The sequence below is a fragment of the Hakea prostrata genome, chromosome 3 (assembly GCF_041222555.1).
Source record: "Hakea prostrata isolate BN-2017 chromosome 3, UWA_Hpros_2, whole genome shotgun sequence".
NCBI lineage: Eukaryota > Viridiplantae > Streptophyta > Magnoliopsida > Proteales > Proteaceae > Hakea > Hakea prostrata.
In genome coordinates this window covers 63,602,108-63,724,768 of record NC_142602.1, presented here as the reverse complement: position 1 = coordinate 63,724,768, position 122,661 = coordinate 63,602,108, and the positions used below count along the sequence as shown (strand labels likewise).

The following is a 122,661-nucleotide window of genomic DNA, read 5'->3' as shown; positions in this document are numbered from 1 at the left end:
ACAAGCATTATGATGGTGTCGTGATGATGATGTTGATGATGATGTTGATGGTGGTCGTGGTGGTGTAGGTGAAGGACTTTTAGAGCATATGGCGGCTCCACTACCAAAGATATAACTAAGATCCCATTAGATCCACTAGGGAGACACAGTTCACCCATGCCACCCCAGGATGAGCACCATGGTGGCATACCTTGTTATAGGACCAGGGCATCTAGGGGTTACACCAAAGGATCAAATGGCCATTTCCAACCACTCCAGCAAAAATGGATGTTGACATGCCTAGCTTAGGCAGACTTGATGGGATCCATGAGCTTAGATGGAAGTGACTGTGTGGTCTATACCACATAAGGCTTATGTGTTTAGTTACCGATATGGATATCTAAGATATGGATATAGAAGGGTATGACAAAGCATATGGTGGGTCATCTATGATTCGAGTGGTATGTCTACATATGGATATGGGGATGGATCGAGAAGATAATTTGTGGAGTCCATCTTTGGATATCTATTAGAGCCACTAGTAGTACCGTATCCAATACCAATTGAGTACCTATTGCAATACCAGAGAGATATTCAAAATGATGACTATCCATTAAGTACCTAGTTGCATACCAAAGAGAGATTCAGATGATGACTATCCCGTTTCAAGTATTGCCCATAAAAGTCATTTCCCATACGACACATTGCCTAAGATGGGTTAACTATTTTACGTGGAAGATGCTACCTAGTACCTACAAAAGGGCCGCGATGGACTTCTTTGGCAACTATAGGCACACCATGACATGGGCTGAGTATGTCCACAATTCATAGAGTTCCCTAGGTTAGGGGATGGATCTAGCTTTGCAACAACTATTATTAGGCTAGAGTAGGTTTTGATGTGTATTGTAATTTGTAATTCATTAATATATTGTTATGTAATACACTTATACAATTTTAACATAATAAACTTGTACTTGCATATTGAATTGTTGTTGTTGTCATGGTTTGAGATCTCGCAAGATCTCGCCGAGATCTTGGTCGAGTCGAGGTCTCAGTTCGAGATGACGGTTTGGACCAAGATCTTGGTTCACTCAACCACTTTAAATGCCATCTCTTAAGCGCAACAGGTCGACATCTAGACTTGTCTCACTTTCTTTTGCCTTCCAACTCACCGAGACCTTCCAAACCTCCATTTTTGCCAAATTTTTTGTCGGATTGACGCCAAAGCTTGACTTGCAACAAGGTTCAACACATCTACATCAATAAAGGAAGAACAAATAAGGCCATTTGAAGAAGCTCTTGAACCAAGGCGATTTGAGCAAACCCCTGTGTGCGTTGGGGAGAAGATCTTCAGCAACAGAATGTGAAGCATGAGCCATACCCAAAACTTCTATTATGAACTTATAATTTATATTGAACTTATGATGGTTGTATTATTGTACTCCTGAAAGTCGAGAATCTGTTGTTGTATTATATTCATGTAGATGGAATTCTATAGTTATTTAAGTAATTTGATGTGTCTTATTGTTTAATTTTTATTTATGTGTCCTAATGATTGCCTTCTTGCAAATCCAAGGCCATTAGTGTGTTTAGAAGGCCTAAAATAGGCTAAATACCAACTTAGAGCCCAACCTAACCCTTAAAACTCTCTTAGATGGGTCCTCGAGTTCACTACAATTAGCAGGGAAAAAATATTAGATCTTGAGCGAGATCTTGCCAACTTGAGCAAGATCTCTCTTTTTTGAAGGGACGAGAAGGGTGTCGAGAGTGGGATCTTGAACCATGGTTGTTGCCTTTTTAGTTACATTCTAATGAAAATCTTAGTGTTCTCTTGCATAATATCCATATTGTCATTTGTTAAAATTCATGTTCCAGACTTCTAGTTTTGTCCGCATACAACCGAGCATGTGATCAAGAACACCACTTCGGATTAGGGTTTAGGAAAAAATAACAGTCCTTGTGGGTTTAGTGGCTTCAAATTAGGCTAGAAACCAAAGTACCAAGAACCCCAAAAAGCCACCGAAATATGAAGCTGCAATAAAAAGAAGTTTCAAAATTTCACAAAAAACTCAATGTTTCACACCATCTCGCTATATGGCGAGGGGCAAATTTTCAAACTGTGCTTGGGTTATGCTCATGTTTAAAATGTATTGCAAACCTATGATGGATTCTTTTTCTGCGCAAGCTCTTGATTCTTGAACAGTTTTAAGAGAACATAGAAACATAAATCTGTTTAAGGAACCTAAGTTCTAAAGGCAATAGCTATAATATAATATTTTATACACATTGCAATGTTATGTACAATGAATAACAAGATGATAACGATCATAGCATACCTATTATAATAACAATAATAATTTATATAGATGAATATTAACTGCTTTACGTTCACATAAAATATATCAATAAGAAAAATCAAATTAACAAAGTTACAGACAATGAAAATGGTTTTTTCTTTTTATAGGAACTTTACATACCAGAAATTGCTCCAATCTCCTTGTAACAAAGTGTGATACCTAAACGTGTGAAATGGTCAAATAATCTCATATATGGAAGGGAAAAACAGTTTCAAATTACAAAAAATAATCCAAGAGTCTGGAAATGCATATGATGGTCTACAAATTGAAGAGTAAGTATACATGAGGGACATTGTTGGAGTTGCAGTTCTGGATAAAATGAGTTACATGGTGAAAGTTATTCCACACTCTGCCTGATTATAATGGTTAACATCAGTAGATCATAATATCAGCTATTGGGGATAAATTTCTGGAATTCCAGAATAGAGAATATCATGCTTACATCATCTATAGTAGTGGCATCAACTTGAATTGGTTGAACATCTGCAGCAAGTCCCAAAGCATTTCTTAGATCCAGGTTTTTGTCATTTTCCACCAAAACTTGGACCTAATCCCAAACAACACCATCATAAGTAACAGATAAGAATCTCGAAAGCATTTCTGTGATCAAGAAAACCATAACGTACAAGTCCATAAGAGATTCTTCGCATGCCAAATGGGTCATTTGTCGAACTTGGTTGACAACCAACTCCAAATAATCCAACAAGGCTATCAAGTCTGCAGAATGGGTACCAAGATATGATGGTTAAACAAAGCTAATAATACCCTTATATACTAATTGAACAAGAAAGAGGTGACACATTAAGTATCAATGGAAGTATTAACACAAAATATCAAACTGTGTTAACCTGCACTTGGTAGACAGGTTACTACATCATCAATCATAGTTGATTTTCAAACATTAGAACAATCTGACAGCATTATGACGATGTGATGGACTTCTAGAAGCCTATGGGATTAGATTTGAAGGTTGAAACTCATTCGAAAACCAGAATAAAAGTGAAGGGAAAAAAATCAGATTCAGATTCAAAATACAATAACAACAATAAGCCTTATCCCAACTAAATGCGGTCGGCTACATGGATTCTTCCTTCCAATCAGCTATGTTTGAGACCATGCTAGATACAAGGCCTAAGCTATGTATATCCTTTCTCACCACTTCTCTTAAGGTTATCTTAGGTCTAGCCCTAGCTCTTCTAGTTCCTTCAATCTGGAATATATCACTTCTCCGTATAGGGGTATTTATAGGTCTCCGTTGAACATGGACATACCACCTCAAATGACTTTCCCGAAGCTTATCACTTATGGGATCAACACTCAAACCAACTCTAATATGATCATTCATTATCTTATTCTTCCTAGTTTAGCCACTCATCCATCTTAACATACTCATTTCTGCTACTCTGAGTTTATCTATATGATTCGTTTTAACAGCCCAACACTCTACATCATACATCATAGTTGGTTGAACGACGATCTTATAGAATTTTCCTTTAAGCTTTAATGGAATACACTGATTGCACAAGACCCCAGACGCACCTCACCACTTTTTATCCACCCTATTTTAATTCTTTGGGAAACCTCATCCTCTATATCACTTCTTTTGCTTATGATTGAACCTAGGTACCTACAAGAATCACTCTGAGGAATCTCCTTATCGTTGAAGTTTCACCACCTCAGCGTCTACCCGATCATGACTAAAGTTACAACCTAGATATTTTGTCTTCGTTTACATGCCAAATTAACGCTTCAGGAACTCTATCATAAGCTTTTTCTAGGTCAATAAATACCATATGAAGGTCTTTCTTACACTCTCTATACCTTTCCATAAGTCTCCTAATCAGGTAAATAGCCTCCGTTGTAGACCTTCCCAGCATAAACCCAAATTGGTTCTACTTAGTTAAATATCTTCTTTCTTGTAGTTTGAACTAAGTAGACATTAGACAATGGATTTGACTTTTTACCATACTTAGGTTGTGTTAGGAGTTTTGAGTAGATCCAACGTTCAACTATTCATACCCTAGGGGTTTTCAGTACTCTTCACTGCTTCCACTATAAGTTGAATTGTTCTAATTCATCCCCAATACCACTCAGTCCCTGCAGTTGTGGGGTCACTATGGACCTGTGGGACTAGTTAGGCTGAAAGCCTGGTACTCATCATTAACCAAGAACCAAATAAAAAGAGGGAGTTTTGAGTACTATAATTGTAATTAAGTTTTTTCTTTTTCTTGTTGTGGCGCTACCAAGGATCAAGATATGGTTTCAAGGCCGGTTTCAACCAGCCAAAAATCGAGATATGGCCAAGATAGTTCAAAACCAAGGATTTTTGGATAAGACTTGACATGTGATGGGTTGGTCAAAACTACTTGATACCATCAACACTAGTTGAAACTACTAAAGGTAGGTTGATTTTGAAACTGGTTAATATTGGTCACTATTTATTTATTGGTTAAAGCCATAGAAAAGTTTGAAATGTTATCAACACTAGTCAAAACCAAGGCCATTAAAACGAACATATGGTTATGCATCAATTTCTTGGGAAACTGAAATTCAACCAAAATTTTGGCCAATCCATTGTTGGAGAACTCACGAGATCTTACTTTTCGGGGTTAAGTGGAATGAAACATGTACCAAGAAAAAGAAACCAGAAAATAGAACCAAGATCTCGACCAAGTTGAGAACTCAATTGAACCAAGATTTTGGTCCAACCAGCACTTCAAAAGTCCAAATCTCAAAAAGATTTCGCCTCCTTGCCCCTATCTGATGTGAACCAGGACCTAGGTTTAAGTAATTAGATTCATGTAGATCTAGGCTCATTCCAGGATTCTCTTCCCCGAGAATCAGCAGTCTTCTAGGCCTGTAATCACCTTCAGTGGAGGGTTTTATGACAAGTATAGGTGCTGGGGTTAGGAAAGGTTTTGCCCACGCTTGGGGGTCTAGGGTTTGTAATTTCAAGCTTGTATCCTTGCTTTTTTAATAATTTCAGGTCTGAAATTTAGGGTATGAAGAATTCCAGGGTTTAGGGTTTTCTATTTTGAGGCCAAGTTGAAGGATTTTAGACGTGAAAAGCAGCTGGAATTTAGGATAGAAGTTTGGGGGATGGGCTTAGGGCCTATAAGGAGAGGGGTTTATGTCTGGGGTTTAAACTAGTTGGCGCACTTCTGAATTTAATTTCTGGAATTTCAGAAGTGCTGTAGATATTAGTGAAGAAAAGAAGCAAAAGAAGCAGGAGGGGCTGTGGTTACAGCTTAGGGTAGGGGAGGGTAGGGGGTTAACTAAGAGTGGAAGGGCATGCTTCCTCAGGCAGCCTTGGGGGTTGGGACTTGGAACAAGAGGCTGGGATTCCAGAATTAGGGTTAGAGGGTTGGCGGAACTCAGAAGGCTGTAGGTGAGAGAAGAGAGTAATTGGGCTGAGGCTGGGGAAGGACTGGTACTTAATTGGACTCAACTTTAGAAAAGAAATCAAACTCGGACTCTTAACTTGCAATTCAAATCTAACTAAATCTCCTAGGTTTCAACTCACAAAAGGATCCTTCATAACTTAATCTAAAGGAATCCGTTTTGAATTCCAATGAGTAGATGCAGATTCGTCGCAAAGAGTAGGACAACCCTGATGAACTTCTTCACAAACTTGGAATCCCACTCTAATCACCCAAATTTAACAACAAAGTAGATCTATGGTCCCACAAACATATTGGACCCAATAATATCCTAACTTGGACTGAACAAAATTTTGCAAAAATGACCAAAAATGACCTTAGGCCCTGTGCTATCCCTGAAAATGGTTTAATCAATTCTCTCCTTGAAACCACTCATCGAAGATGGATGGGGAGTCTTCCTCTAAACTTCATGTACACCTGAAGCCATGCTTGCCAAACCTTTACTGGACTTCCCTGTAACTTCCTAAGGTGAGATGGATAGATGGGGCGAATTTTCGAACTATGATCATGACTCATGAGAACTTGTTGGCTAGGGTCCGAGTCATTTTGGGGAATTCTGAGGGTTTGTCTCTTCTAGGCTTCTTTTGGTAGATTCAATGGCAAAGGTACAATCTTTTGAACTGTATGCTCAAAGACACTTGTTTCTCCTTGCATGATGGTGACATTGATGTCAAACAATCAAGGTCTTCCAAGGATGATCCCAAAGAGCTTCATGGCTACTACATCACACCAAATCTATTCAGAATAGGAGTGGAGAATCACCGGTACTAAACACCTGGATGTTCAAGTTTGCACTGTTAAGGAGGGACACCTTATTTGGTTAGGGGTGCTTCTCTGTTTTGAGTCCTGCCCTTCTGACAAAGCTTCCTGAAACCTTGTTGACACTGCTGCTACTTTCCATGATGGTATGTGCTAGCAATCCTCCTGCTCTTAGTCTGGTGTGGAAGATGCTACTTCTCTAATCTTCTCCCTTAGCTTTGTGACTAGGATCTTCAAGACTCAGGACATTACATTCTATGTATTACGATCTAGGTACTCTTCCTAGAACTCTTCTTCTGGCTCTGGAACTTCCCTTCTTTTAGGACATTCATTGGCAAAATGCCATCTCTTATGGCAGTAAAAGCATTCACCTAGGTTTTGTTTTGTAGAGTGGGCCTCTGTAATCTGTTTTGGGTGGATTTGGCACTTTGGGAGTAGATGGAGTGTAGGGTTTGGTCAGCTTCTTCTAAGCTAATAAGGTTTCTGCACATGCCTTTGTCAAACAGATCTCTAAAATATGTCTGTCACACCTAAGATCACCTATATTTCATACTATAGACCAAGCCTGAATCGTAGTCAATGACTATAGTTTGCTTTCCGGAGTCCCTGTCCTGAAGGCTTAAGAGTCAAATTGTTGGATATAATCAATACCTGACATGGTTCTGTGCTTCAGAGTATGGAATTGCTCTAGTAGTCTGGTCTTGTAATGTCCAGGTGGGTATCTCTTATTCAACTCCCTTCTCATCTGATTCCAAGTAGTAAGCTCTTCTACCCTCATAGTACAGTTCCCTCTCCATAGTATTCCACTAATACCAAGCAGCCCCACAAGTTTGGTCTTTACTAATCTCATCTTTCTCTTCTTTGACAAGTCATAGTGGTTAAAGTAATCATCTAGTGTAGCTCTCCATCATAAAAGAGCTTGGGGGTTCAGGGAGCCATCAAATTCTGTTAATTCTACTTTTAACTTGTGGTGGTTTGCACCTCTTCTCTCTGATTCTATCCTCCATTGAAGTATGATTCTAGAGTGATGGGAGTCTGATTGTATCTATGGGGGACCTTTCTTCAATTTAATATAAATCATACATTGGATTGTAATACCTTGGTTCCCTAGGGTGGGCATTCCTGTCTCTGTCATCTCTGTGGATCCCTGGGGGATAAGGCTCTCCTTTAGTTTCATCCCCGAATCTATGGGCTCTGGTGGTCTCTGCTTGATGGGGAACATAGATCTATGAATTGACACTTCAGGGTGGTGAGGAATATGTACTGTATCTTCTTTGCATGCTGCTCTAGGTATGTTACTGTGGTGGATAAATCTTGTACTTGAGTTGACAAACCCTGTAGTTGTGCTAGCATCTCGTTCTGGGTCTTCTGCATGTTGTCCAATTGCCTGGCTACTAAGGACTCTTCCATAGCTCTGATACTGAAATCAATGTGAACCAGGATCCAGGGTTAGGTAATTGAATTAAAGCCCTAGATCTAGGCTCGCTCAAAGATACTCTTCCCTGAGAATTAGCAGCCTTCTAGGGCTGTAATCACCTTCAGTGAAGGGGTTTTATGACAAATAAATAGGTGTTAGGTTAGGCTAGGGTTAGCATAGGTTTCTGCTAGGCTTAGTGGTATAGGGTTTGTGTTTGAAGCTTGTATCCTCACTGTTTAATGATTTCAGGACTGAAATTTGGGTTAGGATTTGGAGAATTTAGGGAGAAGAATTATAAGGTTTAGGGTTTTCTTTTTGAAGCTTGAAGGATTTTAGGGAATCAGATGTGGAAAGGCTGGAATTTAGGATCAAAGGTAAAAGGCTGGGTTTAAGGCTTAATTCTATAGGGAGAAGGGTTTAGTTTTAGGGTATACGGTCCTATAGGGTTTAAACTAGTTGCTGAACTTCTGAATTTTAATTTTCTTGGGTTTCCATAAGTGCCACAGCCCACAGGTATTAGGAGGAGAAAAGAAGAAGAAAAAGTATAGGGGAGGGGCCGGGATTACAATTTAGGGTTCGGGGAGAGTCAGGGGTTTAACTAAAAGCAAAGGGGGAGGCTTCCTAAGGCAGCTGCAGGGCTGGGACTTGGGAGGGGCTGGGGGTGTCTGCAATAGAGGGAAAAAGGGGCTGGGATTCCAGAATTAGGGTTAGAGAGGTGGGGGAAGGCTATGGGTGTGACAGAAGAGAGTAGGAAATGGGACTGAGGTCAGGAGAGGACCGGTACTTAGGGGTTGAGGATGAATGCTGAACTTGAAGAATTTCTGCAGAAATCAACACTCTTGAAGTGCTGCAGGCTCCCCTCTTTTCTTGCCTTGAACGCTCAACCAACTTTATTAATTCAGTTCAATCCGCTGTTTATGAGACTTGAAAGCTTATTATAGCCTATTGAAAGAAATTAGACAAGGACTCAACTTCAGAAAAGAAATCAACCTTGAATACTAACTTGCAATCCACATCTAACAAAATCAACTCACACAAGGAACCTTCATACTTACTCAAAAGGAATTCAATTTTAATTTTAAGAGTACATGTAGATTCCTTATAAAGAGTAAGACAATCCTAAAGGACTCCATCACAAACTAGAAATCCCATTCTAGTTAGACTCATTAATGACTTGCAAAATAAGGACTCAAATTGGAAAACAAAATTAGATCTGGGGTCCCATAAACACATTTGACCCACATTAAATTTTGCAAAAATGACTAAAATACCCCTGATGGAATTAGAAGCCATAGGGTTTGGGAAGCAACCCTAAGCCCTGTGCTGCCTCTGGAAATGGTAAACATCACTATCTTTTGTTGCTTCTCAGGAAAACTCATGTTTTCCCCTTTTCTTGCCATACATGGCCGAAACATTTCATCCACTTCATCAACAACACTCCTACACCATTAGTTGCAACGTTCAAAGTGGTTACAACCAAATGTTCAAGAAAGGTGAGATTACTTCCCAATTCTTTTTTTTTCTTTTTTTCATCAAAATCCATGTTCAAGACTTGTTGAATGGATTGACCCTAGTTGTCAAGGTGACAAGGCGAGGTGAAACGACAGAGGACAACGAGAACCAAGGTGACATGACACCAAGCAAGGCGCCAAGGCATCACCAAGGCTACAAGGCAACACCAGGTCACCTTGACCCAAAAAACAGCCAGGGCGCCAAGGCGTTGCCTAGGTGACACTTAGGCAACGCCTTGACAACTATGGATGTGATTTAAATATATGTTAGCTAACTTTCATATATGTTAGCATGATGTGGACTATGTAAAGTTGTAATATATATGAAAACTGTTAAAAGAGGACCATGTCATGGATTAGGTATACAAAGTTGCATTACTCTAGACATGAAATAAATATTAGGATTTCACCAAACAAAAAAACAACAAATGAATATTAGGAAATTACTACAGAAGATACAAATTATGACCATGAAGCTGATTAGAATGTAAACATAACATATAATTCACCTATCAGCAATTGCCAAAACCATGCCTGCGTCAGTTTTTGGTAGTATATCTCCAGAGAATCTCGGAAGTGTCATCTCAAACAGTGCATCTGCAACCTACCACACAGAAAAGTTAACAAACCGTCACCAATTCTGACTGGATCACCACAACCTCCCAAAAAAAAGGAGCCCTAAACAGCTTAAGCAGGAGAAAATGATTCATTTTGTGTTAAATGCATTCAATGAATTATATACCAGTTACGTCTCAGACATTAATAAGCTAGTACCCATCTTTATTGAATTGGAAGATTCAAACAAACGACTGGAAACTGGAAAGAATGAGCTCAGTAATGAAAAGGTTATAGAAGAAATATGATGAGCTGCAAGATATAGAACCAAGATCATGTTCCATGGTTAAAGGTATAGATATTTAACAGAAGTGATATTCTTTTCATGAATAATTGAAGGGCAATTTCAATGGAATGTTCGAGACTGGAAAGAAAAAAAATGCTAAATTTCCTAAATATGGGAATATATTGGACAAATGTGGGAAACCAATTCACCATATGAAATGTGAGAACTGAATGATTACAGGCTTCAGATCTTAAAAAGTAAATAGAAAAAATATAGGCATCACAAAAGTTGAGATCAGGATGGAGTGATGAACAACAAACCAGCTAGCTTGAAATCTTCAACTAATTCTGACCCAGTCATTTTTCTAACTCCCCAAGTAGTTAATACACTGAGTAGGTTATCGGTACACAAGCGAAGTCCTGGTATAACTAAAGGGTGGATCGTTATAGCCATGGATGCAAGTGGGATTGGATATCAACATAGTCCAAATGAAATTTACAACAAAAGTAAAAATATGGATACTAAGTATTACTACAAAATTTAAAATCTTAACTCCGATTTGTTTTGCGTTCAGGTTTAAACACACCGAACAAGAGTGTACAAGTGAAAAGAGAAGAGAAATCAAATTTAGGGTGAAACTGCAATTGCTTCTGCCTGCATCCTCTTCTATCCTCTTTCCTTCCATCACAAAAAGTTGTTCATCCTGCTGCATTACTTCCTCTGGCATCTAGAACATCCTCTGGCATCTAATTCATCACCAAGGTTGCTTTTTCTCCTACTTGTTCGACTAACAGTTTTTTTGGGGGGAATTCAGTGTCACCCCCTGACTTACCCCCTAACATTAATGCCACCCCTTGACCAACTCAACTAATCAGTCAGACCCCCTATACAGGAAAAATATATCAATGACACCCCTTGAGATTAGGAAATCACTGTTAAGTGCTGATGTCAGCAAGTCAAACTTTTCAAAAGACAAGAATGCCCTTGAACAAAATAAACTGTACGTTCAACCATGGACCAACGTCTCGGTTTCGAGGCCGGTTTCAAGCTGGCCAACTACCAAAATATTCCCTCATGTGTTTTTGTGTCCTATATGTGGATGAGGATGACTGGTTTCGACCCCTAGTAGGTCTGGGGCCTTATAAAAAATGATTTGAATTCTAGTCTCCTACCTAGTTAAAGCATAATAAACACAACGGAACCAGTATTTTACCAAAAAACCACAGAAAGGTTAACACTCAAGTATACTAACAAATTATAAGAATCGAGAAGTACCAACTCTATTACATAGCATGGTTAGAACTTAAATCTTACAACTTACAAAGTTTCAATTACATAGAAAGGTAAACAATAAATGAACGAAACTGCTACTATGCTAGGTCTACCACTAGTGCCCCAGTATGCTTTGCTCCTTATACCAAACGCAACACATATCCCATGACATATGGTGACAATCGATGTTGAGGTAGTCGACAACTGCAGCTCCACATGTCGCATCAACAACAGTGCTAAGATATCCTAATGGTGGGAATATACAATTCAGATAGGGAAGTCTTCATGGAGGGGCTGGTGGTTGTGGTTCAATGCCAACGATTTGGTCCACAAACGTATGTGACCCCGAGTTAGGATCAGCATAAGTGGCACCTTGGTACACACATACCATCCCATCAGACCCTAAATAATACATCCTAGTGTGTCCCATTAGTGTTTGATAGCCAGGAGAGACACCTTAAGGTCCATAACCAGAACTAGAAGCAAAACCAATACTCTCAATAGCACTATCATGTGACTTGGAATATGGGGTCTATACTATCCTAGTCCGCTAGAGGTGGAAGCTTTGGAATCATCTAAGCTCATGGATCCCATAGAGCCTACCAAGCTTCCCACATCAATCAGATGGTAAGACCCATATAATAATGTGTCCTCCGTGTCATCCTCATCCACATAATATCCATATATGTGCTTTTAACCCTTCCCATTCCAGGTATATGTCCAAGAAGCATGACCTCGAGATACAAGATCTGAGTCTCGTCTCGCTGGATGAACTAATTCTCACCTATGAATCTCGGTGATCCTCCCCATCCCTAACTCCCAACTAGCATTGGTGGTGGTGGTGGTGCTCTCTCCCTAGGATGGTCACAAGGTCCATCACCATCATCCATGGGGGGATGTGCCTGAGTCGCATCATCTTTGATGTCTGACCACATAATCAAATCCTCACTCTGGGTGGATGCACCAAGATGTGGCACGAAGGGACGGGTGGGTGTTGCATGTGCAATCCCCTCACTAGCCAAGAAGTCATCCACGTCAGCCCGCATCTACTTTGCAATATGTCTATTAAGACAACCTTCCTCCTCATCTAGCAATGACTCTCCTCTATATTTGACCCACTTAAATAATGGATTCTCATCATCACAGGATAAATTTTGACCGAAACATGCAAAATTTTGGTCGAGTTTCAATCGAAATGCCTACATATTTTCAAATCCAAATTTCGTTTTGGTACAACATTTCAACCGAAATTTCACAACTATCGACTATTTCACAAGATTCGACACTCCAACTTATTTTTCCTTTTGTTTTTGTTGATTTCCATCCCGTTTTCACCTAAATTTCACAACTCCTTTGCATTCAAACACCTCTTTTGCTCCTTTCTTGGCGTCAAACACCTCTTAAGCCACAATAGCCATTCATCGGCCCAAGCCCAAACTACATATAGAACTCCGTCGACAATAAAATGTGAAGCATCAGCCATACCCCCACATTCCAAACTTCCAATTTTTTTAATTATTGTTTTGTTCATGTCTTAAATGGTCTTGTATTACTTTGAAATTAATATATGTTTAGTCTAGGACAATGATCTATGATTATGTGTTGTTAAACTTATTTTTTTATTATTGCTACTATATTTTTTTAGTTTTCTAATTTAAAAACTATTTTGTATATTGATTTGAACTTAATATATGTGAGACACCATCATTTGATATGGTTGGTAATTGTATTTTGTGACTTACTGTATATGTGACCAATATATCTGACAATCATCTATGCCTATATGCAATACAATTTCTACTTGTTGGAGCCAGCCACTTGTTACTTGAATGATAACTTTTCAGGTTTTTTTTTTTTTTTTTTTTTTTTTTTTTTTTTTTGGGGGGGGGGGGGGGGGGAAGGGAATACTAGCTCCATTGCATTTATTATGTTTTAAATAGGTCAGAGGCAAGAAATCAAATGAAATTGAGGTCATATAAGGCCCAAAATCTAGGGTCGAAATTTCAAAACAAAGTACCAAGTTTCAACAGAAATTTCAATCAAAACTTGCAAATTTGGTTTTTGGCCAGGTCAACCAGCCTCGAAATTGAAACCTCGATCCATGCTCATCATTATACTCCACCTCAAAGATGTCAGCCAACTCATTCATGTTATTCTCTCTGTCCATCCCTTGTCTAATATGATATTCCCTTAGTCTCATATTATAGTGCACGTAAACAAGGACCTCTAGACGTTTCACACTCAATCAGTAGTGCCTCTTTGAGTAGATGAGGTTGAAGGTGCTCCAATTCTGCTCACACCCAGTGACAGAACATGTTTGTGACAACACTCTACATGTAACCACAATCAACTGGGGAGAATTGCGGTCATATTGTAACCATTATTCAGCTGCAACAGATACAGACTTAGTGGCAATACTTAAGTAACTGACTAAAAGATGGAATATAAATAATTAAATATATAATTAATTAACTTACCCCTAGGGGTGGATTCCTGTCCTGATATGGCCACAAAGCAACCGAAACTCCTAGTAGCACCCCTAAATGCCCTAATCTAATATCTCATATAAAGTAAAAACAATAACTAAGTTAATAACTTAGTATGAAACTATGAATTATGAATTATAAAATCACAATCACACCTCCATATTGATGATTGCTTGTATAGATGGATCTGGTTTCATCCTCTCCATTATAGTTTGGACGGCATCTATCAAGTCTTACCTCATCCCAAGCATGTTTTTGTAGTGGTACTTGGGACTTAGATAGTATGTTGAGTAATAAGTGACCAGAATAAGAGGGAATAGTGTGATAATAAAATTAAAGTTAAATCCGCTGCAAGACTAAATAAGTCACCAGCCTTATGCTGCAGCTGCTTCTCCCATTTGTTTTGAACGATGTCAACAATTTTCTTGCTGCCTTGTGGGTAGATCTGAGCAACCTGTTTCTTTATCTTAATCTACTGCAGCCATATGTGTGGTAGAGTTGGTCTTTTTTGTTAATCTACCATCCTCAAAACATGCACCACAGGTTCAAGCATCTTAAGAACAATCGTCACATTATTCCAAAAGGAGTCACTCAGATAGTATTTTGTGCTCTCCTCCCTAATGTGGTTGAAGAATGAAAATCATGTCCAAAAGAGGTTTAAGTAGAAGGCTATAATAAAAAAGCAATGAACCATCAAGTATGTATGTATTTAAAGTTAGTACTAGAAGCATGTTTTGATACTTGAGGTTCACCAACATCTTCAACCCAGCTTTCTTGTAGTTGGAGCCACTATCTATCACAATCTAGACCGCATTTTCCTCTCCAACCTCCCTCACCACTTGCTTCAAAAATTTATAAATGTATTTTGCATCCTTCTTCTCCTTAGATGCATCCACTGACTTGTGAAACATTTTCCTCCCATCATAGTCCAACATGAAATTGATGGTGGACTATCTAGTGGGACAAATTCAACCATCATAGATAACAGTCAATGAACCCACATAGGCTTCAATGCCTCTATGTAGTCATTCAGGTCTTGTTTAGACTTAGGCAGGTACACATTGTAGATCTCATGTGGGGTGGGCCCATGTATACCACTTCTAGCCCTACCTATCTAATCAATCATATCCCTATAGCAGGGCACTTAGATTGCATGAGCAGGAATGCTATAATACAATGCTCATTTGGAGATTGTCATCCCCACTTTCTCCTTCACATTCCCCCCACAAGTGCTTTAGCTTCTTCTATTTATTCTCTGGCTTCCTAATAAGGCTGAATCTATATGAAGAATCTCAGTATCAGCATCTGCAGCATGTGCTGATGAAGCTTAGCCCCATGTTAGCGCCCCTGGGATATGAATCTCCTCCCTCACACTTTGACTTAACCTCAGAGGGCCTTGGGAGTTGCCTCACATACCCAATGGCTCTTTAGAGGACCCAAAACCCGTAGCCCTTTGTTGCCTCCTCATATCAGCTATCCACACCTACTCCCTACTCATCATCATCGCTCTCCTCATATGTGTTGCCTTAAGGTCGAGGTCAGTCCCATACACTGCTAGCTCATCTAAATTGAAGTCCTGTTCTCCTAGCTCTGGAAGGTCATCTAGACAAGGATCCTCAAACTCCTCCCTCTATAATCTCTTTTCTTTCCTCTTTTGCTTTCCACCAGCCAAGTACAAGGCCATTGCCTTCATAATCTCTGGGCACCTTAGGCCATCCTCTTACATTCCTATCTCCCCAGCTAGATGAAACTTCAATCTAGTGGCCCCACCTTCTATTTGTTTCTTCCAATAATTACAATCACTCTTCTTCTTATCAGTTGTCAATGACTTCTTGTATTGTCAAGGTATGTCTGACATCTTTCAAAGAGAGTGCATAATACAAGAAACACACACTAAGTATCTTAAAAAGCATTACAATATGCCAAAAATTACATAAATGCTTCAACTAATATTCTCTTATTTTTAAAAAATAATTAGCAATTTTTACTATTTAAATAATCTTAGAAAAATTTAATACTTTCAAACAATTAAAACTAATAATTAACAACACCAACACAGTATAGATCAACTGATGGTGCCTCACATATAGTAAGTCGAAGGCCATATTGTACATATTTTAGCAACATACCTAATTTAAAAAATAATTTTTAAAAACAGAAAATTTTAAAAAAAGAAATTGAAAAAGAATAGCAAAAACCAAGAAATAATTTAGACACCACACAATCATAGCCCTAAACAAAACATATATTAATTCGTTAGATTGATTTGAGGCATGAACAAGACAAAAATATTAAAAAAAAAAGGGAAAGCTTGGAAACTGACCTTGCAAGAATCTCAAAAAACCACCAATGGAGGAGCAAATGTGGGTTTTAAAGGCAAAAGAGTTGTAGAAATTTTCTGAAATGCGGGTAGAAATAAACAAAAATCAGAAGAAAAAAATAGGGGAGGGGGGGGAGGTTGAAATCTCAAAGGCGGAACCTAGGGAAACTCTTGTAGAGCTTGCGTTATTTCACAGGTTCCAGTGAAAAAGGGTAGTTTTATAAAAGGGTTTGGACTAAAGCTGGTCAAATCTGGTCAAATCAGATGTTTCGACCAGTTTCGGTCAAGATATCGTGTCATATCAGTTGAAATATGGTACTGAAACGAAATTTTGGAAATTTCTTTTCAATTTGAGATTTTGCAAGCATTTAGACCGAAATTTGGATGATTTCAATCAAAATTCATTCCATGGTTATATCCATCAAGATTTGAAGCAATACAAGTTGGTAACTATCATACCCCAAGGGACCTCATCTGGCATTTGCCTAGTTAAGTTATCCATAGTGAGGAGCAAAAACATAAGGCCTTACAGAGTTAGAGTTGATCCTTGATGTCAACCAATTTCAATTGGTAAGTCACTACCTTGGCCCTCTTTTGACACTTGGTCACTATGCCCTCATATGTTGTTGGTTATCTCAACATAGTTATTCAAAATCATTCTCTTCTTAAAGACATGGACAATAAGATATGTAAGTACCATGTCATATGAAGGTTTCTTTTCTGGGCTCTAAAAACTTCTATAAGCCTCCTCAAAGGTAAATTACTTATGTTGTGTATCTCCTTGGCATAAAACCAAATTGGTCTAGCTCACTTCTTACCTATTAGTCTTTTTCTTTTTTAGATGAAAACCTGTTAAAACTATTACAAGTAAACATTATTAATATATAAGAGATAATATTGGAACATGATTTAAGCCACCTATTAAGCACTTAAGTGCTCAAGAAGGACCTCGAACACCTTGAATTGCCTAGCGTCTTGACAACTATATGTCTTAGAAAATTAGAACATAGGATACATAAGTCTTTAGATTATAGAGGATGACATACCCCTTTCCCTTTTCCAGTAATGCATGGAAAATAATTTTTGTTGTAATCCACAACTAGCAAAAGAATCATTACAAAACTAAAATAAGCATGCAAGATGTAAGAATGTCGTAATGCAATTACTAGACAACTGTTCTTGTGACCATTTGATTACTTAAGAATACATTATATATCCATAGATTATTGGAAACAAGAGGCTTTAAAATGAGTAGACCAATGACACAATACAGGATGGTCACACTTTGATGGATGACTAAATGGTGAAAATAGAGGAGAGAGAAACTGATGTTGTTATAGATATTTGGGCTCTATCATACATAAAGAAGGTGACATAGATGATGATGAGGATCATTCACAAAGAATTAAAGTGGGATGGATGAGCTGGGAATTCGACTGGCATTCTGGTGACTAACACATTCAATTAAAGCTTAACTGAAATTTTTGTAGGGTACTGTTCAACCTACCATAATGTATCACACATAATGTTGGACAGATAGGAAGTGCCACACAATGAAGCTACGCATTCCAAAGATGAGGATGTTAAGATGGATGTGTCACAAAACTAGGAAGCATAAAGTAAGAAGGAACATATTATAGCTGAGACATGACAGTTTCCCCGATCTGTGACAAGCTCTGAGAATGGAGTCTAGGTGGTTACACCATGTGCAATGGGAGCCTAGGGATGCTCCCAGTAAGGATGAGTGAATTGATTCCATTGAAGGATCTAAAAGTGAGAACGGCAGGCCTGAGATGATCATAGCTAAGGTGTGAAGAATGGCACGCATGATCTGGTTTTGAGCCAAGTATGACTTCAAATAGAGCCTTCAACAACCCAAATTGGTGACACCATGCAGTTGAGATTTTCTTGATTTTCTGGGCTACCCTCTTTCCTGTTATTGCTGTTTGTCTTTTTCATTTTGCATTTCTAAGTTTGCTTATCCCATTTCTTTGTTTTTATTGTTCAATCCTCTTACTTTTGAATGTGACAAACAGGGCAGATACAAATGGGGAAGGGGGGGGGGGGGGGAAGAGACCAGTCAAGGAAGGGATTGGAGAGAGGAGTTGAGACTCCAAGAAATAACAATCAGCCTATTCCTTGGAGTGTCAATAACTTTGTTTTGAAGGGATCCATATATCCAGCCCCTTTAGTTGGGATAAGGCCAAGTTGCTGTTGTTCTTGAGGCATAGTCTACGCTTTCTGCCAAATATGAAATAGAGGCTACAGGAGAAGGATCCCTCTTGATGCCATGCAGCTGAGATTTTTCTGATTTCCTGGTTATCCTGTTTCCTCTTAGTCATTTTCATTTTCATTTTGCACATCCAACCTTGCTTATTCCTATCTTCATTTTTATTGTTCAATCCTCCGACTTAGTGTGGATCTCAAACTCTCAGTTTTCCCTACTTCGTTTATAAAGGATCCATGTAGCCAAGCCCATTTAGTTGGGATAAAGCTGATTTGTAGTTTTTTTATTGTTCACATTTTATCAGCAGGAAAGAAGAAGAAAAAGGGAGAAAATAACAGAAACAGTTCAGGAGGGTCCTTAAACAACAAATTAAATATGTATTATAAATAAATCGAATGGATTTAACAGTAAGTTTAACAACCTGTCTTGGATAACCATCTCTAAGTGCATAATGGCGTGCCATTATTCCAGAGAGGGAGGTAAACTCCGTGACCACAGCAGTAGCTAGATCAGACATAGCCAGTGATGCAGCCTTTTCGATGACTGGAAGTTTATCTTCATCAAATCCCATGGCCAAGCCTAATTTTGTTACGATATGTTGAACGCGGACCATCTTGTCCAGCATTGTTCCTAGTTTCTCCTGATTTGTTTCATGCGTCCATCATATGAATGATACAAAAAAGTGATAAATTCAGTCAGCAATCATAAAAGATTCTACTTTATAATTTCTGAAGCTCCTAGAAAATAAATCAGTTCAATTCTTTTTGTACAAGTAAACAACAATTTAGATTCTTTATGAGTTGTCAAAAATTACTGAACTGGTAACAATTAGTCTCTTCCTTTTTCTTTTTCTGGGCAAAATTTGCTCAGAAATGTTTCAGAAAATGTTCGACAGTACAGTATTCAAAACTAGCAAACTGAAACTTATGAAGTAAACAAGCGGAAAATCAAAGATTGAACAATTCACAGGAGAGGATATATACAAAACTATAAAGTTCTTGAATTGTTGTTTTATTTGGACTGAAAACTCTACTACAGCAATCACTAGTGCACCCTCTGGCATAACAGATGAGGGAATAGATTACGCCAATGATTTCAAGCCCAACCAATCAGAGATGAGGGTTGACCCTAAAAAAATGAGGGAACCGATAAACTCCCTTTCAGTCCTGCTGTACCACAAGTTGCCCCAAAGGTAAGTAGTGTAGCAGATCAAAAATAGGAAAGGGCCCAAAAACAGTAAATAGGTTGTCTCACATATATGGATGATAGTAGGTTTTTTTTTGCTAACGTTGGCTTGACTGATGGAGAGGGGCCATAATTGAAGCGTTTTGCAAAGTGACATTTATGAGAAAATAAAGAGTATTTTGTTTATCCACTTATTATTTAGGGTTTTTGATTGTGGTATGTTCTTATTATAATCTGCACCGTTGGGCTATTTAGCTCACCCTATTTTTTACATCATAAATGATAGAGATGAATACATGTTTTTTGTGAAAAGCTGAAGGATGACCCAGAGATTTGTTTTAGTTACTCATTGTTTTATTAGATGAATTTAATACGGAGCAAACTGAGAGGTAAACTCTAATAAATTGGAATTTGAGATTTTAGTATGAATGACCTTAGACTGCCACTAATAGGAGATATATGATAGTTGAGGTTTTTATTTGAATAATTAAGATTAAGATTTGGATTTAAATAATTTGTTTTAATGAACCTGTTGGTTTTAGCATTTGTTTGATTAGCACACATAAGGGTGAACCCCACGTTAATCCAGGTTTGGGTAGTGACATCTTCATCAAAGACATAAGACATAATCCAAAGTCACTTAACCACCATCATAATAACACAATTTACCACATCCCTTAATAATAAAGAAAAGGGAAAGGGAAACTGCATGAAAAGATTTACAAGGAAACACAGCAATGACTGAAACACCATAACTTACATGGAAAAGAATCCCTTTCAGCTGGCCTCGAAATTCAGAAAACTTTTTACGTGTGTCCATTTCATAGAAGAATTTGGCATCCTCATAGCGGGCTCTAAAAGGGTGAACCCAAAAAAAAAAGGGTTCTTTTGGTAAAATGGCATTTAACAAAGTCAAGTTACTCTACTACCATATAACTCATGAACCCAAACTAAAAGTCACTCCACAACCAAATTAATTTTGACTTCAAGCATCCTAGAAACCGCTGTAGGCATGCCTAAGAGTTTTAAACATGACTCATGTCAGACCTGAGTACAGCTTCATTCCCTTTCCTAACCGCAAATTCATTAATTGCTCCATTTGCCACCTACAATTTATATAAAAAAAAATAAAAAAGCGTAACATACAGGTATCAATTGAAAATTTATAACATTTCACCAGCAGGAGAGTTTCCAAAGCATCTGAAATCTAATTGATTTCTCACAGCAATGAAGTACGGCAATAGTCTCCCGTTAAAATCCCTCATGGAAAAGTACTTCTGGTGCTTTTGCATAACCTGCATAGTTATTAGATGGCAGTTATTAAGTAATGCCATTAAGAATATATAAAAAACTGACCAGAACATACCAATATTTGCAAGAGGAGGAATCTCGTTATGTTTTGCTACCTTTCTCGGATAAATAAAAAAATTCATTGCCAGATCCTAAAGGGGAAGAAGAGAAGAAAAGAATGTACAAGGGGAAAGAAGAAAAAAGGGGGGGGGGAGATTACAATCGACTAGGTAGCAGGAAGGAAGATCCAAGACCCTGGTAACAGCAATCAAAATGTTCCTTGTAGTGTCCAGAACAGGGGATTGGGGGAGCATCTGAAGCCTAGCGAAGAGATTGAAACAAATTGCTTTCCAAATTGAGTCTAGAGATCTGGAGTTGGAAATCCATCTCTTGAGATTCCATTCCCATCAAAGATGAGCAAATAGTTGAAAAACTCAAGGAGATGTGGGAAACTTAAGAATCTTAACCATTTCAAGGTGAGATGACACATGACACAAAATATGCACAGTTCGGCATAAGCCGCATAACTCAACTGAAACTTCAAGAATCTAATAGAAGTTTCAAATATTTCAAGAATCTTAAGCTCCTCAGTAGGCAGCTACCTACTAATAATATTGTATTGTTAAACTAGGATAGTGAGGTGTCTAAGACTAATGTACTTGGATTGGGACTTTCTATGTAATATGCATAGGGAACACTTCACTGTACCTTGTAGCTTATAGTAGAAGCTTCAAGTTTCAGCTATTTCTTGAGTAACTAATAGATAGATAGATAGATATTTCTGTGTTGTGTGTGTCCAATAGCACTCAAACAAACTGAAGAATAGGCAATTCAGGGTTCGATGTTTGCTAAAGCTATCATGCAAAGCCAAATGCCCAGATTAGGTATGTTTTTTCTATCATTTTGTCTATTAAGAATAAATTTATTAAACCTAAAAGAACCATCCACTAAAGTTTTGGAGTCAACTTTGGCTACTCGCCAACGAAAACATTATTCCAAAAAGAAGAAAAAACCTAATGCATAAGCTCGTTATGATGATGCAGGACCAGCAGCCTATAACACTCTCCAGTAACACAAAAGCATATTTTCAGCACCAGGAGTATTCTTGTAATCTTAGAGCAATTCTCTCGAGTCAACAAGACCGACGAGGACCAAAAGAAGGCCTACGTTGCTGCACAGCACCCTGCGGCACCACTCAGCAGCGCTGGAAGTTCGGTCCAACATTGGGGCAATTCTGTAACTTTGAGGCAGTCCTAATAGAGTCCTGCTGGGTCCAGTTAAATTTAGAATTTTATTAGGACTCTAGGTCTACTTTCACTTTATTATTTGAGTCGGTCTAGGTTTTAAACAGAAGTCCATTTTTGTTTCTATTTCTAAGTAGAATTCTATTAGGAGTTGTCTCATAAAAGCTAAAAATAAATAGCCTATGCTTGTAATTAAGACAGTTTTGATGAATAAAATTACTGAGGAGTTACAGCAGAGAGGAGCTTTAATTGAGGTTCCTAGGGTTTCTCAGTGCAGGAATGGCCTGTGGCAGCTTGGTTTCGTGATTTCCTTACAGCAAATTCATCATCTCTATCCTCCAACAGAAGTAAGTACTCATCCCTCCCCCTCCCCTCCCCCAATCCCCATTGCATCCTAGTCTTTCTCCCTCTCTCCTAGCGTGCGGCACCCTTTCTTCTTTCCTGAAACCCTAATTTCTAGATATCCTGATCCCCACAAAAGAAATCTCTCCCATTCTAGGATCATCATCCCTTATCCTTCCTTCGGATTCCCAAGTAGCAACCCTAGACCTCCTCCTGAAATCCTAATTTATATACCCTGAAACCCCCAAAAATGAAACCTTGGTTCTCCCAAAAACCTAAATAGGAATCTCAACCAAAACTGAAAACAACCATGATCAGATTTAAGTTCAAGCACCCCAACCCTAGACTCTGTTGGCCGAACCCTATATTCCTACCCCCTTCAACCCTAGAGACGCCCAAAACTCTAGGAAACCCCAAGAGCAGGGTTTAGAAGCCCTAAATTTTCTGTTGGTTCCTTACTAGATCCTGGATATTGGACCTCATCCTCTGAGGTCTACATCACAAGATCTGGAGAAACTTGACCTCGTGAAGATGGTTATTTGAAACATATTTATGAAGCTTGTTGTAGCTTAATGGGCTAGGTAACCATAGAAGAAAGTTTGACTAAAATTGTCAAAATTTCGGTCGAAATGTCTGTATTTTTCAAAAACGAAACTAAATTCCAATTATTTCAGAAAAGTGTCAATTTCGACCGAAATTTTGGAGATTTCAACCATTTCAGAGGTTTTGACCGAAATTTCGACCATTTCAACATTCCAACTTGTTTTTCCTTAGTTTTTGGTGATTTCTATCCCATTTTCACCTAATTTCCACGACTCATTTGCCTTCGAAGTTCAAACACCACTTTTGCTGATTTTTTGCCTCCAAACACCTCCTAAGCCACAACAGCTACAAAAGAAACTCCGGCAACAATAGAATGTGAAGCACAAGCCATACCCAACAGTTCTAAACTTCCCCTTTTTTAATTTTATTTTGTTCATGCCTTAAATGATCTTGCATTGCCTTGAAATTAATATCTGTTTAGCCTAGGACTATGATCTACGCTTGTGTTTTGTTAAACTTATTTTTTTATTATTTGCTATCATTTTTTTCATTTTCTGATTTTAATAATTATTTTCTAAAATTATGTATTTTTATTTTATGTATATACGATATATAGGCTTCAACTTAATATATGTGAGACACCATCACTTGATCTAGTCGGTCATTTTATTTTGTTGACTAGTTGTATATGTAACAATTCTACCAAACAATTCATGTATGCTGATGATTCTATACATGTATGCAATACAATTTGCATTTGTCGGAACCAGTCATTTGTTAATATACTTTGAATGATAAATTTTCAATTTTTTTTTTTGGGCAAAATATTAGTTCTATTGTGTTTATTATGCTTGAAATAGGTAGTATGGAAGAATCCAAATCATTTTGAGTCCATATGATGCCCGAAATTGAAGTTTCAATTTCCAGAAAAAAATGTCCAGTTTCGACCGAAACATCCAAATTTCGGCCTTTTGCAAGGTCGAAATTCCTATTTCGGTCGAATTTTCTTCCTTGTAGGTAACTAGGTTCAATGTGGTGGAATCATTAATAATTTTTCAAACGCTGTAAATCAATATTAACTGTTCGCTTGGTCAACTGCTTCCACCATCCTGGTCTCCTGGGTTTGGACACTGCTGTAATATGGGTGTAATTGGGTTCAAAGGTAATCTTCTCTTTGTACTCAATTATTTCTTTTCCTTCAATTCTTTGGAATAATCATTCACTTATTAGTTATAAATAAGCAAAGGCTGTGATCATATTAAATCAAGCAATTCCTCAAATCAAAATATGATATCAGAGCTGGGTCCACTTCAGATCCCTAAAAATCCTCCCCTTACTCTTCTCTCTCAGAATCTCCCTGCAGTTCTTTTTGTTCTTCCATTGTTCCCTTTTTTTCTTTTTCCTCCATTTTTCTGCAAGGAACCCTTTCTTGCCTCCTTTTTAATCCTCTTTCTTTCTGCCAGAAACCCTTTCCTACCTCCTTTCCCCCCTTCCTTTTTCTTTCTTACTTTTTTTCCTCCCTTTTTTCTGCAAGAAACTCTTTCCTGCCTCTTTTTTGTTTCTCAAAATACCTCCGGCATTTTTTTTCTGTTACTATTTTTCTCTTTGTTCTTTCTTAAATTCTGTGTTCCTTTCTTTCTCTGCCATATCTGGTCTTCTAGACCTATTGTGACTGATCTGGTTTATCCCAGAATAGTCTCCCTCAAGCAACCATGAGTATTTGAATTTGAACTACAAACACTTTAGCTGTATCAACTGGACAAGAAGGAAATGCTTTCCATAAGTTTCCTTTGTTCCCTATTAGCTCCATCAAACTTCGTCTGAGCAATTATTTGATATGATTGAAGTCTTATCATCATGCAATTGGACCCCGTGCTGGGAAACCATCTAATAATACAAGGATGCCAACTAGAGGAAATGTTATACATCAGGAACTTAGGATTAAGGAAATAAGTTGGAAAATCCAGAATTAAAAATCCGTGAACCAATACAAGTCCTGCCTTCACACTCAGGAGTAACAAACATGTTTCTGTTCACAAAATTTTATATATATATATATATATATACACACACACACAGATAGATAAGTGAGTTCCAATTTATGCAAGTTCAGATCTAGTATTTTGGACCACAGTTGGCGAGGTTTGAAAACCCAATCCTGAACGCCAACTCGGTGGTCTGAAAAACCAAATTGGACCAAGATCTTGCTGAGTTGCAGCAATTATGTTTAGTTAAAACCAAAGCCAAATTTGGGAGGGAAGCACAATATTGCAATAAAATTTTGAGACCATACCGGGAAAACTTATATTCAATCTCAGCCCCCCCCCCCCCAAAAAAAAAAAAAAAAAAACTGAGATCTCAAGGAAGAGATCATATTGATAAGTATGATTTTGCTCCTCAATAAATAGTCTGACAACATTCTTTTTTTTTTTTTTTTTTTTTTTTTTTTTTTTTTTGGGGGGGGGGGGGGGGTGGGGGGTAGAAGAGAGACTAGCAACATCAATACAAACAGTTAAAGTAATCTAACCATAAATTTAAATTATAACTTCTTTATGCTTTAGCAAATCCTTGAATTTGCGAAATTGCTTACCATTATTAGCAGGTCTTCTGGGAGCTCTAGGAAAGATTCGTTGAACTTCCCAATGATTGGAACAGGTGCCTCGACAAGATTTACAACCTACAATTTCATGCAAGTAGAGATCATAAAATGGAGCTTAAGAAAAAGTTTAAAAAAGAAAAAAGAAAAAAGAAAAAAAGAAATAGAACCTATCATATTATATAATTCAGAAAAAGAGATGATCAACTTTACCTCATTGAGTAAACTATTCTGCATGATAAGTTGTCCATCAACACTTTCCGCCAAAGACTTCGACTTCTCCATAATTGTTTGCTTCCGATCCTGAAGGTGAGAGACAGTTGTAAAGCCACATAGAAATCCACACAATGGTGATCTAACACCCAAGTTAAACTCTTTGGATGTTAAACTCTTTGGAAATGAAAACTGAAAAATTTGTAATTCTTAGTTTCATATCGGAAAATAAAAACTTGCAGATGGAATAATCACTTGGTACCTCAATTGAAATTGAAATTCCTGCTTTCTTCATTTCACCAATGTAGCATTCTGCATTTTCCACCTACGAAAAGTTCATACATATCAATAAAAGTCCTTCAAATCTCAAAATGAAAAGGAAACCAAAAAGAAGCAACCGCTGAAAATGGCAATGATGCAATGATATTTAGGCAAATAAACAAATCCAAATTGTTATTACCACACTAAAGTCTTCAAATTGATAACAAGAAAGATTTAATTAGAAGGGGGGATAAAGGGATGACCATGGGAAATCACTATCACTCCCCTTAACTTACAATATATCTTCACCAAACTCCCCTATCAAAAATTCCACCTCTGCTTCCCCCCCCCCAACAAAGCGGACTTCTTACATCTCTTGCTTCCCTGTTATTTAAATGACTAAATTACCCCTCTCATCAACCTATAAACCAGCCATCCCCAGTTTTTCAATTTTTGCTTTTTATTTATTTCATCTTCTCCCTTCCTTGTCTCCTTACACTTTGGTGAAATGTACCGAACTGTCATATCTTCTTCTGCATATGCCCCCCTCCTACCCTTGCAGCCACCCCCGCCACCACGCCCACCCATCACTCACCCATCTACAAATCATTCCATCCCCCTCCTTTCACTCTCATCTCTGCTATCATCCCTCCCCAGCAACCCATCCCATCATGCTCTCTTGCCCTAATCACGAACCACAGCCCTTCTTAAATACTCCCACTTAGGAAGCCACATGTGTTATCCTTATACATGCATTGGTTTGTGCCATAGGTCCTAAGTTCTCAGGATACACCGTGAATGCTATCATCTGGACCTACTGATGTAAATATTCCAGATCTTTAGTTTCTTCATTTCCTTTGTTAATTATTGAGTGATCGTATATCTCTTAAATTTAAGAACTATTAATAATTTAATTTGTATATATGGCAATAATAAATGAAAATTTGGTTGAAAGAATGAAATGTCATTGTTATTAAATTCGTTTGTCACTTGTTAGGGATGTAATGTAATAAATGATGTTGCTCCCTAACCTTTTTTCCAATGAAAGAGGAGGCAAGGAAGAATAAGAAGAAACAAGATATAGCATGTGCCAGTTGGATGCACGGTCTCTTAGGAAACAGCAAAGAGCTAATTTCTGGTCTGATATCCAATTCCAAGCCATGACCTTGCCCTAGACCTCACATGTAAACTTACAGAGCTGAAGGACATGACCATTCCTAAGCTCTTTAAATGCATTAGTATCTGCTATTATGAAGACAGCTAATAATATATGATACAATTAATTTTTTAATGGAAAGAAACAAAAGGACGGTGACAGGAGGCTTGGAGCAGAGAAGAGCATAGCAGGATAAGGAAAGAATGAAATTGGTCACACTGTCAATTAGAACTTCAATTAGAGCTGGGTGGCCAGTAAGTGCGGCTGGTAAGCAGGTGGATGGCTCATTGCACTCCATCGAGAAGAAGAATAAATGAAAACAAGTTTGATAAAATCTGTTTTTTTAAGAAATTCCAGTAATGACAATTGATTATTAGGATGGTGGGGAGGGGCAATTTGATCATTTTGCAAAAAAGAAAAAGAAGATATCAGAGTATACCTTTCAGGAGGAATCAAAGTTAGAATTTTTGACAGGGGACTTTCAACAAAGAGTGCCTAAGTTTAGTGGTGAGTGATATAGAATTTTTGACAGGGGACTTTCAATAAAGAGTGCCTAAGTTTAGTGATGAGTGATAGAAAATTTTCCCCAAGTAATATATAATATATATCATGAATAAGGAGAATGTAGCACAATTGCATGATATATGTTAAAACTCAGGACATAACAATAGAATGCTTTATTGGTAGCCACAGTAGGTTATTTATAACAATACAATTAGGGGAAAACTAAATAATGACAGTGGCAAGAATAATAGGAGTAGGGAAAAATAAAGGGTAAGAAAATGACCTACCACCTTCCACATGAAACAACACTTTTACTCCCCAAAATGCCCTTCAATACTCCCCCCCAAAATTAGAGCAAAAAAATCAAAATGTAATAGAAAATTGTTCCAACACAAATCTGGTGTTGATCCTTGTTTACAGGTTGTTGATTACCGACTGATGATGACATCGACACAATTAGAGTTGTTTTTTTCCAAAAGAAACACAAAACAAATTGATTACTATGCCTTGAAGTTATAGGTCCTCTTCATAAGTGTTTTAACCTTTTAAGTCATTGATCAAGTTTTGTATTTTAGTAGCAACAAGTCAACCTACAGGGTCACGTATCAGCAATAGATGGGTGGGTTCCCACTTTCCAGTTCCCTCCCAAGTCCCAATGGTTGTGTAGCATCTAACATTCTGAACAATAGTTAAGAATTCAAAGTTTTGAGGTTGAAGGAAGCAGCGGCAGATAGCAGGATGCAGGTCATGCGTTAATCATGAAGCCAATGCCCGATATACTGTGAATTTTGAAACCTGGGAATAAAGAAACCTGAATCTGAACCATCCAATGTTTTTGGCTTTACATTCAGATACTAGATTTATAATTTGATATTCTGTTGTAGCTTGTAAGTAAGCCTCTAGGAAGTCATCTACACTCTGCCCATCCCCAGAAATGATCCACACTCTGCCCGTTCAAGACAACCCCAACTTCAATTACCAAGCCAAAATAATCTACAATTTATCAACGTAGGTCACTCTAAGGACATGCCACATTCTCAATTTGATGTCTTTTTAATCAATAATAAGATATTAAAAATGGCATAGTTTATGATCACATAGGTTACCTTATAAATCAGTTCAAATCTAAAAACCAATAATGGTAATTATCTGCTTTGGACTAAAAACAGTAAGGCAGAGCTATCACAAAAAACTTGAATTTCATCTCATTTAGTAGACATTCCACTTTTAGTCTTTTACTAAATACTAATGGAATCTATGGAGAATCCACAGTTTTCTAGCATTTATAAAACATCATTAGTAAATAGAAAGAAATATAGAAAGAAATATAAGTGCAGATCATATACTTCATACAATGACTTATACTGAAGTTCAGCGACAAACCTCAAGAGTAGCAGCAGCAGTATTGCGTAGACCATAAGATAGATTTCCACTACAGTATAAAAGAAAACTTCATGAAACCACAATACTTTGGGCTTAAAAATAGAAAGCAAAGTATACATGCAAGGAACAACTCAATGAAGTAAGCTAGAATTGCAAAACTGAATAAGCATTCACATTTCCAAATAGACATTTATTTGAGAACATTTGGATTCTATTAATTTAGTGAAAGGTGCATAGCAGTATAAAATAAGCAACAATGAGAAAAGATAAGAAATCCCCCATGAATACCCATATCTTCTGTAACAAAATTAATGTCACCACTCAACAAAAAGCACCAAGTAGTTCCCTGTTATTGGCTTTCAGCATATTTCTCAAACTGTGGAAGACCAGTTGATCATCTTTGTTCCATTCTGTCAAACAGTAAACCTGATCATAAAGAGGGGTTTTCTCCACAAAAACTGTCAGTTAGAACTAGGAAGTTCAGAGGCCAGGCATTGTAATAGTGCATTTGGTTACTTAATTCCACAGATGCATGCATTGATTCTGATGTCAAATACATGGAATCAACAACCATTAGATTGTAGTTCATTCAAAATCAACTGTTACGTTACCACCATCCTAACAATTGATTCATCTTGAAAAACACTTTGGCTATGACGAGTATGTCAAGGGTTTTTTATACCCAGGATCAATTTTAGGGGAAACCCAGGAGTCAACATCCATAGGATTGTAGTTCATTAAAAATTAGCTGTTTGGTAAGTTTGATCCTGTGAACTAGTTCATCTAGAAAAACGGTCATGTTGCCAAACTTGCCAATACATGAGTCCAGGGTTATTATACCTAGGATCAATTTGGGGAATCCATGGATTTAACCTCAAACCATGAAATCCAAATAATTCCAATTTTTAAGAAAAATTCATAATTCCACATGATTCATGATTCTAACACGAATCACTTAACAAAAGTAACAAAATGGTTAGTAAAAATTGGACTCACGAATTACCTAACCAATGCCCTCTAAAGCATCCCAAAGACACCAAACAATTGAACCCAAACCACTGTACAAATTTCGATTGAAACATGCGAAATTTTGGTAACTTTTGGAACCTCGAAACGAAACTTTGGGTGACTGAAAAAAATCCTGGACAAGTGGTTTCGATCCGAACCGCCCCGCGGAGATTTCGTGAGAAACATGGGAAATTTTGTGGGAAGTAGGAATATTTCATGGAAACCTAGGACTTTTTCCTACAAGTTTCGCTATTTTTCCAAATTTTTTATTATTTTTGTTTCTTTCATGTTTCCCCAAATACCACGACAAATACCCCCTCCGTTAGGACTTCCCTATCCAAAATGTGTATTCTCTCAAACTAGTTATCTTAGGCATGTTGATGACCAGACTTATAAAGCTAGAGTTGTTGATTACTTTGACAACCATAGGCATAAAATGTCAAGGGATGTCCATGTTTGTCGATTGGACGAAAGGCTGTTATAGGCACAGTACTACTCAGCTCACAGGATGGATCCACCGAGGCACTTCTCTTGGCATTGAGTTGTACTTTCCTTTTATTGTCAGTTACTTTGTATTCGATGTTAAGGGGTAATATATTGAATGTTATGTACTTAAGTAGTTAAGTTTATATTGTACTTCTCGGACAACCCTACAATGATGTTATGTACATTGAATGACATATCTACATTGACTTTTTTAGCAAAATGCATTTGTCAATGTGTTATTTATACCCTAACTAGCTTAAATGTAGAGTCCCAACCTAAAATACTCCCTAAAACTTGTTGAAACTTGCACGAAAAGTCTTAAGTTTCCTCAAAATTTCCCAGTTTCCCACCTAGGTTTCCGATTTTCACCTGGTCGAAACTTGAGTTTTCCTTGAATTTTTTTCTATGACCCAAACATACATGATAGTGAAGAAAGCATTCTTTTTGTGAACAGATGCAATAAATAAACTTCCAACAACTTAAAAGTTAAAAGACTTTATCCTGTAATTTTTGCAAATGTGGACCGCCTTTTCTTCTAGTGTCATGCGACACTTATGAGTATTTTACAAGGCTCAAGAGGGCATTTTAGCAATGGGTGGTAGATGGTTTATCTCGTATATTTAGTACATAATCACCACATTCTTATCCTACTATTTTCCAAACTCTCTATTAAGATTTTAGATACTTGATTTTTTGGGAGAGGAAGCGCCATTCTTTTAAGAGGGGGATGACGGTTGAATAGTAAAATATAACCGTAAGTCTTGAAGGGACATGAGAGAGATAGAAAGCAAAACGGGCAATTTTCACTTGGACCCCTTGAGTTTGGTCCAGGTCATTTTTAGTCCAAATAAAAATCACACTTTGCAACTGCCTCCCCTAAAGTATCCAAAAAGATCAATTAAGGACAAATTATCATTTTTATGAACAAAATACCCTTTTTTTTTTGGAACTCCGAACAAAATACCCTTATATCCATTCTACCATTATATTCACATCATGTCATCACAATTAAATCCAACGATGGTAATCAAAAGAGTGGGGTATATATGTAAATACAAATTTTTAGATTTACATTCCAAAGTTTAATAATTCACAAATTTAAAAATTGAATCACTCAATTTCCTCCTTCTGCCCCAATGACATTTCCCCTTCCGCCTTAGGAGAGATTAGCAGTACAAACACATATATACAAACATAAGCATTCATTAGATTACGATGGCAGCCCATGATACGCATGGCTTTTTTTTCATTTTCTTTCACTTCCCACATTAATATTTCACAAAGAAATGCTTACCTCCTGTCATATCTGCTTCCTCACCCACCTGCATGTCTGAGCCCTCCCACACCTAACCCTCTCCCGCACAAAAACAAAAACATAAAACCAGTCTGGATTCCGCTAACAGAAGGGATCAATCACTAATCAGATGCAGCGAAGCATACCCACATTCAAGAAATCTCTGTTGAAAGAAACGATATTTAAGGGAAGAGAGAGAGCAGAAATTCCAATGGAAAAGTAAATAGAGTATTAAAAAGTATTATTATTGCCACCATAAGTCATGATCAGCTGATACAAAGAAAGGAAACAGATCACCGGCAGATTCATCTTTCTCTTCGACTAAATCTCATATACAAAAGAGAAATCATGTGCCGGAATTTGCCCCAAAACCTTGCCAGTTTCCCAAAAAATTCAGGGTCTCAACCAAAAAGATTTCAGGAGAAGAAAAGAAAAAGATCAAAGCAAGCAGAAGAGAAGTTCATGGGAACACTGATTCATACGGTGAAACATTTCGTCCGCTATAAACCAACAAATTCTAGAGTACTCTGTCTTCAAAAATTTTCAAACGAACAAATTAAGAAGTTTCTGTTCTCCGTGCTTCCCATATGATCATCATGGCTGCCAAAGCTCGTTGTCACAGATTCCTCAGGATTCATGGACAGAGTCATTGTCGCTGTTTCTCCTGCCGATGATGATCTTGATACATACAACCAAGCCCCACAGCTATGAAATCCTGCAGTCAAGGTTAGGTCTAGATTGCCAGATTGCAGCAGCTATACATCATTGATGTTCTTCCTGTAATTGGAAGTGATCGTGTGAGGTGGAAGGGGAAGTGCCGGGGGAGGCGAAAGGAAAAAATTGAGGGATTCTATTTTTTAAATTAATGAATTACTAAACCTTTGAATGTAAATCTAAAAAAATATTTGTACACACATACCCCACTCCTTTTATTTTGTAAATTGATGAATTATTAAACCTTTGAATGTAAATCTAAAAATATACTTTTACACACATACCCACTCTTTTTATTTCCACAGTTGAATCTAATTGTGATGATATGATGCGAATCCAATGGTAGAATAGATGTAAGGATATTTTGGTCATAAAAATGACAATTTGTCCTTAATTGATCTTTTTGAATACCTTAAGGGAGGCAAATGCAAAATGTCATTTTATTTGGACTAAAAATGACTTGGACCAAACCTTAGGGAGTCCAAATGTAAATACCCAAAAAAGAAAAGGAGAAAAAAGAAAGAAGAGGGGGGAAGGAAGACCATAAGGTCTAAGTGACCTAGAAGATAACAAAAGGGTAGATCTAGGCCCTAGGAAACAACAATATGACTGTTCCGTGGGAAGTCTAAAAAGGGTTTATTTAGAGGGGGGGGGGGCAAAAAGAAGTTTGTGGCTCAAATGATTGAAGGTAGCCATCCAAATCAAAAAAGAAAAGATCCAAATTTGGAGGTCCACCACCTAAGGTTTCTCTATAGCTAAGGATGGGAGATAGCCGGACCAAAAGAAAACTTGTTGACAGTGTCACAGATCAAGGAGACAGAGAAGGAAGAAGATAACCACCCCCATTACGAAGGAGCCAGAGAAGAAAGAGCTAACCACCTTCATTTCCAGTTGAAGACTCAAAGGTTAGGAGCATCTACAATGATGTGAAAGCACCCAAATGGAGAAGAGAGCCAGACAACTTTATGCAAATGGGAGCAGCAAGGAGGGGGAAAAGGGGTATGCGAGACCCAAATATGGTTAGGACCTAGGGGTGAAGCAATAAGTTGGAAGAGCAAAAAGGGTGATGCAGATCCACCACTGAAAGAGTTAATTTTCCCTAAGATAAGCCTAGGGTTGGGTTATGTAGGTTATGGGCCTTTGGTCCCATAGGTTTTAAGTGTAATGTGCCTTTCTAGTGGGCCTAGACCAAGATTATCTATGTTGAGTATGAAAATAGCTAATTGTTTAGTTTATTTTTATGTTTAAAGTCTGAACTGATTCAATGTTGTTTAAATACAAGTTAAGAGCTAGTTGGTAAATAAAGGTTAGGGCACAATGGCACATAGACCACATTTTATGGCTTCTACCAACGTGCAACTACTTCCCATGCATGTGGCTGGGACTAATGTTACTAGCCTTGTAAATGGATAGCCGAAATCCGCTTCTGAATTTGCATTCGTATTCATTTAAGGGTATCCATATTCGGAGGTTTTCTTACCGAAAATATTCGTATCCGTCCGCTAAGCAACCGGATTCGAATTGGGATGATTGCTTATCAGATCGGATAATATCCGGATAAAAAATTATCCGGATAATGTAAAGTATTTAACAATTTTTCTCTAAAAAAGGTTGATAATCGGATTCGGATACCGGTAATCGGTAATCAGTAATCGGAAATGAAAATTGAAAATAAAAAATATAAAAAAATGACAATCACCTATCAATAATCAAATAGTTTAACGGATCGAATTATTATTGGATATTCGATAGAGTTTCGGATTTGAATTCAGATGCCTTCTCTAAATTTATGATGGATTCGGATTCGGATACTGGTGTATCCGAGCCGAATCTGATCCGTTTACAGGTTTAAATGTTACTCCTCAGTTAGGGTTTCTAATCCTTATATATTAAGGATACATAGTAGGTTGTAAAGGAGATATTCGAAGTTGATGAGCCATACTATGAAATTATGGGAGAAAGTAATTGAAAACCGTTTGAAATAATTAACCACAATTATGGAGAACCAATTTGGCTTTATACTGAGAAGATCTACAACGGAAGTTATTTACTTTATTAGGAGACTAATGGAAAGGTATATAGAGTATACAAAATACCTTCATATGGTATCTATTGACCTAGAAAATGCTTATGATAAAGTTCTTAGAACGTTAATTTGGCAAGTACTAGAGAATATAAGTGTTGCAAGAAAATATGTGGACAGAGTTAAGGATATGGATGATCGTTCAATGAAAAGCATAAGAACAGTGGGGGGACAAAGTAATGAATTCCCCATTATAGTTGGGCTACATCAAGGATCAACTTTAAGCCCATATTTATTTGCACTTTTAATGGATGAATTAACCAAAGACATTCAAGAGGAGGTTCCTTGGTGTATGCTTTTTGCTGATGATATCATGTTGATAGATGAGACTCAAGTAGGGATTAATGGCACGTTAGAATCATGGAGAGCTGCTTTGGAATCAAAAAGCTTTAAACTAAGTAGAACGAAGACATATCTAGTTTAAACTTGATGATAAGAAGATCCCTCAGAGCGACCTTAATTCAATCATAAATTAAAAAAAGTGTGATAAAGGATGATGTTTCCCAAAGAATCAAAATAAGGTGGATGAAGTGGAGAGGCATGTCTGGGGTCTTGTGTGATCAACGTATTCCATTAAAGCTCAAATGAAAATTCTAGACGACAGTCATTCGACCAACTATGACAAATGGTGCAGAGTGTTGGGCTATTAAAAAGAAGCATATAGATAAACTTAGTGTAGCAGAAATGAGGATGCTAAGATGGATGAGTGGCAAACTAGGAAGGATAAGATAAGGAACGATCATATGAGAGTTAGTCTAGGAGTAGCTCCGATAAGTGATAAGCTACGAGAAAGTCGTTTGAGATGGCACGACCATATTTAATGGAGGCCTACATAAGCCCCTGTACGGAGAACTGATATGATCTAGATTGAAGAATTAGAAGAGCTAGAGGCAAACCTATAATAACCTTAAAAGAAGTGGTGAGGAAGGATATGCATAGCTTGGGTCTTCTATCTAGCATGGCCTCAAACAGAGCTGATTGGAAGGCAAGAATCCATGTAGCCAACCCCATTTAGTTGGGACAAAGGCTTGATGATGGTGATGATAGTTTGTTGTAAAGGTCCCCTATTAATACCCTCAACATCCTCCTCCCCTTTTTATCACAAAGATAAAATTAGACTTGTGATTTTTTGGACTAAGCAGACATGGCTGGTGCCTTTCTTCTCCGTGCTAAAGTATACTTGGTAGGTTCTGTTTCATTATGTATTGACACCCCCAAGGAACAGTAACATTGTTGTATCCTAGGGTAAATTCTATCTCTTTCTATGCTAATCCTTAAACCTATCTAAAGCTACGCACTAGCACTTCTTCTTATTTTCTTACCCCCTTGGAGGCCTTGTACCCCTTTTTTATTTGCTAATGAGTTCTTTAAGTCGGCCCCTGCCCCAACAGTAGTGATGTACAACAAATCTTAGGGTTAGGATTTGTCTGGATTTTCCCTAAAATTAAAGGCAGCCCAGAATCTTCCAGCAAATAGGTCAACTTTAATGGGGTGTTTTGGACTGGTTTTAGGGCTCACAAGGGTTTGGTAAAGGCCTAGAGGGATTCTGCCAGGCTTGGGTAGGGGCTGTCAGTCTTATGCTTAGAACTTCTGCCGTAAAATAGTTACAGGTATTGGAGTTCAACAGTAGGGTTTGGAAACTACGGTGCTAGGGTTCGATTAGGTGGGGAATGGGCCTGTTGTTGCTGTTTTGTATTTTCAGATTTGATCCTAGGGGTTTTAGGCTTAGCTGGAGGTTTCCTACCTAGGGTGGGACTCCTAGGGAAGTGAACCAAGGTTAGGATTTTGAACTAAGGTTATGCCCAGAGGTTGAAGATGAATTGCAGAGATTTAATGAAGAAGATGAATTGCAGAATTTTTAGAAGCGTTAGGAACTTAGGATCATAGTTCTCAAGGCGTCACTTAAGCATCTGGGCAGTCCCTGCCCAGTAAAAGCGACCATTTCTTTTTTTGAAGTCAATAAAGTGGTCACTTTGTCACTTAAAGCATCGCTTAAGCATCCAAGCAGGCGCTATGGACACTTTGGTCGCTCAACCACCACTTTATTGGCACTTTTCTTTTTGTTTTCTTATTTTTTGGGCAATTTTTCCATTTTCTTCTTTGAGAGTCTGAAATAATACTTCTATGGTAAATCCAATATCAGTATATCACATCTTTGGTTACCCACAATAAACCCAATACCACATCTCTGTGATTCTGAAATAGCATTTCATCTCTGAGATTCTGGTATTGGGTTTTTTTAATGTTAGTTTTCTTGGTTATCAACTGGAAGTGAATGCATAATGCTTAAGTTATTTATTCAGCAGATGTCTGAGTTACTTTTTGTCTCTCAATAGGGTTGTTTAGTTTTTTTGATAATTGGGTTGTTAAACTTTGAAGTTTGATTTGTGACTTTGATGTTGTTCTATTTGAAGTTAATGACTATAATACATTTTCCAATCTTATATATTGAATATAGGAATGAACATGTCATTAAGTTTGCTAAATGTTTCATACCTAAACGCTAGGAATTTTAAGTAACTTTTGATTTTTGGATCAAATATCAAAAAATTAACACTAGAATGCTTTGAACGCTTTAGTCATCGGTTTATTTGCGCTTTGTCGCTTTAATGACTTGGGCGCCCTTCATCGCTTTTTGACTTTGACAACCTTGGCTAGGATTTTAGGATTTAGATGGAATTGAGGGTAGGGTTGGGATAAGGGGTGATAAGAGATCCACGTAGGAGGGAATAGGGAGGCAAAAGGGTGGGGATTAGGAATCTAAGAGAGGAGGGATGCTGCTGAACAGGGAGGCAAAAGGGTGGGGATTAGGAATCTAAGAGAGGAGGAATGCTGCTGCCACCTTAAGGAAGAAGAGACAAAGAGGTAGAGCCAAATGGGTTGGGGAACGGAGGGGGATGTCACAGGATAGGGAGTGGTTAGGGGAGGGCCTAGGGAGTATTGTAGGGGGGGTAAGGCGCAGGGGTCTCGTGGGGTTGGGCAGGTGGCTGCCAGGTCATGGCAGCAAGGGGGGAGGGGCAATAGGGTTGCACAGAGACAGGGAAGGGGCTAGGGTGAAGGGGAAGGGTGGAGAAGCCTTGCATGGGTAGAGAAGAAAGGGGAAGAGGCTGGGATTGTTTTACTTACTTGGATGCTTGAAGAACACTTTTTGAAAATTCTAAATGGTGCTGAATATTGAAGAACTTCTACTATAATCCGCCAAGGCCCCCTCAACAGGAACCCCAGTCCTCAATAACTTTTCATTCAATAATTCGATTTTTCTTACAAAGAAAGAGTAAGCTCTTACTTATAGCCCACTAAAAGACTCTAACTATAAGCAGGTTCCTTTATGGATTAGGATCCCACCACATAATCTCAACCATTGGTTGACCAAAAAAATAAAAATCTCAATCATTGAAATAAAATTAAAACATCGGTGGGTCCCTAATACACACATGCTGAAAATAAAAAGATTAAATAACTTAAAACTCTAATCTAAGGAAGTACACTTGAAAAAGAACAGCTTAGGACACTCAACTACTAACTACTAACTCAAGAAGTATTAACCAAATCAGACTCTAGAACTAGGTCTGTAATTAATTCCAGCAACAAAATAGGGCTGAAAATGCCCAAAATAACCCTCCTAGAGAGTTTGGCTAGCTTAGGAAGGCTTATTAGGGGCATCTTGTGGGGCCCACATAGAGTTTCACTGGGGGTAAAATCATCTTCACATCAAGTAGCTGTCACAGCATCCAGGTGAGCAAGGAAGGTCTTGGGGAAAAATAAAGGCAACACCTGGACACTTTGACATTCCCCACCCCCTCCCCCAAAAGGAAGGGCAGAAAAAAAGAAAATAAAACTGTCAAAACTGGTAGATGAAGGGACTAAAATTGCGCAGAATTCTTGGACCTAAAGTTGGAATGTAGTAGTTGGGGAGGATTGGCTTCTCTTGCGCAATTGCACACAGTGATACAGCAAATGTCATTTTGCCGGATGAGGAGCTCAGCTGATGAACCACGGTGTGGTACTCTCATTTTATAAGGCCAATCAGCCATTGGTCTCCTCACAACCTGAAAGTCTCTCATCAGTGTCATCCAACTAATCTAGAAGATTTAGCAGATAAATTAGACAACCAAGGGGCAGTGAGGCCCAGGTAATGTTTTGGAGATTACAATTCGCTTACATTTTGATTGTACCTACCTGAGACTGGTGGTTTTGGTTCATTTCTCTCGCAAATATTTGTAGTCATATGATTAGTATCCACCAACAGTCTGTATAACTCTTAACTTTTTTGTTATATTTCTTTTGGCAATAATATTGTTCAACACCCAAAAAGTTGTTTCTAGTCAATGCACACAACCATAAATCAACCACTCCAAAATTAATTCACAAGATCAACCAGGTTTAATAGTCCAACTACCTGATCAACTCCATTACAGAAACATAGAAGTAATAGCACATTTAATCAACTGCATCTATCATTTATGATGGTTCAATTGCATCCCACAACAATATCCAAAAGTCAGCACAAAGTGTGATCATTCAAAATAACATGGCATTCTTAGTTTCCAAGTTAACTGGATTTCTCAAAAAAAATTACCTTTGAACTCCAGCAAAAATAAATGGCACAACGACGTCTCCATGGAGTGCCAGAATCCATCGAATAGGTCGACTAAACATGACCTGAGAAAAGATGAATAGGCAACAAATAATACATCCGAGTCTATCAAAAATGCTACTCTTTGAGAAGAAATCTCTTAGGTTTTCCAATTATGGGTCCCCCCCCACACCAAAAAAAAAAACCGTCCGATAACTATGAGTGTATAATTTTGAAAACCCAATGTAGCCTGGCCCAATTAAGAACTCCAAGCAACTTCTATTATCAGCTAGGTGACCCTAGGCAATGGGGGGAAAAAAGATGCCCCGCAAGTGCCAAGGTAATGCGAGGCCACCAAGGCATCCTCCAAGCGAAGGCTCTCAGATGACTTCTCGGTATGTATCAGCAAGATCTTTGAGTTATTGGCATATCTTCACTAAATGTCATATGGATCTTGCTATCATACTGTGGTTGCATGTTTAACACAAGCTGGTCTCCCAAACCAAGTTCTCGAAAGGTTGAATTGTTTCTAAACTGGGGATAGTCTATGTGGAACTAATTTGGCAAGACCTTCATAAGCCAGCTACATTGGTGTAGATCAGAGTTACTCCACACAAGCCCAAAATTGTTGATCCCAATTGGTAATGTATAGGCTGATGAAGATGAAAATATGAAGAGGAAAAAATCATCACATGGTGCATGTGACAGTGTTATAGCCCCACCTTGCCTTGGTGGGAATGTTAGAGGAACAAGACTAGAATATTGAAGGCTCTATAAAATGATTCAACTTTGTTTACGCCTGGGGACAGTTTTCTAGATTCTTCTTAAGTGAACAGATGGGGCAATGGAATTGTTTATAAAAGGCAGACCACAAGTAAAGAGACTTCACAGAAACCTTTAACTCACTCCCAAGAGCAAGAAACGGCAGTAAAACTTTGAGGGCTTCTAGAAGAACTTTTCTAGTTTCAAAGTTCATGAATCTTACCTACTTCTCAGTCACTAGTATTAGAACCATTGTCAAAGGAAAGGAGTCCTACTCATGTTTTGTAATTTGAATCATCCTAGGATGAGTTAAAGTTAGAATCCTTGATAGAATGAGAGTCCTAAGTCAAATAGGAATCCTAGTTTGATTTAGTATCTAATGTTGAGTCCTAGTATGAATCCTTTAGGTAAATCTAAAAGTATAGGCCATTGCTTGTAAAGAGAACAGATTATGATTACTGAAAAAACTTGAGATTGAAGATGAAATAGTGGTGTTGTGGGTTTCCCGAGGAAGGAAGCCCGCAGCTGCTGTTGGTGCTCTTATGCTCTGCAAGCTTCAGCTCTCCTCTACCATACAAGTATGTACCAAGCCCCCTCCCTGGTCCCTACCTTTCTTCTTCTTCTTCTTCCATCACACCACCCTTCTTCCACTTCCCCCTAGCCTACAGCAACCCATCCCCATCCCCTAATTTTACTCCAGATCCAAATTCCCCACCCCATCGCAGCCCTCATTCTTCCCTCCCATAGCCTGCGGCAGCCTTATGCAACAACCCTAATTCTCCCATACCCCTGAAATTCCCCAACCCTAGTTCTTCCTCACAGCCCCCCCCCCAAAAAAAAAAAAAAAAAAAACTTTTCTACATAGTTTTCCTTTTTTTTTGTTTATTTATTTATTCTTTTCAAACCCTAGGATTCCCCTTCCTTCATCCAAAACTTCACTCAAATCTCACCCCCCCCCCCCCACAAACCCCCACTCCAATACCCCTCCCCTCCTCTAACCTTTGACCCTAACCTCAACCCTGTCCCCCTCACCTAAAACCCTAAAATTCTGCACTTTACTGTCTTCTCAAAACCCTAGAAACCCCACCTTTATCTAACTCATATCTGTCAAGCTCTTCAACTACATCCTATTTCCTTTCAGAGTTCTCATCCCCTACCCCTCCTTTACCTTCGACCTCAACCCTAACCCTAACCACCCCTCAGAAACCTAAATTTCTAATAAACCACTAATCCTCGTAAACCCTAGATTTGGAGTTCAGTTCTGAATTTTAAATTAGAGCATGGTTCAGATCGGGAATTTAATAAATCCTAGACCCTAGTGATACCCAAACACTATAGACACTATTCCGAAGCCCTAGAACCATTCAGTTCAACCCTACACCTTAACCACAGGGTTATATAACCCTATTTTTGCTGCTGGTTCACTTGAATTGATCCTGAACATTAGCCCTCAATTTGGGTGTTACATCAAGTGGTATCAAAGCTTGGATGAATCAACAGTAGCCAGCAAGTTTGAGAGTATACAGAACAGCCTAACTGATGTACTAGCCCACTGCAAGGACAGAACAATAGGATGACCATATCAAAATAAAATCCGTAGGGAAGAGTGCTACGCACGCCTCCACCACCCCTAAGGGCCCACATTCAGATTACTTCCCCATCATGGAGAGTCCAATGAAGCCTATTGATATAGAGACGATCCTCCAGTTGGTGGATACAGGGAAGACAAAGAGGAATGGTCATACCCGTCAATCTAGGTACAACAATCCTATCTAAAATAGATACGAGAAAGGAGAAAGGCCACCACAAGGGTGAGTCCATCAGCAGACACCAGTTCCCTTAGAGGAGCACATCCAATCCTACTTCAACAAAAGGCCAGGACCGAAGAAGGGGAGAAAACCACCACAAAGTCAAGTTCAAGCTTAAAGAATTCAATCGATCCTTGAACCCACAGGTGTTCTAAGATTGGAGAGCTGCCCTGGATGATTATTTTGACTGGCATGACCTATCAAAGGACAGAAAGATAAGGTTATCCAAAACCAAGCTAGTAGGTGCTGCCAGAAGCCGGCGGAACACTACGGGGAGAGAGTTGTACTGTGAAGGTAGAGAGTTCGAACCTGGAACCAGATGACACTGGAATTTACAGAGAGGCATTTACCAGAACACTACAAAACTAGGGTACAGGAACAGTTCCACCCCCTAAAGCAAGGAACCATATCTGTTGCCAACTACATCTAGCAATTTGACTCCTTAGCCTCAAGGACAGGGACTAGGGAGAGAAAAATAAAAAAAATAACCCGATTAAGACATGGCATGAAGTATGAAATCCATGTAGCCACATGAGTTACTGATGTGAAAGATCTTGCGATTTGTTTGACAAAGCCCTAGAGGCGGAAACTCTACTGGCATAGAAGAAACAAATCAAAACTAAAGTAAGGACCCAACCACCAGCAAGCCATTCACTCCCTCTACCACAGTTCCTCCAAAAGGGGCCAATTGACCCAAAGCAGATTTCCGAGCAAGAGGCCCTGTCATCAACAGCAACCCAAGATGGTGCTTTTACCATAGTAGGAAGGGCCACTTTTCCAGAGAGTGTCTTCGAAGAAGGGAGTTGTTGTCTTCAACGCCAACCAACAAGTCTCAGAAGAGGAGGTACTTTGTCCTTCACTAGAAGCAGCACCAAGAGGAGTACAAGGAAGAAAACGTGGACCACGACCCTCGCCTGAACGTGATATGCAAGACCTTAGTGAGAGAGCCTGAAGGTGAAAATTGGAGGAGGAGCAGTGTCTTTCACACCAAACTCAAAGCCAGGTGGTCTTCTAGCTCAAACCATAGTGGATAGCAGAAGCAGAACCAACGTGATGTCAAAGAGCATCGCCAAGAGAGCCGGCCTAAAGACTGAAAAGCACCCCAACCCTAGAAGGTACCCTCCTTAACAGTGCCAAACTCAAGGTAATCTCAAGGTGTTGAGTACCAGTAAGTCTACACTCCTACTCTGACAAAATCTGGTGGGACGTAGCCTCTATAAAGCTAACAGACATTATCCTTAGGTAGCCATCAATGTCCGACAATAATGTCACTATCACCTACCTTGAGAATAAGTGTGTGTTTGAACACAAGGGACAAAGAATTGTACTATTACCCCTCAATCTACTTGAAGAAGCCAAGAAGAAGCAAACCCTCTGGACAAACTAGAATGACTTAAAACCCTAATCAGCAACTCCTAATTATCCCACCCAAGGAAGCTAAAGAGAAGGTCATTGAGAATCACTAGGCATTGATTCAGGACCATTTGAGAACCAGAGGAAAGTCACCCATTCATCGGGGATGAATGTTCTCAAGAAGGGGAGAGTTGATGTGAACCAGATTCACAGCCACTCTAGGGACCAAAACAAGGCCTAGGATGGCAGCCGAACACCCTGCAGCCCTACAAGAAATTTGGCATAAGTGGCATTTTGGTAACTTTGTTCCAGTTGAGTCCTAATTAACCGGACAAACACACATGCCCCTCAAGTGGTAGGATATGAAAGAGTATTTAACATTGGTTTTTTTTAATGCAATATGACTTTTCCATTGTGTTATTTATGCTTCACATAGAGTGCATGCAAAAACCAAAGTCAAAAATCCATCAAAATATTGCTGAAACTGGCCATCGAAATTTCCTGGAAAAAATACCAGATTTCGGTCGAGACAGCTGAAATTTCGCCACCATCTTCATTTTGAGGCTTGCCGAAACAGGTCTCAAAATGGAGAATTCAAACCTTGGTTGTAAGATGCCATAGGGTCAGCCAGAGAATAACTTAAACCAAAGGGGAGGAACCCTGGTCATATTTCCCCATTTACCCCCTTCTTCCTTCAGTATTCCTTATTCTTTAGTGTTCCAAAGTTCTCTTGTCTCTATCATGTAATAAATATGCTAGCATTTTCATTGTCCAACAATCCTATTGTAACTGGCCTCTTACAGGATTATCTTAACTGGTTCGAGATTGATTAGCATTACTGACTGCCATATGGAATATACTTAAGCCACCCAGGAAGGCCCTCCTACCTGGGCCATACAGCAAACAGGGCTTGTTCAGTTGAATTACCGAAGATAAAAATATCCTTTGTAGCATGTGATCCATCATATGCATGCAAAAGCATCTACGAGATAAAATCAGCTCAAGGAAGGAAAATATAGACACCAACAAAGGTTACAATTTACAAATGTGTCAGGGTGACTAGAAAAATAACAGCTTGTGCCAGATGCAAACCAAAAACACTACGTATAATCAGTTACAACTTATAGCAGGTACTACGGTAGCACACAGATTTGACATACAACTTTCTTTTTGAGGAACATATCCCAAAGATCATATAATTGTTACTAGAGCATATCCCCAGAACAATACTTCACGAAATGCAAAAACTAAGAAAACATAACAATGGGAGACCAGAACATTAAGCTATCATAGAAATCACAAAACTAGAGGGAAAATGCATGCACCTGAGAATTCCAACGCATCGATTTTGGAAATGATATCTTACTAATTGTAACAGCCAATTCTTCAGATAAAACCTACACATAAAGACAACAATAGCAGTAGTATCACAATATAAGCCATCCTTCACGAGTAACCTAAGAAGCCAACAAAAAACTTTTAATAATACATCAGTAGTAAAGCATTTATACAAGGGGAGTTCCCAGAAAATCAAGCTCTTAAAATATCTAGCGTTGCTTGCTGCGAAGATGTAGACCCCACAAATGTTTTTCCTCCTTTATACACATAACTGTGAAGGTTCCTCAATTGTTAAATCCATAGCATCTCGTAGACACATTGAAGCAAGAAACATGACAGGACATGGTTTTTTAGAACTAGAACAAGTCATTTGAGAGGAAAATCTAGATGCATGTTTGAAGAAGCAAAAATGAGGCCTTAATGAATATGTTACATGTTTTGGATCACAACGATAATGAATAGCTTCAAAAATATGCAAGGAAACCTAAAACCAACTTAGATCTCGCGAGATAGCGAGACGAGATGAGAGTCGAGAGGGGAGAGATGGGAACTCTCGCCATCTCGCGAGATCTCGCCAAAGGTGGTCCAACCACCTCTTTAGGGGGTTTTAAAACCCCCTGTCTTGCTCGAGAGGCACATCTCACTTCTCTCGAGCCTCTCTCTCACTGCAAGTTGATTTTTCGCCAGAAAAATTGATTTTTTGCGGAATTTGTTGGGGATTCAACTTCTAAACATCCTCAATACATCTACAACAGCAAATTATCATCATTCAAGCCTATTTCAACTAGATCTTCAACAAAGGTAAGATTTTCTGCCAAATTTAAATTTTTTCAAATACAATTTTCTACAATGGGTGTGTGAGTGTAGTATAAATATATCTTGATCTACTAGCTTTGATCTACACTTTCATGGAAACAAATTTAGTTTTCTGTTATTATTTTTTTTTTTCGTATTTAAAAAATATATTATCTAAAAAATTAAAATTATAAATTATAAAAAAATACTTATGATATGAATGTGATTATCACTTATGTTAAACTACATTTAGAGGGCTACAATCCCATGTATTCATATTTGATTATCATGCTTGCTGTATTTTTTTATTTTTTATTTAAATAATTATGAAAAATAATATTTTATTAAAATTATCTTCTTTTTTTTAAATGATGCTTATATAATGTAATTTATTTTAAAAATACAAACATGTTTGTTTGAGCATTGTATATATTTTATCTTAGAACAAAGTGTCTATTTTGTTGTTTTATAAATTATTTTTACATAAAATAATTATAAAAAATAATATTTTATAAAAATTTATCTTTTTTTTTTTTAAATGATGCTCATATTATGTAGTTTATTTTAAAAATACAAACATGTATGTTTGAGCATTGTACATATGTTATCTAAAAACAAAGTGTGTGTGTTTTGTTGTTTTATAAATTATTTTTACATGTTTTTATTTATCTAAAAATTATTTCTAATGATTATTTGGGAACATTCATGTATGCATTTCAATGTTGTACACTTGTATCTTAAATGGCAACTAGTGGGAGTGGCGGCACCAGTAGTGGGACTCAAGAGGACATTGCTTGGCAACATGGGGATCCACTAACTACTGACAAGAAAAAATCCCGATGCAAGTATTGCCTCAAGACCTTGAATTCTGGTGGTTCAACCAGATTAAAGCAACATTTGGCTAGTGGCTAGAAAGATGTTTCCAAGTGTCCCAAGGTTCCTTATGAAATGCAAAAAGCAATTGCAGCAACTTTAAAGGGAGGGAGACAAAAAAAAGGAGGAGATGGCACAAAAGCAAAGGGAATTTGAGGATACAGTGCTGGCTAGACCTTTTGTTGATGTTGATGAGGAGTCAGACGACAATGAGGAGAGGAGGAGGGTTATGGGTATTGAGTCACAGGCCGAGTGGAGACAGATGAAGGATGCAATGGAAGCTAGCAGATAGTCCTTACATTTTGAGAATGTGAGGCAATATGAACAAACAAGAGGAGCAAGTGGTTCGGGGTCAAGGGCATCCATGCCACTAAGACATAGTTTTCATGGAAGTGAGAGGACCAAAAGGAGGAGGAAGACTAGACATTATGATGCCACATTTGACCAAGACCCCTCCCTCTTCAAGCTTCAAGACATCTATCAAAGAAGCATTCCATATATGTTTCCTAGAGGTAAAGAAGGCAATAGGGAGGAGAACCTAGGTTGGCAATCAGCAAATTTACACTCTACAACAACATTGCAGCCAATGTAGCCAAAACACCATACTATCAGAGGATGATCAATGCAGTTGCTAGGGCAGGTGTAGGGGTTAAAGGCCCAACAGCTTGGGAAGTAATGAATAAATATTTACCAAAGGTAAAGCAGAAGGTGGAGGAATACATTGGTTCATTGAAGGAAAAATAGACTACATATGGTGTTACTGTGATGGCTGATGGATGGACTGGTTCTACTAGACAGTCCATCATTAATTTCATGTTGAGCTGCAATGGAAAGAAATCCTTCTTCAAGTTAGTGGATGCCTCAGATAAAATCAAAGATGCTGACACCTTTACAAGCTTCATAGGCAGGTGGTCCTCAAGGTAGGGCCAATGAATGTTGTCCAAATTGTCAGAGATAACAGTGCTAACTTCAAAAAAGCTGGTGAAATGTTGATGAACAAGAAGAGCAGCAGGATCCACCTCTTTTGGACACCATGTGCAGCACATTCAATTGATCTTATGTTGAAGGACTTGGGGAAAAGAAAATCAATGTTGTGGTTGATAGGGCTAGAAGGGTAAATAATTTTATTTATAACCATGGTTATGTGCTGAAGATGATGAGGAACCACTGTAAGGGTGACCTAGTCAGACTTGGATTGACTAGATTCGCCACCAACTATGTAGCTCTAAAAAGCTTCCAGAAGAAAGTGGTGGGTCTACGGCACATGTTTGCAAGTGCGGAGTGGTTTAATTGGTGTGGATCTAGCCATTCTGATGCAATACTAGTCCAACAAACCATTGCTGATGATTCCTTTTGGAGGCAGCTGAATAGGACAGTGGGAATTTTAGAGCCTATTGTGTTTGTTTAAGGATGGTGGATTCGGAGAAGAAGCCCAGAATGCCCCACACATATGTTGCCCTCCAGCAAATGAAAGAGTTGGTTAGAGTTGTTGCCTTGGCTCCTTCAAATCCTATGAGAGGACCATCGATGATAGATGGGAGACCACTTGATGCATCCTTTGCACTTGTGACTTGGCTGGTGAATCACTTTTAAGTCTTCAAGTTTTTGTTGTATACTTTAATTTACATTGTTAATTTGTTAGAAGTTATAACTTATAACTTATAATTTATAAACAAGTAAACAACCAAATCACTAACCAAATTTTTTATTTCCACAATACAAGCTTATTACCTCAACCCAAAGTACCATTACAAGAATGATCTGGGGCTTAATGTAAAGTTGATGAATGCAGTGCAAGACGTGGTGGAGAAGCTTGTGTCAAATCCCGTCATGCAGGGGACAATTAATGGAGAGGTGAGAACTTATTCAATTGATTCTTCAACTTCTTGCATTAGTGCATATACAATAGTAAAAGTACAATAATTGAAGAATTGGTGTACAGATCAGGGAGTTCAGGGATGCCTCTAGGAGTTTTGGAAAGCCTTCTGCGATTGCAACTAGGCAAAAAAATGATCCTGGTAAATAGTCCAGTACTATAAGTCTATAAGTTTATAACTCTGTAAGTGATAACTGATAAGTTATATAAATATTAAGGTTTACTAGCCTAATGCATTCTTATATTTGGTTATGCAGCTGATTAGCAGATGCTATATGGAACTAGTGCGCCAAATCTCAGGGACATAGCAATTAAAGTACTCTCACAGACATGCTCATCTCTGGTTACGAGAGGAACTGGAGCACCTTCTCACTCATCCATAGTAAGGTATAAAACAGATTGGGGAGTAAGAGGCTCGAGGACTTAGTGTATGTGCATTACAACATGAGATTGAGACTAGGGCACATACAAGTGATATAGATGACGAAAATCGGGAACCGATTGAGTTGACTGATATATTCCACGAGCCCCCCGGAGAAGATGATGTCATATATCATTGGGTTAGGGATCGAGGTGGCCAAGTGCTGGATGGACCAGGAGGGCAGCCGGATCCTACCATTGCTGCTGCTATGGACCCAAATGTTGTGGCTGAGCACGTATCTTCTGATTAGGGTCAAGCTACTATAGCAACATTAATAGGACCAAGTGTACCATTTGTGGAGCCACCTGATCGACTTGAAAGAACTACGATGATGTCTAGTAATGGGAGTTCAGATGATGCCGATGATAGCAGAGGTCCAAGTGGCCCAAGTCAACCATCAAGTCATGGAGGCAATCAAGTTGGTGGTGTTGCTGGTGGAAGTTAGGGTCAACAAAGGGAGTCACCTCCACCAGGTCCGAGTCATCTGACACATGTGAGCCACAGTTCCCCTATCTCTTAGACTTATACTAGGAGTAGGAAGAGCAGATCAAACCAGGGGCAAACGAATGATGATGTGAGCATGCAGGATCTTGAATTGAACATGGGAAGCATGAGCCTAGATCATGGTCACAGTGATTCACAACAACAAAGTTTGGCCAATTGGCAGGCATCGGGGTACCTATACGGGGTACCATACGAGGATCACAACACCGGATCAGATTACATGGTATTCTTCTTATGGAAATCATGTTATTCCTCAAGACCCTACACCTGGAGAGTACACATATGGGAGTGAAGGTGGGTTGTTAACTGAGTTGTTTTAGAAACCCCTACCCATATACTCAATAGCAATATGAACAACAACATGAATGGCATTTTCACCCACCAATGATTGAAGGTTATCCCAGAGTGCTATTCCTCAAGTATTCTGACATGGAGACATATCAGTTCCATATAAACCGATATGTGACATACTACAGTGATGGGTTGACTTGGGAGCCATATGTGGCCACCGTTCAGAATCAATTGATGCAGAATGTTGAGTGATACTCTTATTGTCTTGTAGTCTTGTAAGTTATAATTGTGTAAGTTGTAAATTGTAATCTTGTTACTTTTGTACTCTTGTGACTTGTGAGTTATGATTGTGAACTTATGGATTATGATTTATAACTTACTAAAAGTCTAAAATTTCTTATGGTTGTAAAATTCTGAAGACATTTAAGTTCTTTGATAGTTTGATCACTTGATGTGTAATGTTAATGTATTTGATATTTGATAGTTGATAACTTGAATTACTTGATATCTTTACATTACATGTCTGTCTACATTACACCTTGCATTTGTCTAACCTTTTCGCATTTTACACATAGGGTCGACTTAGAAGACTTACTTACGGTTATTTTCTCACAAAACTAAGGCCACCAATGTGTTCAAAAGGCCTTAAATAGGCTAAATATCAAGTTTCAGCCCAGCCAGGGCCCTAAAACCCACCAAGACTACGCCAGATTTTTGTAGATCTCGATTGAGATCTCACTTTTTTTGGGTGGCGAGATCTCGCTCTCCCACCATGGCCAGCATTATAGCAAGGACAAGGCATAGGAATGAACCTCTAAAGGGGGGGAAGCGGGGGAATATAGACGTACTCTGTCTTCCCTGAAAAAAAAATAAAGAAATGAAATAGAAGTTGACCAAAATGAGAATATATGAAGCTAAATAATAAATGATATCAAGTGATGGTCAAAATCTGCCGGGCAAAGAGATTTCAAAAGAACACCTTGGCCGCAAGGGCTCTTTGAGATTTTGACATAACCATGCTTTTGCTCAATTTACCAAAAAGGACCAAATTTTTTATCAAGATTTTGTACCCAAAAAAAAAATTTTTTGACCCCTACCTCATTGGTTTAAGATTTCTGAAATTTACCAAAATCACAGCATAACTTTGCAAGATTTTAAACCATAGTGACATCTATGAAATATAAACCAACTTCAGTAATACAGGTACATGGCAATGGCAATGGCAATTACGAAGGCATTCTCGTAATTGTACTCCCATTTTGAACTGGGAGCTGTCAATATGACAAGGCAACTATTCCATTAACTAGCAGTGATTTTAAGAGATGTATTCTATCATCTCATATTAGAGTGGCAGAACATACAGTAAAGAAACGTATGCAAGTTGTCAAAAAACACTTAAAAAATGCTCAGGATACATGTAAAACATAGTTTTGAAGCACAGAACATCTTATTATGCAATATGTACGCATGTAAATATCAATTCAATAGAAGAAATTGAGTTGATTTAACCTAACTAGCAAAGCATAACAAATAAAAAGAGATTTGATCCCTTTTTTTGGGGGGGGAGGGGAGGAGAAGCTATCATTGGAAATAATTTTCAGCCCACTGGTCACATCCCATTATATTCCACCACCAAAATAAGACCCTCTTTACAAAATTAAAAGGCACATAGAAACCAATTTTCAAAACATTCAAAATGAACTGGATCACAAAATATTACAACAGGAACAGAAATATACCTTTTTATATTTCCACATCAAAACACAGGATAAGCAGATATTACAATAGCCAAAGCCAACAGCTTTTACACTTGAACATAGAATCCAGAATAAACATACCAAAACTACCATAGTAACGGAGCAATCCAAGCCAATATACGTAAATAGAAATTCCTTGATACAGGTCCATCTACATTATCTTACCATCCTCCTTACTGTACAAAGATTGCAAAGGTACACCATATCGACGACAAAAACCCTCGGCAGCCTGAAAAAAGATGAGAAATTGATTAAGGAAATTAACACTTAACCTCAAACTCAAAATGCATCATAAATCATATGCCAAGACTTAACATGTATACAAATTTTCCAGTCATCAGGAACCTTAACCGTAAAATCATTGACAAAAAATATAAAATTCAACATTATATAATCAAATTGTTGCTACATATACTTATCCAGTTAAACCCCAAAAACAACGCTAAATACAAAATACACTACATATACTCTTATCCAATTAAACCCAAAAACAACACTAAATACAAAATACTATAGGATGTAAAAGCTAATTATTTATCCAGAGTGAGAACTGAGTCGTCACAAGTTTCGACTTGGTTTCAACCATATCTTGCACATTTTGGTATTTTGACCAGTTTCAACCAGCGCATTAACAGTTAAGCTTTGCCGAGGAAATACCAGGTTTCAATCGAAACTCAGGAAACCTCACATTGGGCCAGACTCAAACATTGTTGTCAAGGTGTAAGCTAACATCCAGGCAGTATTGATAGGGCTAGGCAAGTGTCGCTTTATACTAGCTGAACAAAGCAGGCACTTTGGATGCCTTATGAGCCATGGCATCCATCTTTTCATACTATTTTACTTTTCTAATATAAATATACCAAACAAGCCAATGCGTCCGCCATTTCGTTCTTTTAGTTACTTTTTAAATATAAAGATACCATATCAAGGGCTGAGGTTTACTATCCTAGTTGATCTAATCTAAATAAATCTACTGATTGCAAATTACACTGAAACTTTGATCAGTGCTACATGGGCTTGACTAATATTAAAAAAGAAAAAACTTAACTTAAACCTAAATCTAAATTGCAAAACACATACATGAAACTACCTCTTCTCCACAAAACCCTTACCAACACTGATTTTCATTTGCGGGGGTAGCCCCTCTTGCAGCCGCGCTACCGTCAGATGCTTGCCACGTAAGTCAATTTAAACCGAACGGTTCAGAGTGAAATCCCCTTTAGGATTATCGTCCCAAACCTACTATACCTCCCCCTTTCAAGTCCTAACCCCAGTTGACTTCCCCAAGAGTCCTACCCCAAGTAGGGAGCTTCAAACCAACCCAAACCTATTAGGATTAAATCTAAATTATACAAGAATAACAGCAGCTCTAATCCCAGATTCCCAGCCTAGCCAAACCCTAGAATCCATTAAACCTCTCAATTTTAGTTCTGAAATATAAGTTTCAGCAAAGTTTCAGGGTTTATTCTTCAAGCCTAGACCCCTAACCCTAGCCGAGCCTAATGCCAGACCTTTCCTAACCCTAGAACCCCATAACCAACCAATTTCCTTCAACCGAATGGTATTCTATACCCTAATTGACTGCTGATTCTACTGAAAAGTGTTCTGGAGTGAGCCTAAATCTAGGGCATTACCCCAATCAGTAAAACCCTAGGTCCCAGTTCACATCAGCAAGTCTGCAACTCAATATATAATTTTAAATTTTTATTTATATTGTATCATTTTTTATGCAACTGTGTCCCTTCAGCAGATTCATCTCTATTCCCTCCGCCAATTCTCTTCTCCAGCTCCGGCAGCTTTCCGGCAACTTCTCCTTTTAACCTGTGTAGCCAATGATAGGTAATTTTTTTTCCCTGCAAGTCTGCAACTCCAATTGGCTTTTTTTTTATAATTTTATTTCAAGTTTAGTGTCATTTTTTTAAATGCAATTTCCAGTTTCAATCATCCTGCTGTAATTTGTTAATTGTTATTCTCCTACTATTATTTAGTTGTGTAGAATAGAGTTTACTCCTGCTGTATTTGTTTCTGTCATCTTCTCCAGCAGCCTAGTATTACTTTTGTTACGTTTATGACTGTTATGTTTTTGTTTGTTTGTTACAATTATGAAAATTTTGCAACTGCTCCTTTTTTCTTTTTCTTTTTTTCAGCAAGTGCTATTTTTTTAATTGTTAATTGGTAGTTCAACTTGATATTTGCTACTCACTGTTCTGTTTTCCCTATCATATTCATCAACGGAGGCATTAGTAGTGGACCTACTAGGAGTGGGGATAATGCACTGGCAAGTACAGCTGCATGATCCCATGAAAGACCCAACAGGAGGGCAAAATCAAAGGACCCTAAGTGGAAATACGAGTATTGGCGCCAGACCTCATAAACAAAAACTTGGTAAAGTGTAACATAAAAAAGATGCAAATATGATGTTTCAGCTGTTGGACACCAAGGTGGAGGATACTGAGGGGAGAATGTCATACGAGCAATGACCAACAATGCTGCCAGCTACAATGCTGCTGGTAAGTTGTTGATGGAGAACAGGAAGAGGCTTTTTTCGACTCCTTGTGCAACCCATTGCCTTGATCTTATATTTGAGGACATAGGCAATATCAAATCATACAAGATCGTCATGGCAAAGGAAAGGAGCGTGACGAAGTTCATTTATAGGCATACTTGCCTTCTTGAAGCAATGAAATGCAAAGCAGGTGACCAGGATATTGTAAGCAAGGTTCAAGGTCTCGCTCTCGAGGGCAATCTCTCCCTTGAGAAAAAGCGAGATCCTGCTTGAGTTGGCGAGATCTGGTATTTTTCCTGGGCCAACTCGAATGAACTCAGCTACTCTGTCTGCAGTCCTTGTTTGCTCCAAATTAGTGACCCTTGTGTTCAACTCTGTCAGCTTTGCAAGCATATCTTGCTGTATCTTCAGTAATTGCTCCAATTGTTGCCTTGAATCTGGGTCATCCATGTTGTCTCAGATGTTTAAAGCATGCTGGAACCTAATGCTCTGATACCAATTGATGTAAACCACGATGTAAGCTTAGGATTTAGGATGTAGTCCCTAGATTAGGTGGCCGCCCAGGATTAATCCAGAGATAGATGGAGGGTTTTTAAGGGACTTCAACATTGTCTAGGCCTGCTGAAAGTGCAATTCCAGATCTGAATTCTTAAGGAGTGGAATTTCAGATTTAAAAATCAAGTCCTACGTCAACTGGGATTTGGATTAGGGTTTACAGAGGTTTCGGCCAGTGGGGTTTTGGGTGCTGATGTTACCGGTTTTGTGATTCAGAATTAGGACTCAAAAGGTTCAGAAGTCTTAGACAGTTTGGGTGGTCTCAAAGTAGGGTTTCAGAACTCTTCAAAAATTCTGCAGAATTCTTCTGTAGAAGATGAACTGCAGGAATTTCTGGAAGTTTAGAAAATAGGGCTGTAATGGGGGAACTGATGGTGGGTTTTGCTCCTTGGGTATTCGCAATCCAATTGTAAGAGAAAAGCGATGGAAAGGGACTGGAGACAGGGTTTTCTAATGGGGTTAGGGTTTTTCAGCCGTGGAAAGAAGGAGAAGGAAAGACTTGCAGACTCTAGGGGAAAGGCTAGGGCGGAGGGAAAAGTGCAGGGGAGGGCCAGGGGTGGCCTGCAATGGGTTTGGGTGGGTCACTAATGCCTGACCAGAGGTGAAGGGACTGTGGAGTTGTGTGGCTAAGAGGGGAAGGGTGAGGGAACAAGGGAACATAGGGGATGGGTTGGAACTTACTTCGAAGTGGCTGGAACTTGAAGAAAGCTTCTGTAGTTGCCTGTTTGATGCTTCAAAACTTGCTGGAATACTTGCTTGAATGCTGGAAATCAATGAAGAACAGTCTCAAAGGCAAGGGCCCCCTCTTAGGAACCCTACCACACTCAGGCAATTAGACACTCAAATATTCAATTCATCAAATCTGAAAAATAAGTTACAATGAAAGGCTATTTATAGCCTGAAAGCATACTCTGACTCAACTTAGGATTTCCTTATCAGATAAGAATTGCTTTACAAACTAATTGTACTTATAATTTTTTTTTTTTAATTATTAACTAAATAAGTTAGGAGTCCTATCCTAACTCAACTGGACTCTTTCAAACATGACTTGACTCAAAAGTAAACCTTCTCCAACCAATCCCAATTTAACTCAAACTAGGAATTGAAAAGACTTAAATCGCAGACTCAAAATTGGAGGTCAATCCAACTCTCAAGAAAGGCAAAAAATGCCTAAATTACCCCTCTAAGGGGTTTTGCCAGATTTTAGAGGCTTTTTTATCCCTCTTGAGAGCCTCACCTGATGATCTGATTAGGAGGGGTCTTTGTGTTCACAGCACTAGCTCAAATATGAACATTCCTAATCTTCTCCTTCCTAGTTTTGTCACTCATCTATCTTAGCATCATCAATTTTTCTACACTAAGTTTATCTAAAAGATGTTTTTTAACAACCCAACACTCTGAACCATACATCATAGCTGGTCAAACAACAGTTCTATAGAATTTTTCTTCAAGCTTTACGGGGGTACGTTAATCACACAAGACCCCAAACAACCTCCCCACTTCATCCACCCTATTTTAATTCTTTGGGAAACATTGTCCTCTATATCATTAATTTTTTTTATTTATGATTGAACCAAGGTACCCGCAACAATTGCTTTGTGAAATCTCCTATTAATCAAGATTCACCACCTCATCGTTCTCCTGATCATGACTGAAATTACAAACTAACTTGGTATTAATCCCTACGTGTGTCTCATCTATCAACACAATATCATCAATAAAAAACATACACCAAGGAAACTCATCTTGAATGTCTTTGGTTAATTCATCAATTATATGTGCAAATAAATGTGGGCTTAAAGCTGATCCTTGATGTAGCCAACTGTAATTGGGAATTAACTACTTTGTCCCCCCACTATTCTTAAAGTTGTCATTGAACCATCAAACAAATCCTTAAATATGTCCACGTATTTACTTGGACCATTTCTTTCCTAGTACTTTCCAAATTAATGCTTTAGGGACTCTTATCATAAGCTTTTTCTAGGTCAATAAAAACCATATGAGTATATTTCCTACACTCCCTATACCTTTCCATAAGTCTCCTTATAATGTAAATAGCTTTCGTTGTAGATCTTCCTGGCATAAAGCCAAATTGGTTCTCTGTAATTGTGGTTATTTGTGCCAAACAGGTTTGAACTACTCTCTCCCATAACTTTATAGAATGACTCATCAATTTGATGCCTCCATAATTATTACAGCTTTAAGTATCTCATCTATTTTTATAAATTGGGACCATGATGCTTCCCCTACATTCATCTAGCATTTTCCTTATGCTCATAATCTTACTAAAAACTTAGTTAGCCAAGCTAAAGGTTCCTAAGTTCTTCCATACTTCTATTGGGATTTTATTGGGACCTAGTACCTTTGACTACTTTCATCCTACTTAGAGCTTCTTTTACTTCGGACATCGAAATTCTCTATATATATGTTTGAAAATTGGTGCCATGGTGAAAGGTGTAATTGTTTGAATCACAGGTACCTGAAGTATGCTCATTTAGAAAGCTAAAGAAATAGATTTCCCATCTCTTCTTGTTGTCCTCGTTACATACTAGTACTTCAGCAACTTCACTTTTAGTACATCTAACATGGTCTAGATCTCTACTCTTCCTATCCCTTATTTTAGCCAACTTATAAATAGATTTTATTTTTTTTTCTTTTCCCCTTCTTTTGACCCAGCTAATTGTATAAATCTTCAAAAAAAAAAATTCTCCTGCTTTTCCCAAAAATTTCTTAGCTTCATTTCTAGCCAACTTATACCTTTGTAAATCCTCTACATCCTTAATCCTTTGCCATGTCTTAAAACTAGCTTTCTTATTCTTAATGGTTGCTTGAACCTTACCATCCAACCGCCAACTCTCTATAGGAATGGAGCTTTACTTTTGATTCACTTATGACATCTTTAGTCACCTCCCTAATACACGTAGCCATATCATTCCACATTGCATTAGTGTCCCCTTAAAATCCCACTTCCCTTGTTTCACTACTTCATTAGTGAAGGATTTCATGCATTCTCCTTTTAAGTTCCACCATCTTATCTTAGGATAGTTAACTTGCGCATTTTCTAAGTTTGTCAAGTTAAACACATATCCACAACCTGTATGTTGTGTGGTTCAACTTTCCCCTAGTATCACCTTGCAATTCTTGCATAACAATCTATCAGACCTTCTAGTTAGAAAGAAATAAAATTTTCTTTTATGATGTCCACTTTTGAAGGGAATCAAATGTTCTTCTCTCTTTTTGAAATAAGTATTTACCAAAGATAGATCAAAAGCAATAGCAAAATCTAAAATTGAGATCCCTTCCTAATTCCTCTCTCTAAAACCATATCCTCCATGTACACTCTCATAGCATCTTTGATCTTCTCCAATATAACCATTTAAATCACCCTTTATTATAATCTTTTCTCCTTGACGAATTCCTTGCATTAACACCCAAAATTTCAAGTTTGATAGCAATAATCTTTTAACACCCACCACATCGTTATTTAAATCTTTATCCACTGTCATACCTACACCACTTTTATTACTATCTCCACTATTAAAGGAGAACAGAAAGCAAAAACAGAATATATAGCTGAAATTTTGGGTATCCGTATTGCCTAGAGTTGCAATGTTCCTAAAGCCTGCTCATGTGGTGGCTTTGCATTGTGATGGAGATTTAGTAGACGCAACTATGCAAGCAGCCTATGGAATGGCAATAAAGGATGCCAATAGTAAAAGCTTACTAGTTTATGCAGGGAAAGATGCTGAATTATCAGTTTTAGCAATGGAAGAACAAGCACTCCCCGAAGGGCTAATATTATACATTCAGATAGGCTTTATGGAAATCCCCACTCATGCCGATCCACAGCTAACTATAGATATGTTGAAAGCATGGACTGAGGTTTTCTAATCAGAATAAGATTCTGTTTCCTAATGAGTCTAGAGTTAGTTTTTTATTTCTATTTGTTTTGTATTTCCTTTTCCTACTTAGTGTGGAACTTAACTAGATTGTAACTATAAATCCCCTATCGGGGTTTATGAATCAAATACTTCTGAGCAATTCTTCACATTACAACATGGTATCAAAAGCCTAATTTTGATTAGGGAAGAAAGAGGGAACTAGAGAAACTTTCTTCCTCTTGATTTCCCTCACTGCCGATGTCAATGCTCTTTTCAACTTGATTACCTTCGCTGTTAACTGGTGGCGTTGCTAACTTTCTTTCTCTTGATTTCCCTCACTGTCGCTGCTCTTTTCAACTTGATTACCTTCGCTATTTCCTCGCAGCGTTGTTTGCTGTATTTGGGACTTGCTTTCATAGTTTTGGCTGGAACATATTTGGGTTTCTTCCACACGCAGATCAGGAAACAACTCCACATCAAGGGTTCCAGCAGTTGTTAGGATGACTCTGTAAACCATCTGGTCTGCACCTGCTGCTCTTCCAGACCCTCTAGAACCTGCTGCACCCTGGTCTGCACCTGAATCATGGCAGATTTCCTTTGATTCACAGGGGGCTGTTTCGTAAATTTAAATAGTTCTGGGGGCCTTTTCGGTAAATTCAAATAGTTCGGGGGGCCGTTTTGTAATTTCAAATAGTTCGGGGGCTGTTTTGCAAATTCGAATAATTTTAGGGACTTTTTTGTAAATCAAAAAAGTTCAAGGACTTGTTCGTAAATTTGAAAACCTTCATGGGTTTGATTGTAGATTCAAATAATTCCAGGGAGCTATTTGTAAGTTTGAGTAATATTTTCTTACGATGGTTGATCCCATATCTCCCTTGTCTGGTACATCTAAAGAGTCTCCCATGTCTTTCATTCATAGGGATCGTGAGTTTTCTCCGCTTCAGATGACCATTGTGAAACTTAATGGGGCAAATCATCTTAGATGGTCTTGTTCAGTTTCCCTTGCTATTGGTGCTCGTGGTCTTACTAGCCATCTTGATGGGACTTCTACCAAACCTTCCACACCTAGTCTGCAACTTTCTAAGTGGTATACAGATAAATGCTTGGTCATGGGTTTTCTCCTCAACTCCATTGAATCAAGCATAGCAGAGAGTTATCTCCTCCTTCCTAATGCGGCAACTATTTGGAAAGTTGCTAAAGATACATATTCTACAGTAGGCAATGATGCACAGTGCTTTGAAATTAGACGGAAAATCAATCAGTTACAGCAGAAGGACCTCACTCTTTCTCAGTACTATAACATTTTTTGGGAAATTACCAGACTTTAGATTTCTATGGGAAATTTACATTAAAGAATGCTGAAGATGTTATTGCCTATCAATAATGGGAAGATAAACAGAGAGTATGATTTTTTGGCAGGATTGAATATAGAATTTGATCAAATTCGCGCAGAGATCCTTTCTAGAGAGCCTTTCCCTTCTCTGGATCAAGCCTATGCCACCATGGTAGATACAGAGGACAGTCGAAGGACAGCTATGGTACACACTCAGACATCTGATAGATCTGCATTAGTGGTTGGTTATGGCAATAATAAATCGAGTTCTGGTGATTTTCGCCCTCCAGTAAAATGCGAGTATTGTGGAAAAGAGTGTTATACAAAGGACAAGCATTGGAAGTTGCATGGACGTCCAACAAATTCCCGTGGAGGAGGTAGGAATGGAACCAAGGGCTGCAATCAAACATCTGCAAATCAAGCCAGATCTAACGCCCTGAGTACTCCAACACCTCTATCCTCATATGAGCTCCAGCACCTTCGCCAATTGATGTCCAGACTTGACTCATCTTCTCTAGTACCAACTCCAATGTGAGTATCCCTATAGCTATTTTTGGTTGTCACAATGTCAATTTGATTTTTCCCTCCTGGATAATCGACTCTGAAGCAACCGACCATATGACAAGCTCATCTACTTTTTTTCATACTTTCCTTTTGCTCAGGATGTTTGAACGGCTGATGGATCTCACTACCCTATCTATAAGAAAGGATCTATTATCTGTTCGCCTTCTCTTACCTTATAGTCTTGCATGTTCCTAAGTTTTCGGCTAATCTTTTATCTATTAGTAGCCTTATTCGTAATATGAACTGAAAAGAAAAAAAAAATTCCTTCTCATTGTGTGTTTCAAGACCTAGAAATGGGGCTTATAATTGGCAGTGGTAACAGAAATGGGGGCTCTACTTGATGGATGGGTCCCCATCAGCTCTTTCTACAGTCTCTAGTTCCACCTCTCCTGCACTTTTTACCTTATTGCAGTAGCATCGTCTTCTTGGCCACGTTCCTTTACCTATTTTGTCCCAGTTATTTCTTGATCTGATTAAAACATGTAATTTGAATGATTTTTATTGTGAGGCATGTATTTTGGCCAAACAGACTAGGCATGTTTACCCTATTTCAAATTATCGTAGTAAAATCCCTTTTCAGTCATTCACTCTAATGTGTGGGGTCCTTCTCGGACCATGTCTTTATCTAGTCATAGATGGTTTGTTACTTTTATTGACTATTGCATTAGGACCACATGGGTTTACTAACTTCACCAAAAAAGTGACGTTTTCTCGTGTTTTCAAAATTTTCATAATATGATTAGGACTTAGTTTGGGGCAACAGTCAAAATCTTTCATACGAAAAAAGAAACTAAGTACTTAGGTGGAGCATTCCCTTCCTACTTAGCAAACCATGGCATCATTCACCAGACTAGTTGCGTCGACACTCCACATCAAAATGGGGTTGCCGAATGCAAGACTAGACATCTACTTGAGGTAGCACATTCCCTCATGTTTACTATGCATGTGCCTCCTCAGTTATAAGGTGACGCCGTCCTTACTGCAGCATATCTAATTAACCGAATGCCTTCCCGGGTCTTAGACCAACGTTGTCCCCTTGAGATTCTTTTAGGAACAACAGCCTTTACAGTGCCGCCTAAGGTTTTTGGATGTGCTGCCTTTGTCCAGAACCACCATGTTCATGGAATGTTGAATCCTCGTGGGTTAAAGTGCATTCTCTTGGGTTATCCTCCTACACAGAAGGGGTATAAGTGTTATCATCCTAGTTCTCGTCATTTATTCGTCTCTATGGATGTTATGTTCCAAGAACAGATTCCTTATTTTTCCCCTACACCTCTTTAGGGGGAGAGTTTTAGTGAAGAGGTTCCAGTGTTGATTCCTCCTTTCGAAGAGGTTCCAATGTTAATTCCTCCTTTTGATATTTCTCCTGAGATTCTGGTAGATGATCCTCCATTGGATGATGGAGTGACCGGACAGGAACAACTGGTGGATGATATATAGGGGGAGACTAGACCTCTAAAGACCTATCAAAGAAAGCAACGAGTGACCCCTTATGAACCAAGCCAATTAAAAGCTTTGGTTCCTGGACCTGAACAATATGGTCCTCTAGGTGAGTCTATCTTTGACCCTTCTTCTGATCCTACTTTGGACTTACCAATTGCATTAAGAAAGTAGCCTCGAACTTGCACCAAATATCCTATTTCAAATTATGTTTCATATCAGTCCCTATCCCCAGAATTTCAAAGTTTTATTTCCTCTTTGTCCTCTACTTCTATTCCTAACACTTGGCAGGAGGCATTATTTCAATCAAACCAGAAGGAAGCTATGGATGAGGAAATGCAAACTCTGGAGTGGGACTTTGTGACTTTGCACACAGGAAAGCAAACTGTTGGGTGCAAATGGGTGTTTGTGATCAAGCACAAGGCAGGGAACTATTGAAAAATACAAGGCAAGATTGGTGGCCAAAGGTTTCACTCAGACTTATGGCGTTGACTACCAGGAGACATTTGCCCCTGTTGCCAAGATGAACACAGTTCGTACTATTATTTCATGTGCAATTAATTAAGGGTGGAGTTTACAACAGTTAGATGTGAAGAATGCCTTTTTGCATGGAGAACTCCAAGAGGAGGTATATATGGAAGTACCACATGAGTGTTCTACTACTGAGACTTATAGGAAAGTGTGCAAAGAGGGCTTTATATGGGTTGAAGTAATCTCCAAGAGCGTGGTTTGGAGGGTTCCAAAGGCAATGATATCTAATAGCTATAAGCAAAGCAATGCAGACCACACTTTGTTTATTAAAAGAGGTGGTTCCCACACTACACTACTTTAGTATAAGTGGATTATATTGTGATCACAGGCAGTAGTGAGGATGAGATTTCAGCATTGAAGACTTTTTTAAGAACCGAATTTTGAGATCAAAGATATGGGAAAACTTAGATATTTCCTGGGTTTAGAGTTGGCATAATCTACTAGCGGTGTATATCTATCCCATATGAAGTATACATTGGATCTTCTTAAAGAAACTGGGATGCTAGGATGTAAGCCTGCTAAGACTCCTATTGAGCCTAACCTACACTTGAAGGCAAAGGAAGGAGAACCAGTTGACAAGATAAGGTATCAAAAATTAGTAGGAAAGTTGATTTATCTATCTTACACTAGACCTGACATCACATTTGCAGTTAGTCTTATTAGCTAGTATATGCATGAGCCCTACTCCTCACACTTGGATGCAGGATATCGGATCTTGAGATACTTGAAGGCCACCCCAAGAAAAGGGATTTTAATTTCAGCTTATGGACATTTGAAGATTAAGGCATATACCGATGCAGACTGGACAAGATGTCCATATGATAGGAGGTCTACCTCTGGGTATTATGTGTATGTGGGAGGTAACCTTGTGACTTGGAGAAGCAAGAAACAAGCTGTGGTTGCTTGGTCCAGTGCCGAGGCTGAGTTTAGGGCGATTGCTCAAGGCATTTATGAGGTACTATGGCTTAAAGGGCTGCTTTAGGAGGTTGGGACAAATTTAGAGGTTCCTATACAATTATACTCAGATAGTAAGTCAGCGATCAGCATAGTTCACAACCCAGTAAAGCATGACAGGACTAAGCATGTGGAGATTGACAGACATTTCATCAAAGAGAAGGTTAAGGCTGGGTTTATCCACATTACATTTGTTACTTCAAACAAGCAATGGGTGATGTGCTCACAAAGAGCTTGAGCACAAAGGTATTCAATTACATTATGAGCAAGTTAGGCATGATAAATATCTATGCTCAAACTTGAGGGGGAGTGTTGAAAGCATGGATTGAGGTTTTCTAATTAGATAGGATTTTGTTTCCTAATGAGTCTAGAGTTAGTTTTTTATCTCTATTAGTTTTGTATTTCCTTTTCCTACTTAGTGTGGGACTTAACTAGATTGTAACTATAAATACCCTATTAGGGTTTATGAATCAAATACTTCTGAGCAATTCTTCACATTACAACATGATATCATTAATGGGAAGATTAAAAAACCTAAGAGTTCAAGGCATAAAGGAAAGATCCCCAAAAAAGCAAATTTGTTACATAAATGGGAATTCAGGCATGCGCAGAGAGACCCGAATCAGCCTGCAGATTACATGGCAGAGGTTAGAAAGGATAATGGGCAGCTATTGTGGACTCCAGAGGAGTCAGTGAGTTCATAAGATGATTCAGAAGAACACAGATTCTTATATGCTTACAAGGTTTACTTGGGTATATTACCTGTTAAGGACAATGGTTAAGGAATGCTCACTCACTTTGGAGTCTCCACCCCCTTTCTAGGAGGTTCAAGGGGCTGCATACCCTGTACTTTTCCTCTCTCTAATACAAAACTTACCTACCCCCGCCCCCAACAAAAACAAAAAAGGCGACCTCAGGAACAAGTACACAGCTTTCCCTGCCTTATATAGCCTTGATGAGTGGCCAATAAGCTTTGGAGTCAGTCGCCTGAACCAGTTCTCAAATGCATTTCAACGTAGAGGGGGTGGGAAGAAGCTGAGCCCGCTATGCATGGACTACCTATTAGTTCTTGGTTTTTTTGCACCAGGATTGCAGGGATAGTCAATTAGATCTATGTCATTCCTTGGAAGAAGCAATTCCCCTGGTGTCTTCTATATATTATTCCATTTGTAATTGTACTACCAATCGATGTTTAAAATATCGGTTTCGAGGCCGGTTTCGACCCACCTCAAAACCAAGATTGTACCGAAATTTCAGATATCTCGGCCAAAACCTAGGACTTCTCCTAGGTAGTTCCGAGACCAGGTTTCAGGGGGTTTTACAGGTTTTTTTTTCGTCTGATTTCTTGCATCCTACCTATTTAAAGCATAAAGAACACAAGGGCACATGTATTTTGCTAAAAAACCAATGAAGAGTTATCATTGAAGGTGTCAGTATACATGATAGGTTCCCAGAAATACGAACTTCATAAAACTGAACAAACCCTATTGCATACATTAAATGTTTGATACAAAATTACAAACACAAACCAAAAAGAAACTCCCAGGCTTCAGTTCCAAGTTGAGTGCCTAAAGTTTCAGAGTACTCCATATCCAGCAACTCCACCATACACTCCATATGGACTAAAACCATGGATAAGCAGCAAATAAGGTGAAGGAAGCCAAAGAAGTGATGATTTTTTAGGGAAAAAGAAGTTAACAGAGGCAAAAATGGCAAGAAAAATGGGGAAAGGCAGGAATCCCTGAAATCTGACCAGCAGCACCTGCAAGTTCTACAAGATTTTGCAAATTTCAATTGAGATCTGGGACTTTTGAATAGGGTTTCACAGAAGGTTTCAACCCATCTCGGCCAAATTTTCTACCCGGACAGGTTGAAACCTGGGAATAAAGTTGCATCCCTAGGATTTCATAAAAACCAAGATTTCAACAGAAATTTTGGTCTTCTCAGTCGAAATTTTGACTATGATACTAATCAATAGAAAAACAAAGTTTTATTTAACAAGAAAAAATTCGTAATATCATGATGAAGAACTACAAGAGGATAAGACAAGACCTTGGTAGGATTCCCTCGATCATCAAATGCCTTGGCAACTGGAGGTCCCCGAACCTCAATTTCACTCTCCAACTGTTTAGAACAAAGCCTGTCAACAATAACCTGCAAATGTGTAATACCATCATAAGCACTAACCAATGTACTACCTAAATCCCCAAATCCAAGTACTGTCTCAAAAATACAAAATGCAATGAGTACAGACAAAAGAAATAAGTTTTAATCCATTAAAACAGATACCACAAGTCTGCGTGGTGTTCCACATGCAAATACTTCATCATGCTTCAGCCTTTGCTTTTCTAGTAACTCCATGATTAAGCCTTTAATCTGCAGCAACCAAAAAGGCATTCTCATATGATTGTAGTCAGAGGTTCTGCCCTTAACATTTAGTAGATAAATTGACTGAAATGCTTCATAGCATCAATCCCACCCCCTAAAAAATAAAAACAAAAAGAAATAGCATGCATTTAATAGAATTTCAAGGGCAGCATGGACTGGATCATAAAGATTCAAGTTTGTGTCTCATGATAGACTGACGGAAAAATTTACTCAGATATGTAACCTTAAAAGAAACAAGAAGATATGTAACCTTAAAAGAAACAAGAAGAAAAAGAGTGCAACAGCAATAAAAGCTACAGAAATTAATGATCAACAGATTTCAAAGATGCCAGCTCCTCTACAGCCAGATTGGAATAAAAGTATCAGCAGTAAACATTTGGCAAATTTATTCCTATGCAGGCAAAGGAAAGTGGAGGTTACACAGAGAATGAGGGAAAGAAGGAAAACATAGGCATGGATGAGCATCTCATTTTAGGCTTTTAGCTGCTTAACGTAGGTCACCAGTGAGAGTTTCAAGGGTGCCATGGTATCGAGGTTTTCATGTTGGATGATGGGGTGTTCTCTTTAGATTATCATTAGAGTTCTGAGTCTTCTAATTAATGACTTTCTCTTTTCTTTTATGATTTTATCTAATCTTTTCAGTTTCCATGTTTGGAATGTGTATTCCCTTGACTGAATATTTATAGTACACTTACGACTTTCTATAAAAATCAGATGCTTCAAGGAAAATAAAAGATTACCTGTTGGCTAGCATCAACTACATCTTGAGGTGGCAATTCTTCTGTACCAATTTCAAGAACAAACACCCTACTATCACCCTGCACCTGCCACACACATACAAATTAAAACTAAAATAAAACTTGCAAATGGCTAATAATCTTGCTATTTGAGAATTCTAAGTCCAGCTGGTTTGGCAATTTCCCCAGAATGTACCACCAGGATGTTCCCGAAATGATCAGGGTATGTTGCCAATCCAGCTTTCCACTATCTAGAATGAAAGGAAGATCATCTCTGATGTCAGCACTAGTGTCAGATATGGAAATCCAGGATAAAGGTATTTTCTGATTTTGCCAAATTTCAAGCATTAGAATTGAGTTGACAACCTATATGCCACAATCATTGCAAAGAAGAGACTGCCAGAAACACATTGTTAAGGTTTACAACAGCTACTTCTATCTGGAACTACTATCCAAGCTTGTCGAGTTAGGAAAACTCTCTCTAACCCATATTTTCCTACGGATGGGCTCCAATTTATGGATTTGCCTCCCTACGCTGCCTCATAGGATTGTGGGGACTGGAGAAACCATAGTAGTAGGCTCTTTGAAAAACAACTCAGCCATATGCATGCCAATATTCTCAATATCTAGGCAAAAGGAATCACAGGAAGAAAAAGAAGATGTCCCCTACTGTCACCTGATCGAAGGATCCATTATCGAAGATTGTTCATTGGGTTAGTAGACCCAGCTTTGAGAATAATTGGTCATCTTAAATCTTAGATGGGTCATATTTTCACTTATATGTATCCTATAGTTTATTTTCGTGAAAGCCCTGTTTCAATTTCTCCGCCGGTTCTTTTTCTTATTTTTTGGATAATGAATATTTTGTTTAAATTAAAACAGAATATAATACAATCCTGCCAGAAGGAACCTATCTCAAAGAGAGAATTTATTACAAAATCATAATATTTCTCACAGATAGTACAATGCATTAAAAAATTCTGCAAACAATAGTTCTGGTTGTACAACACTACAACCTCTTGGATTGCCAATTCATAGCCATTACATTTGGCACTTCTTGCAATCCATCCAGAAAAAAATATTCAGCTGAGAAGAGAGATGCCTAACAGGCCTTATAAATCGACCAACATGCCAAGGTTCAGCAACTTTTCTTGCCAAATATTTGTTTTAAAGAAGTTATCCTGTCTGACCATACTAGTACATGTTTCTCATACAGTAACAAATATAAGCTATTCTTGCAAGAACCACCCCACCCCAAAAAAAAAACAGGAAAAAAAGGCAACATCACCTTCTACTCAGACTACTACTAGCTCACTCTTAAAATTAAAACATATTGCATCCTGAAATTTCATGAAAAAGAATTCCTAATGCTACTTTATTGTTCAAACATGCCTTTGTTCTGAAATTAACACTGATCATATCCTAAGTTAGGACTTCATGATACAGGTTTCAATAAAAAAATATATATATCACTTGCTATATGGAAAAGACCTTGTTGAGTTGTTGGTGACTGAGTGACTCCATATTCAGACATTAATGAATGACAACTTGGAGGTTAATTAGTGAAAAATGTCAGACTTAAAAATCAACTACACATGAGATCAACAAAAATAACAGTCAATAAGTGACTTTCCAGGAATTTATAAAGCAGCTACAACGGGCAAAAAAATTAACTTAAAAAAATTAATTAGGCAAGCCCCACAAGATGGAAAAGGCAACCTTTTTCAATGTTGTTTCAAGAAGCTCTTTGGGATAAGTAAGATGTTCCTGTTCAGAAATAATGCCTAGTGGGTGTCCCAGTGATTCTCGTGTCTTTACCCAAAGTTGGGCACATTGACGAGCTAAACTGCAAATGAGACAAACTAAAGCACATTAATCTTTTTTTTGGGGGGGATCAAAAGAAGCACATTAATCCATATATATATATATATATATATATAGAGAGAGAGAGAGAGAGAGAAAATGCATACAAATAAGTATAAAATACATCAATGTTGCAAATTGAGAAAACCTCTTTCCATCTATCTGTATCTGCAAGTCCTTTTTGGTGCTTTTTGGGCAGTGTGGATAACACATATTATGGAGTAGGTAATGCATTGTTACAAGGTTTTTTGCTTTGACACTTTGCCTATCTCTCCAATGTTGTATTAGTAGTTATCGGTGCTCATTTGTGGCAAGGGCTGCAGGTTTCTTTTCAGAAACTTCTTCCATGTTTATTTTGTAGTTGCATACTCATGTATGAAGTTTTTATGGGTGCTCTTTCTGGGCATACTAGCCATGGTTGAAGAACTCACTCTTGCCGGGGATCTCGCTCCTTCAAAAAAATGCAATATATCAATTGAGTTGGTGAGATCTCGAGATATGGTCTTTTTTTGGGCCAACTCAATAGCCCATATCGGTGGATTTTAGTCTCACATCACAATGTGGCTGGGGAATAGGTCACCACTCTCTCACCAACACCATTTGGTTTGAAAACTAGTGCGTGTCAGGAATAAATCTATCCCAATGCAAAGTCATAAGGTAACACACTACATGTGGTCCAGATACCTTTCCTCGTGCCCAGTGCCCTTTTGGTGTAGTGTCCTTCCCACCTAGCCACCTAGGAATGTTATTCCTCATAGTACTCAAGTCGTCTTTTAGCCTACCAATCCTTAACCCTATGATCATCCACATATGTTGGGGTGGATGCCTCTCATGTCTCCTCACAACACTCAAGCTGTCTTTTGGACACCCCATAAGCCCAACCCTAACATATGCAACCCTACCACTGCATGACAACAGTGGGCTTGTGTCTCCTCACAATACTCAAGCCGTCTTTTGGACGCTCATAGGACCCAACCACTAAAATCACGAGTCACTCGACTCTAATATCCCTGCCGAAATGGTAGTATCATGTGGGGTTAACCTAACCATGCTTCTAGACACCTATTGACCATGTATATAATCATGAGTAAATAGGCAACAAGGATAATGGGTGAACCCACAACGAGATGAAGGGCCAGACAAGATAAAGGGCGAGATTCCCACAACTCGTTCGAGATCTCGCCTATCTTGCCATATCTTGCCGAAACTCTCAAATTTTTCATTGGATTTTTTTTGCGAATTTCAGTTGGATTTTCACTTGCAACTACTCTTATCACATCTACAACACCAAAGGAAGGTCAATCATTCTATGTTTGTCTTATGAACATATGAGTTATGTTTTATATAGAAGTGCTAACACACTACAAAAACCCTAGAAACATATAGACTAAGTTAGGATTAGGTTGGGAATCTAACTAAGCATCAAACGAACCCAACTAGCACACTCAAACAGGAGGCAGCAAGTCAAGCTCACCAAGGCTGGTCGATCGCCCTTCCTGGCTGCAACCAAAAAGCTTCAATCCAAACTCATTTCGAAGTCAATTGATTTGGGGGTTTTTGGACTTCAATGGAACAATAATATTGTCCATTTATATATATACCCATTCCCAACTAGTCAAATCAAAAAAACCTTAATTTGGCTCTCAGAGTGTCGCACGCAGGAATCCCTGAGAGGATGAATCGGTCTCAAATGGAAGATTTCTTGGACTTTTGAAGATCATTCTTTTTATTGACAGGTGAGGAATACATTATCATGTATTGTGTATTTGACTTAAATTATAATTCATGTTATTACAAATGTCATATATCTTCTTTGAATTGTGTGTGAGACTTTGCACAGATAAAAGATAATTTGATATTTATGTTATGTTACTATTCAATTCATTCAAATGATGATTGTGAATGTGATGTGTTTGGAAATTGGGAGGTATATATATATATATAGAGAGAGAGAGAGAGAGAGAGAGAGAGAGAGAGATCTCACAAGATCTAGCCAATCTCAAACCATGATACTAGTATTATTGATGCACAAGCTAGGTTGTAGTCATGATACAAAAGGAAAGAGAAACAAAAGTCAGATTTCTTTATTCCTGAATTAACAGCCTGCAGTTCCAGACTACATTCCAGATCCCAGATATCTAATCCCATTAGAAATATCAAGTATCATCAACTTTTTGGGTCTGATATTAGTGTCTCTTTCTATTTCTAATTGTTATTTCATTACCGTTTCCGAGTCCTAGCCTATTTCAGAAATTCCAATAGCAGGTTAATTAGTGGAGTATGAAGTCTGCTTTCTTATTTTGTTTTCCTTTTCCATCACTGGTCAGGATTGACTATAGTGTTTCCCTGGTCAAGCATGTTTAGGTCTCAAAAGTACTATAAATAGAATAGATGTAAAGACCTCTGACCTTCTCCATGATATGATCAATACAGCGGTTCATACTTTATGAACTATGCTGCTGTATTCAACAATATACTTGGTAGATTACAGCTCAGGAATAGGTGAATTCTATCCCGTCTATCCCTCTAATCCTTCTACTCATCTCCTTACCAAAACTATCGGTGCAGATCCATCACCAAAACAGAGCTTAATTTATATGAAATAAGCCTTGGGTTGATTATATTGGGCATTTGATCCCATGGCTTTACTTTGTAACAGACCATTTTTTATGGGCCCAAAAAAATTGGTTAATTAGGTCAGGTATAAAAATAGCTTCCTCTACTTGGTTTGCATCAATAAAGTTCAATTGAACTGGTTTTATGTGATCCAATTTAAAACAAAGTTAAGACTGTGACAGCACATCACTGAACTATTAGAAGGTAACTAGAACTTTATTTTGAGTTTATTTTACATTCCTAGTAAGCTTAGCTGCCTATTAGGTTAAGTATTGGGTTTAGCCTTTCCTTTTCAGTTAGAAGTCTAACTTTTGGGCCTTTCTGTACAATGTTACAAAAGGGTACATTATGTACACAAATTGACCAATGAGATTGCTATTGCAAGCTGCTGCTGATGCTGCTGCCTCCATCTCCTAGTATGGAGACCAAGACTTCCAGTTTAGTGAGTAATATCTAAAATGTGGTGAGTTGGTTAATATGTAATGACTCCCTGCAGTGAGAAATTGCCCAGGAAGTTCACTGGTAAGATTGGTGTGCAATATCCAGAGGACTCCCAGATGTTGTGAAGCCTTGCAGGTTCTAATCAGAGCTTCCCCTTCAACTAAGTTCATGATTCCTATCCAACAACAAGGTTCTAGTAGGATTCACAAGACGCTACCATTAAAGAACACAACTACAGTGAGTATAATTTAAGAATTTCGTAATTCATCTTCTAAACCCTTCCCAAGGATCATGTTTTGTTCTAAAACCCTAATTCACAAACCAAGCCACAGCCTAGATTTACTAATGTAGCCCTAGATTGAATAGGTTTATCTAGGAGCCACTCTTCCAAGATCTTAAACAGAACCAGCTAGCAGGAGGTCTGATTTAGGGTAACAGGCAGAGAACAAATGACCAGGAGGCTTGAATACAAGACCTCCAGGTAGCATTGGCCTTTTTAGGCACCACAAGCAGCTAAGTGCAGTAGACACTTGTCCATAAATCAACACAATAGTATTCCTTGAAAGTAGAAGCAAGTGCTATAAATAAATGAGCAAAAATTCCTGCAAGTATTTTCAGAAGAGTAAAAGCAAGAACTAATCAACTTATCCAGTTATAAAATTGATCCAAGTCATTTCAGAAACCAAGAAAATAATCCCACCTTCGCATCCGACCAAAATAGCGTGCCCGTTCAGTTACACCAACAAAACCTCTGGCATCTAAAACATTAAAAGCATGTGATGTCTTCAGAAGCTGATCATACCTAACAGTTTGTGGAGTAAGCATTAGCTTTTGAGCAAAAAAGTGATATAAAACAAATTCTAGATAACATGGGACACAAGTAATGATAGTTTCTAGGACATACGCTGGGATTGCCAGACCCAAGGATAACAAGGACCGAGCTTCCTCCTCAAAAAATTCGAAGTGCTTCTGGATATTGTTGACACTAGCATGCTCTAAATAATATGCACTCATTTCCTTCCTGTGAGAGAAGTATAAAACCAAGTATTTGTTAGCTCACATTGCAGATAAGCACAAAGCATCTTCAATTTCCAAACTGATCATCCTGGCCAATCAAAAGGTAATTAGATCTCAACAGTGACAAAGAATAATCTGAAGAAATATGAGCACATCCCGAAAAAGAACAATTTGATAGAATCAGTACATTTAGTTGGATAAGGCTGAGTTGAGTAGATAAAATCAGCACATATCAGAAGACTAACAGCAGAGAAATTCAGTCACAAAGTAATTGCCAGCTGATAGAGCCCTGGGATCACAGTATTAGGCTACATTGTGGGGAGAAGGATAGGGTTGATTAAGGTTATAAATATTAAAAATATGGGGGGGGGGGGGTTTTTAGGGTGGGTTTTGTGGGGGTTTGGTTTGTAGTGTGGTGTGGGGGTGATGGGGGTATAGGAACATAGTTAATTTTTTTAATTTTTTATTTTTATTATATTTTTTTAATTTATTAAAACCAGCTCTCCAAAGGTTTCAGCCCTTGGTAACAACTAGGCACAAATGCACAGAAAAAGATGAAACTAGGGTTGATTAGAGCTTTCATCAAGAATGTGATAATGAAATAAGTCCACAAGTGGGGCATTCATTCTTCTTCTTCTTTAGATGGAAGGCGAAGGAAAAACAACACAAATATGGCGGCACCGAGATAAAGAAATCTCTTCTTGCTACCATTGGTGACAATAAAATGCAGTGTTTACCATTTGAAACCTCAGGAACTTACTAAAACATTACTCCCTCCAGCTAAGTTGTCAAAGCAAATTCACCCTCCCACAAGTATTCGTTGTTTCTAATTTTGACTATTTTAGGCAAATGAAATTGTTAAATTCAGTGAAAAAAAATAAAAAAAAAAAAAAAATCCCTAAAAGGAATCTTGTCTTAAGACATTCGTTTAAAAGATCACTCTACAGACATAAGGAACTTGAATCACCACTATGAATCTCCGAAGCAAAAATTGGATCTGAAAAAGTAGTCACCGGGGTCCACACCCCCCCTCCATCGTGAATCTAGTCATCAATCTGAAACAAGGGTAAGGTTTCCTTTTTGCACAGGAAACTCTTTGGAACAAAAATCCAAATCCTCTCCTCTACAAACCCCCCCCCCCAAAAAAAATAAATAAATAAAGGGGAGGAACTGGATAGAGCTTGTGCATTCTGCAAAAATTGATGCTTCACGTACAACAGGACCTTCAACTATAGATTCCCTGGGTATACCACATACCATGAGAATCTTGCTCCATTCAAATAGAAAATGGGCTTCTGTTGAGCCTTCATTATTGCCATCTCACCATATGACACTCATATGGTGATTTGGGTATGCGGATCAAGCCATGCACGCTACTGATTCAGTGTTGTGGTGTTCCCTTCACATCAGGAAAGCAATCTTTGGCTGACTTTGCCCCTACTAGAGATCGAGTTAGGAAGCAGTTAGGAGGGAAAGCTCAATTCCATTCCTTTGCGGGGAAACTCCAGTTACTGTCTTAAGTCCTCCAAGGAAGCTAAATATACTGTACAGGTTTATTTGGTATCACACATAATTAAATCATTAAGTTGAAATCTATGTTCTCAAATTTTCTCTGGTCAGGTCCAAATCCTGGAGGAAAACACACTTTGTCCCTTGGGATTTCATCTGCAAATCAAAAGAGGAAGGAAAGCTAAGGATAAGGAGAATCAAGGATATGAATGTTGCCGGTATTATGAAACAAATCTAGTGGATAGCTTCTCACGAGAACTTTTGGGTGAAATGGGTGCAGGGCAGATATTTGAAACAGGACTCCGTTTGGACTGTGAAGGCTCCAAAAAATTGCTCTTGGGTGTGGGCAGAATATCCCAAGTACAAGCAAGTGGAGCCCTTCATCAAACATCTAATTGCAAATGGAGTAGACACTAGACTAAAGCTGGATAGATGGCATCCTAGAGAAGACCTTGTTAAGGTATTTGGGAGAGAGTTAGATATGAAGCTAGATCCACAAGATTGGTCAATGTGGAGGGCATATTGAGAAGTGGTTGCTGGTTCATTGACCATTTCAGCCTCTCACTTTGTAGATGCCTGGCAAGAGCTGGATGGGAATTAAAGGCATGATTCTGAAGCCAAGGACCTGACTATATGGATTGAAGACTCTTCTAGTGTGTTCACCTCTAAATCAGCCTGGAACATAGTAAGAGGAAATGGTTGGAAAGTGGACTGGAGCGAATCAATTTGGTTTGCAGGAAATATACCAAGGAATTGCTTTATAAGCTTGGCGAATGGCCTCCTGCTAGAGACAATCTTTTATGCAGGAAGATTCAGGTGCAGCCAAAATGTATTTTCTGCTTGGCAGCCTTGGAAAAAAAGAGACCTCTTTTTCAGTCGCAGCTGTATTCTCTTGGTTTGGGATAATATTTGTAGGCTTTACTCTAGTGATGGACAGCCAGCTACGACGTTAGAAGAGGCAGCTTTGAGGATTGAACACTTCTATGGGGAGGAGAACGTTAGTAATGCAAGTAAGTCAGCAAGTTCCAGAGATATGATGAAGATCAGATACCAGCTTGTTAATGCAATTAAAGAACAAGCTATGGTCAAATGCTCCACACTATCACTCTCAGGAGGGCCGAATACCAACCCAATATGTACTGATAATTGGGGAGTGCAGATTTCATGGGTAAAAAGAGCTCCTTAAACTCTTGGAACTGTCCATGATTTTACACTCCTGGCAGCATAAGGGCTCTGCACTGTGATAGCACTCACTACTTTGAATACAGAACTGCTTGCAATTAAGAAAAGGGAGCAGTATGCATCGAACATGGTTGGCAGTGGATATTCTTAATGGTAAGATTAACCGTCCATGCAGTGCTCAAACCCTCAAGAGCAGCATACTATATTACTAAACAAGCTAACTACACACTGGGATTGGCATCCTCATTGGATGTCTTGATGCAACGAGAAGATTGACCCCCAAAAAAAAAAAAAAAAAGATGCAACCAGAAGAATTTGATGAGGGCACTGCTGTTACGAAGAACTGAAATATTTAAAGGAATTAGCTGTGTTTTCCGTAGAGAGATTCATTCTTTTGTCAAACATAGGTCTGGACAACTAGAAATATGACCATGATAGACGTCAGCCAAAATGGCAGAACGTGATTCAAGTAGCTGAGACAAATAGATCCTTAGAGGGAACATGATGATGATTGTAATACTTATGTAATAAAGTAAATATTAACGGACATAAAATATCTAATTTCAAGATAAAATTATTTCCCATAATTATGCAGAAGGAAAAACAAAAGTAGCATTTCAACTGATCAATCAAGAAATTTTGCAGAAAATTTTGACAACTAATAGTCCAATAGTACTAAGTGGCTCATACTCGTTTTCCAAGAACAGCTCCCCATAGGTAATTCCCTCAGCATATTGGATTTTCTTGAAATGATCAACCCCCTGCAATCCAAATTAAGTTAATGTGAACATGCTAATAAATGTACAGAAGCATATACCAGTTACTTGCAGGCAAGTATTAACCTGAAGCAACATGAGAATGCGCTCAAGCCCATAAGTAATCTCCACAGAAATTGGCAGCAGTTGAAGACTCCCAGCCTAAAATAAAATTAGTACAAATTAACACAATAAGCACCCCAACACCACTTTCTTCTATCCATCTAGCAATCCTACAAGAATATTCCCCCCCTTCCCGTCCCTTCCCCCACCCCCACCCCACCCCTTCCCACATTATCTCTCCTAGAAAAATATTTTCTTCTGAACAGTCCAAATTCTGTTGTGATGCCAAGCCACATTGACACATAATCCAATACAAAGAAGAAATATAAACAACAGAAAAGGTACCTGCTGAAAGTAGGTGAATTGAGTGATCTCCATACCATCCATCCAAACTTCCCACCCCAATCCCCAGGCACCAGAACCTGTGAATATCTCAAATCCAATGGTAAAAGATTAGCAACGAAGAAAAATATGCAAGAGCTAATTTCCAAAACCAATATGGTATCATCTAGCTCATACAGAAGTTATAAAACAGGTCTAAAATGCGAAGTAAAAACAAGAACAGAAAAGATATTACCGGACTCTCCCAATTATCCTCCACAAAACGTATGTCATGTTGATGGACATCGATACCTGTCAAGCATACAACAAATGGACGCTCAAGACTGAGAAAGGAGGTAAACATTATAGGAAAAAGTGACAACAAAACTATTGCAGAAAAAGAGTGCCACATGGCAAAGACAACTTAGAATTATGCATCGGCATTACAAAGAGAATTGGATAGTTTCTCCAATAGCTAACCGGGGCAGGTAAATTATTAATCTCCACTTAAATTCTATAATCAAATTATAAATTTCAGGCACAAGGACAACATTGGATTGCAATTTTGTTCATTTCAGCAAAATGGTGACTCATTTTGGCAAAAGAATGAAACTTCAACTCAATTTCGGCCAAAGTTCAAGATTAAGCATCCCACCTTTATCTTGGAAGTCCAGAACCATTTCCATTTTTGGGAGAAATCCTTCATTTTACTACTAAATCATGACTTGGTGATTGAGTATTTGAAAAAACATTTGGTCAAATATGTTCAGTTTCCATCCATATGGCCATTTCATTGGGATGAAGAAGCATATTTCCTTCATCCGATCCGAGTTCTGAGTATGGCTCCTAGCCTCCTACTCAAAAGAACAGAAATGTATCTGATAAGCACATTTGCGTGAAATCTTAAGGCATAAAGCATGCATTTTACATACTTAGAATAGACCTACCTTGGGTTTTTTTGTTCTTGTTTTTGCAGATATTAATATTATTTGGGAGATTAGAAAATATTTGTGATATTCTGATGTGATACATGCAATTTTACACTTAAAGTGGTCCAATTTATTTTGTAATGTAATTTTGAAGAGGGCTCAATTCTAAGCATGATGGCCGAAAATGGATTGAAATGCAAATTTGGGCCAGGACGTACAATTCCAAGGATACTTTTGACATCAATGAAAGGACTTATGATCAAAGGCTGAGATTTATCTAGAATTTTATTTTTTGGAAAAAAAAGAAATGCCAAATGTACTGTTGGGGCCTACAAATATTAGAGATTGAGATTCCCTTTCCTTATATGAGTTGGTCATCTTCCTATTCTTCCATATTATCCTAAGATTCTTTACAGCCTTTTATTTTATTTTAATCTAATTAATTGTATCACAAAAAATTAAATTTCTATTTCTTCCCAAAATTCTACCTTTCTTTCTTCCCACCTACCATTTTTCCCTTATTATTTATTTTTTATTTTTATCAAACGCTTCTCTCCCTTTTCCCATTTTCTCTCTCTCTCTCTTTCCATTCCCTCTCTCATTTTGTCCTTTTCCCCTATCTCTTACATTTCCACATTCTAGTATTTTTTATTTTCTTTCCTATTTTATTCTCTCTCCTTCCATTTTCTCTTTCTCTCTCATCTCCCCACTCTCTTCTCTTCTGCATATACAGTTTCTTTGCTTCTTTATTCGCTCTCTTTCTCTCCTTCCATTTTCTCTCTCACTCTCTTTCTCTATCATTCCATTTAAAAACTCTTTCTCTCTTATCTCTTTCTCCAAGATTCCAATCTTGCTTTTTTCCTTCTCTCTCTCTCTCTCTCTCTCTCTCTCTCTCTCTCTCTCTCTCTCTCTCTCTCTCTCTCTCTCTCTCTCTTTGCTCATATTCTTTAAATTCTACTCTTTTTCTATTTTGGGTTAATTCCTCCATCTCATTCCACTTACACATGTATATTTTCTATTTTTTTTCTTTCTTTGAATCAATATTCTTTAAATTCTACTATTGTTATTATTATTTTCCTTCCCTCTAACAACTCTTATAAATACCCCTCTCATCTTAGACTTAGACTTCAACTTCTCTCTTGCCTTTAGTTATTATACTAGGTCTTCTCTTTCTCGTCTGCTTGCTTTGTTGGTTCCGCTTGTTAGACCTAATGTTAAGGATTCAAGTTTACATGAAATTTCTTTTAGTGCAATTAGTTCTTTATTGAGTTGTTCACTTCTTTTTATTTATAAAAGTGTAAGTGTAAGTTTTTGTTTTCAATAATGCAAGTTCAAGTTTCCCTCAAGTTTAGGTTGCCTTCATAAAGATTTGTCTCTCTCTGGGTCTAGCATTTTCAGATTTGGTTTAGTCAAGATCTAGTCGTTAGAGTCCATTGAATTTTGAATCAATCAAGTACTTTTTTGTTATTCAACAATTCAAATAATCCTCTTCAATAGCCTTCTCTCACGCCTCCAATTCCTGCTTCTATCTACCCTTTCATTCTTAACTTAGGACTTTATTTTGTGTACATAAGATATTTACTACGAGCATTTATTTTAGGTACATAAAATAGGATTTTACTTCCACAATTTTATTATTGTTTCCCCTTCCCCCCGGATCCTTGATCAAAGATGCTTATAGTCGTGCCTCTCTTCAGTTAAGGTTCCGCTTTTATTTATGGTTCTATTTATGTGTTTGTTTTTTTTTTTTGTCATTTCCTTTTTGCAATTTTTATTTTCATACCCCTTCCTCCAATCAATGAACTGTAAGCTATGACAAAAGGTCCACTATCAATTGCCCCTTAGTTACATTTCCCTTCCCTCAATCTTAAGCTAAAACTCGGATCACCTCCCATTTTTATATTTTCTTAAAATCATTTTTTCCTTAGCTACGTTGATCCACTTTATTATTGTTTTTATTTTACTTATGCATTTTTTCTTATTAGATGATGAATGCTTAGGGGTTTTTTTTTTTTTTTTTTCATTAGATGCATGTTTTAAAACCCTTACTTTAGTTTAATTAATTAAAGAAAATTTTTATCACTCTTGCATTACCTTAAGAGATAGAACTAAGTGGTATATCTCCCTGAGTTAGACTTGTTAGCTACATGATACCAGGCATTTGTGGTTGTTCTAATTTCACAAATAGTTCCGCATCGTCCTTAATGGACAAGATGTTCTACTATCCAAGCCAACACCCATGCATGCTCCCAACAATGCCATATGATGCATATGATTATGGATTAGTAGGTAGCACAAGCACATCACCCTTTTTTAACAATTGTGGAGTCACTTATCTATACATGTGAAAATCCAATCAGATTCAAGTTTCAACACATACCAGCAAGCATCTTTGTGAATCAAAAACACCGTTGTAGATCATTTGCATTTTTATTTTATTTTTTTGGGCAAGAGAACCATGTAAGATGTGTTTATTTGCCTTAAAACAGCATACTCCTGATTCCTTAGGCATCAAGTATCAGACCCAAAAAATGCTTAAACCCCCTGAAACGGACTACCAACATCTGGCCATTTTGTACCAAATTTCCATGAGACTTCAATGTAATTTCAGTCATCTTGGAGGGACCAAAATGAAATTAAACTTAATACCATGCTTAAAGGTGGAGTAAACTGACCTGCAGGAATTGAAAATAGGCTGATAAAAAGAGAAAAACCAGAAGCAAAAGTTTCACAAGATCAATCCCAGATGTCAAACAAAAATTTAATATTATCCACCATCTGAGGATGCATTATGCTTGTGGGGGCGCAGACACAGGATCTTTTTTTTTTTTTTTTTTTTTTTTTGGGTGGGGGGGGGGTGGAAGGAGGAGAAGAGAATGGAAGGAAGCTGCATTAGATAACAACTATTTTGCTTCCAAAACAATGAAGAGGGTAATGCATATTCCTATGATGAAGATGGCCTTGCCTACCAGTTGAACCAAATCAGGCTCTGAATGTAAGATCAGCTCTTTTGAGCCTGCCTCATCTACTAGGGAAACCTATCTGGAGGGTTTTTAAGGGCAATTGGGTTCCTAGCAGACTTTTAGAAGATGTACACAGTAGATGAGCTCAATGTACCTTCTTTCAAAAAGCCAGCTTGGCACTCAACCCACTAGGGTTACCTGCCACAATCTAATGTAGCAAAATCTTCCCCTCGGCAATCTCGTGATTCCATCATCAAAGATGTAATGTCAACATCCTCAGAAACTGAGTTCAGCAGCTGCCAATACAGGTGATCATCCAATGAATCAATGTTGCTAAAACCCCGCTCAATTATACCCTCCTCTTCCGTAGAGAATTCTCACTTAATCCTGAGATATCTCATGAAAATGCCATGCGTCTTAAGAATACGCACCTTTTCCAGAGTCTAATACATCAGTTGGACTCAGAAAAATGGGATGGAAAGCAGACCCCATCAGAAGACTCAGCTCAAGTGAATGTCCATCATACAACCAACATCAATGAAAGACCAATGTTTAGGAAATGTTCCAAAAGAGGTGCTGGTAATGTACAAAGGGCAGCAGGGATCTCAAATGGAGAATGTTAGAGGTAACTCTCTCAAGCAAGCATGGGTGTTGGAAATTATACTGACGAGTTATGTCAAGAATATGGAGCGGTAAATGAAAAAGACTGTTACGCTTTCTCCAAGGCTACAATGAAAATGCTTTTCTTGTACTGTACTCCAGGGAGAGGAGAAAAATTGGCCTTTTCTAACCATAGATGATGAGTACACCTATAAGTAATTTGAAAAAGAAGTTTTGAGATAAAAACGATATTTAATTCCTTGGAAAATTGCCATGACCTGAATCAATCATTAATCCCCAAATCATCTATCTTTATTCTTAAATTTTTTTTCTTTGTCGTAGCAGGTCAGTTTTCTTATATCTGGAGTGACTAGCTGGTTCATGATATGTGGTGGACACTATCCTCTCTATTTTGCTGCATCTGGGGCTATTTGGCTTCCAGTGATCCTGCCTTTTTCCTTCTGCCAACTAAGCCACTTTTAAATTGCTGAAGATGGAATAATAAGGATATAAAAGCAAAACTGTACAAGGAAAACTAAAGATACACAACCAAGAATCAAGCACTTTGCAATGGAATCAGAATACTTTTAAAGTGGTAATAACTGTAGCATGGATTTCAACCCAGAATAATGTCTTGAAAAGTTTAAGAGATAGAAAGGCTGAGTCACTACCTAAAGCCAAAAGGCTACGGATGAAAAGATCTTGAGAGTTTCCTGGGTCTGGCTTCAGTATAACCTGATATCAGAGTCAAAAAGTACATTCTTTATTGGGAAAACATGGTAAGTTAGTGTGTCCTGTGCACCTCTTTAAAGATTCATTATGTAAAAGTTGCATTATTTGGAAGTCGAAAAAGCTAACCTGAAATTGTGTATGGCGTTGAAGCCTGTTTGGGTTCTCCCCATAACGACTATCATCCGGTCGTATACTAGGCTCTACATAGCTTTCACCAGAGACTTATATGTCAGTAAAGTATTAATAAGCAAGTGACAATGGAAAATTTAATGGTTGCAATGCAACATGCAAGAGTTTTTGGACATCTCAAAAACGATAGACAGGGCAGCACAATGTAAATAAATTGGATTCACATAATCAAATGGTAATAAGACCTTAGCAGAACAAAAACTTTTATGGAGGAGAGCTGTCAGGGATATTTTAGGGAGGATTTCCTCTCTTGGGACTGGGCTAGCTAACACTGGCGCAAGTCCTCAAGAGGGATTCTTCTCTCTCCTTTTTCGCTCTCCTTTTCTTTTTCTTTATTTCCTTGTTCCAGTAGGAACCTTTCCTAGGAGTCCTACTTTGGTTTTTTTCGTTTTTCCTTTCCTTCACAGACTCATGTTTCCCTTTCCTTCTCAGAAATGTCTTTCCTTTAGATTGAAAACTATAAATACACCATTGGGGCCTATAAATAAAGCACAACTTTCCGAAAAAATAAATTCTTTGCTAACAATAACAATAAACCAGACATGTAAAGCTTGCAAGATCCAACTAAATCACACCCAAACTAAACAGAGGATGATGGCACTTTTTGCAAGGTGCAAGTCTACAGCACTTTAAAAATGGGGCTCTCAAAATATAAATTTGTTAAAGTGAAGAGACAACATTCCATTTTATTCTTTTATATGAATCCATTAATATTCACTATATTTACAGATCCTCTATCCTATCATACTATCATACTACTATATAAAAATCAAAACACAATTCAGTTATGGCAAATTTTTTACTAGACCAAAATACCCTTACTTCAAACCAACATACCTTCCCCCCCCCCCCCCAATGAATACTCTCTTTCAAGATAAAACATCATATCATATATCATACTACCATATAAAAGTCAAAACACAATTCAGCTATGGCAAATCTCTTACTAGACTAAAATACCCTTACTTCAAACCAACATACCCTTCCGCCAATGAATACCCTCTTTCAAAATAAAACACCAACAAGCATGAGACACACCCGTTCCAAAGAAGTGAACCCCCACTCCCAAACTTTCAGTAATCAAATTTTTTAAGCGGCTCCGCACAAGATTAGCATCGCCGCAAATCGGGTGTCTTCTCTTCGCTGCCTCCTTGGATCCCTTCATCACTGTAAACCATTCCGTTGCTACCCTCAAATCGGGTGTCTTCATTGCTTCCTCTCCTCCCTCCTCATGTCAAACTACTGTCCTTTTCCTTCTCGCCTCTTACCTTTCTCTTTTATAATCGTGGTTATTGATTTCAGAAAAGTGAACTATCTTTGAAATTGATTACCACTCTTTTTTGGTTCTTTTTCTCATTGATTTAAAAGTTTAATTGAAAAAGCAGATATCATGCTCACTCCAGTTATCAAAAGATGACGGCCAACGAATATAAATTTGTTATAGAGATGGAGATGGGCTCTATCACTCTGTAGTTAGATTTGGTGAACGATTTTGTTTCCACCTTTTTATGAAAGAAAAAGAAACCAAAAAGTAATAGAATACACTCATCTCTTGCCAATCTCCACCTCACGGTGCAAGGTTGGGTAATCAGAGACTCTCTCTTCATCTCAAAATTCTTTCTTTTTCATGTTTTCAGATGCATTGAATCGCTGGTTTAATGAGGACTGTCTGTTAAATTTTGTGATTTATTCTACTTCTGAGATATGGATTTCTGGAAAATTGAATGAAGAAGTTGGTTTGCTTAGCTGCCTGTGTAATTCGTTGCCCTCTCGCTCCCTGTCTTATCTACCTTAACCAAAATCTCATCCCAGTTAGAGATACTTCTATTGTTTGATGATTTGATTAGTGAGTTCTTCAATAATGCTGGTCTTTCTTGTTACAGTTCTTCAAGGTGTTAGGCTGAACTCAAATTGAAACACCAATACAAATATGCTAACTCATCAGTTCAGAACAAAACAAGGTATTTATATTCACTAAAAACGACATGGAAGATATAAATCTTTCTCTTACTTGGGTTCTTTCGTTGATGGTAATATTCCTATGAGGAATAAAATGTTTGAGTCAGATCGATATGTTCTCAGATAAACCCCTCGAAGAAATGTAAACTTACAGTTGAAGGTACGGACTTCCTCAGGTTTTTTGTCTTCTCTGGTTTCCCTGTAATTTTATCCATTCCTTGATTCTGTGACTAATTTGGGTGGTGGTGTCTCAGACCAAGCTCAAGAAAACTACATTCAAAAGAAAGGAATGGAATCTTCCAATTTTGCAGAGGATAGATGCTTTAAAAACGAAAATTCAGGTAAATTGTGAAACGACTTTAAGAAAGAACAGGAACCTTCAAACTGTAAATGCCGATCATATTTTTCTTCCCCCTTCTTCAGATCCAAAATTTTCCCACGGGGTTCTATCTGGTGAAGTAAATGAAATCGGCCGAATTTTGAAGTAAATGAAATCGACCGAATTTATCTTCTTCATGTCTTACATTCTATGAACTGGTTGTTCTCCCCTGATTTTCTCCAGGATAGTTCACTGGTTATTCTCCCCTAACTTCCTGTAGGATTGTCTTCAGTGCCCACACCCACAGTTTTTGTGACCACACCCATGAAGTGGAACCTGAGAGGTGACTGTCCAAGCCATGACCTGGAATGCAGGTGAGGACCCTGGTTCCATTGTTGATACTTTTGGGAGGAATAAAGCAGTAACCATTGCCAGTGCTTCCTTGCTAGAGAATCTCATGCAATAATAGCCTCTCTGTTTTGTTATTGTTGTAATCTGCAACAATTGATGTAATAATTGCACATCTCACCATAATAGTGTATTTTTATTTTATTTTTGTTCATGTTTTCTTCAAATCCCTCCACCAATCGTTGTTCTTTCTTTCATATTGTAGCCCATTGGTGGATGAAAATTCTATCCTATAAATGTATTTCTTGATTGCTGTTGATTACAATAACTGGGTGATCACACCAACCTCAGTTGATTGAAACTGCGTACAGCGGGAAAAGAAAAAAAGGAGGCATGAGGATCACTTTCATCTCTTTATTTAAACCTTGTAACCATTTCCCTGACATGAAATATCCACCTCCAGTTCATAGTTACTGCGTTGTTCAGCATTATTTGTGAGTAATAAATTAAGAAGTTTCACGGAAAGTAAATCACAGAAATACCTTGGATGGGCCTGAGTTGCCCCATGGCTCTGGGGAATTCAGTCTGAAATACATTAATTATTTGCGTAGATTATACCCTATAGATTTTGTTGCTTTTCTAATAGAGCCAATGATCTTGCGGTCCTCCCAAAAAACTGAATTCGATTGCTTGAAATTTGCATCTTATTCTTCTCCTCTAGGGTTTGGAATCAAGGGCTGATATTAATGAGTTTATTTTAATCATTGTAAAATGTGAATGATTAATTAACTTTCTAGAATTCTTTTGGTTAACTAACCGAATTTTCTAATCTAAATTAATGGAAAATTTCGGCGCAAAGCATTTCAAGTCGGTGTTTCTGCGTGGTTCATTTTTACTAACAATTTATACCATCAACATGAAACTCACATACTACGATACAAAAGCACAAACTTTTCTCTTCATTGAACCCTCCTCAGAAGCCACACATCACATAATCTCATAATACTAACTCACTCACACCCAAGACGCCACACATATTCTCAAAATACTAATGCACTCACACGTAGGACTGATGAGATGTTAAGTATCTCTTAACAATTACGGTCTACCATTGAGATTTTTGAGATAGCACTACAACCTGCAGAAACTAGATACTTGGACCCTTTTTTAGTAGGGAAGGGCCAGAAGGCCTACAGTTATATCCCTAAAAAAAATTCTTTTTTTTTTGGATCTAAGGTTCAGCCAAGCCAAGTTTACTCGCACCTCAACTACATCCTCAATGAAATTTTTATATAATTAATATAGGTGGGGATTCAAACTCTAACCTCCTATGTGGAAGCATTGGTCTTTTGCCAACTGAGCCACCTCTTAGGGTAAATTTAGATTTTTATACATGTTTTGTTAACAATTGAGTAAGCTTTAATAAGATTATGAGCACAGGGAAAATGCCAGATGAATGGAGGAGAAGCGTCGTGGTTCCAATTTACAAAAATAAAGGAGATATTCAACGCTGTAATAACTATAGGGGCATTAAATTGATGAGCCATACTATGAAATTATGGGAGAGAATAATTGAAACCCGTTTGAGACACCAAACTACAATAACAGAGAACCAGTTTGGGTTTATGCTGGGAAGATCTACAACGGAGGCTATTTACCTAATTATGAGACTTATGGATAGGTATAGAGAATGTAGGAAAGACCTTCATATGGTATTTATTGACCTAGAAAAAGCTTACGAGAGAGTCCCTAGAGCGTTAATTTGGCAAGTACTAGAGAAAAGAAGTGTTGCAAGTAAATATGAAGATATAGTTAAGGATATGCATGATGGTTGGGAGACAAGTGTAAGAGTAGTGGGGGGACAAAGTAATGAATTCCCAATTACAGTTGGGCTTCATCAAGGATCAACTTTAAGCCCATATCTATTTGCACTTGTAATGGATGAATTAAACAAAGACATTCAAGATGAGGTCCCCTCGTGTATGTTTTTTGCTGATGATATTGTGTGTATTGATAAGACTCAAGTGGGGATTAATACCAAATTAGAATCATGGAAAGTAGCTTTAAAATCAAAAGGCTTTAAAGTTTAAACTAAGTAGAACGAAGACAGAATATCTAGTTTGTAACTTTAGTCACGATCAAGCAGACGATGAGGTGGTGATATTTTACGATAAGGAGATTCCTCAGAGTGATTGTTTTAGGTACCTAAGTTCAATCATAAGTAAAAGAGGTGACTTAGAAGATGTTGTTTGCCAAAGAGTTAAAATAGGGTGGATGAAGTGGAGAGGTGCGTCTGAAGTCTTGTGTGATCGACGTATTCCATTAAAGCTTAAAGGAAAATTTTATAGGATCGTTGTTCGACCAAATATGATGTACGGTGCAGAGTGTTGGGCTGTTAAAAAGAATCATATAGATAAACTTAGTGTAGCAGAAATGAGGATGCTAAGATGGATGAGTGGCAAAACTAGGATGGATTAGATAAGGAATGATCATATTAGAGTTGGTTTGGGAGTTGCTCTCATAAGTGATAAGCTTTGAGAAAGTCGTCTGAAGTGGCACGGCCACGTTCAATGGAGACCTATAAATGCCCTTATGCGGAGAAGTGATAAAATCCAGATTGAAGGAACTAGAAGAGCTAGGGGTAGACCTAAGATAACCTTAAGAGAAGTGGTGAGAAAGGATATGCATAGCTTAGGCTTTGTATCTAGCATGGCCTCGAACAGAACCGATTCGAAGGCAAGAATCCATGTAGCAACCACATTCAGTTGGGACAAGGCTTATTGTTGTTGTTGTTGTTGAGTAAGTTTGTATCCCTTGATTTGGGTATGGCATTACAATTCGTTGCTTAAGATTTAAAATGGGAAAATCAAGGAGGAAGCCCAATGAAATAGGTAGACTTATCAATGATATGATGGTAACGGCGGTTGATACTAGCATTTCTGGGGGTGCGGCTGATTACGGCACCTCTAAATCGTGGGTAGTTCCCATCTATTGGATTTAAATTATTTCATGTGTTCTTAATCCAATATCAAGGTTGATATCGTCAAGTTGTTGGCTTGGAAATACAAGAGGGGTGTGGACAAAATAATGCATTATAGATTGTACATAAAGAAGGACTTCCAAAAGGAGAAAGAGGAAAACAAAGAGAAAACAAAGCCACAATCTCAAATTATGGAATTGGGATTATTTCAATTATTTTTGGAGAGCTTTCATCAGTTGTTGACAATAGTTTTCTCTATATATGTGGATGTTTGAATAAGATTTAATATGACAACAAATGTCAAGTGCATGATTAGTCTGTAGGAAGAACTGAATGGAGATACTTTGTTCTTTCAAAAATTCCATTAGTCTAATGTGTAATTTGGTAAGTTCCTCATGTATGCTATATGTTAAAAAGCATTTTACTTTCAATATCCTACCATCAATTCTCTTTAAAAGAAAAAGAAGAAAAAAAACCCTACCATCTGCTGTTTTGTCAGATATTGGCACTACATACCAACGTGTTTGAATTAACATATTTTTTCCGGTAGAATTAAAGTGACATCTTCTGCCAAGAAACTCACATTTCTAAACTAACTATAACCCTCATTGAACCCATTTGACAAATGAGAATCCAAAAAAAACAAAAAAAACTAAAGTATGAATAAGTGAACAAACTCATTTAATTAAATCAAAACTATCTTTATATAAATTCTCCCATACTCTCCCGAAAACAAGAATTACTATCAGAAAAATGAAAATGGAACAGAATTTAAAATTATTTAAGCCAAATCCTGAATTACCATTAAAAAACTACACTTCGTAATCTTCCATCTAAACAAAATATTAGCAAAAAACCCACGTGCATTGCACGTGCAAATTTACTAGTTGTTAAACTAAAAAGCACATGCTGGTAGTACATTTAAAATAAAAATGAAAAGGATAAGACACATGAGAAAATGCAAGTCTTTTACTCATTTCATCAAAGAAGATTCTCAGACAATGCAAGTCTATTACTCATTTCATCAAAGAAGATTATCAGAAGTAAGTTATCATGGCTAATGCATAGCATCAAATAACTATATTCCAAAAGTATACTTACGCAACATTCCATGGTTCTGGGCCAAGAACCCTCAAAAATGTCAGAGGATTCATTGTTCCAGCTCCAACCTGATAAATAAACCAAGGGCTCAATCAATCAGTCTCACAAAATAACAAAAACGATACAAGCTTAATGAACACAATTAAAAAAGGAGTTACAAACCTATTAATCATTTTACATGTAAGAAGTAGATAATACATCTTTTCAACATAATGCACCTTATAACCTATACGCATATGTAAAACTTTGTGTTCACACTCAGCATGTGAAGTTCACTTGATTCAACTCAACCTACCCAAATCCTAGCTGATACCTGCATCATTATTTTGTTTTTCAGTTTAACTCTGTTTAAAGCCATAGCAGGCTTAGCAGCTGCATGGCAGGTCTTGGTGTATAGCACACGCATCCTAAAAGCACTGATTTCCTGCATGGACAAGCAAATACCCACTCTGTTCCTATAGCATTTTGCCCATAATGCAGGCAAGATTTAAAGACTCACTTCTAACTTTCGAGCATGCAAGAGTACATGAATCAATGCTATTACTGCACTTCGCATACAATTGTTTCAGTAAAGTCCAAAGCCAAAAGTAGTCTCAACCCACAAGACTCCCACTTTCTTGCCCAAATCTAAAAAGTAAGAAAAAGAAGAAAAAAAAGGGGCAAAATTTTACAATGATGAATCTCACCAAGAACAATCAAAATAATATATCCTTGAGAGATAATGGCATAGATAGTCAAATAATATATCCTTGAGAGTTAATACAGCATAGATAGTAAAAGAGCTTAACATCCAAACAAAAAAATGGCTTTCCAACTAAGATTAAATTTGATAGAAGAGAACTTCTAAAAGTCACTACCTCTGTGTTGCTACATTGCATGACAGCACATCCTACAGAAGCCCAATACTCCTGTAGAGTTAAACATTACAATGACGTTAGTAGAGAAAAATGATAATGAGGATGATGATCAATTAACTAAGTCCCCTATAGCATACACAGTCTGCAACATTCAAGTATACCCTCTCTTTTCTTTCAAGGAGAAGGAATTTTCTTCTTGCTAGAGATTTCAAACAAGAATCATTGTTACTGCCTACTGGTTAACAAGCATGGTTCAAAATTTTTGGAAATTTCAGCAATTTATTGCAAAATATTTAGGTAATTCTATGACAAACAAGGAAATGGCCAGATTTCGGTCAAATTTTAGTATTTTGTGCTTGAATTTTTTGTCCAATATTCTGTTTCGCTGATCTTACAGTAAACATGTTATACTGTTTTAGTAATAAAACCATGGTTTTGAACAGAATGGAACAAATTTGCAGGTTTTAACAGGAACATCTATGCAATTTTTTTGCAGTTCTAGCAGGGACTATCACCTAAAAGATCCAAATTGTCCTGCATCACCAGGAAACCAATTCCCATGTCATCAATTTGCATAGATCTATATGGTAATCCAAGAGAGAAATTCCCAGTTAGCAGTTTCACCAAGAAAATGTCACTTTACAATTACCAAGTGTTTAGTGTACTCCCTTAATATTCATTTAATAAGCCATTCGGGTTCTTTCCCCCCATGAACCTCAACTAGGCCTTTATTGTCATTACCAGAATACTCTAAATTATAACCTCAAAACCTTGCCACAATGAACCATGGCCCTTTGGTCATTGTTGTCCTCCCTAAACCTCTATGACGACTTTTGCAGAAGGCCCACATTCATACAAGTCAAAGCCCCAAACTACACTTCCCTCATTCTTTGATGAATGCCACAAATTCCAGTTAATAAATGCTACTTCTTTTTCTTCATAAAGCATTTTCTGAGGGAAATATCACCCCGTCTTTACCACTCCTTTTCCCATTAATACAACATGAAAAAAGACAGATTGTAAGTGTGGGAGACAGCACACTGTGATCTGGGTCAAAGTTTCTTATCCCCTGGAACCCTATTTGCTTTAAGAGGGATACTGTTTTCAGGAAAACTGGATTAGCTATAGAAAAAATATTTTCCTTTCTACACTATCTTTTCTTTAATACACGTGAAAAGAAAGCATGTTGGGGGGGGAAGCATGAGACAGTGGTGGGGCTCTCAATAGTGGCATGATGTTATTGACCAACATTCAACCATTTGTTCGGATAACTAAATCCAACTTAGTCAAAAGCAAGCAGTTTTCTCTAAAATTTTACATCGAATTCCAGTAAAGCAAATAAAATTCTCATACATACAACAGCTGCTTCATACATTTACAGCAAAATATTTGCCATTGAATAGCTTAACCTTTAGCTGCTAATTTTTGAAACAGAACGTTCAATAACCCACAATAACGAATCTTATACTAAACAAAAAATAGCAGTGTGAGTGATAATTGATAAATATAGCTGGACATATCTCAAACATCTTTACACAAGAAAAATTGGAAGCATTACATGGAATGTAAACCATACTAAATTAGAAGTGCTTATTGCAGGCTTCCATATTTTTTAAAATGACCTGTTGGACTTGACGCTCTTTAGATATACACACCCCCGAAGCTTTTAAGATTATACATGAAATGTCGAGAGGAAACAAACCTGGAGACGCTGAATTGCCTGTTGAAATGTAGGAGTAGAAGCTTTGGTTTTAGATTCTGAATCCTTGGAGTGTGGCTGATATACTGCAGAAGTGTTGAAGGCAGATATACTGGTTTTGCTGAAATGACGGAAAGAACGACAACGGAGAGGCTTGCAGAAATGGGTAGGGGTCCTTTTGCCGGCAAAGAAGAACGAGAAGTGAGCACCGTGTGGTTTTAGAACAGACAGAACAAAGGGTAATGCGATCATAGCCATGGTTGAGGAGTTGCAGGCGGGCTTGCGGCAAAAGATTAATGGATGGCTAACTTATCCACGGTGTTGTCGCCAGAGCTTCTATTTTACATGATGGAAATCTTGGCCCCGTTTGAACTGCACCGGTCAAAATGGTTAATAAGGCCTTGTTTCGACCTAAATTTCAATTTTTTAAATTTCAATTTAAAATATAATAATAAGAATAATTATAATATCCTAAATTGCAATTACGAGGCATTGCCAAATAGAGTCCAAATCCTCTCCACCCAGCAAGGTTGTTCCCCATTATTAGAGATCTTCTCCACCCAGCCTACCTTCCACCCATACTCACATGAGTGTGAGACCCATAACTCACGAGGTCTGCTCGTGTCACACAGGAGTACCCCACACTTATGTGAGTGTAAATGGATGGGTGGAGGCGCAGGTTGAGTGGAGATGATCTGGACTCTTCCCCATCATCCCACCCTCATAGTTGGGCTGACACAATGCCCATGTGACGGTGGGAGGGATGGGAGGACAGGCACTTGGGTGGAGAGGTGCACTGAGCCCACTCTGGCCTCGCAAGGCGGGCCCCTGTGGTTGCGAGCTGGAGCTGCCATAGCTTATGGCTAGAGCAATGGGAGGGGGCCCAGCAAAGAGAACAGTAAGGATAACGAAGCTTGAGGAAGAATACAATATCACTAAAGCAACCTTGAAAGCAAGGCGTAATTGCTTGCTGCACTTCGCGCGTGAGAACAACGATTGAGGAAGCAACGCGCGCCCACGGGTGCTTTCGCAAAAGCCTAAGCCGGTCACCAACTACCTCCATTGCTGCTGAGACCCAAACAACTCATTTGTTGGCCTCTGACTCCTATAATAAGTGCCGATAGAGGAAATCCACCTTTGCTCTTAGCAATCCTTGTCCTTTACAGCTGCCATAAATTCCTCTCCAGAAGTGGACTTCGTTCCAATTCCTATCCCCCCTGTAGTCAATCTGGCTTTCCAGTTAGCGAATCCCTCAACTTGCACTTTGCCGAATAATAACTTCTTTTTTGGTAAAACAAATGAAAATTTAATTGTATTGTTTTTGTTATGATATCGTATGTTATGGATGTTTTATCCCTGTATAGATATATCACATACATTGCATTTGAGTTGCCAAATATTGTTTTTTTTTTAGGTAAAGTATGAATTTATTTAAATTTAAACCTATGACTTTGTATACACCCTAAATTATCAAACAAAAGACACCAATATAAAACTTAGGAGGTTGAGAATCACTCCAAAAAATAGATTGAGTTATTGCTGCTTCATTAGCCAATGGATCAGCCGCCTAGTTCCCTTCTTGCAAAGTATGGTTGAAAGAAACGGATTCAATTGATTTTTTCAAAATTCTGTTGTCGTCAATAAGTGTTCTAACTCTCCAACAAGGTTCTACATATGGTTGTTTTAGAAGATCAATGATGTCCCAGTTATCTCCTTCAACTATTAGATTTGACAAACCCAATTCCAGTGCCCATAAGAGAGCTCTTTGAACTAGTAGAGCTTTTGCTACTGTTGAGGATTGTTGCCCATAGCCTTCATAAAAACAGAAGAGCATCCTACCATGATGATCTCTAATGATTCCTCCAAAACCAACATGAGTAGAAGCATCTTTTGCTAATTGACATGATCCATCCTTCTTGTGGTGGTTGCCATCTCACTTTTTTTATTTCATTGTGAAAAGATGATTCGACCATCTTGCCTTCTAAGAACTCTTCTGTTATTGTCTTGCTTAACATAGTCTGTGAAATCCCCTAGATTTCTACCCCTTAAACCCGTGGCTTCAAAATCGATAAAATTGGGCCTCGAGTTGACGATAATTGTGGGCCATTCAAGTAGACCTCGAAGGGTTGGAAATGGAACCAATGTTGGTGGATGACCCTTGTAATGACTCATCAACTCTCCTAGAGTTTAAGTGAAGATAAAAAAATTAATCGCAATGGTGTAAAAGGGTGATTTTGGAACATCCGTAGATCGACGATGGAGAATCCGATCGACACAAATAAGGAATCAAATCGAAGATCGTCGAAATACCTTTCCAACAAGACAAAAATCACCAAAATTGGAGTCCATTTGAGGGGTCAACTTGGGGCTGGTTGAACGGCCGGTCGACCGCCCCAATCCCCCACCCATTTTCCAACTTCGGGGCAGAATTGGGTTTTTCATGTTTAAAACCCTATTTTGAGTTTCTAACCTCTCATACTCGCATTTTAGAAGGCTAGTACGAGGCTGAGGCTAATGGAGGAAGAGAAAACAAAGGAGACGAAGGTTTCTAACCTTTCGGAAGCGTGCCGACACCTGGATCTTTGCGGAATCGTTAGGAAAGGTAAGATTCGTCAAACCCTCTTCTTTAAGCTTGGTTTCATGGGGTGTTATTCGCAATAAATGATGGATTTGGGTAATTGTTGCATGTTAGGTCTATTAAGTGCTTAAAATAGTTTTATTTATGTTTCTCTTTAGTTTGTGAGTGGTTTGTGCGGATCGTTGCAAACGATTTCACTTTTGACTCTCCAGAGACGCTCCCGAGCTACTCGCGAGAGCCAAATTTGGGGCTTTTTGATCCATAACGAATTAGATCAAATTGAAGGTACCTTTAGGACCCTATTGCTGCCAATTAGACATTCCCAAAGTTTTATTTCAATTCGACTTCGAATTGATGGTGAAATATTGAATTTTGCCGAAACTAGGTTGAGAACGGTGGGTTCGAACCTAGTTGGCAGATTAGGCTTTTGTTGGGTGATTTTGGGAACTCTATTAAAACCCAATTGACTTCTAATTTGTGTCTATTGATATTCTTACATGATTAGGTTTATTTTGATTATAATCACCAACTCGTAAGTGTGACTTTGTGGAACTGTGGAGAGCTTATGCTAACTAAAAAAGTGAGGAATATACTTAACATTATCTTGCATGTTTAATCATGTTAATTAAATTTCATTATTGATATCTTGCCTTGCCTTAGTATTTATTTTCTTGTGTTCATGTGTGGGACTTTGTATGAATGAAAAGTAAGAAAGTATGTTTGCTTCCATTTTCAATATTCTTTGAAAATAATATGAGAATGTATAAGATGGATGAGATTGAATGGAGTGAGTCTTTCTTTTATTTTCAAATCCTAAATTATTGATGTGAAGATATATGGATGATGTTGGATTAAATTACTCTTTTTATTTTATGTTTCAAGCTAGGGTTGTGGGTTCGCCCATTACCATAGTGAACTTACATGAATATGCATCTAGAGCTAAGTACATTAATGCTAAGTGTCTAGAAGTGTTTGGCTAGGTAACCTCATGAGTACTACTACCCTTCTGGCAGGGGTATTGAAGCTGGTTAACCGGTGATGTTAGTGGTTGCATCCTGAGTGTCAAGCAGGCCCACTATCATCATAGAGAGGTAGGGTTGCATATAATAGATAAGGGCTCCTGGGCGCACAAGACCGGTGAAATGATCCGTGAGAGGACATGGAGAGCATCCTGTCCATTATATGTGGATGACCACTGGGTTAAGGAATGGGATCCAACAAATGCCTCCAGTTGAGGATTCCATTCATAGGTGGGAAGGTATCAAACCAAAAGGGCACTAGGCATGAGGGGAGATATCCGGACCATATGTAGTACGAGACCGTATGACTTTGCACTGGGCTAGGATTATCCTTGACACACGCCAAATCTCATATCAAATGGTGATGTGAGAGAGTGGCGACCTATACCCCAACCATGGCTTGACATGACTTTACCCAACAACCGTGGAGAACCCAATAGACGTCTCTTGTTGAGGGAGAGTGACTAAGACCGCTCAAAAGAGATTGGTATATAAACTTATTGCGTGTCTACCATAGAGACTTAATGATAGAGTTAGGATCATAATATCATAGTCATTCATATATCCTATCATTATCATTAATTACATTATCGATATTCATGCTATATGTGTGGTGTGAAATTTTGTGAACTAAATACATGACATGATGTGAATCTTGTGAACGAATGCATGATATGATGTTGAGTTGACCTCACTGGATTCTGTTGAACTCATTCCATTTTATATGTCTGTTTCTATTAGAATATTATGCAGGTTATGAAGACTCCTTCCAAGTGGAGGATTCGTCATCGGTAGACCTTGTTGAAGGAGTGACTGAAGAGATGTAGATTCGCGTGGAGCTTCATGCCCTTGCAAAGACTGTACTTACGAGGTTGGATTCCATTAGGGAATCAATTTAGTTCAAATTCCGCTGCGAAATCTATTCTTCCTTCAAACTCTGATGTCCATTTTGATTAACTTTATATGACTTATGATTGTAACCTCTTTATAATTCAGATTTGATAACCGTATACTTGACTTGATTTATTATTGTCCTTTTAATTATACTATATCATGTGTTGTATGGAATTGTCACTGAACCTAGGTCCTGCGATGTATCACCGCCACAGGTATTCGGGTATGGCCGGATCTGCGTGGGTGGGGTATGACATAGTGATTCCCCATGGACTGACTTTAATGATTGTGTATCACATTGTTGCAATTAATCCATGTATTCCATAAAGTGTTTAGAAATATATGTTGTTACACCCCACCTGACGGTACTGAATCCACCTCGAAAACCTATGGGTGTGATCCACAGCTGCAAGATCTCAGTTACACTATAGTAATAAGTAAGGCACACAATTCCACAATCACAAGCAAGAAAAGACAATTCAATCATTAATAAACGGAATAAAGGTTCTAAAATCCCAAGAATGAATACTAAATAAATCAAATAAAAATGTAAAAACGGAAGTTAAATCAAAATGTCTCATTATGGTTTACAATTATCTTTCAGCGTTTTAGGGTAATCCTCTTCAAATTTCTCTATGAAATGAGTCGTAAGACCCTCATTCATCCCTTTATCCCAACGGTGAACAACTAGAACTATATTCCCATCAATGGGTGCCATAAGAGCACTCCATGCATCCATAGGAAGCTTCTTGCTTATCATAACAAGTTCCCATTGGAGCCTCCAATATCTCTTTAGTAAAGTTCTCACATAGATATGGGGTTTCTTCAGTTCCTGCATAATCATATAAGAAAGAAAACAATAAATCACAAGGAATGAATTCTAACAAACTCAGTAAGGCAACAAATCACATACATATTCGTCGATCACATATGATTAAAGAAATAAATAGATGAAATGCTATGTTATAAATGCATATAGGAGCCTAACTAAACAACTCTCTATCTAGGCAAACATGCTTTAAAATATGCATTGGTTCTCCTCAAGGTAGGTCTCGTCATTATGATTCCTCACGACATCCAAGCCGTCTTTTGGAATCCGGGGTAAGGGGTACAGTTCACATCATCAACCATGGCTGGTATAGGTCCAACTCTCTCACCACAACCATTGGTCTGAGTACTGGCATAGGGTAACACACTACATGTGGTCCAAATATTTTTTCTCATACCTAGTGTCATTTTCGTTCAGTATCCTTCTCTACCTAGGAATGCTAATCCTCACGACACCCAATGTCACATCCACCCAGCCGGTATCCTATTTGGCATACCCGGGATGTGATCCACAGCCCGAAGATCAAGATCGAGCGGCCATGCCTCCCACATACACGATAACATAATCATGAACAATATAATCAATGTTTAAAGTAAGTCATAAACAAATCAAGTGAATAAGAAAAGATAATCAATCAGAGTGCGGAAATTATCAACTATCAATTACACATAAAAGTAATCTCAAAAGAGAAAGAGTGATCAGGAGTCACTCCTTCAATAATAGCGGAAAGTGGTTAATCAAACTTAGTTACAACCAGTATCAAGAATAAATCCATAAGAGTTAAAACAACATATCCAAGTGTTTAACAGTAATCCAGGGAAATGGGGCACTAAGCAAAGGTTTCTTCTATTTTAATGAATGTTTCTTCATAAGTGTGGACGAAGTGAACCCAGCGTGGCCGCTCCCTCACCATGTTGGGGCTAACCCTGGTACGAACCATAATACTCCTCGGCACAATAATCCTGACTCTCATCGTAGCCATCACCCGAAGGGTAGTATGCGGGATCATAGCTCATCTCGTAGAGTGCGCCATCAGAGTCTTCTACACCTGTAGGATAATCTAACAATTTGCACGAAAGGAATGAGTTCAAAAGAACTCAGCAAGGCAAGTCATTTCATAATACACAATTCATACGATACAAGTCACGATATGATGCAAGATGGTATGAGACAATGATGATATATGATTCTAACTCTAAGTATGCTATTCTCTAAGGTAGACATGCTTTAAGTCATAGCACCATACTTCTTTAGGTCATTTGTCACTCCCCCTCAATTATACATGATATCTTGGGTCTGCCGGGGTAATTGGGTAAAGTCCTCATCAAAACCATGATTGGGGGTTAAGTCACCACTCTCTCACATCACCATTGGTAAGTATTGGTGCATGTCACGGGGAAGCCTAGCCCAATGCAAGTCATCTACTCAGTCGTATCATGTCAGATCCTGATACTTTCCCTATGGCACTGACCAACTCGGTTCCGTATCCTTCACACTAGAGTCAGCGTATCCTATGGCTCCCACCAACTCGGACTACGGACTCATCAACCCTATTGGTCATCCACAAACGATAAACGGGAAGCTCTCACGTCCTCTCACGGGTTGGTTACCGGTCTTGAGAGCCCGTGAGCCCAGGTCTATCCATTTGCAACCCTACCAATAAATGGCTCCTTTTGGGTATCCGCAATATGGTTTAAGTCCTCTCACGGAGTGGTTACCGGTCTTGAGCGCCCATCAACCATACTCTACCACGGGTCGTTCGGTCTCAATACCCTTCCGATTCGGGTCTGATACAACAAGGATAATCCTAACCATACACCTAGACTTGCTTATGTATGTCATCCAATAACCCGGGAAAGTGTTGCTGGACACCTTCGGAGAATATCCCATACTATTCCCTCCGATGTCCAAGGACAGAAGTGTCGGAAGGACACTTCCCAATCCCAAGTCATACGTAGTCATTCACAAGCTCAATCTCATCATATCATGGTCGACTGTCATATCTTGGTCAACTGGCTGGTCGACTGTCAAGTCGACAAGCAGTCGACCAAAGCTTGATAGTAATGGGCATAATTGAGGATTTGGCCCGAAACTAATCTTTCGTTGCTCCGATCGACATGAAATTTGGAGGGCATGATTATGACAATATGGGGACATTACACACCAAAAATTATCACGATCCAACGGTCCAATTGTGAATACCCAAATCGAAACCCTATGTTTTATATGCTAAACATCACATATTGAATTGAAATTGATTGCAATAGTGAGAATTGATGGGGAATCAATTAAGGGGATGATAAGAATTGAATTAGGATCATGATTCAATAGTAATTCAGTTTAGCATACATCTGCACTTCAATTTGAACTAAAGAATAGGTTGAAATGAAGGGAACCAAAGCAATGCAATGTAAGCAATCTTAATGGGAGTATAACATAGCAAGAGTGGGGTGATAATCATGGAATTGAAAGGGGAAAACTCATGGTTAAGTGTTTGCAAGGTTGCAGCACTTCAACCATTGTCTTAAGATCATAAATTGATAGAATAATGAGTAGATTAGAAGAAGAAGAAGAGGAATCATACATTGAGTTGATGATTGAGGTGTAAAACTAATGATTGGAGTCAAGGATCTTCACAAACATCAAGGAAAGCCCAAGAGAGTGACACTTTTCATTCTCTGAAGTGCCAATGATTGGGGTAGACCTTCATTCACGAGTTCCAAAAAGGTAGGGTCAAAGGGAAGTAATTTTGTGAATTTTTGAAATTCATAACTGCTGGTCGACTGACTGGTCACTATCAGTCGACCAAGCAGTCGACCAAGGCTTGACAGCAACTTCAAGAGTGGATTTGGAAGGCCAGACAGATCCGAATTTAGCTGGGTTTTCTCCTACATGTCAATCAACAAGTCTAGTTTCAAGAAATACCTTCAGATTGAGCACGGGGGTCCAATAGGTGCTTCAACTAATTCAATCTTCTTCGATGCGCAGATTTTCACTAAACACTGACAATGTGCTCAAGTAAGGGGCATCATTGTCAATGTCCATAGGCTCTGGATCAAGCATCGAATCTTCAACTACGAGGGCCTACGAGTCTCTTCTACCTCCACTTCTGGTCTTCGGACCTACAACAGTACAAAATCCGGGCCGGGTCAGGGTTAGGATAAGGCCGGATTTTACACCCAAGCTGTCTTTTAAACAACATCCCTTAACCCTATTGTCACATCCACCCAGCCAGTATCCATTTACCTGAATACCCGAGGGTGTAATCGACAGCCCCACAAATCAGGTCCCAGACAATCACCAACCATTCACATAATAGTTCAATCATGAGCAAGAATAAATCAATGTTATAATATTAAAAAAGAAATATGTCAGGTAATAAGGATCTTAGAAGGATCTCAAAACTGAGTCAGAGTGTAGAAGTGATGTCAAATATAAAGTATACAACTGAAAAGGAATAAAGTAAAGTCAAAATTTCCTAAGTGTTACATCAGGTACATATCTTTAAGTAAAATATAGTTTATGAAATAAAAAATATCCGTATCGCGAAAGGTACAAATGAGTCGAAATTATTATGGTATGCACAATCGAGATGCGAACATTCTTCAACGTGAACGTCATAGTCCCCAAAATCTTGTACACCGTACGGATCAGTCGCCGGTGTCTAGTATTCTTGGATTTTTGCAACATCCAGATCAACAACAAATTCCTTGAAGGGTGAGCTCAAAAGAACTCAAGAGTAGTTCATAAACAAATAACCAATATCACAGTCCAAACCAATACATCACATGGTGTAATATGACATGAGACAAAATGCAAGTATGCAAATATACTCTAACTGATTCTAGTCTCTAATGGCAGACACATATTAAGATAGAAAACTAGCCTCCTGCTGGAAAGTCTCGTCACTCTGATCTCTCATGGGTTGGTTACTAGTATTAAGATCCAATGTAAGGGGTCAAGGCATCCCTCTTGGACTATCACCATGGTTGGCGTTTAGGCCACCACTCTTTCACCACACCATTGGTATGAGTATTGATCCGTGTCAAGGTTATACCTAGCCCAATACAAGTCAACTACTCAGTCACATCAACCTAGGTTCAGATACCTCCCCTTATGCATCTTAGAATTTTGATTCAGTATCCTCCCCTACTAGAGTCAATGTATCTATGGCACCAACTAGCTCGGACTACATGTTATCACAAGAACTTGAAGGATTGGGTAAGAAGAGGCCGCTGAGATATTGGACTGAAAGGACAAGCAACTCCGGAATCGAACCATTGCATTGGTGGAGATCCGGTGGAAGAATCACATAGTTGAAGAAGCCTCATGGGAGAAAGAAGATGAAATGCGAGCGAAGTATCCTGTCCTCTTTGGCGCCTTAGGTATGTCAATTTTGAGCCAAGTATCCTGTCCTCACCCGTTAACCCATGCATGTTTTCAGGACCGCGAACTCGAGCCTCGAGTCGGTGACAACTGTGGGCCATTCGAGTCAAGCCCGAAGGTTTGGGGGTGCACCCAATGCAAGTGGATGAATCTAGTGATGACTTGACACCTCTTCTAGAATTTAAGAGGAGAGAGAAGTTTAGTCACTAAGGTTTTAAAAGGCGATATTGGCATATCCGTAAAACGATGATGGAAAATCCAAATGACAAGGTAATTCACCCACGCGTAGATATTTGAAAGACCTTTCTAACAAGCCAAAGATCTCCTAATTTGGACCTCATTTGGCCCCTCAACTAGGGCCGGTTGAACGGCCGGTCGACCGCCCCTTGCCCAGTTCGGGGCAAAATCGGGTTTTTATTGTTTAAAACCCTATTTCTTGCTCTCTTTCTCTCATACTCGCATTTTATATTTCTAGTACGAGGCTGAGGCTAAAGGAGGAGGAGGAGGAACCGAGGGAAAGTAAGGTTTCTAACCATTCGGAAGCATGCCGACACCCGAATCATTGCGGAATCATTAAAAAAAGGTAAGAATCCTCAAACCCTCTTCTTTTAGCTTGGTTTTGAGGTGTTCTTCGCAATAAATGATTGATTTGAGTTGTTGCATGTTAGGTCTATTGAATGCTTATGTTTCGTTATATTTATGTTTCTCTTTAGTTTAGAAGTGGTTTGTGTGAATCGTTGCGAACGGTTTCGCGTTTTGACTCTTTGAGACGCCTGCGGGGGATTCAGAGAGCCAAATTTGGGCCTTTTTATTTAGAATGAATTGATCAAATTGAAGGTACCCTTAGGACCCTATTTCTGCCAATTAGACATTCCCAATGTTTCGTTTCGATTCAACTTCGAATCGGTAGCAAAATATTGAATTTTCACCGAAACTGGGTTTAGGTTTAGAGCGACGAGTTTGAACTAAATTGTCAGATTGGGTTTTGTTGGGTGATTTTGGGAACTCATTCGAAACCCGTTTGATTTCTAATTTGTGTCTATTAATCTTCTTGTGTGATTAGGAATTTTCTGAGTTTAATCGCTGACTCGGGTGAGCCGAAATTGTGAAATTAAGAAAGAAACCGAATTGAAAGGTGATGAATGACTAACCATGTTGTGTATTATTAAGTTTTGCTATTTTGAATTCTATTAGTGATATAAATTGCTTTAAATTGTTATCTATTATAATATGCTTGTGTGTCACTTTGCGCGAACGGAAGGTAACTTTGATGTTGAGTATTTTCCTTTATTTAAAACTTTATATTAATGATATGTATATGATATGAGAGTGTATGTGATGAATGGAATTATTCTTCTTAGCTGATTTTATCAACTAGGGTTGTGGGTTTGCCCATTACCCTAGTGACCTCATATGATGGTATTTAGATTTAAATTGCATAAATGATAGGTGTCTAGAAGTGTTGGGCTAGGAAATCCCTATGAGTACTACTACCCTTCTAGTAGGGGTATTGAAGCCGTTTAACCCGTGATGCTAGTGGTTGGGTCCTTGATGTCGAATAGGCTCACTATCATCATAGAGAGGTAGGGTTGCATATAATAGATAAGGGATCCTAGGCGCTCAAGACCAATAACCAATTTGTGAGAGGACATGGAGAGCATCTTATCTATTATATGTGGATGACCACTGGGTTAAGGAATGGGGTCCAACAGATGCCTCTCATTGAGGATTCCATTCATAGGTGGGAAGGTATCGAACCAAAAGGGCACTAGGCATATGGGGAGATATCCGGACCATATGTAGTACGAGACCGTATGACCTTGCACTGGGCTTAGGCTTATCATTGACATGTGCCAAGTCTCATACCGAACGGTGATTTGAGAGAGTGGTGACCTATACCCCAACCATGGTTCGACAAGACTTTACCCAACAACCGCGAAGAACCCAATAGACGTCTCTTGTTGAGGGAGAGTGACTGAAACCACCCAAAGGAGATTGGTGTTTATACTTAAAGCGTGTCTACCATAGAGACTACATAATAGAGTTAGGAACATCATATCATAATCATACATCATTTTAACTAGACTGTAAATCACATGCTTATCTTATGTTTATGATGTAGAAATGATGGATGAATGCATGACATGGATGTTAGTTAACCTCATTGAGTTCTATGAACTCATTCCTTTATTTGTGTGTATTTTCTTTAAACTCCTTTTCAGGTTATGACGACCCCACTGCCATAGAGGATCCATTGTAGGGAGATTACCACGAGGGCATAATGGGGAAGATATCGATGCACACGATGCATCATGCTCGTGTTAAGATTGCTCTTATGGTGTCATCTTCCATTAGAATGATCCTTAGAGATATTCCACTGCAAACGATTTACGATCTCTTCAACTTTGATGTTCATTTGATTAACTTTAACTATTACTTTTACTTTTACTTTTAGTCGTTGGATGATTGTAATCGATATTTTGGATTTTTTATTTTAATACTTGAACTTGATTATTCTTGTCCTTTTAATTATGTTATATCATGTGTTGTATGGAATTGTCATTGAACCTAGGTCTTGCGGTATATCACCCCCACGGGTATTCAAGTATGACCGGATCTGGCTGGGTGGGGTGTGACAGAAGGTGAACATGGGGGAAAATATTGGGAGAAGGCTTCTCTCATAGATGGGTATTCAGGATGGGCCCTACTCTCCAGTCCTGCTCGTCGATGGTGAGGGTGGTAGGCCCCAGGAGCAGCGCCACATGGAGGACGAGTCTTCCCGTCATAGGAGGGCCCCACATGGATGGGAAGCTCTCATGTCCTCTCACTAGTTGACTACTAGTCTTAAGCTCCCATGAGCCCAAGTCTATTATATGCAACCCTACCAATGAATGGCCCCCACAATGTGATTGTGTCCTCTCACTGGTTGGTTATTGGTCTTGAGCGCCCACCACCCCACACTGCTCCCATGGGTCACTCGACATCAATACCCACACCAATAGGGTGTGATATGACGGGGTGTCTAACAAACTCCACTAGACTTCCTAGTTATGCCAGTAATTGTGAAAAGTGCCAAGGGACGTCATAGGATTGTGTCCCATACCACCTCCAATAATGTCCCAAGACATAAACTCCCAAATCAATATTTCAATTCATAGTCACGACTTACATTCACATAACAAGAGGGTTTAATCATATTCTCAATTCATAAGTCAATCTAAGTCGATAAAGTCACATGTTGATCCATATATTAAGAATATCATTAATCACCTATATATTGAAATTTTCAGAGTCATAATTATCATTCCTAAACACTAAAACAACAGTATGTAATCATATAAGCAAGTTTTGTAACAATCACGAATGTAACATTGGTTATGTGCAAGTGAACGTCCTCACCTTGCTATCGATTTTTAACCTTGTAAAATAGGTAAAAGAGTATGTTCACGCTTCCCCAATAGTCCTATTAACATGTTGGTTCAAAGTTAGAAACAACCTTAAAGGTATGACATTGAAAAGAGAGACAAAAAAACAACTTGGCAGAGGGTGGTTGGTCGAGCTGGTTTCCTGGGGCAACCAGGGCAGTCAACCAAGACATGCAATCTGTCAGAGCATGCGTTGGTTGATGGGTGGGTCGCCCTGGGCAACCAGGCCACTCAACCAGCCTTTTGTGTACGACAGATTTGGCTTAAATCAACAGAAAGCTTCCCGTTGGGGTTCTAAACTACTCCAAAAATACTTAGAAAATTCTGAAATCATACTAGAACATGATCTATCATGGTTTAGAGATCAATCGAAGCAAAAAGAATGAAAACCAAACGAATCCTATATTAGGTTTTCTTCGAAATCTATTCGCAAGATTCACAAATGAGCCAGAGTGAATGGGGATTCACTTTAAAGTAAAGAAGATAAAAGAATTAGGTTGATACAAAAAGTAGAAGCCTTCAACTAGGTCTTGGCAATAGAGGAATCAATTATAGAGGATAACTAGAATGAAGAAGATGAATACTAACCTTTAAGAAAGCAAATCACCGTTTAGAAACCTTGATGGATGCTCTCCACACTTTCTTTCACATTGGGGAGGGTTCTCTGAGGAACTCTAACGTTCTCTTATGGCTTTAGAACATAATGACACATTAGAACGAAAAAACATTAAATAGAGCTTCAAAAATCACTTTTTCCCAAAATGCCCTTTTTACCCGAAATTGGGTTGGTTGCCAGGGTGGGTTGCTTGGGGCAACCAGGGCAGACAACCAGCCCTTGGTACTTTTGTTCTAGGAGCAATGTTAAGGCTTGTCTACCCTAGTTCTTCCTTAGTTCCTATTCCATGCTATAGAAGAGCCCTACCTAATTTTTCGAGACCTTCTACACATGTCATCACTATTTACTTGATCCATCTATCAAGTCCGTCAACGTCCGAGTTAGATCTTCTTCCAAATTATGACAGAACTCCCAATTCAACATCATCTCCATCTAATTCCATTGGTTCGGAAACCAATCCAATGGTTTCTATCTGGATGGCTTATTGTTGCTTTCTTCCCGCACTTCGGGTCTTTGAACTTACAATATGGATTTTCAGGTTAGGATTTTAGGAGATTTCACATCCTCCCCCTCTTAAAAGAAATTTTGTCCTTAAAATTGGAAGCGTACTTAGGTTTCCAAAGAGATGGGGATACTTCGATCTCATCTCATCTTCTTTCTCCCAAGAAGCTTCTCGAGGGTATGGTTCTTCCACCGGATCTTTACCAAATATATGGTCCTGTTCCGCAACTGTTTGTCTTTCTTATCCAAGATTTGGGCTAGTTCTTCGTTATAGGTAAGATCTACACCTAGACCTTCTGGTTCTTGCTGGAGGAGATGCTAAGGATTTTCCACACATTGACATAACATCGATACATGGAACACATCATGCACACTGGCTAACATTGAGGGTAAGGCTAATCGATATGCAATCGGTCCAAATTTTCAACGATCTCGTATGGTCTAATGTACCAAGGGCTAAGCTTTTCTAGTACCCTTAGCCATCTGTTAGGGAACAGAACATCCTTTGATACACCAGTGAAGGATGGCACCTGCAGTTTTAAGAAGCTTTCCATTAGCTTGGTATGCTGGGTTCCAGTGAACCTCTCCACATACGGGGCCGCCATGCCGGGGTTACCATGCCCACCTGCACAGTTCTCCTCCCGGAGATTCATAAAACCAGCCATCATCTGGTTGAACTGAGTTTGCTGCTGCTGCATCATGTTCGTCATGATGCTTGCAATGTCCTTAAAGCTTCCAATGTCAGGGGCATTGGGGATGCCATTGGTAGTATGGCTGTCCTCTTGGGTCTGTTGGTCAGACCCTCCAGTAGGTGTCTCCTTGTTACCGGTACTATCGGAGCTGACAAGATGATTTCTCAGTAGAACCATTCTGCAAAAGAAAATCGATCACATCGAGACACGAAGATTCATCAAAACTCACTTGACCATATGATTAAAATGCTCAATTCATACATAGGTTCATCAACATAATAAGCAAATAATCAAACATTGGTCAAAATCCAATTTTTCTCACTTTTATTAGCCTTGGTTGACTGGCTGGTCGACTGTCAGTCGACCAAGCAGTTGACCAAGCTCAACAGTAACGAAAAATCAGGCTTCTAAACTTCATTTCCACTTCATTTCTCACTTCTAACTCATTTTCCTTGTGGAGGGGCTCTAGAGAACACATTAGCAAACACTTCTAAGTAGATTCCAAGTGGTTTGAGGCTTCCACAACATCAACCCAACAAGTATTACTCAACCAAGTAAGGAAAATACTATTCATCATCTTCTCAATTGATTTCTTCACATAGATTTCTCAGTATACTATGTTAAACTTGTTGTTCTAAGCTAGAAACATGTTCATGCATGCTTAGAAACATAATCCCATAGTTTACATGCAACAATAATGCTTAAACATCAAGCAAACATAAAATTTCAACTTGTTCTCGCTAACGTAGCCGAAATTTTCCAAAACTTAGTAAAACTTCGATTTCTCCCAAACCGCTAGGAGTTTTAACTCCAAATTTGATGCTACACATTCCAAATGACATGATACACATTACTATGCAATTGGTTTCAACCAATTTCAACAATATAAAAAATCCCCAAATTTAGCCTAAACGTCGAAATTCCTCTTTTCTAGCTTGCTGAATTTTCAACTTTAGGACGCGATTTCGACTGGTTTTCTTCCAACAAACTTCATAATCATGCAATTCTAAGTATTGTGCATATGTCAGTATACTCGATTTGAATTTTTCCCAAATTTAAAAATTTCCAAAAATTACGAAAACGCCCTAATGTCCAATTTTGGTTAATATTCTAACATTGACTTGTTGATCTTCTCTACAGGTATTTATACACTATGGAGAGACGAGGACAAGGTGGTCGAGCTCGAGGTAGGGAAGTAGGAGCCAGGAGAGGTAGAGGTCAGGTGCCTTTGCTGCCATGAGCGGAGGTGATTGATCGACACCGCTTCGTTACACCATTGGCCGAGTTCCTCTACGATGTATACTTTGGACATTGTCACATAGAGTATGGTCGGCCATTTCGGGTTGGAGAGTTGACGACATTTCATATCGGGGAGAGATTCGACACTTTGGGATGGACACACCTACTTGCTGAGGATTTACCGGTGTACCCAGAGTTAGTTCGGCTGTTTTACAACAACTTGACTTCTTTTGTGGAGGGCCTAGCTAATCAGATGGAGTTAGTGATAGCGAATCAGATCAGAGAGACTCAGATTAGATTTACTACTCGTACACTAGCAGAGATTCTCGGGGTTCCACATTGTCCACATGCATGTGTGTGGATATCAGTAGGGGAGGATTTCAGCCAACATATGCTTCCATATGAGTTGTACGAGGTATGCATGACACTTTGGAATAATGATAGGTGTTATCAGCCTAGGAACAGTGGTGAGATGATTCCATTAGCCAGAGTCATTGGGCGGATTTTTGGGAGGAACATCATACCGAGAGCGGGACATCATCATGTGGTTACGGTGATGGATGCCTTGCTCATATATCGGATCTACATGGGATTCGAGATCGATCTGGCTTATATCATACAAAATGTTATGATCGAGGTTGTCACGCATCTGAGTGTTAGGAACCTTTGCTTTGGGATTCTATTGACACGCATCTTCAGGTATTTCGGGGTAGACTTGGATGGTGAGGAGAGAGTTGTTGGAGGTGCGGGGTATTCCATCGGTACAAGGACTATTGGATTGATGCAGTTAGATCGACTTGCCAGGTCTCCCAGTCTAGGGGACGAGTCAGAGTCCGAGGATGATGAGGATATTCCAGCAGAGGAATAGGCTAGGGGTGACGTAGGTATGCAGGAGGTCGGTCCCGATGATCAGGAGATTCCTACGCCACAGTTTGAGGTTGGGGGTCCATCACATGCTGCACCAGAGGCACCGGATTTGTATGCTTAGATGCTGTCTATGACTTCCATGATGGAGAGGATGGGGGTCAGATAGGAACAATTGTTCAAGAGTTTAGGAGCCAGGCAGACTCAGATATACGAGAGGATGGAGGCGAGTCAGTCACATATGTATGAGAGGCTGGAGGTGAGGCTTGCACAGATAGAGTCCAGACAGGATCAGATGCAGTCTCAGCTCACTCAGATTACTGAGGATGTTCAAGCACCCAGAGATCGACGACGATCTCCTAGATAGACAGATTGTACTAGGATTTCAGTTTATGCTTCCCATATGTAATCCGTTGTAAAACTTATTTAAGTTAATGAAAGTTACTTTTGTTTCATCTATTATTGTGCATTATTCACTTTTCTTTTTCGTTTCGTTAAGTGATGATTGTTAAATTTTAATTATTGTATGTTATTCAACAATTCATTTATGCTTCATTAATTGAGTTTCTAGTCCGAGTTATCTATTATTCACTTCTAAGAATAATTGAGTCACATTGGATTTGTGACTCGGAATGTTCCGTTATCGTTTCTGTGGTTGGGGCCTTACTTGATCTTGGGCTCTGATACCACTCTATCACATCCACCCAGCCGATATCCTATCTAGCATACCCGGGATGTGATCCACAGCCCGAAGATCAAGATCGAGCGGCCATGCCTCCCACATACATGATAACATAACCATGAACAATATAATCAATGCTTAAAGTAAGCAATAAACATATCAAATGAATAAGAAAAGATAATCAATCAGAGTGCGGAATTATTAAGTATCAACTTCACATAATAATGATCTCAAGGAGAAAGAGTGATCAGGAGTCACTCCTTCAATAATAGCGGAAAGTGGTTAATTAAACTTAAATACAACCAGTATCAAGAGTAAATCCATAAGAGTTAAAGACAATACATCCAAATGTTTACAGTCATCCAGGGAAATGGGGCACTACGCAAAGGTTTCTTCTATCCTAATGAATGTTTCTTCGTAAGTGTGGATGAAGTGAACCCACCGTGGTCGCTCCCTCACCATGGTGGGGCTAACCCTGGTACGAACCATAATCCTCCTCGGCAGAATAATCCTGACTCTCATTGTAGCCATCACCCGAAGGGTAGTATGCGGGATCATAGCTCGTGTCATAGAGTGCGCCATCAGAGTTGTTTACACCTGCAGGATAATCTAACAAATTGCACGAAAGGAATGAGTTCAAAAGAACTCAGCAAGGCAAGTCATTTTATAATACACAGTTCATTCGATACAAGTCATGATATGATACAAGATGATATGAGACAATGATGATATATGATTCTAACCCTAAGTATGCTAGTCTCTAAGGTAGACATGCTTTAAGCCATAGCACCATACTTCTTTAGGTCGTCTGTCACTCCCCCTCAATCATACAAGATATCTTGGGTCTGCCGGGGTAATTGGGTAAAGTCCTCATCAAACCATGGCTGGGGGTTAAGTCACCACTCTCTCACATCACCATTGGTATAAGTACTGGTGCATGTCACGACATAGCCTAGCCCAATGCAAGTCATCTACTTAGTCGTATCATGTCAGATCTGGATACTTTCCCTATGTCACCGACCAACTCGGTTCCGTATCCTTCACACTAGAGCCACCGTATCCTATGGCACCGACCAACTCGGACTACGGACTCATCAACCCTATTGGTCATCCAGAAATGGTAAACGGGAAGCTCTCACGTCCTCTCACGGGTTGGTTACCGGTCTTGAGCGCCTGTGATCCCAGGTCTATCCATTTGCAACCCTACCAATAAATGGCCCCTTTCGGGTATCCGCAATATGGTTCAAGTCCTCTCATGGAGTGGATACCAGTCTTGAGCACCCATCAACTATACTCTACCACGGGTCGTTCGGTCTCAATACCCTTTTGATTCAAGTCTGATACGACAAGGAAAATCCTAACCATACACTTAGACCATCCTATGTATGTCATCCAATAACCCGGGAAAGTGTCGATGGACACCTTTGGAGAATATCACATACTATTTCCTCCGATGTCCAAGGACAGAAGTGTCGGAAGGACACTTCCCAATCCCAAGTCATACGTAGTCAATCACAAGCTCAATCTCATCATATCATTCACAATCAATAATTCATCATATAAACAAAGACATATCATAACATGATTGATCGTATACGAAATCGTGAAGTATAATTAAACATGATATTCCAAATGACATGTAACATACTATTACTGATAAGAATGTATGTAAAAGTCATGCATGGTAAAGAAGTACACATAGGAAATATATTTACTGAATTCTCAAAGCATAAGCATGATTACATAATTAATGTACTTGTGTTAACGACCGTCCTTACCTTAATCGAGTCATAAATAAAATCAATGATCATCAAGGATAGTCCCAAAAATCAGTGTTCGTACCCTAGACAATATACAAGTAACATCAGAGAAGAAAACAGTCGAATCGGAGGTCACACGAATCAATTAGGCCAAGTACAGGGATGTTATCATATCTTGGTTGACTGGCTTGGTCAATTGTCAGTCAACCAAGACTTGTTAACCATGGGCAGAAATGAAGACTTGATCCGAAACTGACCTTCCGGTGCTTCGATCGACACGAAATTTGGAGGGCATGATTATAACAATATGAGGATACTACACACTAAATTTCATGACGATCCAACGGTCCAATTAAAAATACCCAAATCAAAGCTTTATGTTCTATATGATAAATATCAAGAATCGAATTGGAATTGATTGAAATTGTAAAGAATGATGGGAATCAATTAAGTGAATGGTAAGAATAAAATTAGAATCCTGAATTCATAGTAATCTAGACCTATCATGCATTTACATATCAATTTTGAATCAAGACAAGGTTGAAATGGAAGGAATCAAAGTAATGAAATGTAAGCAATCCTAATTGAATCATAACATAGCAAGAATGGGGGGATAATCATGGGATTGAATGGGGATAACTCATGGTTAAGTGTTTGCAAGGTTGCAGCACTTCAACCATGGTCTTAAGATCATAATTTGGTAGAAAATGAATAGATTAGAAGAAGAATAGAAGGAATCATACCTTGAGTTGATGATTGATGTGCAATACTAATGATTGGAGTCAAAGATCTTCCTAAACACCAAGAAAAGCCCAAGAGAGTGTCCAACTTTGTGCTTTGGAATGCAAATGATTAGCTTAGGTCCTCATTCACGAGTTCCAAAAAGGTAGGGGCAAAATGGGAAGTGATTTTGTAAAACTTCGAAATCCATTACTGCTGGTTGATTGGCTGGTCGACTGTCAGTCGACCAAGCAATCGACCAAGGCATGACAACAACTTAGAACAGGGGATTGGAAGGCCAGACATATCCGAATTGAGTTGGGTTTTCTCCTACAAGTCAATCAACAAGTCTAGTTTCAAGAAATACTTTCGGATTGATCACGGGGGTCCAATAAGTGCTTCAACTAATTCAAACTTTATCGATGCGCAGATTTTCACTCAACACTGACAATGTGCTCAAGTAAGGGGCATCATTGTCAATGTCCATAGGCTTTAGATCAAGCATCGAATTTTCAACTACGAGGGCCCACAAGTCTCTTCTACCACCACTTCAGGTCTTCGGACTTGTAACAGTATAAAATCCGGGACGGGTCAGGGTTAGGATAAGGCCGGATTTTACATTAGGTCTATCCCATTCCACGACTACCTTTACCTTATCAGGGTCAACTTGGATTCCTTCTGTTGAAACTACATGGTCAAGGAAAACTACCTTAGACAACCAAAAATCGCATTTACTAAACTTAGCAAAAAACTTCTTTTCCCTCTGTAGGGTAAAATAGAGATGTTCAACATGCTCTTCTTCATTCTTTGAGTAGATCAGGATATATCATCTATGAATGAAATCACAAACTTATCCAATATATCATGGAATACTCGATTCATCAGATCCATAAACACTACAGGAACATTTGTCAAGCCAAAAGACATTACCCTGAACTCGTAATGTCTATACTGAGTCCTGAATGTTGTCTTGCATATATCACTTGTCTTCACTCTAAGTTGATGATATCTAGATCTCAAATCTATCTTTAAGAATATTGCTGCTCTCTTCAATTGATCAAAGTGATCATCTATCCTTGGCAGCGGGTACTTATTCTTAATGGTCAACTTATTCAATTCATTGTAATTAATGCATAGACGCATGCTACCATCCTTCTTCTTCACAAACAAAACTAAAGCTCCCCAAGGAGAAACACTTGGTCGGATAAATCCCTTCTCCAGGAGCTCCTTTAGTTGGTTCTGCAATTCTTTTAACTTGGTGGGTGCCATCCTATACGGTGCCTTTGACATAGGAGCCGCTCTTGGAATTAATTCTATTGTGAATTCCAAATCTCTTTCTGGTGGCAAACCTGATAAGTCTTCTGGAAAGACATCCACGAAGTCTCTTACTACCTTAACTTCTTCTATTATCTTCTCTTTCTTGCTTTCATTCCCTGATGAAGCATTGAGTGTTGCATTTTCCACCATTGCTTTTATTTGCATTACTGCAGTCTGGGTCTTTCTACTAAGTCTTCTTTTATTACCTTGAAATTTTAAAAGATGAAGTTCCTTCAAAATTGAACTGTACCATTCTCTAGGAGCAGAGAATAATTGCTTTGTGGGTAGTTAGCCAATCCATTCCCAAGATTACGCCGAAGTCTTTCATATTAAGGATCACCAAATAAGTTCCAAGTTTCTTCTATTTATGGTAACAAGGCAAGCTTTTATTACTTGTAAAGCATGAGTTTAGCACACTTCAGCTTATTTAAAAACTTATCTTATTAATGGAATTCAGTTATGCTTGTTGCATTTTTATTTATTGTCTCTTATGCACTTCTGATGGTTATAATTGTGAAATGCATTCTCGTTTTATTTATGGTAACCTATTCAAACTTGAAGTTCATTTGCTTTACTATTCCACTTGCTAGCATATGGTTGTATCTATTATTCACTTTTAGTATTGTGGGTCACTTCTGGATTTATGACCCGGATTGCTCATATATTATGTGTATTAAATAATATTGACTTTGATAAACCTGTGGCTCTGATACCACCTCTGTCACACCCCACCCGCCAGTATCAGTCCTGCCTGACAACTTGTAGGTGCGATCCACAGTCACAAGATCCATAGTTTAATCATCAGTAATAATATATGCACACAATACCAAATCAGGAGAAAAAAACAATCCAATAATTAATTATAAAGGAATACAAGTGTCCTAGATCCAATAAAGAGGAAATGAATATAATCCAAAGAATGAATAAAAGAATTGTGTCCAAAAGAGTATTTCAGTGAAAATAGAGAGAATCTCAAAGTCTAATTATTAATTTGGTCTTTCTCAAGGCTAGCACTTTTCTCTTATATTCTCTCAATAAAAGAAATCATAAAACCCTCTGTCATTGATCTATCCAAATGGCAAACCGCTTGGATCCTCTTGCCGTCAATAGGTGTAACAACCCCTGTATTTCTAACTCGAGATCCGTATTGCAGGTCCGAGAACCCGAAGGTTTAGTCGGGTAAGTTGGTGGAGTGTTCAGATAGAAGTCCATGATCCATATCCTGAACCCATGGATCTGGATCCTTTGTCTGAAGAGCCTGCCTTGCTTGGTAGTTGGTCTTCTGGAAGACAAGTGTTGTTCGGAGATGTCCGGAATGAAGGTAGGATCTCCCCCATCTCTTCTTTAGGGCTAGGTTGTACTTGGATATCAACCCCCTAGCAAAAGCACCCTTGTATGGCAAATTACATGGGGGCGGTTGCTAATGGCGGTCGATCAAACCAAGTGACCGCCTAGAGCGACCGCCCGGTCTGTTTTCAGGGTTTTGCCCTATTTTGCCCCCTGACTTCTATAAAAGGTAACCCTCGTCCAAGTTACGAATATTTTATTCGTGGTTACTGATTTTGGAGGTTAGACGGCTGCGGAGAAGTGCCGAAAGTGGATCTGAATTGCTGGCAGTGATTTGGAGATCAATCCTTCCCTGTTTCTGGTATTCTGAAGTGAGGTAATGGATTCACCCTTCATCTTTTATCTCCTTTGTCTTGAATTTCGTGTTAACCCATCCCCTCATCATGGTGGTTACCCTTTTGATTCAATTGTGACTCTCTTTCCAATCTTCTTGAGGTGATTCATCCGAAAATGAAACCTTGCTTTCGTGAAAAGGATAATCCAATCAAGGGGAGAGTTCTGGGTAATCCAATGATGATATTTGTTAGGATTCCTTCACCCATTGGCTATAGGAGTGTTAGATTCGAGACTTAGGCCATGATCACTCAAAATCCGGATTGAAAACGGGTGATCAGAAGTCTGAGTTTCGGATTGAAAGTCTCTGTTTTTGGGGTGGTCACTAGTGGCGGTCGCTCAACCTAAGTGACCGGCACGAGCGACCGGCTGGTAAACAGCGACCAATTGACTTTTGGTTTTGATCGACATTGATTCAATTAACTTATATATTATTGTAACGCTGTGTTTAGGTATTCTCTGTTTGAAAAGAAAGTCTTGTAATAGTTAACGGATCTCTTTTTACGGACAGTTTACTTCTATGCAGGTAAGGACAATCAATCCTATCCTTATGAATAGACTTGAACATGCTAGTCCAGTGTCTGTTAGTATTAGTATTTCTTTATATATGTTGCTGTAGTCATGCTTTATATATTAATCTTGTTATATTACTGCTGTTTGTCTTGTTTACATATATACTTTGTTGATTATGAATGTTATGTACTGATGATGGTTACTATATGGTTCTGATGGATGAGGTATTCCTTTGGGATATCTTAGCTTGGGATATCAGAAGGCTGTGGAATGGGACACATGCCCGCTGATGTCTCCAGACCTGTCATGACTGTTGGATGACATTCTTAGGTAGAGTCTAGAAGTGCATGGTTAGGTACCCCACATGCTACTACCCTTTCGGTAGGGGGATTGAAACCGAGTGACCCGTGATGACAGTGATGTGACATTGGTCCACTGTTAGTCATATAAGTGGTAGGGTTGCATATATTAGGGTTGGGCTCATGGACGTCCAAGGAACGGACCGGGTGTCGTTAGGAGTCATGAGAGCTTCCGCCCCAATAATATGTGGATGACCATAGGGTTAAGGAGTGGAGTCCAATAGCGGTAGCAAGTCCGTGAGGATTCTCATTCCTAGGTTGCGAAGGATACTGAACCGAGTTTGTTGGTGCCATAGGGGATGGATCTGGACTTCATGTAGACATGTTACCAGTATGACCTTACATTGGATTAGAAACCCCGACATGCGCCAGTACTCATTACCAATGGTCGTGGTAAGAGAGTGTTGACTTAACCCCAGCCATGGTTTGAGAGCCAGGCGTGGACTTTCCCTTTTTCCCAGGATCCCTACAAAGGTAACTCGTCCTTGCTGGATCAGAGTGATTAGACCTACCCAGAGGAGGGCTGGTGTATATCTTAAAGCATGTCAGCTGTTAGAGACTTGCATAGTTAGAAATCATAGTATCATTCATACTTTGCACTCATTCATATCATTTATGTATTTATGCTTTGTTGGATAATTGATGGGATTTGTGATTGTTTCTTACTGAGTTCTCTAGAACTCACTCCTTTATTTTGTATATGTTTATTAGCCTGCATAGAAGAAGGAATTGTACCGGAAGATGGACTGGTCTCCTATAAAGAAACCATCCCGTATGAAGAGGATGTGGCACCGTCAGTGGGAAATGGAGATAGCCTGTGCGGGAGCTCTTGCGGGTGCATGGAGTGCGCTTATCACACCTATTGATGGTCAGAGACGAAAAGTGGTTAACAGTTCGCTCAGCGAATGGAGAAGAACTGGAGGACACCCTATCTTGAGATTCATGAAAAACACTATTTATCCTTAGAAAAGGAAACTGGAAAGGAATTGATATAATTCTTTTGATTGCTTTCGCTGAACTCATATTCATTTTATTCATTATTCTCTCATTTATTATTGTTATTGGAGTATTTGGACTCCTGTAATTCCTTTAATTCATTTATTGAACATTTTTTGCTCTTGATTAGCTTTATTTGTATTTAATATTTTTGATAGACTAAAACCGTTGATCCTGTGACGGATCACTCCCACGGGTTGTTGGGCGGGTAACCGAGACCGGCGGGTGGGGTGTGACAATAGGTGCTATAAGCGCTCTCCATGCAACCACAAGAGGCTTCGTGTTGCGTAGCACCACTTCCCATTGACGTCTTCAGGTCTCTTCATTGGGGTTCTCCCAAACATACGGAACTTCTCCTGCATCTGTATAGTCATTTGAAAAAAATAAAGACAATCCACAAAGAATGAGTTATGACAAACTCAGTAAGGCAACAATCCCATATACATATCAACATCATGAACATGACAATAATAGTAATGAAAAGATGATATGCAATAGTATGGATGCATCTAGCAGCTAACCATACAAGTCTCTATAAGGCAGACATGCTTTAAGATATAACACTAGCGCTCCTCTGGGTAGGTCTTGTCACTCTAATCCCTCACAGATTGGCTACCTATGTTGGGATCCCACGCAAGGGTTACGGTCCTCGTCAATCAACCATGGCTGGGGTTTAGGTCCACATCTCTCACAACAACCATTGGCACGAGTACTGGCGCATGTCAGGGATGCTAACCCAATGCAAAGTCCTACAATAACATACTACATGTGGTCAAGATATCTCCCCTATATCGCCAACCAACTTGGTAACCACCCCGTGAGAGGACATAAACCATATTGCGGATACCCGGAAGGGGCCATTTATTGGTAGGGTTGCAAATGGATAGACTTGGGCTCACGGGCGCTCAAGACTGGTAACCAATCCGTGAGAGGACGTGAGAGCCTCTCGTTTACCATTTGTGGATGACCAATAGGGTTGATAAGTCCGTAGTCCGAGTTGGCTGTAGTCATAGGATACGCTGACTCTAGTGTGAAGGATACGAAACCGAGTTGGTCGGTGCCATAGGGGAAGTATCCGGATCTGACTTGATACGACTGAGTAGATGACTTGCATTAGGCTAGGTTTCGCCGTGACATGCGCCAATACTTATACCAATGGTGATGTGAGAGAGTGGTGACCTAATCCCCAACCATGGTTTCTGATGAGGACTTTACCCAATTACCCCAGCAGACCCAAGATATCATGTATGATTGCGGGGGAGTGATAGACGACCTAAAGAAGTATGGTGCTATGGCTTAAAGCATGTCTACCTTAGAGACTAGCATACTCACAGTTAGAATCATATTGCATTATTGTCTCATATCATCTTGCATCATATTGTGACTTGTATCGTATGATTTGTGTATTGTGGAACGAATCGCCTTACTGAGTTCTTTGAACTCATTTCCTTTCTGCAATTGTTTTTTCTAGACATATCTGCAGGTACCGAAGACATTGATGGCTCCTACTATGAGGCGGCACAGGATCCCTCATACTACGATGAAGGTCCTGGCTATTACGAAGATTATGGTGAAGGTACCGAGGGTGGTTACCCTCCGTACTAGAGTTAGTCCGACCTTGATTTGGGAGAGGCTGTGCTTGGTCTCCTTTGTGTACACATACGAGGACACTTTATACAAGATGGAGGAGACCCTAGTTTAGCCCCTTTTTGTCATTTTGGAACCTGGATATGTTGTATTAACTTCTTTGGATTTACTCTGAATATTGGGATTGTAACTTAACTAATCAACCATTTTTCCGCTGCTTTTGAGAAGAAGTGACTTCTGATCACTCTCTCTCTCTCTCTCTCTCTCTCTCTCTCTTTGATATGTACTTCATACTTAATGATTTTCCGCACTTTGATTGATTATCTTTTCTTATCCTTTTTATTTGGTTATTTCTTGCTTAAAACATTGATTATATTGTTCTTGATTATGTTATCGTGTATGTGGGAGGCATGGCCGCTCGATCCTTGATCCTTGGGCTGTGGATCACATTCCTGGGTATGCCAGATAGAATACCGGCTGGGTGGATGTGACAGAGTGGTATCAGAGCCCACGATCAAGTAAGGCCCCAACCACAGAAACGACAACGGAACATTCCGAGTTACATATCCAAGGTGACTCAATTATTCTTAGAAGTGAATAACATATAACTCGGACTAGAAACCTGATTAATGAAGCATAAGTGAATTGTTGAATAACAGACAATAACTACAATTTAACAATCATCACTTAATGAAACAAAAAAGAAAAAAAGAAAAAGTGAAAAAGTGAATAATGCACAATAATAGGTGAAACAAAAGTGACTTTCATTAACTTAAATAAGTTTTACAACGGATTACATATGGAAAGCATAAACTGAAATCCTAGTACGATCTATCTATCTAGGAGACCGCCGTTGATCTCTGGGTTCTTTGACATCCTTGGTAATCTGTGTGAGCTGAGACTGCATCTGATTCTGTCTAGACTCTATCTGTGCAAGTCTCACCTCCAGCCTCTCATACATCTGTGTCTGACTCGCCTCCATCCTCTCATACATTTGAGTCTGCCTGGCCCCTAAACTCTCGAACAACTGCTCTTGTCTGACCCCCATCCTCTCCATCATGGAAGTCATAGTCAGCATCTGAGCATATAGATCCGGTGTCTCAGGTACATGTTGTGATGGACCCCTCGACCTCAAACTGTGCTGCAGGAATCCCCTGATCATCGGGACCGACATCCCGCATCCCTACATCATCCCCAGCCGGTCCCACTGCTGGAACATCCTCATCACCATCCTCAGACTCCGAGTCATCCCCTAGACTGGGAGATCTATCGACCTGATCTAACTGCATCAGCCCAATAGTCCTCGAGCTGATGGAATACCCCGCACCTCCGACATCCCTCTCCTCATCGTCCAGGCCTACCCCAAAATATCTGAAGATGCGTGTCAATAGGATCCCAAAGCAAAGGTTCCTAACACCCGGATGCATGACAACCTCGATCATAACCTTCTGCACGATGTAAGCCAGATCGATCTCGAACCCCATATAGATCCGATAGATGAGCAAGGCATCCATCACTGTAACCACATGGTGATGTCCCGCTCTCGGTATGATGTTCCTCCCTACAATCCGCCCAATGACTCTAGCCGATGGAATCATCTCGCTACTGGTCCTAGGCTGATAACACCTATCATCATCCCAAAGTGTCGCACATATCTCATACAACTCGTAAGGAAGTAGATGTCTGGCTGAACTCCTCCTTACTGATATCCACACACATGCATGTGGATAATGTGGAACCCCAAGAATCTCAGCTAGTGTGCGAGTAGTAAATCTAATCTGAGTCTCTCTGACCTGACTCGCTATCACTAACTCCATATGATCAGCTGGGCCCTCCTCAAATGATGTCAAATTGCTATAAAACAGCCGAACTAACTCTGGATACACCGGCAAATCCTTAGTGAATAGGTGTGTCCATCCAAAAGTGTCGAATCTCTCCCCGATCCAAAATGTTGTCAACTCTCTAGTCCGAAATGGTCGGCCATACTCTATGTGGCAATGCTCAAAGTATACCTCGTAGAGGAACTCGGCCAATGGTGTAACGAAGCGATGTCGGTGGATCACCTTCGCTAGTGGCAGCAAAGGCACTTGACCTCTACCTCTCCTGTCTTCCAATACTCTACCTTGACCTTGACCTCCTCGTCCTCGTCTCTCCATTGTGTATATATACCTGTAGAAAAGATCAACAAGTCAATGTTAGAAGGTTACCCAAAATTGGACATGAAGGGCGTTTTCGTAAATTTTTGGAAATTTTGAAATTTGGGGGAATTCAAATCGAGTATCCTGACATATACACAATACTTAGAATTGCATGATTATGAAGTTTGTTGGAAGAAAACCGGTTGAAATCGCGTCCTAAAGTTGAAAATTCAGCAAGTTAGAAAAGAGGAATTTCGACGTTTAGGTCAAATTTGGGGATTTTTGAAATTGTTGAAATTGGTTCAAGCGAATTGCATGGTTATGTGTAGCATGTCATTTGGGAAGTGTAGCATCAAATTTGGTGTTAAAACTCCTAACGGTTTGGAAGAAATCGAAGTTTTACTAAATTTGGGAATTTTCGGCTACGTTAACGAAAGCAAGTTGGGATTTTGTGTTTACTTGATGTTTAAGGATTGTTTTTGCATGAAAACTATGGGATTATGCTTCTAAGCATGCATGAACATGTTTCTAACCTAGAACAACAAGTTTAACATAGTATTTTGAGAAATCTAAGTGAAGAAATCAATTGAGAAGATGATGAATAGTGATTTCCGTACTTGTTTGGGTAATGTTTGATGTGTTGATGTTATGGAAGCTTCAAACCACTTGGAATCTCCTTAGAACTGATTGCAAGCTCGTTCTCCAGAGCCCCTTCACAAGAGAAATGAGTTAGAAATGAGAAATGAAGTGAAAATGAAGTTAAAAACCTGATTTTTTCGTTACTGTTGAGCTTGGTTGACTGACAGTCGACCAGCAGACCATAAAATGTGAAAATTTTGGATTTTTGACCTATGTTTGATTAATTGCTTGTTATATTGATGAATCTATGTATGATTTAAGCATTCTAATCATATGGTCAAGTGAGTTTTGATGAATCTTCGTGTCTCGGTGTGGTCAACTTTGTTTTGCAGAATGGTTTTTTTGAGAAATCGTTTTGTCGGTTCCGGTAGTACTGACAACGAAGAGACATCTGCTGGGGGATTTGACCAACAGACCCAAGAGGATAGCCATACTACTAATGGCATCCCCAATGCCCTTGAAATTGGAAGCTTCAAGGACATTGCTAGCGTCATGACAAATATGATGCAGCAACAGCAAGCCCAGTTCAATTAGATGATGGCTGCTTTTGTGACTCTTCGAGAAGAGAATCGCTCAGTGGGCATGGCAACCCCCAGTGTGGCAGCCCCGTATGTGGAGAGGTTCGTTGGAACCCCGCGTGCCAGGCTAATGGAGAGTTTCTTGAAACTGCAAGTGCCATCCTTTATTGGTGTATCAAAGGATGTTCTGTTCCCTAACGGAAGGCAAGAAGGGAAGAGTGAGCAAGAAGACTTTGACCGCTTTAATGCAAGTGCACGCTTTGGTGGAAAGTGCTTCACCTGGAAGCAAGGTCAATGAAGGGAAGAGACTTAAAGAAGTCAGAGTTGCTTGTGACTTTGCTGATGTGTTTCCAGACGATCTGTCGGGACTGCCCCCTGATAGAGAAGTTGAGTTTTCCATAGACTTGACTCCTGGAGCGTCTCCGGTATCTAAAGCTCCGTATAGGATGGCACCTACCGAGCTAGAAGAGTGCAAACACAACTGAATGAGCTCTTAGAGAGAGGTTTTGTACAGCCAAGTGTATCACCTTGGGGAGCTCCAGTCTTGTTTGTGAAGAAGAAGGACGGTAGCATGCATTTGTGCATTGACTACCGGGAGTTGAACAAGCTGACAATAAAGAATAGAGACCTGCTGCCCTGGATTGTTGATCTTTTCGATCAGTTGAAAGACGCGGCTGTGTTCTCGAAGATTGATTTAAGATCTGGGTATCATCAGTTGAAAGTGAAGTCAAGTGATATCTTTAAGACAACGTTCAGAACAAGGTATGGACATTATGAATTTAGAGTTATGCTTTTTGGTTTAACTAATGCTCCTGCCATGTTCATGGATCTCATGAACCGAGTATTTCATGATGTGCTCGATAAGTTTGTAATCGTTTTCATTGACGACATCTTGATCTACTCGAAGAATGAGGAAGAGCATGTGAAACACCTGAATTTCACATTGCAAAGGTTGAGGGAAAAGAAACTCTATGCTTAGTTTAGAAAGTGTGACTTTTGGCTCTCAAGGGTGGTGTTTCTTGGTCATGTTGTTTCAGCCGAAGGTATCCGTGTTGACCCGGAGAAAGTGCAAACTGTTACCGATTGGGAAAGACCGAAGACCGTGACTGAGATAAGAAGTTTCCTTGGATTGGCAGGATACTATTGGAGATTTATTGAGAACTTTTCTAGGTTGGCTGCTCCTATGACTAAGCTAACTAGAAAAGAAGAGAAGTTTGTGTGGACCTAAGCTTGCGAGAAGAATTTTGAAGAGCTGAAAGTTAGATTGACAAGTGCTCTAGTTTTAACTATACCTGATAATTCCGGTGGGTTGACAGTCTACACTGATGCTTCCAAGATCGGTTTGGGTTGCGTGTTGATGCAACATGGTAAGGTAGTGGCTTATGCCTCTCGGCAATTAAAGGATTATGAGCGGAACTACTCCACTCATGATTTAGAGCTTGCCGCCGTTGTGTTTGCTTTGAAGATTTGGAGACATTACCTGTACGGTGAGAAGATCGCTATCTTCACAGATTATAAGAGTTTGAAATACTTCTTCACCCAGAAGGAGCTGAACATGAGACAAAGAAGGTGGTTGGAGTTGGTTTTTGACTATGATTGTGACATCCAGTATCACCCAGGTAAAGAAAATGTAGTTGCGGATGCTCTTAGTAGGAAAGGTCAAAGGAAGGAATTGAACTTGTATGCTTTGAGTCGGCCCTTGTTGTCGTCAATGGAAAGGTTTGGTTTGGAAGTGGTCCCTGAGGGTTTGGATGGTGTTCTTTATGCCATGATGGCAAGATCCACCCTTAGAGACCGGATTATTGCTTTGTAGAGTTCTGATCAAGAGTTGAAAGTGAAGATTGAGAAGATTGCCTTGAATTCAGAAATGGACCCTGCTTTTAGTACATCCTTAGATGGTACTTTATTGTTTAGAGGTAGACTTTGTGTGCCAGCTGTTGAAGAAATCAAGAAGGAAATATTGAAGGAAGCACACCAGTCAATCTTTACAATACACCCTGGATGTACCAAAATGTACAAGGACTTAAGGGAACATTTTTGGTGGAATGGTTTGAAAGCGAATGTTGAAGATTTTGCTGCCAAGTGTGAGACTTGCTAGCGTGTGAAAGCCAT

The 122,661-nt window shown here is 38.8% G+C and overlaps 1 protein-coding gene across 1 annotated transcript; it reads right to left on the bottom strand.

Annotated features, from left to right (window-relative positions):
- Positions 1-2,339: 2,339 nt before the first annotated feature.
- Positions 2,340-90,948, bottom strand: LOC149022737 (glycine--tRNA ligase, chloroplastic/mitochondrial 2-like). Its single transcript, XM_089147686.1, has 32 exons — positions 90,601-90,948; positions 88,899-88,949; positions 88,042-88,109; positions 81,272-81,353; positions 81,085-81,148; positions 76,178-76,233; positions 75,946-76,032; positions 75,625-75,699; positions 75,473-75,543; positions 71,979-72,095; positions 71,775-71,876; positions 67,874-68,000; positions 66,158-66,241; positions 65,319-65,405; positions 65,082-65,183; positions 51,431-51,494; positions 50,339-50,366; positions 45,014-45,104; positions 44,736-44,807; positions 39,491-39,573; positions 29,327-29,375; positions 26,285-26,347; positions 26,023-26,112; positions 25,804-25,890; positions 21,018-21,089; positions 20,842-20,900; positions 20,555-20,648; positions 19,031-19,249; positions 9,973-10,067; positions 2,963-3,053; positions 2,779-2,883; positions 2,340-2,495 (listed from the first exon to the last, which is right to left on the bottom strand). The coding sequence occupies exons 1-32, from the start codon at positions 90,853-90,855 to the stop codon at positions 2,409-2,411; spliced, it is 2,877 nt and encodes a 958-aa protein (XP_089003812.1). The 5' UTR covers positions 90,856-90,948; the 3' UTR covers positions 2,340-2,408.
- Between the last annotated feature and the right edge of the window lie 31,713 nt (positions 90,949-122,661).

Coding starts and splice junctions, on each gene's coding strand:
- LOC149022737 (XM_089147686.1), bottom strand. CDS start 90,855: ATGGCTATGATCGCATTACCCTTTGTTCTGTCTGTTCTAAAACCACAC. Junction 88,110..88,898: donor TGCAATGTAGCAACACAGAG/GTAGTGACTTTT, acceptor TTTATTTATCAG/GTTGGAGCTGGAACAATGAA. Junction 81,149..81,271: donor AACGCCATACACAATTTCAG/GTTAGCTTTTTC, acceptor CTCTGATATCAG/GTTATACTGAAGCCAGACCC.